Raw genomic sequence first — 142817 nt, 5'->3', positions numbered from 1 at the left:
CCTCCTGCAGGCCCGAGGTACATTGTGGAAGTCCTGCAAGGCTGGGTCTTTCCCTCGGGCCATCTGCTCCATCCTCTGCTCCTTCCTCTTGATGGCTTCCTTGATGCCCTCCACGTGGCACTTCTCCTCCTTCTCCGCCCTTAGCTTCAGGACCTGGTGGTTTTTCTCCCGAAGCGAGTGCAGCTCGCGGAGGTGCTGCACCTTGTCGCTGGCGCTCTTGTGCGCCCGGCTCCGGGCCTGCCGGATCTTCTGGTCGCTCAGTTCCCCCAGCACCCTCTTTCGCACCTTTCTCTGCTCTTCCTCCTCTCCTGCGCGCCACCTGACCTGCTGGAACTGCTCCACCTCCTTCCGGGCCTTCTCCCTCAGTACCCGGTACCGCTCTTTCATCAGGCATTGCTGGAGCTCTTGGGACTGCTGGCAGCTCTGCTCCAGGGACAGCTTCCGAAGCAGCTCCTCGGCCTTAGCCTGACAGTCCAGGAGCACCTTACGGGCCTGGTAGTTGACTAAGGAGCTCAGGTTGCTGTTCTGGATCTTTTTCTGGTCCTCCACAGTGTGCTGGTGCCTGTTGTGAGAAGCCTCCTCCAGCCTCCGCTGCAGCTGCAGGCTGCTGTGCTCCCGCAGGCGCTGTACCTGCTTTTCTTGCTCCCTCAGGCGCTCCAGCTGCTTCTCTTGCTCCCGCAGGAGCTGCACCTGCTTCTCCTGCTCCCGCAGGCGCTGCACCTGGCCCTGCTTGGGGTGCTCGGCCTGGGAGCGCGCGCCGTCGGGCTTCTCTTGGCACTGGTTCTCCTGGTTGTCCTGCGGCGCCTTCCATCTGTTTTCCGCGGGGATCCTGTTCTTCCCAGGGCTGCTGCGCCTGAGGCTGTGCGGCTGGCGGCCCCCGCGGGTCCTTCGCTGTTCCTTCTCCTGCCACTGCTCCTGGCTCTGTTGCAGTAGCAGTTGTCGCTCCCGCTCCAGGGTCACCTGCACCTTCTGGTCGGATTGTTTCAGCTCCTCCCAGGCGACAGCCGCCTGCTGCTGCAGTTCCCGCATCCGCTGCGCCTTCTTCAGTCGGGTCAGCACCAGGGCCACAATCTTCTGGTCGCGCGAGGACATCACCGCCTCCTGCAGCGTGCTGGTGAGAGCCTGGCTGTGCTGGCTCTGTGTGTCCCTGCTGGACACGGAGGGCTGCGAGGCCCGACTGCCCACCGACTCCGCCCGATCGCTACCCGCTCGCTTCTGGGGGCATGTACAGGCCTGTGTCCTGAACTCTTGGGAAGGCGCGAAAGATTTCTCGGTGGGAACTGGGGAAGTCGACCAGAGGCCCCCTTGTCCGCACGTGCGCACTGCCCACTGGTCTCCACTTGGCACCTTTCCTCCCCCGAAAGTTTCGACACTCAAGGGAGTGTAAGTTCCGCTGGGGTACGGTGGTGGCGAGTCTCCCTGGGCCGGGCTACAGTGCCGGCAGGGATGCGGCTGTTGCGGTGAGGATGCTTGCCGCCAGGCCTGCCTGGACTTGCCCCCTGCCTCACCCCAGGCCTCTTCTAGGCGCCGGCTGCGGGATGGGTGCTTCCTGGCGCGACCGGGCGGCCTTGGGGTCACGTCGGTGAGACTGCGGCTCTCCCGCGGGGAGGCACTGCACGCCCGCTCACGAGCCCGCGTTGCTGAGGGCGAAGACCTCCGGTGTAGCCAGGCCGCCGCCGCTTCCCTCTCGGCACCCGCAGTCCTGGCCCAGGACTCCAGGGCTGGATCGGTTTCGGGTGCCGGCTCACCCAGCCTCACTGGAGACGCGTGCCCTCCATGGGCTGGTGCGGGCTCCCAGAGGTCCCGATAGGGCCTCGGGGAGAGGTGGCCAAAACCCGCCATACTCCCTCCGGGCGCCCCAGTGTTTGTGCCAGCGAAGATCCCAGGGCTCCCGGGGACCCTGTTACATCCGCCACGCCCTCCGCTCCCAGGGTCCTGGCCGCCTGTGACGCCCGGCCACTTCACAATGCTCATGGCCCCTCCAGGTCCCCCACCGACCTCAGTTCAGGCCCCTGCCTGCCTGGGCCCCACCAACACCCTGTGCAGGGAGAAACAGAATTCGGGGCAGACGACCGAGAAAGGGGATTGTAGGTGATTGGGGATGACATTGCAATTCAGAATGCATGGTGACACTGCCCCCATCCCTGGTGTTTCAGGCAGGACTGTGCATTTACATGTCCCGCAATAACTCTTCAGATACTCTAGGCCCTTAAGACTCAGAATGGAGCAGGGCCGGGGAGGGGGCGGTTGAGGAGGTACAGGAGGAATCTCCTTGATCACTGTCCCTACCTGCAGGTGTCCAGATGAAACACCACCCCTGCCCATTAGGGGGCCAAAGCTAAGTATGCTTTAGTGTTTGCTTTCTTAAACAGAAGAGCGGAAGAAAGATGATTCTGAGTGTTCCCCCCTCCCCGCCCCACCACCAATATAGCAGTTACTGCTTTTGTCAAAATATAAATGCACCGTGCCCATTCTGAAATAACAGCAGTGTGCCCTGATATTGGTCTAACTTGATAGAAGTTTGGGTCTGGGTGAGCTGGAAACCTATCTATGGAATTCTGTCCTCCCACTTGTCAATCAAACCACCTCTTTTTCCTGGGAACCAAGTAGGGCACATAGGAAAATGCGGGAATAAAACTCCACATGGAACCCAGGTGGCTTGTGGCCTGCAGAGGCACCACCTGCACCTCACAAAAGAGGCCCACTGAGAGGAACTCCGCCCCTCTCTTCTATGGCTGGAGGTGCTGTTCAGGTACCCTCTCTCCCTCCCTCTCTCCCCCACACCTCCTCCCTCTGGCAATCCTCTGGCCCACTGCCCACACATGACAAGCCTTTCTCTGGGTGGGGCAACCCATGCTCATGCCTGTGTGTTCACTTGCTCACCTTTTGAGTAAATGTTACCACCACAGATGTGTACCATAGTTGCTTCTACACTTAGATTGCTTGTACAAGACAAGAGCCTGGAGTAAAATTAACACACCCACGGAATACGTCCAAGCACCAGGAAGCAATCACATTATTTCTTGTCCTTTTTCTCTAAATCTCTTTCTGTGGCATCCAGGGTTCTTAGGAGAAGCACTGGCCTTGGCTATGCAAAGGTGTATGAGTCTCCTGAATGATTTTGGGTAACTTTCTGACCCTCCAGTTCTGAAAAAGTACAAAGGTGGAGTGCAGTGCTGATAACAGTAGTTCTGAAAAGCTCCTAAGGTTAGATGAAATGCTTCATTGAGAGCCTGGCACTGTAAGACATTCAGTAAGTATTATTTTGATGTCCAGTTAGGCTTAGGTGAAAAGTTTGAAGACTTAAATATGTGTATTTTCAAAATTTTCTATATGTTCTTAGATTTAAAAAGACAATTGAAGTTAATGCTGTCTTAAACCACTCTGGGTGAGTGTCTAGGCTGCTTAGCGGCACCTTGCAGGCTCTTTCTTGTCTAGGCTATGGATGCTGGCTGAGCCCCTTCCCTTCTCCAGGGTTTCTGTGGTCTGAATGTTGTTGATGTTTGCTTCTTGCCAGCATCCCTGGGTTGATGCCTAACCATCAGTGCAATGGCATGGCACTGATGTGTGCTCTGGGATGGCACCTGGCACAGTGGCTAAGGCACTGCTTGGGACATGGAATCCCCTCTCAGGATACCTGTGTTCCAGTCCCAGCTCTGTTTCTAACACAGTTTTCTGCTAATGTTCACCTGAGAGGCAGCAGGTGATGGCCCAAGAACCTGAGTCTGTGCCACCCACAAGTGACATCCAGGTTGAGATCTGGGTTCCTGGCTTTGGCCAGGCCCAGCCTTGTCCGTTTTGGGCATTTGGGAGTTTAGCTATGTTGATCACTGAACATCCTATGGCTCTATTCAAGCTTTAGAAGATAGCTTGCAAAGACAAGTGTAGTTCTGGCTGGACTCAGGCCATTGCCTGTCAAGAAGAAGCAGTGTTGGGGAGCAAGCTTACTGCCCTGAGAGCCAGCAGACCTTCCCTGAGCCTGCTCAGCCACCTGAGGAGTCCCTTTCAACAGCCTTTTTGCAGTTTTGGCTTTCTCATCACTGCAAGATCTTCTACAGCCCCAAAGGGAGTGAGAAAGACTGAATCCAGTCAGTGCTTCAATCTTTGTCCTTGTGAAGCACAAATGAGTTCATGTATGAAAAACACAGCAATGCCTTGCATGTGATGGCTCTTATACACTGCAGCTTTCAGAACCTCCACCAACATTATTTAAACACCACCAAACCATGGCCAGGTAGAGTTAGACACAAGATTAGTCTTGAGCAGAGTCAGAAGTGGAATCTAAGGGCTTAGATCTCTAGTCCAGCAGCTATTGGCCTCCTGCTGCCTCCATTGGTCCTTGGAACTCACCCTGGAGCTGTGTGTGGCTCGCCTACCTTGATCACTGATAGACTAAAAGACACAGTCCTAAGGACACAATGTACAGGATGCTGAAAGTCCAGACTACGATTAGAATGACAACATTGCTAGGATAAACAGATCCAGGTAACAGATCAGGCAAGTGACTATACAGTCACCTAAACAGAGTTCCCAGGGGGAATAAAGGGGCTTGTTCTTTTTTCAAAGATTTATCTATTGGGGCTGGTGTTATGGTATATCATGTTAAACTGCCATCTAGGATGCTGGCATCCCATATGGGCACTACTTTGTGTTCTGGCTGCTCCACTTCTGATCTGGCTCCCTGTTAATCAGCTGGGAAAAGCAGCAGAAGATGGCCCAGTGCTTGGTCCCCACACCCATGTGGATGACCTGGATGAAGCTGCTGGTTCCTGGCTTCAGCCTGGCCCAGCCTTGGGCATTGCAACCATCTGGGGAGTGAATCAATGGACAGCATGTGTGTGTGTGTGTGTGTGTGTGTGTGTGTGTGTGTGTGTGTGAAATTTCTTTATTTGAAAAATCCAAATGACAGAAAGAGATCATCCATCTGTTGGCTGACTCTACTGGACTGGTTCAGGCTTAAATCAGAAGCCTGGAACTCCATCTGGGTCTCCCATGTGTTTGCAGGGGCCAAGTCCTTTGGCCATCTTCTGCTGCTTTCCCTGGTACAGTGGCGGGGAGCTGGATCAGAAGTGTAATGTCCTGGACTTGAACTGGTGCTCTGATATGGGGTGCCAGTATCACAGGTGGCAGCTGAACCTGTTGCACCACAACACTGGTCCCAAAAGGAAGGGTTTGCTCTATGTCACCCAGAAGGGAAGGTTTCTTAAGGGATAATACTGGAGCTAGATGTGGGAGGATAGAATGAAGATTTCACCAGATGGAGGTGAGCAGGAAGACACAGCTGGATGAGGAAGGCTTGTAGGTTACCAAGTGGAGCTTCAGACACCTGGCACATTGGACTTCTATGGTTTGTGCCAAGGGGGTGTGGCAAGTATGTGCAGTGGAGTGGCTGGTAATAAGGCCAGAAAGATGGGCTGGGCTTGAATCCTGCAGGGCTTTGAATGCCAAACCAAGGAGCTTGGGCTTCCCCTTGACTGACAGATGGCAGAGTCCCAGCCATGTCCAGAAGAGCTCCAGGATTTTTTGGGCTGCTCTGGTCTGCAGGGAGGTGGCCTTTGGCCCTGCTTTGCCATGAGCAGTTTAAATTCAATCTGTTCTGTACCACAGGACTCACTGGAGAAAAAAAGCATGCTTCTGTTTCTGAGAAAAAGTTCGATGTCTACTGTGCCGCTAAACCCAGGGACTCATTGACAGCCTTGAAACCAGCAAAGTGGCCCATGGGGGTCTGCATTCCTGAAGCTCACCCTGGCGGAAGTGTGTGCGGAAGTTAGGGTCCTGGCTGAGCAATTCTGTGAGCTGTAAGCCAATGCAAACCAGAGCAAGGACAGGAGATCAGGAAGGGATGGATGGGAAGGACAAGGGACCATGGCCAGAGGATGGATTCCACCTGGAGAAAGGGGTCTGAGAGCCTGGGCAGGGGGGAAGTGGTAGAGGCAAGAGCCTCACCTCTAAGTGACCTTGACAACAGTGATCTTGGAAATCAGGTGGAGAAACTGGCCCAGCAAGTGAACACCCTACTCCCACAGGCACCAAGTGTGGAGAAGAAACCTTTCTCTTTGGGGTGCTTTGGAAGCATGATAGTTGAGCTGAGAAAAGCTTTCTCACCTGCATGTGCAGTGTCTGACTAAGACCCCTTGGAGGATCACAGGCTTGGAAACTGTATCAGCTCTTCCATGGGGCAGATGAAAGAGATGTTTTGCACATGCTAAGCTGCCAAGCATTCCCTGGGTACTAAGAACAATCAGCCTCATTCTTTTCTTGGCAGAGAAACCTTCCATGTATTTCACTGGATGCATTGGTACTTGTGCTTTCTGCCAGATGGAGACCTGGGCCTCTTTCCTTCATGTGTTGAAGACTTGGAAACTCAAGGAAAAAGCTCCAACTCATCTTCTGAAAAGAAATGTGCACTCTGCCTTTCCTCAGAAGGGGCTGTTGGTCATTGTCATGACTTAAAACTTTATCTCCCCTAGAGCACCTCCTTCTTGGAGGGGTCAGAGGAAAACTCAGCCAGAGGGATTCTGCAGAAGGATGCCGAGTCCCTGCACATGGTGTGGAGAAATCAACAAGTGCTGTGAGCATGAAATATGCCTTGGATTTCAATGACATAGGATGAAAACAATGTAGAATATCTCTGTGCCCTTTTTTTTCCTGCTAGTACTAAGTCCAGTTGATAGCCTTTTGGACTCATTTGACTAAATAAAATATTTGAGGGTTCTCAAATATTTTATTTCAGGGAAAGTTCAGGGAAAATGAAAAAAAACCTATACATGAAAGCAAACTTTCTGAGTAGGCTTCAGCTGATGATCAATATTCCCTTTGGAGTTCCTGGATTTGCTGCCAGGCTCTGCTCCTGACCTTGACTTCCTGCAGTGATGGCTCAGCTAATTGGGTTCCTGTCACACATGTGTGAGACCTGGGCTGAGTTCCTGACTCATGGCTTTGATCTGATCTGGTTCTGGTTATGGGGGACATGTAGGGAGTAAACCAGTAGATAGATGAAACCTCTCTGTGTATCTGTCTCTCAAAGCTTAAAAAGGTCTTAAAATTCCAATTTTCTTTTTAAAAATTTTTTATTAATTACATTGCAATATGTGACACAGTTTCATAGGTTCTGGGATTCCCCCAACCCCTTAAAATTCCAGTTTTCCATGAACGTTTTGATGTTATCAATGTCAAAATGAATAGCATGTGTTTCTTATACTTGTTCTAAGGTAGCTACTAGGAAATTGAAAATTATGTATGTGTGTAGGTATGTGCTGTGGTTTGAATAGGATATACCTCCTGAGCTCTTGTGAATGTTTATGGCCCCAACTCTTAGGTTAACAGCACTAAGGGGGTGGGAATGAGATCTAAATCAGGTGTTTGGAGGTAGATCTGGAGCGAGGTCCTTAGGTCACTGAAGGTATGCTCCTTGAGGGCAGATCTTGCTCCAGCTTGGTTGTACTGACCAGAGCTGAGCCCAGCCGGGCTCTTGCTCTGCCTCTTGGTTTGCCATGAGACCCTTCCCTAACACACAGGTCTGTTCCAGGCTTCCTTTAGGCTCACCAGCTGGCCAAGCCAATATGAGCTATTCGGTCTTGGACCATGGACCTCCAAAAGCATGAGTCAGAATAAACCTTCCTTCCTAAGCAGCATCTCTTGGGCATTTGTTGAAGTGAAAAGCTGGTTGACACGAGATGTAACCATGGTATAGTTCTATTGATCAGTGCTGCTCTGCATAATAAGTTCTCCAAAACTCATGCTATAACTGAAAACTTTTGGCAAAAGGTAGATTTTATTTGGTACATATCTATCACTTCCATTTCATCTTTTCTGTGAAGATAATATTGTGATGATTTTCTCCCCACCCGCCAACAGGCTGGATGATAAGGTAAATTATTAATTTTCAAAATTTGAGTTTATGACACAGTTTCACAGAATATCAGTTCTTTTATGCCCCACCTCTACTTTTTCCAAACTGTACAGGAAAACAGATATCCCTAAGTACCAGTGTTTGAGAATATGAAGTGGGGTTACAATCTTCAAATGCCAACAGTGCGATATGGACTCATTAAAGAAAATAGGTCGCAGAACAATAACAAACACATAGAATTAGACAAACATCAAGGGCAGGAAAATAAACCTGTATGTTAATGCAGTGCTAAACATGAACCTTGTACTGTATCAATTTCTTTTAATAAAAATAGTGGCATAACAGCCTGAGATAGAAAAGTTAAAGTTACCATGGACGCAAACATTTTTCCACAATGCAAATATTCCATATATATAAGAGGTTATAGGTATAAAAAATGATGACTGGTATACTTGCAGTATGTATGGGAGCATAACTCCTCTTACTGCAACAATGTGAAGCAGGGAATGATTTTGTCCTAAGGCATATAGAAAGAATTGTCCAAATCCATGAAACTGATAGTTGGCCTTGACTGGAAACCAGGGCCCTTACCCATGACACCACACCATACAGTCTTCCCTTTTTAATTTTAACCAGAGAAAACTGTGTGTGGGCCAGAAAGCAGGAGCGGGCTTTTAACGTTTATGATTTGGCTGCATTTAATTTTTTTTAACAAGTGCAAACTTATTATAATGAAAAACAGGACATGGCAATTAATCAGTTCTTATGAAAAAAGGAAGAACTCAAAATAAGCATGATCAAGAGCTGAGAGTTAAGATCCCCAGGGAGGAAACACAACTGAGCTGCAATTACTGGATGACTTAGCAAAGACAAAGACATTTTTTTTTAAAGATTTTATTTTTTATTACAAAGTCAGATATACAGAGAGGAGGAGAGACAGAGAGGAAGATCTTCCGTCCGATGATTCACTCCCCAAGTGAGCCGCAACGGGCCGATGCGCGCCGATCCGATGCCGGGAACCAGGAACCTCGAACCTCCTCCAGGTCTCCCACGCGGGTGCAGTGTCCTCAACTGCTTTCTCAGGCCACAAGCAGGGAGCTGGATGGGAAGTGGAGCTGCCGGGATTAGAACCGGCGCCTATATGGGATCCCGGAGTGTTCAAGGCGAGGACTTTAGCCGCTAGGCCATGCTGCCGGGCCCAAAGACATTTATTTTTGGAGTATTATCACAAATAGCTTGTAACGCTAAACATGGTAAGAGACATATCCAATGGAAACTTGGAGAAACAGTTGTGTTTAACATATCCAATTGGGGTTCCTTCTTCACCTTCAACATCACAGAGGTGCTGTATTAAATACTTTTTATTTCATAATTTTAAAGAATGCTTTGTTGAAACTTTTGAAAAACTGTGTGGGTCATTTAAAATGTTTTGTGTTGTTTCTGTTTTGCTAAAGCTGAGCCTGGAGTTTGGAACTTCAAAGGCCATTTGTTTTTCAGAAAGATACCAGTGAGGGAAGCTAGGACTACAAGAGAAGTCTGGTGATGGGTGGTTAGCAACAAGTGCTGACTATGCATCTATTGTAATATGTTGTGCATTGTGAATCCTTTGCTACTGTCATCAGCAGGGCAGAACACCCTCAGTCCCATACCTTTCCAGCTTCTGCAACCCCAGGCTTTTGCCACAGAAGAATTTGGGGGAAGGGGGACAAAGCTCACAGATCTCTTTGGATGCAGTGTGCCTGCCAGTCCAGCTGGGGCTGGAGCAGACTGTCAGCAACTGTGGGTGGCTCCATTTGTGTTTTTAGCAATATATTGGTCTACAGGAGATGTCTTTGTCCAGCAGCCTGTGATGATACATGGCTACCCTTCTGGAAAAAGTCATTAGCTATCTTCACACTGATCTTTCTTCATGTCTTGGTTCTGAGGAAGCCTTTCCTTCTCTCCTTGACCAGATGAAACCAGCCCTAACCACACTTTTATGACTCTTTGAAGTGCCAGGACCTCTCCTTTGGGAGGTGTATCAATTGCAGGCCTACACTTGGGGATTCTGTGAAAATTAGTGAGGTGTCTTCCCATAGTTGATTCTAGAAAAGAAAGGACCATGCCTACTTTTGTCACTCATTAATAAAATTCCAGTGTCTGCCATGGTGGCTGCCACATTGTAGGCCATTGATAATATATGTAGGATGAATGAAAAAATGGTTGGCTGCATTAAGAATATATGCTGTCTCTATAGCTGAGCCCTCAGTGATGGACTTCAGTGCTTCTGTTTATATGCAGAAGCTATTACAGTGGTGATTTCAAATCCTTCCTATCGGACACAGATGCTCCCAGCGACACTTTTGCCCATTCATTCTTTTAAAAAATTCATTTCAAAGGCAGAGTAATAGAGAGGGGAAACAGAGAGAAGAAGATTTTCTATCCACCGGTTCACTCCCCAAATGGCTGTAGCAGTCAATGCTGAGTTAGGCTGATGCCAGGAGCTTGGAACTCCATGTGGTTCTCTTATGTGGGTACAGGGGCCCAAGCACTAGGTCCATCTTCTGCTGTTCTCTAGGTGCATTAGTGACGGTTGTGGTGGTGGGTGCTGCTGTACCAAAAGTGAAGCACCTGGGACTCCAATTAATGCTTCAATATGGGATGCAGTGGCCTAACTCACTGTGCAACCACAAGGGAGTCCATTAATTTTTATTCTTGTTGGCTGCCCTTATCTTTCTTACATTTTAGGTAAGGCCAAGGTCAACACGGTGAACATCATTAACTTTACTCCCTCACTCCCTTTACCTATCTTGTTCTTGCTTTCTGACATATAGCGTAAAACTGTCCTTGTCCTTTGCCGAAGCCAAGCAGTGTTCTTACTCTGATTCATTCTACTGTGCTCCCTGGGCCACTGCTCCATCCTACATCCTCTCTTGCTTTCTCTTGCTTCCTGCCCAGGAACTCCTTCCTCTCCCCCTTAGAACCATGCTCAGAAGATGTCCATGCTCCCTGGTTTTTTGTAGTTTAGGTCTAATTTTACTTAATTTGATTAAAATAGGCACACAGAGCTAGAGACTTTGGTATTGGATAATAGAGCTTTACTATGAACTCTGAACTCACATTACTTAGGATAAAAGAAACTACAGTTTCACCATGTTTCAGGAAAAAGATTAGAGTAGAATAAGAAATCTGAGTGCCTTCCACATAATAGAAATAAATATGAACTGATGGAACATTTATTTCTAGATAAGGGGGAACTGCAAGTTTACCATGGGTCTCCATAACAAGTGTACTTCTATAGTGGTGTTGCTTTAGAGTGTAGGCAGTCAAGATTGATACCCTGGAGACCAGTTTCAAGGTCCTCTTCTCAGTCTGACCTTGCTGTCCTGCTCCTATTTGACATTGAACTTGTGTCTGAAGTTCTCTTCTTTTTTGAATTACTCCGTTCTCCTTTTTGTTCTACTGTTCATCTGAGAGCCACTCTCATCAAAAGAACTCTAGAGCACAGTGATAGTGGCCTCCACAAGTTGGTCACCCTGTGAACTTGCCTTCCAAGCAGAGTAGGACTCACCTGTGTCAACGGGATTTGTGGACATGATAAGTGTGACTTCTCAGATTGAGTTTTAAAAGACATTGTGGTCTCTGCTCGTTCAGATGCCTTGCTCCTGGGGAAGCAGCTGCTGTGGAAGAAGGACTCTCTTCCTGGAGTCAGATCCTCCTGTTTAGTCTTGGGCTGCCTGGGGCCTGACCAACGACTTAATTACAACTTCATGGATGCCAGATTCCTGATTTGATACAACTAGGAGAGCAAAAATATTTGTTGCTATTCTGAGAGGTTGGGTTTGGAGGGATACTTGGCTAGGTAGGTGTCATAAATGATGAAGGAGTGTGCTCATTAAATGATTTTTTCCTTTTATAAAAAACATTAATCTATTTGAAAGGAAAAGGAGAGTTTTTTTTCCTACCAGTTTTAGCTACATTGGTTGAATTTCTACGAAGAGACACATCTGTTCATTGAGTCACCCTAAACATTATTAACACTGACTTAGGCCTGGCGGTGGGTGCCAAGATTAGGACATATAGTCCCTACTCCTTGTCAACTCAGATACACCTGGCAAAGAGAAGCAATTGTCAAATGAAAATATCAGGGAACTTTGTGGGTAAAAGAAATCACTTCTGGGGTGGAAGAATGGGGATAAGTTATAGCTTAGTGCAGTCTGCTTATTGTGAAAGAATAGGGATGTTTATTTGATTCAATTTGATATTTCTAGCACCTGGAAACATGCCTGGCATGTAGGAGGTCACAGTACATATTTGCTGAATGAATCAGTGACCGAGTTTTAAAAACTGTATATAAAAAAAATGCGGCACTGCTCTTATTATATGAGGAAGACCTAGCCGATATGTATTTACTGTTTCTCAGTTTTGTATAGCATTTGGCATAGTTGAAGCATTGTGTAAATGCTGGGTGAATGTTGTGATTCTATGGCTGAAGTTAATTTTCTCCTCCATCCTTCCCCTGGTGTTGTTACATATCAGCCTTCCAGAAGGAAACACTCATTCCAAGCTGACAGTGGTTTTAAAAGTAAGCATCTTTAAAGAAACCAAGAAAATAACAAAAGGCAAGGTGATGGCAGATGAGACAAAAGAAAAAGGTCAGGAAAATAGCATTTTTAATGCAATTAGCTGTCAGAAGTGTTTCTGAAAGCATCGCTTTGCCTTTTCTGGTAGTCAACTGAAATGGGAAATTTGACTGTGATGACGGTGTCAAACCACCTCATTAGCAACACTTGTTTGATTTAATCCAGGAATCAAATATTGTTATTTAGAGGCCAAAGCGTAAAGCTACTGAAAAATAACTGTAATTGGATAAATATTTACCCAATGCAGAATTAAGTAAAAGAGCTGAAGGCCAGGGATCATTTCTGTTGCTGTTCTTTTGTCTCCTGTAGTGATCTAAATTTAGCTAACTGGATTTATAGTCTAAGAATCAGATAGCTGTGCCTGGTTCTGAAGTGGCAGCTATCTTCGCATGTTGAAATTACTTGAGGCTGGTTTTAATGAGTAACTCATCCATTAAGATCCCTACTGGATGCAGACTTAATTACTAGATGAAGAACAAAAACGAAAAAACCCTAGTCCTTGCCCTGAAGGAACTTAGCATGCAACCAGTTAAAACAGGTATGAAGACTATTGGGCAAAAAAAAAGACCAAGCAAGTTCGGATTAATTAATAACCTCTTAGTCAATCCTATTAGTTGCCCACTGAAGCCTAAGTGCCCTTTTGCCTTAGGAAGTTGTCCCTGGGACTACATCTCCCAGTGCCCTTTGCTTCTATGCAAGCCCAGGTACCTAGATGGCCATGTAACTGTGTTCTAGTCAATTGAAGTAGACAGACGGGATGTAGGCCACTTTCAGGCCCGGTCCATGTGAAAATAAATAAACAAAAAATTGCCGTCCTGACCTAGTTTTGAGGCTCTGGCGGAAGCTCATTAGTTTCCCTTCTTGAGTAGCCCACTAAAGTCACACCACCAAACATTTCCCTTTTTGGATTCTAATGTGGAATTGCTATATACCTGCCCACGTCACCCCAGAGCCAGCTGCTAGGCTTTTAGGGGTAAATCCTAAACGTACCTGCAGAACCCTGTGAAAATATACAGAATAACTATCATGTACTGAGCTAACCCCACTTACCATATGTATGTAAGCTGTGTCCTGTCCCCACAGGCATCAGTCCCTGTACCTCTGCCCAGCTGCCTTTTCTCACCTGTGGTCATAAGTAATGAGAATTCACCATGGCATCTAGCTGAGTGCCTTCTTGATGTGTTTTAGCATCTTTAGGTACTATAAATGGGTCCAAATGGCAAAAACCAGAGACTGCTTGAAACCATGTGTTGAGGATGACAGAGCTACCTTCCACTGGGTCCCAGAATGATTGATATTGCCCACTTCACTCATTCCCAACCCTCCAACCCTGTCACACCTGTGTCATCCTAGGAGAGAGAAAGAAACTTGCATTGTGTTAAAACCATCACTTGTTTGGGTTTATCTACTGGGGCAGTTTAGCCTACCCTATTTGTTACAGGAAAACAACCAAACATAAAAATATAGTGTGGACTAGGAAAGCTTTCAGAAGGAGACCGGGGAGCTGCCATCACAACCCACGTGAGGAAGGGCCTGTGCAGAGGAGAGTGTGAGGTTGGTACCAAACACAATGACAGACGAGCAGTTAGCCTTTCTTGGGCACCTCTTCCTTCGCCTTTCAGGAAAAGCTGTCAGCTACAAGACTCCTTACAACAACACAGCTGCAATACCTCCCTCTTCCAAAGACCGACATGGCCACTCAGCAGTTTCAAATCGACTCCATGTCAGTTGGCTTCAGGCTCACTCCTACCTTGTCCTCATCCACATTTATCTTTTTGCTTTCCTATCTTTTTATATTTCCAAATAATTTTAAACCACACAGTAGTCTCTTTACCATGAACGTAATAATAAAATAAAGCAAAACTTGAAGAGAAAGGCCTGAAGCACCCAGATTATCCCTTCTGAACAAGTGTTGTGGGCTGTGGAGTTGATTTACATTCCTTAAGCTGAGCACTCAGGAATCGGGCCTAGGGCAGTAGCACCTAGCCTTTGCAGACTCATTGGTGTCCTATTGTCCTGTTGATGGGCTTGGGGGAAAGAGGAGATAATATGGTAATAAAGAGGCTTGTGGAGGGACGGCTCAGGGAGAGTCGAGAGAGTCGGCTCCCAGCACTGGTAACACCATCATGGTCTCCGTGTGTCGGTGCTTTTCGCTCGGACATTCGCCGTGCCTACTACGCCGGCTCAGCTAGCCGCGACAAACAAGCCCATTGGTTTTTGCCATCCCTGAGACACCTCCATTGCTGGGAATCATTCCAAACCTTTCTTCTGTGTTCACATAAATCCATGGAAAACGTACGTTATTTTCCCCCATAAATCGTATCTTACTGTGCATTTTGTTTCACGATCTGCCACTTCCACTCCACAACAATATTACACAGAACTCTCCCTGTTTTTGCACGAGCATCTAATTTATTCCTAATTGCTACATAGTGCTCCTCAGTATGACTCTGCTACATTTTATTTAGTCATTGCATTACTTGAGTTCTTTCCAATTTTCCACTGTTCCTAAAATACCTGCAGTGAACATCTTTGACCTGCTTTTCTGAGCACCACGGGCAGAGTTCTCTGGCTGCTTTCTAGGTACAATCTTATTCAATCCCCTGAAGAGTTGTGTGTCATCATGACTGGCATCATCTTAATTTTATTTTTTAAATATTTATTTACTTATTTGAATGGCAGAGTTAGAGAGAGACATACACACAGAGAAGTCTTCCATCTCTGGTTCACGCCCCAAATGAGTGCAATGGCCAGGGAGGGGCCAGGTAGAAGACAGGAGCCTCATTTGGGTCTCTCACATGGTTACAGGGCATGAACACTTTGGACACACTCCACTGCTTTCCCAGGCCATAAACAGGGAGTTGGATCAGAAGCGGAGCAGCCATGACTCAAACCAGTGCCCGTATGGGATACCAGCATTGCAGGTGGCAGTTTAACCCACAGCACCAGTCCCCTGTCCTCTTCGTTTAGTGAATGAAGTGCCTGAGGTGAGTCCATCAGGGTTTCTAAGTAGTACCATCACAGCATCAACTTCTCTTCCTCCACACCAGTCCTGTGTCTTAGGAGAAGCTATGGTTTGTTTCAGCCAGGTGTAGTTAAATGTGGAGTGATTATTATGAAGGAAGTTGTTTATGCTCTCAGATCTCTAGGTACCAGAGGCCTGACACTCCATGCAGGGCCACACAGGAAGCAGTGGCTTAAGTCATCAGGGATGGAGTAGGGGTGGCTGGAACCTTTACTGTGGCTTCCCTGGGAAGCAGCAGGTGAACAGGGTAAGCAGGCTTATGACTGGCTAGTTAGAGCAGTGTCAACTGTCCATACTTGTCTGATATGCACAACTCTGGAGTGACTGTGGTAGGAGAAAAGTAGCCATGATCACAAGGCCTCCTAAAGGAAGTGGTGGGGTATGTGGGCTCTGATTCATTGCTTCTGGGAACTGGCTAGCCCAGAGGAGGGAAGGCCCTCCCGGATAGCAAGACCCTGGGTGTGAAAGCATCAAATTCCAAAGAAGGCTGGTCACTATGTAGCAGTTGCTGCTTCCTGCAGCAGAAATCTGGAGTTCCCTTGTCTCTGCACTAGCAAGCAGCTGTCATTGTCTGACTTAACAAACACCTGTAGTGCACCTGGTGGGTAAGACTGGAGCCTCTTGTTTTAGCTGGTGTATTGCATTCTAACTTCTTCTTTTGGTCTCTGTTCCCAGCCATTTCTTCTGGGTCTTTTCTTGGGCTATTCTCTTTGCCTGAGGTACCTCCTCCAGGTACCTCCCCTCTCCTTTATTCCCCTTACTCACACTCACCTTCACACATATGACAACACAGGACCTCACTTACAGGATATGCTTCTGGGCACCCTCCTATGCACTTTCCCTTCGTATCACTCAGGCTCATTTTCAGCTTTTCCCCTAGCCCATAAATAAGTTTGTTGAAGACCCAGATCAGATCTACTTTGGTTTCAGACTCTCCATGCCCTAGCACCCTGGCTGAAATGTGCCAACTCCTATCTAGGTGTACGCTATATAGATGAAGAACAGGTGCAAGTGTGACTGTTCCACACTGTAGAATTCCTCTGTCTCTTTTGTCTGTTCTACACTCAGCTCCTGGAAGCGAGTCTTCTTGCTGAGGTGTGTGGTAATCTCCAGAGCAGGATCAGATGCTTTGAAAGTTTTAGTTGTAGAAAGCACTGTGGTGTAGCACATGAAGTCACCAATTGAAATGCTGGCATCTCTTATGGGGCACCAGTTGTATCCTGGTTACTCCACTTCTGATCCAGCTCTTCGCTAGGGAAAAGCAACAGAAGATGGCTGGAGTGCTTGTATCCCTGCAACTATATAGGAGGCCTGGAAGAAGCCCTTGACTCCTGGCTTTGGGTTGGCACAGCCATGATTGTTGTGACCATCTGGGAAGGGAAACAGAGGATAAAAGATATCTCTCTCTCCCTCTCTCTCTGTTCAACTCTGACTTTAAAATAAACATGAAGTCTTAAAAAGAGCAGGAGCTGGTGTTGTGGCATAGCTAGTAAAGCCATAGCTTGCAATGTTGCCATCCTATCTAGGTGTTGCTTTGTGTTCTCATTGCTCTGCTTTTGATCCAGCTCCTGGCTTCTGATTTTGGGTTGGCCAAGGCATGGTCTTGGAGGCCATCTGGGGAGTGAACCAATGCATGAAAGATCTCTCTCTGTTACTTTCTTGATCTCCTTATCTCCTTTGTAACATCTTTCAAGCAAATAAATCTTAAAAGTCTAGTTGTGCATTCTAACACAGCATATAAGCATCTAGTGTAATGCCAGATTTGTTCAATGTTTTGTGTTTGTGTGTTATTCTGAATGTGCAGGATGAGTGAGAAGACAGAGAAGGAGCCAATGGCTTCAATCCCTGGTTTCCCATTTCAGGAGTGTGTGTCCCAAGGGTCATGTGTAAATCTCCAAGGCAGCAATTTTGGGAGGTGGGGCCTTAAGGGAGGTGGGGCCTTAAATGAGGTGGTTAGGCCCCTCATGAATGGATTAATGCTGTTATCCTGGGGATAGCTTTGTATCCAGAGTGGCTTCCTGATTCAAGATGAGTTTTGGTTGTCCTGGCCCTTCTTGCTCTCTCCCACAGGTAGTCTCTGCTGTGTGATGTCAAGAGGGCCCTCACCAAATGCACCCTGGATTCAGGACTTGTAGCCTGTGGAACTGGGAGGTGAGGGAATGGCTATCATTGGAAAATTGTCCTGGCTGTGTATTCTATTTTAGTAACAGCAAAGTGATATGAGGGAAATTGGTGGAGGAGGCCTCCCTAAGTCTGGATGTTCATTCAGAAAAATAATTCTTGGTTGCTTTACTTAGTTGCTCTGGTCATTGGCTCTTTAGAGCAGCATAAGGCCTCTACACAGTGAGCCAGCCAGCAGCTCACCATGCAGCTTGAGCTACATGTGATCTTGAAAGGGATGAATGAGCAGGTGTGTGAGGGTAGAGGTGATGTTAGGTTTAGAAGGATGGTGACGCACAGAGTTGGCACTGGGGGTGGTGATGTGGCGGGGGCGGGGGGAGTCTCAGGGGCACAGGAGCTGCAAAAGTGTTCTAGAGGGAAACAGAGGTGGCAGTGCACACAGTACAGAACTATGGCCAGTGTGATGCTGGACATATAGCCTTTCTATCATTTCTTGTTTCAGTTCCATCATGCCCTTTCACACTCATGAACCTCTGGTGGTTTCCATCCGAAAGAGCTGGACATTGGCCAGGTGAGCCCCTCCTTCACCACAAGCCCAGCCCTCCCAGTTCTCCCTGCCACTCTTTGCACCATATGCAGCTCCTTCTTTCACCCTGGGTTTGTGTCATCATCTCAGTGAGGCCCTATCTGTCCACCTTATTGAACATTTCAATCTGTCCTTCCACCAAAAGTGAGAAAGATTGCTGCCTTTCCCTAACCCTGCTCCCCAAATCCATTCTCTTTTCTCTTCTGGTTTCCTGGCTGCCCAGTAAAGACTACATTTCCCAGCTTCCTTTGCAGCTAGATAGGCCATATGACTAAGTTCTCATAAATGTTATGGGAGAAAACTAATCTGCCAAACTCCTGTTTCTTAGAAGAAGTATTTTTTTTAAAGGCAGAAAGACAGACATGCCAACATAGAGATTTTTTTCAATCCATTGGTTCGCTCTCCCAGTGCTCACAATACCTGGTGGTACACCAGACCAGAGCCTGGAGTCAGAAACTTTATCTGGGTCTCCCCAGTAGGTGGAAGAGACCCCAGTACTTGAGACATCACCCGCTACTTCCCAGGGTGTACATTTTCAGGAAGCTGGAATCCTTCTGAACCCAGGCACTCCACTGTGGGATGCAGGCATCCCAAGCAACATCTTAACTGTTGTGTCAATTGTCTTGGTTCCTTTGTTTCTTCAAGGCAATTATTGGCCTTACACCTCCTTTTTTTTTTTTTTTTTTAGTTTGTCTTACCACTTTCCCTTGGGGTTGACCCCAGACATGCCAGAGACCCAGCTTCAACTGCACAAATGAGAACACTACCTTAGGGAATGGTAAGGACCCAGTAGAGATCTGGACCCCTTGAATGGCTTTGTGCCACTGAGGTCTCATACTGTGTACGAGGGTAAGACAGTTTGCAAGGGAGAAATACATTTCTATTAAACTCAGCCTGCACTCTACACCCCCTCTGCCCCTACCTTACTATTCTGCCCAGCATGTACCACAGAACCTTTGGGATGCCTTCCTCCTTTATTTACTATCTGTCTTCCTGAATAGAATGGGACTTCCTGGCGGACAGAGACTTTGCCTTTGTTCACTATTGCATCTTTAACACCAAGTCATAATAGATCCAAGTCATATTAGGTGCTTTATTAATATGTAGGAAATGAACTATCAGAGGCCACTTAAACTGAAATCGTAGTCTATACTATGAAGAAAATGAAGAAAACACCTTGGTAACTTCTGAAAATTAATCCTACAGCGAGGACGGGGAGGGGGAGAAAGAAGAGGGGTTGAGTAGGAAAGAGGGGAGATCACAGAGAAAAGGGGTGCAGGGGAGGGGTAGGCTTCCTGCAAAAGTCCTGGGCTGCCCCTGTGTGTAGAGGAGGACCCTCGGGGGCTGCCCTTGTGTGTAGAGGAGGATACTCGGAGATGCCCCTGTGTGTAGAGGACCCTCGGGGGCTGTCCCCTGTGTAGAGGAGGACCCTCGGGGGCTGCCCCTGTGTGCGGAGGACCCTCGGGGGCTGCCCCTGGGTGCGGAGGACCCTCGGGGGCTGCCCCTGTGTGCGGAGGACCCTCGGGGGCTGTCCCTGTGTGTGGAGGACCCTCGGGGGCTGTCCTTGTGTGTAGAGGATGCTCGGGGGCTGTCCCCCTGTGTGGAGGACGCTGGGGGGGGGGGCTGCCCCTGTGTGTAGAGGACCCTTGGGGGCTGTCCCTGTGTGCAGAGGACCCTCGGGGGCTGCCCTTGTGTGTAGAGGAGGATACTCGGAGATGCCCCTGTGTGTAGAGGACCCTCGGGGGCTGCCCTGTGTGCAGAGGACCCTCGGGGGCTGTCCCTGTGTGCAGAGGACCCTCGGGGGCTGCCCCTGTGTGTAGAGGAGGACACTTGGGGACTATCCTTGTGTGCAGAGGACACTCGGGGGCTGCCCCTGTGTGTAGAGGACGCTCGGTTATGCTTTGGCACCTCTCCCCATTGGTGATGATTCTGGAGTTGAGAGTGGGAAGAAATGCAGAGAAAGATTTTCCTCCTAGGTGGTAGGAAGTAAACCAAGCTCTTTCTTGCGTCCCAGGTACTCCCATCCTCTTCCTCTTCTTCAGAAAAATACACATCAAATTACATCTTTGTAGGGTGACTTACTTTGTCGATTCCTGGGGCAGATTAGCAGTCTGAGCAATTGCTGAGGGATTGTGGAAGATTTGTCAGGATGGGGCTGAACAGTCTTGCATTCAAGTTGGAGACCTTGATCGGCCACATGCTCTTGAGTAAATGGATTGGCCTCCTGAGATGTGGAACTCTAGCTCTTTAGTTTTCCTGTACTGTGCTATAGGCTAAATTGTGTGTGTCCTGCATCTCCCAAATTCATGCTTCTGCATACTGTGTTATGTTACAGTCCAGGTCTGTGTGCTTCACTACACAGTTTGGTTACAGGACTTCTGTGTATTGTAAACATAAACAGCATGGAAAAGGTTAAATACCTGTGTTCAGATTGTAAGATCTAGTCCAGACTTGCTGTGTATATTGTAACGTTAAATGAAAAGAGCCCCCTTTGTATTATAGTCATGTGGTCTTATGTATGATAAACAGTTGAATAATTAAAAAAAAAAAAAGAAGTTCTAATCTTCAGCACCCGAGAAGGTGACTACATCTGGAGACAGGCCTTTAAAGAAGCACTGAAATTGGGGCTGGCACTGTGGCAGGGCCAGCATCCCATAGAGATGCCAGCTGAAGTCCTGGTTGCTCTGCCTCTGACCCAGCTCTCTGCTAATGCACCTGGGAAAGCAGCCAAGGATAGCTCAAGTGCTTAGTTCCATGTATCCATCTGAGAAATTCTCCTGGCTTCAGACTGGCCTAGTCACAGCCATTGTGGACATTTTGGGAGTGAACCAGCGTTGGAAGACCTCTCTCTGTTCTTTCTATCTCTCTCTCTGGAACTCTACCTTCCAAATAAAGGAAATAAATCTTAAGAGAAATAAAGTGGCAACTAAGTTACATTAGGGCATTAGGGTCATTTGGTGAGCCCCTTCTATTTTAGATTTACTGGTGTCCCTACAAAAACAGGAGATTCAGACATGTACAACAGAAAGGCCTCATGAAGACAGAGTGGGAGAGGGGGCTGTCTATAAGCTGAGAGGAGAGGCATCAGTAGGAAACAACCTGCCAAAGCCTTGAATTTGAACTTCTGGACTCCAGAGCTGTAAAAAAAAATGACAAAACAAACAAACAAACAAACAAAAACCTCTGTGGTTTTATCCACTCCATGCTGGCTAAGAAGGCAGAGTAAAAATATAGGCCCATTTTAGAAACAAACTTTGTTGGGGGTGGGTGACCACTGAGAAGCAGGGTCTGATTCAGAACAGGAGCCTGGGAACTATCCCACTGAAGACAGTGGCTATGCTTGCTCCAGAGAAGGGATCCTGGTCATGTGTTCTTTGTGCTGGCAGGCACAGGAAGGGGATGTGCAGGCTTCTCCAAGGCCATGAAACGCCCCGATGTGTGCAGCCTGGTGAGGAGAACAGGGCTGGTGGGTGAAGGTTCCAGGTAGGTGAACTCAGTCCAATATAAGGACTTTTTTCCAAGAGAACTGCTGACTGGTGGAACAGGCTTCCTCCAAGAGTATTAGATAGCCTGGACGACCATGTTGTAGAAGTGTTGGGGGATTGCAGGGTAGACCCTGGGTTGAGACAGGATGATGAACTTGGTTTTTGCTTGCAGCCCTGACATTTTCTGGATAAATGGATTAAACTCTAGCCGAAGAACAAATTTCAGTAGCAAATAGATGTATCTTTTATAATTGTCAAAGCATGTGTATGGTCAACAAGTACTTTTGAACATTGTGGGCATCATACTGATTAGGAGTTGGGAGATTTACTGGAAAAAAAAAATAAACAAGCTGTGGAGGACAGGCACAGGAACTTGTAAACATGGGAGGGCCCCCGGGGGAAGATTTTGGAGCCCCCAAAGCATAAGTTTTGGGAACAAACTTGGTGCTAGTCAAAATACTAAACTTACTCTGTGCAAAACTACCATGGAAGAAAAAAAAAAAGATGTTGAACTAGATTTATCTACTAAAACTAATCTATCTTGCAAGGATGTGTTAAAATTGCTCCCTGTTCAAGTGGACTCAGTAAAAGCTGTAATTTCCCAACTCCCATCAGTATGTGAGATTTTGGGAAAGTCGATAGAAGCAAGGGATGATTTGGTGGCTGTAACAGAAACACGGTTTTCATATCCACAAATTGCTGCAGAATAATGGAGTGCCACTGTTTCCAAAGTGCTGCCTGCCGGCACCACCTTATTAACTCACACCCCTTAATCACTGCGGCTGGAACGTGGGACCCAGCCTAGTGCCGCCTGTCCCTAGAGATGGGCGGTGGGGGAGGGGGGAGAGGGGCGAGAGCTGCGGGTTGCAGGCTGCAAGCTGAGATTTTTCCACTGCAGGCTGGCATGGAGAGAGGGCAAGTACCCCGACATCGGCAGGGATGGGAGACTGGAGGACACCCTCCGTGGAGTAGGCTTCCCCTCCCACTTCTGCGTTGGCTCCCAGCTCAGCTCCTTATCAAGCACCCAGGGGAGCATGCCCCAAGCCGGGGCTCCAAGGGGTCTGGCATGTTCCAGACAGGCCAGGGGTCCTTACTAAAAACGCCTGCAGCTGGCGAAAAGGAAACACCAAGGGGGAAGGAGAGGTTCAGCTGCATTCGGTTTGGGTTCCTTAGCTAAGGCAGGGGTTCGGATATCGCGGCCTATGAAGGGACTTCGGCAGCAGACAGACTGTCCCCGTACAAACTGCCCGCGTTGGCAATACGATTCCAAGGTTGGGACCCACCGGCCTCACATCCTCTCCCCAGGCACTGAGCCCCAGCCACCTCCGCAGCCGCAGGTGGAACGCTCTCCTGCGCCTTGCGCAGGGCCCCCGAGGCGGTGTCTAGGCCTAGGGGGCCCTCCGGGGCTCCTGCACAGGCCGGGCAGAGGGCGCTCTGCTGGAAAGCAACAGTGGGGCCTGTGCGTGCGAGAGGGGCCGCCAGGAGCCCCGCGCCCCGACAGGTGCAGGCGCGCCGGCTTCCCATTGGTCGCGCAGGCAGAGCCCATCCCCCTCCCGCCCCCGCCGCTCCCCTCCCAGTTCGCGCAGCCGGCTAGGTCGGCGGAGGCGCGTGTCCGCTCGCCCGCGCGCGCGCGCCCCTCGTCGCGTGTCCGCCCTCTCCCCGCTCTCTGCGCGCTCGCGAGCCCAGGTAGCGGGCGCGCGGAGCCTCGTCGGGCGCGCGAGCGGCGGCCGGGCTTCGGTTCCCCCGCCTGGGCTCCCGCCCGCCCTGGGGAGCCTGAGGAGGGAGCGCGCGGGCGCGGGCCGCGGGAGCCGAGCGCCGCCGGTGCAGCCGCCGCCGCCGCCGCCGCCGAGGCTTCCGTCTCGCTCGCTCGCTCGCGCCGCGGCGGCAGCAGAGGTCGCGCACAGATGCGGGTTAGCCTGGCCGGGGGAGGAGGCGGAGGAGTGCCGGGAGCTGCATGCATGAGACCCACAGGTAAGACTCAGCTCCTGAGAGGGGCTCTCGTGGTCGGGGAGATGCGCGCAGGCCGGCCAGCGGCATTGGTGCCCTCTTCTGCTCCCCAAGAGGGAATTTATTGTTTATTTATTTTGGACAGCACAGAGACTGGGGTTCTGGGGATTGGGGCAGTAGGACCCATCCCAACGTCGGCTGAGGAAAAAAAAAGAGAGAAGTAGCGCGGGGGAGCCGCTGCCACCTTGTGAGATTCCTAGGAGTGACATGCCTAGGCCCAGGGAAAAGTGTCTTTTCGGCCCCAGACGCCTGAAGGCTCTAGACTTTGCGCCGCGGTGTAGCAGCGCCGAAGCCCGGCCGCGCCGAGCCCGGGTGCGCTGCCCCTGCCCCGCGCCCCTCCTCCACCAGGCGCTGCTACTCGCGGTGGTCCACGCCTCGGGCAAGGGGGCGGGGGATGGAGCCCGGGAAGCCGAGCGGGTGCGGGGCCCCGGAGCGGAGGGAGGAGGGGAGCATGCCCCCCTCCTCCATCTCCCCTGCGCCAGGCAGCGGGGTATCGTGGTGTTCCGCTCCTGGTCGCAGACTCTGGCGAGCTGGATGCCCTCTGTGGATGAAAGATGTATCATGGAATGAACCCGAGCCATGGAGATGGATTTCTAGAGCAGCAGCAGCAGCAGCAGCAGCAACCTCAGTCCCCCCAGAGACTCTTGGCCGTGATCCTGTGGTTTCAGCTGGCGCTGTGCTTTGGTCCCGCACAGCTCACGGGCGGTGAGTGACCCCACTGCGTCCGAACGCCAGGCTGGGGGCCAGAGCGGGGTGGTGGTGGCGGCAGATATCCGGCAGGGAGGAAAACCAGCTGGCAGGACGGGCTCAGCACCCCTCCCCCATCCCATCCGGGGTCCTGAGAGCTTGAGGGGCTCCCATTTCCCAGCCTAAAACCTCCCCGCTTCTACAGAAACCCTGGAGTTCCCGGAAAAATCCTCCGTGGAACGCGCTGATTACACAGCTTCCCACCAACCGGCCCAACCTGGTTTCTCCTCTGGAAAGCCTGGCTCCTTACATCCACCTTTCCTAAGAGAGTGGAGGGAAAAGAGAAATGTGTTTGGGGGACCCCTGAACCTTGTCCATGTCCCAGCACACAGATCCGGTTTCAGCCTGTGGGTTTGTTCGGGGGTGGGGGTGGTCAGAGTTGCAAAAAAACCCCAAAACAAAACAAAACAAAAACACAAAAACCCCAATTTGAGAATGCGAGGGATCTAGGGATCTAGAGATGTGGCCGTTCCGGGTTGGTGTGAAAGTTAACTTTCTTCTGCTTTGGGAGCTGGTGTGTGTTCAGGCAAGTCTGTGCGGGTCAGGGGCGGGGAGGGGCTGCAGGGGTTTGCCTGCAGGTGTGTTTCTGGAAGATTGCATTGCTTCTCTGGGTGTGATTTATAGGGGGGCAACAAAAGTCTGGTGCTCTTTGAGAAGGTGGAAGTCAGAGGAGATGAAACTGATAGTCCCTCTCTCCTTTCCCTCCTACCCGCCCCCAGGTGGTCCATCACCTGTTGGTTCTGGCCCTTGGGGAGAGGGCTAACTTTTGGATATGATGAGGTAGACATTATGGGTTGCTGTTTGGACTTCAGAGTCTGCCGGTCTGTGCCTCTCACTTTGTCTCTTGTTCCGGTCCATTCCCCATTTTTGTTGGGAGCGTACTGCTGTGAATGTGATAAAAGAATGGATTGAAGTACTGTTCATTTGTGAATAAATTGTGATCAGTAGAAAACCAAGAATCGATGGGCCTAAATAAGCCATTTTAGTGTGTTAGATTATTGCTGTCTCAGAGAATTCCAAGGTGAAGCTGGAAGGAAAAAAAAACGAGTGAGAAATTAGCAAGAGGAGGGAAGGGCTTAATCACAGAGTAATAACTCAGGTGTTGGGTCGAGACAGCTGAAATGATGCTTGGGGTGGGAAGATGTGGATGGTGGGGTGCCCAGCTGGGACAGTTAGTAAGGAACCTCTGGCCTTGGGCTGGGGGCAGGAGGACCTGGTGTTTGTTTTAACAGGGGGTAACTCTGGGTGCTCCTGTGTTTTATATTCTGTCTTTAAGAGGACAGTCAGAGGGGAGGCCCGCCAGGACCTTGGCTAGAACCTCTGCCTGCCCCAGGCGCTATGCTTCTTAGGTCGGTGGCACTCCATGGGCAGAGCACTCCTCTCCTCACCTCTTGCATCTCACTTTAGCTGTTAGGCCTGCACACTGTGTCTGTGTGGCTTGATGTCCTCCTGGGCCACTTCTCCCATATGGGTGCCTACTGGTGTTTACAGATATCCTCCTTGGGGCCAGCTCAGTGTGGCCCTCTCGGGCTCCCATCCCTTGGCCACCTGTGCACTTTGCACAGCGCATCTTTCTTTCCCACCTTTCCACAATGGACACACCAGGTGAAGGGATCCAGAACCCTGGAGGAGAGGAGGGTGGGGGAAGGGCTGCCCAGCACCTCTTGGTTTCCCACTCTCATGCTTCTCAGGTGCTTGTATGCTGCAAAAAGGCCAGCATGAGCCTTGGTTCGCCCTGCATGCCTGCTGGTGGAGCGAGTGGTTTCTGGGAGAATATTTCCTATTGCAGAATTCCTAAAGGAATAAGCAGCTTGAGCAGGGAAGAGTGGTGAGGGACATCATAGTTCACTGAACAGAGATTTTCTTTCATAGGAAAGAAGTAAAGCCACATGTAGACCCCAGTTGGCAGTAAGCAGATTCCCCATAGGTCTAGCTGGACGCTGCTGTCACCTTAGTGTGTGTTCGAATCACTAGATCGTGTTAAAAGGCAGATTGTGACTTAGCTGGGGGTGGGGCTGAGTCTGTGATTGGGTGATAAGCACCCTGGTGCAGTAGGTGCTACTGGTTGGCACGGCTTTAGTTGAGGGCCTGCTTTCAGATAAGTTGCTTCTGCCTGCAGGCCCTCTGCTTTCCTCTGAATGACCCCATGCAGACGGCCTGGGAAGCTGCAGGAGTCTCACCTGACAGCAGGTCTTCAGGTGGGGTACAGCCCTGAAGATCAGCCCTCGCCAAGAGCTTGCTTCCTGTATCCACAAATAAAGGTGCATATTTAATAGACCCTGTTCTGAAGTGTGGATTTTCATTTTTGATTGCTTTCATTGGAAAAGAGTGCACAATAGCAAGATATACTAGTCTCAGCTAGCAGGAAAAAAATGTGCTTGATACAAGTATTATAGAAAAAGCTTGAACTAGAAAGGGAGAAATTGAGAAAATGATCATACAAAGGAAAAGGCTGAGGGGGAGAGAGGGACTCCATCAAAAATGAAGAGCTTTGTCCTGGAAAACTATAGTCCAATTCAATAGTGTGTGCCTCTGGAGAGGAGTGGCCTGTCTTGGCCTGAAGGGACTTCTCAGGGGCTTCTCCAATTGTCCTCTGTAAAGTAGGACGAAGATCCCTCCTTGAGGGCTACTAACACTCCCCTGCTTCCCCCTAAATGACTACTGCCAGCTGTGTGGAGCACGTTGGGCCTGTTGGCGGCAGAAGTGGTCTGGAGCAGGGCTTTGGCCTCCGATGTCTTCCCCAGGGGCCCATAGGTCTTACCAGGCCAGCTGGGATTGAAGGGTGTGCAGAGTGGCTCACCCAGGTTTAAGGGAAGACAGCCAGGAGTTTGCTCTTCAGTTGCTCCTTTTGAGTGCAATTCCTGAATGACGTGGACTTCAGGCTGGGCTCTGTCACTCCATAATTTGGGGGAGTCTTGATCTTGAGGGATGTCTCAGATCATTTCTTTAGGGTGGAAATGATGATTTCTGTCTGGGAGACAGATGGAAATCACGTAGGCACTCAGTTAATATAGCAGGAGGTCGGGTGGGGGGGGCAATGTTAACTTAAGGGCCCTTGCTTTACTCTCTGAATGCCTTTCCCCACTCTCAGCCAAGCACTATTGCACGTAATCATCTTTTTGCCTAGAACTCTCCATCACGCTGCACTTTTTGCCCAGGGAACACACTTGAAGACCAGCATAAATACCATCATCAATATTCTATTACCTCCTTAACAAATTCTCCTTTTCCCTCGGCTCCAACTGTACCACATGTAACCCTTCATGCACTAGACTGTAAGCCAGCTGAGGGTAGTAGTCTTGACTGGATTCCTGTTGGTGGCCCAGGCATTCAGAACAGTGTCTGGCACAGTTATTGAGCAAGAATAAAGATTCCCAAGTTACTGCCACCAGGGGTGAACTACAAAGTTGTCAACATTTCATGGTAGCTGAGTCCATGCATGATTGGAGGTGGGTCTGGCAACCAGAGGGAAGGTCAGGAGAGGCTGTAGGGAAAGTATGCCACTGAAGATGGGCTGGGAGCTTGGAGCATCCCTGCTGGAGAAACATCTGCAAAGGTGTGCAGATGGGTGCACAATCAAAGTGTTCTAGGAGAGGGTTAACCTGGGACATAGTATACTTGCAGGGAGGAACCTTCCTGTAGTCACATGGCAAGCAGTGGGGACTCACTGAGGCTTTGGAGCCCAAAGCCCTTTTCCTGTACCCAAGTCTCTGACTCTGGGCCAAATCCTGATGTGTCTGCATGCTCATGGTTCAAGTGCAAGTGAATGAAGCTCCTTGAGGTCTTGTTTGGGTCGTGTGGCCGTGGCATTGGGCTGGCTGATTTGCTGATATGTGGATGTGAATCTTCAGTAGTTTTATTGAGAAAAGATCTTCCATGGCAGGGGCAGGCTTTTCATGCCATGCTACATCCGAAATCCGTGATTTCAAACTGCATCAAGCTCAGTCTGTAAAGAAAATCCCAGCTCCTCCAACTCGAATCTGTTTCTTCACCGGAAGGCTTTCTTAATCTTAGCAGCGTGGGAAACCCTTTCGATTTATCCACAGGGTGAAATCTGAAAGCTTTTGGAGGCAGAAGAAGGATTTCACATAACAAGTAGCAGTCTCATTGCTAAGAGCTGAAGAGGCAAGTCAGAGAAGCAGTGGCTCTTTAATTCCTGAGAGTAATGAAGAGTGTGGGTGAAGATGTCTCTCCAGTAAATATTGATTAGAAACGGGAAGGAAGACACCTGACTTGCTCCTGGCATCAGAAGTGGTAGTGGATTTCCGTATCAGAGAAAGGGTTCGATTCTCTAATTATAGGCATTTGATGGGTTCTGAACTCTGGGAAGGGTGAGTTTCTTCTCCAAAGTTCAAAGGCAGAGGTGGAACATACATTTTTTCCCCCCATATAGCTTTTCCATTAGACTGAAATCTTTGTGTTTTTTTTTTTTTTTTTTTTTTGGTAGTGGTGAGAAAAGTGATCTTGCATGTGGCTACTGTTTATCCTGACCTTGTTTTGAAAGCTAAGGTTTAGTGATTTAGAAATGAAGCAACCACCCACAGCAACCATATGTCTACATAAGTTGTGGGGACCATTGCTTCTGAATGGAGAGGGACAGAGAGGCAAAGGAAGAGAAGCAGCTTTCTAAACAGTCTACAAACCCATTCGTGTTTGCCAAAACCCACCACAACATCTCAGTCAGATACATGTGCCTGCTCGTGCATCAGACACAGCATTTCATCCATTGACCGGTCAGTTCCTACAAGAACAAGTTGTTCAGTTGTTGCCAATTGCAGATGATGAGGGGAAATGAGGTACAATTTTGATGTGGCCAATATCCAAGAGATGGATGGAAGTTTCCAAATCATTAGTAAAACGAATTGCAGACATGTAGAATGTTTATTATGTGCCAGCATGGTTCTCCATGCTCTACATTTGTTAACTCATTCCTGTCCTGGAACAACTATACACAGTAGGTATTATCCTGGTTTTGCAGAAGAACCCAAAGCATAGAAAGATGAGGAGTTGTATCATGGCTAGTAAGTGAGATGTGCCTGCCCAGAGGGCCCTCTACTTTTCTTTCTTTCAGCATGCCAGAATGTGGAAGTTCCAATCCCTCCATCTTGGTCTTTTTTTCTCCCTTTATTATGTGTGACCTGAACATTTCTCTTTAGATCACAATTATCAAATATTTTGGAACTGTGCTTCTTCCTCCAAAGAATTCTTTGTGTTGTGAGCAAAAAACAGAAACCATAAGTATAGATCAGCAACAACAAAAAAAATACGTTACAACCCAAGACAGAGTGAAGTACTGGACTCTGAATGGAGAAACTTCAGGGGTCAGGCACCCGTGAACCTGTCCTTCAGTGACTAGTTGAAGAAAGTGACCAGAGTGGGGCATGCCTGCTCTGAAGGTCAAGGGTGAGTGAGTGGATGGCTTGTCTCTGGGGTGGTCTTCTAGAGGGATGGCTTGTCTCTGGGGTGGTCTTCTAGAGGGATGGCTTGTCTCTGGGGTGGTCTTCTAGAGGGATGGCTTGTCTCTGGGGTGGTCTTCTAGAGGGATGGCTTGTCTCTGGGGTGGTCTTCTAGAGGGATGGCTTGTCTCTGGGGTGGTCTCCTTTTCGCAGAATCCTCTTAGCTGTTCATTGCTCACGTGTGGTCACTATCCTTGGAATGGCTGCTTGGTATGTACTTGGGCAAGTGCTAATATGCCCTGCACCCAATAAGAGGGAGCTTCAAAAGGTGGCTAAAAAAGTGGAAAGAAAAGGAAATTTATGTTAGTGCAAAAAATATTTAAAATCTTTGCCTTGGAGAGTTATCCAAAAAGCTCATTGAAATGCATATTATGAAAAAGATGCATGAATTACAAAAAAAATTTAGTACCAAAAAAAGCTTACCTTTTAATTCAGTTTCCCAGGAACTTTTTGAAGCACTGCTGTACATGCTTACAGTGTTACAGTTTGCCAGGTGGTTTCACACGCATCTCCTGCTTGAATTCTTTTACCAGAAAGGGAGGAAGCTTTGATGGTTTCTGTCCTCAGTGAGGCTGCTCTTCCAGGGGGTGAGGGTGTCAAACGAAGCCAGAGTGGAGCTGGGACTGTTGGTGAAAGCTTTTCATTGTCAACCTGGGCTATCCTTTAAACCTGCGTTTTCAGTTCTGTGTTATAGTGGTAATCCGCCTTGATATCTGAGGCTTGTGGGTGTGAAGAACATCTCTCTCTCCGCCTCCCCACCCCCAAGTGAAACTCCAGGTAGCAGTGAAATGTGAGCATTTATATGAGAACAGAATCACCTACTTTGTTCTCCATGAAGGCGTGACTGTTAGTTCTAGCTTAAGATGATACGCTTTATGCAAGAAATTGCCGCCAACTTTCTTCTGCTAACAAAAATGGTGGCTATACTACTCTGGGAGAGTCATGGACCACTCAAAACAAGTGGGAGTGATTGAGCTGCTTAAAAAATGGAATTAAAAGTACATTTAAAAATAGCTTCTCTACCGAGAGTGTTGTGATGGCTTCATGAATTCTAAACCAGGTAAATTGGGGACATTAGAGACTTCAGAATCATCTTGGGCATAATGGAAGATGATGATGGACTTGGAAGAGCTGTGGTGCACCCACTGACTTCACTGTGGAGTAAGGACATGTGGCACCTTGGGCACCCATGGACAGATGCACACCCGAGGCCACCTATGTCTGTGAGTGTGTATCAGATCTCTAGAAAGGGATTTGGATCTTGGGAAGGAGATCCAAAGGGATCCTAGTGGCCTTCATTCATCAGTTATCATGTCATTATTGTCATTAGACATTGAGCTTTTTGAGAGCGTGGGTGAGAGATGCTTTGGAAATGAAGGACCTGCCTGGTTGGCTCATGTTTCTGTCTGAAATTGGTTATTGTGATCTTGTGGGATTACCGTTGTGGGGGCAGACAGACCTGGATGAGGAGGGCTACTTCAGTACTCTTTTTTTTTTTTGTCCTGAAGGTAACTAAATACAGACAAACTCTATTTCTTGGTTCTGATTGTATTTATAAAAGATTGTTTGTGGTTGAATTGGATGGACAAGCCAGTATATGAATTCTGTAGAATCTGCATGCCTTTAACGTTACTGATCTAGCTAGGGTTTTGCGTGTGTGTATGTGTATGTATGTGTGTGTAAGATTTATTTATTTATTTATTTGAAAGAGAGGGGAAATAGAAAAAGGGAAATAGAGAGAGAGGAACTCTGCTGATTGGCTCCTCAACTGGGCACAATGGTCAGGGCTGTGCCAGGCTGGAGCCAGGAGTCAGGAGCTTCATTCAGGTCTCCTATGTGGGTGGCAGAGACCAAACACTTGGGCCATCTTCTACTGCTTTTCCCAGGTCATTTTCCAGAAACTAGAACTAGATTTGAAGTGGTCTGGATGCCGCCTTCCCTGGTGATTGTGGACCAGTGCCCATATGGAATGCCACATTGCATGTGGTGGCTTCCAATGTTGGCCTTGAGAATGGATTAGCATTGTGGTGTAGCAGGTAGAGCTGCTCCCTATAACACTGGGATCCCATGTGTGTACTGGTTTATGTCTCAGCTGCTTCACTTCCAATCTAACTCCCTGCTGGTGGTCTAGGAAAGCAGAGGAGGATGTCCCGAGAGCTTGAGCCTCTGTACCCATGTGGGAGAACTGGATGAAGTTCCTGGTTTCTGATTTCAGCCTGCCCCAGTCCTCACCATCTGGGAGATGAACCAGCAGTTGGAAAATCTGTCTGTCTTCCCATTCCATCCTTTCCCCACAACCCAAACTCTGCAACTGACTTTCAAACCAGTAAAACTTTAAGAAAAATAAAATTCGAAGACAAATATGTATACTTGCCTAAATATTTAAACTCTAAAGATTATGATGTTTTTGCAGGTGAGAAACAGATCTTGTTTCTATAGAAATTTTCTAGGTTTAGAGGTTATTCTTATGAAAGGTCCTGTCCTTTTAGAGTGTTTCTGTCACTGACTGTGTCTTAGGGTTAGAACCAGATCCCAAGATGCATTCTAAATTAAGTGTTTTGTTAGTGGTGGTGGTATAGGAGCCACAGCTGCACATTTAGATTATGCTATGACAGCATAGACTTGATAGCTGATCAGGGCCACCTCTGGGTGTAAATGACAGAATGGGTTAATAATCTTTTAGAAACTTGCAGTCCATTTATTTCAGAACAGTAAGGTTCTGAATTGCTATGTGAGCTTTAAAAGGCTTGCCCATAGTTTTCCCTTTATTATAAATGGGAGTGGTGGTGGCTAGGTTTTTTTCTTCCCCTTCTATTTTTACAATTGTTTTTTTTGTGAGGGTGGTCATTTTCTGTAATAATGGCTTGGATATGTTTTAAGTGTTTGAGAGAGTTGGGAATGTAGAGCATGTGATAGAAATACCTGGAACTCAGGGCGAATGTTTGATTGTGGTGGTGAAAATGTTGCTGGGGGATATTGACATCTCACGGCACGGTGGCTTGTTTGAGTCCCATCTCTGGTCCTAAGTCCAGCTTCCTACCTATGTATACTGAAACAGCAAGTAATGATTCAAGTACTGGGATGCCCTGGATTGATTTCTCAGGTCGTCTCATTGATCTGACATAGCCCCAGCAGCTGTGGGCATTTGGGGAATGAACCAATAGATGGAAGATTTCTCTGTTTTGGTCTCTGTCACTCTACCTTTTAAATAATAATAATAATAAGAAGAAGAAGAAGAAGAAGGAGGAGGAGGTGGTACACTGGACTAGTTCATCTTGATCTTGTTATCAACTGTCTAAGTGGTTGTAACCTAATTGCTGGCTCAGTTTCATTGTCTGTCAAGTAATGATAATTGAACTCTCTAGCTCCCATGGTTTTGGAGAGAATCAAATGTACTGTTAACAATAGGGGGAAGCATTGTAATTTTTGGAGATATCAACATCATGACCAGGCAACTTGTGATGAATTCCTTGCTTGTTTGCTCTGCTGGAGCTAGCTTTGCCCAGGGCTTCCTTGGTCCAGAAAGGATATAGCACAAAAGGACCTGGTAGTACCTACTGGCACACACCACGATAGATGTATGGTCACTGGGTAGTTCCTCAGCCTTGACCCTTCCAGATCCAAGGAACTAATTGCTGGTTTGGACATGGTAGATCCTACAGTGGGATTTATCTCAGGGACTTTTGGGGGGAGAAGAGGAAAGGGAAGACATTGGAGCTGTCTTGAACAATAAAATATTTTCTCAGTAATAAAGATACTGGGAGGTGGTTTGCTTTTTTGGGGGGGTTGTTTTTGTTTATTTGTTTGTTTTTCCCCAGAAGAGAAGATAGCATAGACAGAGACTCAGAATGAGAAAGAATTTGTACTGAAGATAGGAATCGCTCAGGGCAGCCCTAGGAAAGGGTACATAGGTTGAGATGAGACCAGAGTAGAGGCTAGATGGTAGATTGGACCCACATGCCCAGCTGAGTAGCTTAGGGATGTTAGTGTTAATGCTATAGACACCTGGGGGCCTACATGTGTGGCTCAGGGTCATGGTATTCCCTGATCTAGGCTTTAGGAAAGAGGTATTCAGCAGCGTGGAAGATGGAGGAGTCAAAAGACCCTTGCTCATTACATGCTGATCGTGCACCTGTCAGTGGCTAGGTTAGAAAACCTTGCCCTCAGGGAACTTAGATTCTAAGGAAGTCATGGCCTTGACCTGGGGGTCCAAGTTCAGAGCTTCAGCTTCAGAGGAACGAGTGGAGGTAAAAGATGCGAAGTTGGGGAGTGAACAGAAGCCAGCAGCTGTTGGACACTGTGGATGGAGGGAGAAGGAGAGCCATTGGCCGAGCCCTAGAAGCTGTCATTTAGAGGGACAGCTTACTGTGGAGGAGGAAGCGTGCCTTGCCGCAGGACCTGCATTTAGGCAGCATCTGTCCATCAGACAGTTGAAAACTGAAGGCTGAAGAAGAAGATATATGTGTGCTCTGTACACTGAGAGGGTTGCTGCAGCAGCAGGGGAGGGTGGCCTTTCCCAGACAGTGTGTGGCTGGAGCATGAAGAGAGTCTGAGATTGCAGTCTAGGAGAGAGCCATGCTTGCCAGTCCAGAGGAAAAGCGAGTAAGGAGGCTGAGAAGTTGTGCTGAGACTGTGCTGGTAACGATCGCAGTAAAACCACAACCCTTGGTCCTGGCCATGGCTTGGGGTAGAAGGCCTGTTTTTATGTTGGGATTGGGATCTTGTTTGGGTAACCTGACTTGTGCATGCACATACCAACTGAACAGAAAGTCAGCAGGGCCAGAAGGGAGGAAGCTTGTTGCTTGGGAGGGTTGGAGAAGCGTGAGAGAGATGGCTGAGGCCCAGCTGCAGAAGCACCAGTACCGTTCCTGATCTTTGCTGGGAGGATAAAGCTAGGAGAGGATAAAGCTAGGGGGAAGGTGAGAGCCTAAGAGGGTCACTAGGTGGCCGTGGGGGTCTTTGAGTGTTTCCCTGTTCTGGTGATGTTAGGAAAGGGGATTGTGTGCTTAAGTGTGGTGAGGGGGCTGCTGTCTCCCTGTCCTCTGGGGGTGCTGGGTTTTTCTAAGTGCATTGTGCTCCCAACCTAGGTCCCCTCTGCAGAAGTCCCTCGGCAGCCCTCTCTGAAGTCCTCGAAAGGTTCCACTGCTCAGGCTGTCAGTTCATCTTCCAAGGTGCAGTTGTCAGAGTGGACCCTATGTCACTGCAGTCCCAGCTCTGTCATCCACAAAAGAAATCACTGACCTCCTCTGCTTTGGTTTCTGCACCCGTAAGAAGTCAGTGGCCACAGGGCTTGTTCCTACATACTTCCCTGAAGGCGCAGGGTGTGCAGATATGTAGGAGGCAGTGTTGGATGGCATTTGATAAATTTGGAGCAGTGTGGGCAGAGTCTGTAAGGGGACAGCTCTGCCCTGTGCCTGTGGCCATTCTGGCCGTTGTCCTTCCTGAGCATTAGAGGAGAGGTGGGCATTCTCCACGCAGCCTGTGAACACCTCCCCATTGCAGGCTCTGACCCCAGGAAGGTTTGTCTTGTGCGGACCTCAGACTGGATGGCTGCAGGATGGCTTTACTGTAGACTGGGACCTTCCAGCCTGCACTGAGCCTCTGCTGCTGGCATGTCTGGACATACGGAGGGGCCTTGTGCACAGAGAAGGACTTCTCCATGACTGTTGGCCTGAACCAAATCGGTCCCTCTTGTGTGCCCACAGCAGCTCCAGACAAAGAAATTAAACATGTGAGGTGAGCAGGTGTTCATTGCAGGTTCTTCTGAGCTCCTCCATGTGTCCCTGATGGTGCCTCCTGCCTGGTGCAGCATGGGCATGCAGCAGCTGGAAGTGCATGGATCTGCAGGGGTGGCCTCTGCAGGCTCAGATGGGGCGTTCGACTGCCCTGAGATTACCTTTGGATGGGAAGAATTACTGCTAACTTTTTCTCATTGAGTGTCTCTACCTCCTGCAGAACACACAGTCCAGGACCCTCAGGGGTCCTCACTGTGGCTTTATAGAAGGGGGCTGCTTGTGATTGCAGGCTGGAGGTCTTGGGGTTCCCAGTCTTTTGCAGGAATGCTTGGGGATTCCAGCTTCAGAGCTCTTAAGGAAAGCAGTCCAGGAGCCTGCAAAGGTGCCCCATGGACCTTCACCCTAGCAAAACCCTGGAAGGTCAGGATGTGATGTGGGGAAGTGTTTCTTGAAGTGTAGCCTGATTGCCAGGCTTTGAATGGATAGAGGAGGGTTTTGTGTGGCTTCCTGAGGGAGCAGCGCATTTATCTGTCCCCTGGAGAGTGGCTTTGCTGAGAACCTGCACAGCCTTTTTCATTTACATGGAAATGAGCACACACAGCTCTGGCCCGCTCTTCCTGAGAAGAAGGGAGGCCAGTTCATGAGGCATGCCCCCAAGACTGCCCAAGCTCTGAAGCCGTTGCCTGGGTCTTGGGGTTGGAGGGCACTGCAGCACCATGCCAGGGCAGATTCCTGTTCATCTATTGCTGCTGTTGTTGCTGGTAAAATTTTTCTTTTTCCATTCCTCCCATGCAGTGTGGTTACCGTGGGCTTTAATCAAAAGCAGAGCCGGTTACTGGTCTCTCCTTCCACGGTGTGATGTGGTCTGTGTGCATCTCACCTCCTACATGTCTCAGTCTTCTTATGTGGCATTTTCTTTGGTGCCTGCTGTGTTGATGTTACTGCTAAACTGGGTCGTGTTCTCAGTGACAGCATAAGTGACATTCCACGGAGATGTACAAGACTGTACTAAGTCCATTTCTTCTGTTTACATGGAAATCATCATTTTCAGTACCACTCCTGGATTAAGGTACGCACACTCACATAAAGTTGAGTTGCAACATGGCTGCAACATGGCTGCGTATTACCCAGGAGTGCCAGAAGGTCAGGCTCTGAGCATGTTCCAGGTACTTCTGGGGTAGCCCCTAACCTGCCTTACTTCAGGAAGTTTTCCTGTCCCAAAGGGTGGTGGGCTGCAGAGAAATGTGGGAATGATCTGAGCTGAGGGCTTTGCAAGGAGCCCCTTGCTCCCCTGTAGGATCTTTCTGGATAGGGCAGGGATGGGGGCCCTATGGCTGAATAAGCTGCCTCTGCAGATCTACCTGCTGCCACCTGCCCATGCACCTGCTTCGCCTGCGGTGTCTCCTCCTGTCCTCTTACTGGCCTGGGAGAACTCTGCAACTTGGTCCAGCTGGATCTTTCTCAAACTGGGGAAGGCAGGTCCCTGTGACCCTTGTGTCCTCATTAGGTGATTTACTGAGAACAAGTCATCTGGGGACAGAGCACACCCCGAGGACCCTGGGGTGGATCTCAGCACCCCCTGGTTGGTTGCTTTACACGTAGGGCAAATGGCTTTGTTGTCTGTGCCTCCATTTTCTTGTCTGTAAAGTGGGGTTAATAGTACCCATGTCAAAGAGCTATGATGATGAGAGCTTATAAGGTAATCCAGAGAAAGCCTGCAGAATAGCACCTGGCATGTAGTAAGATTTTTCAAGTGTTTTCAGTATTATTATTGTGATTTTAGCTATCCAAACTCATTCATTAGAACCAGGATCTGCAGCTGATGTGTTCTGCCTGCTCATGCTGTGTGTGTGTGTGTGTGTGTGTGTATTGATGCTGAGTTAACATGTTGCTGCTGACCACTGAGGGTATGGAAGACTGGGAGGGCTCACCCTGATGTCACATCCCCAGGCCAGGGAATGGGCTTCTCTTGGGCAGGTACCGGGCTTTCCTCTTGCTTACCCCTCAGAGCACAGCATGCGAGCACATCCCAGTGTCATCCTCATGGCCTGATATTATGGAGGCAATCGCTTTCTTTTTCTTCTTACCCCTGCTCCATGTGGGGTCAGCTGTCAGCCGCAGCTGCCATAATGGGTGGGCAGGAACAGTGAGAGGGTCGGTGTATGGCTGTGACCTGGAGCCCTGCTCCTTTCTTGGGAATGACAGTTGATGAGGGTGCAAGTCTGACTTTGTGTGTCTGAGTGTGAGGAAGTGTGACAGTTTTCTTCCATTTCCTTCTTTCTCCACTCTCAGATTTTTCTCAACAAGAAGTTGTTGGGCACTTACTATGTGCAAGGACTGCATTTGCTACTGAGACTAGAAATAGGAGTAAGAGATAGTGCCCTAAAAGCCAGCTGGCACTACGTGAGAAAATCCTGCAGGCCCGGGAGCAGTGCAGCCGAGTTGTGGGGGTTGGCAGCGCATGAAGGTGCCAGCCAGGTCGGGCTGCCTTCCCTGTGTCCTCACATGGCCCCTGCTCAGTGCCTGGGCATGTGGAGTTCTCAGGAGAGCTTCTAATAAGGACACTAATTCCATCAGATTAGAGCCCCACTCTCAGGACTTCCTTTAGTCTTTATTACCTCTTAAAGGCCCTATCTCCAAAAACAGTCACATTAGGAATTAAAGCTTCAGTATTAGGAACGCATGCGGTGTTGGGATAGGGGAGGGGAGGAGGAAGAAGAGCTGTTGCTGGGGCACACGGTTTGATCCTCAGCAGAAACCATTGAGGGCCCAGAGTTCGTTCTCTCTCTCTCTTTATTATATGTTTTTGAAGCTTTATTTACTTGAAAGAGTTACAGAGAATGAGGGAGGCCCCCCTTCCATTTGCTGGTTCATTTCTCAAATGGACACAACAGCTGAAACCAGGAGCTTCTTCTGAGTCTTCTACAAGAATGTAGGGGCTCAAGCTCTTCAGCTATCTTCCGCTGCTTTCCCAGAGAGCTGGGTAAGAAGTAGGGGGAGCAGCCGGGACTTGGACCAGTGTTTATATGGGGTGCCCTCCCTTCGGGCTGCACCTTGACCCGCTGTGCTGTAGTGATGGCTCCATGACAGAACTTTTATCCCAGCCAGGGGAAAATCTGGGAAGGCTTCCAGAAATAGTGAGGCCATGCTTCAGTTCTTAAGGTCCAGCAACATCTAGGTGAAGCAAAGGAGAAGGAAGAAATTGCCTGGGTTTGCAGGTGGTAGTGCTGGTGCTGGGGCTTGAAGCCCTCTCCTCTCCACGCCTGTTGTGAAGTTGTTTGCCAAACACTTCCCACGGCTTGCCCTGCACAGATGAGACTTAGGATCTGATAATGAGGGCCAGAGATGATGTGGAAGCTCAAATGTGTCGAGTTTCCCAAATTACAGGGCCACAAGGTTTGTTCTAACCTAATCAAGCTACTGCTGGACACTTGTATTATTTGATTACAGCTGCTGGCCACTGAAAATCAATTGCAAGTGGCTCCCAGGCTAGGCAGCGAGCTCACCTCTGGCTTAGGTCAGGTAAATATTGAATTAGTACAGCGAGTTAGCCTGCACAGTGACAGGTTAATAGCTATAGTAATAGTGGACCAGCTCAGATTGCATTTTTAAGTAATTTTGAATTTATCTTCTCCTCTCATCGAAACATTATTCTTCTCTCATCGAAACATTTCCTTAGCCTTTAAAAAAAGTTCTGTGCAAAGGGAGCATGTAGTTGATTTTGCCCAGTTTTGGCTGTGGTGCTGTTTTAAGGGGCCTGGGTATTGGGACCCCAGTCCTTCTTCTTAAAGAAGGGGCTTCATGGAGACTGACAGAGGAAGCAGTGGCTGAGTCTGCTTGTGGTCACCCTTCCTGGCTTACCTCGCTCTGCTTAGTGCATCCAAGGGATTCACAGTCTTGACCTGTTGTACATAGTAGAGGTTTGTAGCCTTGTTGCCACGAACCAGTTTCCAGAAGTTTCTTAATTGTTCCCAACCCCAAGCCTGGCCATGTATGAAGATTTGTGGACATGTGTGTTTCTCTGAAGAGGGGTATTGCTTTCAACAGGTTGTCAGATGTGTACATTAAACTGAAAAGGGTTTTAAAAACTCCCCTGAGTAGAACACACAGCTTAAAAGTTTGTGATTAAAACTATTGGTGCAAGTCATATAGAGAAGAATAACACTTTTCAAAAGAGATTGGGAGCTTATTTTTCCTGTTTGTGATTATCTTTTTTTTTTCCAGAGTTTGGGCTTGGGCTCATAGTGTCCTGGGAAAGATAGTCTAAAAAGAGGGAGAGCAGCCTGTGCTGGCCTGACAAACACAGCTGGGCTGGACGCCATCAGGGAGCTGCCCCTTTAATTTGACCCTTTCTTCACCCTACTGGTCACGAACATTGTGCAGCCTAGAAACCCTCTGCCATTCAGTGGCCTCTGTGTAAATACCAAGAGAATAAATAGATGCAAAACAGGTGCCCACTGCTGTGCTAAGAGGGGTGGGAGAGTCAGAGATGAGTGATGGGCAAGACTCAGAAGCCTGAGTTGCTCTAGAAATTTCTGAGCAGAAAATATGCATCTTTATTGTTTTCCTTCGAAAGTGTGGGCAGAATGAGAAATATCCCAATAAACAGGCAGACACAGTGCTTTTGTCTCAGTTATCTCTGTAATTCAGCATGCTGTTATGACACATTGAAGCATTATAGACTTTATAATTGTGATTATGCCACTCTTTCCAGGGTTATAAATGGTGGGTTTAGATGCTCATGAAAAGAAGTAGGTTTTTTCCCCCCATAATGAGTGTTGGAAATACCATAAGTAGTCTTGTGGCTTAGGTCATGGTCCTCCAGCCTGGTGGTAGGCTTGCAGGTTGTCTTAATTACTGCTGGGGAGCCCAGGGGCTGCTGGTTTCCCAGCTGGTGAGGCTTTAGAGCATCATCGACCTTCCTTGGGACAACTGGGAATCATAGCAGTAGGTCCGATCCCTTGAGGGTTCTGTGGGTTAAGTGAGTTCATAGAAGGAAGAATAACCCAGAGGTATACTCAGGTACCTCTGGAGTCTTCCCTCCTGCCTTTCAGAAGCAGATGCCCTCCCCCTTCGAGTTGTTCATCTTACACATGCCACAGCTGCTGCGGGCTTCCCTCAGCCTCCCTCAGAGACATTTGCCCCACCTTGGGCTCCAGAAGGGGCCTTGCTGTTGTGGAAGATCTGGGTGTGGCGGCCCCTTCCTCCCTGGGCCAGAGAATCCCCATTTTCTGCCTTGTCACTTTGTCTTCTGCTATCTCGGTGCAGACCGAGGCATAGCTGAAGAGCATTCATGGTCAGCCACCCATGGTAGTGGGCAGGGCAGGCAGGTGGGATGGGGCCCTTCTATGTAATCCAGAGCACTGTTGGCAGTCTGCCTCCTGCAGCAGGCTGCTGAGTGATACTGTCTCCAGGGAACAGAGCCTCAAATGCCCAGGACGTTTTTAGGGTGCACAAATCCATAGGGGGCCAGAGCGTGACTTGAGTTCCCCAAGCCAGAGTGGCGCACCCAGTCCTAGGAGCAGAATGCATGAAAATTCCTTCCTTCGGGTGGCCAGGAACTGTGAATGGTGACATCATTCAAGCCAAGCTGGAAGCACAGCCAGGATGAAGCAGTTAATGATTTAGGTGGGGATATTAAGTCCACACTTCTTATCCTTTTACCCAGAAAGTAGATATTGGTGAGCATGGTTAAGATCTTATGGCTTTGAACTGTGCAACTTAGAAGCTTCTGGTGGAATGGTGTTAATGAGAATATTTGGTGCAATCCTGTGGAGCTGGGAGTGTGTTTGGTGCGTTGAAATGCTTGTCTGAGACAGGAAATCACAGTGTTGGTGCCTGGGATGAGTTATTTCATGTGTGCAATCAGGTTAGAATTGCTTCAAGCTGGCTTCTGTATCTGGGTTCCGCATCCGTGAATTCAACCAACCCCAGACGAAAAATATTTGGGAAAAAATATCATGTCTGTGACTGAACGTGTACAGACTTTTTTTCAAGCCATTGTTCCCTAAACAATACAGCCTAACAACTGTTTATACAGCACTCACATTGTATCAGCTATCATAAGCAATCTAGAGGTAATTTCAAGTAAATGGGAGGGTGGCATAGTTTCTATGCAAATGCTGTGCTGTTCTATATGAGCAACTTGAACATCTTCAGATTCTGGTGATCTGCATGGGGTCTTCCATCTAGTCTCTTGTGCCTATCAGCAGGTAGCTGTCCTCACCCCATGAGGGCCCACAGGCTGGATTCTATAGAACACACAGTGGTCCCCAAGATGGGGCTTCTGGCCACAGAGTTGAGACATATTTTACCAAGAAATAGCTCTGTCACCTGTAATGGTCACATAGATGTTGAGTGCCTAATCACAGTGTTGTGGGGTTCAGGAGTGGGAAGGATGGCTTCCTACTCATTAGAAGGTTTGGGACCTTTTGAAAGGTGTGTGTTTGACAGAAGGTGATGGGGAATAGATAGTGTGAAATAAAGCACATCAACACAGGCATGTCCCTAGGCAAGTGAAAAATGTGCTTGTGGCCAAGGATACACTTGCTTTGGCCTCAAGAGGGATATTTGGAAACAGGCATTGGAGCAATGGTGTGTTGATGAAGATGATGGTGATGATGATGTTTGTTCTGATCCAGCTTTGGTTCATGCCATGCGCTTTGCAGGTGCTTCACACATGTTAGCTTGTGCCATCTGCTAACAATCCTGTGCCTTAGGTACTGCTTTCAATCCCGGAAGCAGAGAAAGGTTACAGACACATCCAAGGTCTTAGAATGAAGAAGTGATGATGTCTGGGTCCCAAGCCAGGCTGCCTGACCTGGGAGTGCTGGGATGTGCGCTTTGTTGCCTACAAGGGCAGGCGTGCCAGGCCACACAAGTGCTTCCACCACTTACCAAGGATAGGTTTAGCAGCCAGTTCTGCCTGCTTTTCTCTCTGGATTTTTCTCTAGTATCCTTTGAAGCTTAGCCTAAAAGTGACCAAGCCCTGAACTCCTAAACTTCAGGGGAGAGGAAATAGTACATATGGTAAATCAGAGAATCAAGTTGGTGAAATAGGGTAAGGACATGTTTAAACAGATGGAGAAACATTAGCCAGAGTGCAGTAAAGAGGGCACATTCCAGGAAATAGGAGAGGACAAAATGACAGCAGAAGGGAACCTGGAGAAGGACAGACATGGGAAAGCAGCGAACCCAGTGATGTGGTGTGGCAGTGACTAATACCACAGTGGCATTCATCAAGCTACAGTCTGAACTGCACTGGCAGCCAGAACTCCACCAGCAACAAGGTGGGAAGGGGAGTTCATCAGGAGGTCAGAAGCTGAACCCAGACAAAGAACTACCCATCCTGCTGGTCTGTTTAATTTGACCAGGAGCAGAAACAGAGTAGCAGATCCCAGATGGGCAGTGCAGGAACAGGGTGTATTTCACAACCCAGTCTGTCCCCGAGAGCTGAATTAGGCTCTGTTTTGTGTAGGGAGGCAAAGGCTATGGGACAGGACTGCACATGCACTGAGATGAGAATGAACTCATTTCTGGCTCAGTGAACTGCAGCAACATGGCATCCTACAGGTTCCACCCAAGATAAGTCCAGGTAGCCCTCAGACCTGACTGCCAGCAGATCAAGAACTGTAGTAGTGGCATATTAGTTGCCATTTTGACAGTGTGGCAAAGGCTTTAGGACTGCAGGGACAAAAGTGAGCTGTGTATGCGCTGAGCTGGGAATGAACTCACTGAGCTAAGTGCATTGCATTACTCCCACAGGGAAAATAATACCAACTTTGGCATTATATGGGTCAAAATAGGTCCGTGTGGTCCTCAGACCTAACAGCCAACAAGTTCTGGCAAAGATCAGCACCACCAACAACCTAGCTATATAGGACTCCTGGTGTCTCTCTAATCCTGGGAACTGCTCAAACCAGAAGTGAGAGAAAGGTTGTACAGGCAATGTGCAGCCTCAGCACGGTATCACAGGAGGTGGTGACTGGTGAGCCAGGAGCTGGGGCCATGGAAACCATGGTGGAAGTCTAACATAAAAACCCAGACCTGGAACTCGCTGGAGGGAGTGGCACAACTGACTGCAAACAAAGAGCTGTGTACCAGTTGCAGTAAGTAAAATCAAACTGTAGACCTGTGGGTGACAGAGCTTAGAAACCTGCCCCAAGGATGAGAATCTGGTAACCAGAAGTACAATGAACAAGAGCAAAGGAAGAGACGGAGGCACAATGAATATTACTGAAGACTCCCCTGCAAAGGAGCAAAACCCTACGCCAACCTAAGAGTTAACTGAGGAATACATAGAGAAAATGGGGGATACAGAATTCAAAACACATGTTACAAAACTTCTTAGCAACAACAAGAAGCACATAATAAAGGAGTTCAAGGAATTTAAGGAATATGTCACACAGGAAATGAGTCAAATCAAAGCTGATATTATCAGAAATTAAGAATACAGTGGAGCAAATTAAAATTACAGTGGAGAATCTCCAAAATAGAATGAATGAAGCAGAAAAATCTCAGACTTGGAAGATATTTCCTGTCACCAGGGGAAACAAACAAAAATCTGGAAGCAGAGCTGGGTCAAGTTAAAGAGAGTATTCAAGAATTGAAAGACACTATTTAAAGGCTGAATATAAGAGTTATGGGAGTCCCAAGAGGTGCAGAAAGAGAAACTGGGTTTAAAAATGTATTTAATGAAATAATAAAGGAAAATTTTCCTAATCTAGAGAAAGAATTGGGAAACAACATCCAGGAGGGGCACAGAACTCCAAATAGGCTTAACCAAAGTGATCTTCACCACATACATGATAATCAAACTCTCTTCAATCAAACTTAAGGGAAAGCTCCTTAAATGCGCATGTGAAAAAAAAAATCCATTGGCATATAAAGGAATGCCAATTAAACTCACAGGAAACCTTTCACAGGAAACTCTACAGGCCAGAAGAGAATGGAGCGACATATCCCAGATTCTAAAGGCAAAAAAATTGTTGGCTCAGGATAACGTACCCAACAAAGCTTTCCTTTGTCTTTGAAAATGAAGTAAAATTCTTCCACAGTAAAGAAAAGTTCAAAGAATATGCCTCTTCCAAACCTGCTGTACAAGTAATACTTACAGATGTTCTCTCTCTTTTTAAAAAAAGATTTATTTATTTTTTATTACAAAGTCAGATATACAGAGAGGAGGAGAGACAGAGAGGAAGATCTTCCGTCCGATGATTCACTCCCCAAGTGACTGCAACTGTCAGTGCTGCGCTGATCCGAAGCAGAGAGGAAGATCTTCCGTCCGATGATTCACTCCCCAAGTGACTGCAACTGTCAGTGCTGCGCTGATCCGAAGCCGGGAACCAGGAGTTCTTCCGTGTCTCCCACATGGGTGCAGGGTCCCAAAGCATTGGCCAGTCCTCTGCTGCTTTCCCAGGCCACAAGCAGGGAGTTGGATGGGAAGTGGAATTGCCGGGATTAGAACTGGCGCCCATATGGGATCCCGGGGCGTGTTTAAGGCGAGGACTTTAGCTGCTAGGCCACGCCGCTGGGCCCAAAGATGTTCTCTTGACAGAGAAGAGGAATAGCACACATCAAAACCAAAGGCAAATGGGAAAAACATCCCAGTAAAACAACAATAGAAGACTAAATCAATGAATAACCCATTGCTAAAATGACAGAATCAAATTTCCACCCATTCATATCAACCCTGAATGTAAATGGATTGAACACATCAGTCAAACATAGATAAGTAGACTGGATTAAAAAACAAAACCCATCTGTTTGTTGCCCACAGGAGACATATCTCACCAACAAAGATCAGCAGAAACTATCTCATGGATTTTGATTTTTTTTCCTTGGTTTCAACTCTTCAAAACGCTTTCTCATTAAATTCTTCACTGACTCAAAGATCATACAATAGCATCATTTTCTTCAAGAAGATTCTTTGTCTCAGAATTTTTAACAACTGTTTAGTAAAAATAGCTCACTATATGGTAAAACATTTTTATTAGTCCTTAAGTTTCTTTATTGTTCATTTCTTTAGCCGCGTATCAGTGATTCGGTAGCATGTTATTTAACTTCATGGTGTTTGTAATTTCATTTTTCCTTCCTGTTGTAGTTTTTTCTTGTGGCTTTTCATTTAAAGGGACATACAATAACTATCTAATGGAGACTATCATATCCAGTAGCATGTTATTTAACTTCATAGCGTTGTAAATTTCCATTTTTCTTCCTGTTGTTCTTATTGTATTGTGGCTTTTCATTTAAGGGGATGTATAGTAACTGTGTAATGGAGACTATCATATCCAGATGTGAGGATACAATGCAATATACATCTCTACTTCCAGACCAAAGATGGACTGTCAATGAAACTGTTTGCCATATCTTGACAATAGTATGCTGGACTCTCTGCTGTTGTTTATGCCTGCACTGATGGACTGAAGGTGGTGGTGGGGAGGTGCCCCTGAGGTGGGGTGGGGGAGATGAGGGCAGGGAACCAGGCAGGTGTACCAGGGAGGGTGCTGAGGGTTAGAGTTAGGGTACTGGAGGATGAGGATTGGAAAAGGAAAGAGGCAGAGATTATAATCACATAGTTTACTCACCTCAGGGGAGGTAGGAATTACCCTCAGGAGACTAGGGGCAGGACAGGGAGCCTGAAAGCCATCCTCAAGGGCTGGAGGGGGTGGGGACAGGGAGCCAGGGCTGGAAGGGAGAGACTTGCATTGGCATTCTGGCTACTTCTGGCTATAAAGCACCTGCTCAGGGACATGTGCCTCAGTTTCCATACAGGAGACCAAGAGAAGGTTTGGGGGACTTGTTTGGGGGAGTCAGGATAGTGCAGTGTTACTAACAGCAGGGACAGATTCGTGATGGTTGCCATGAGAAACTACAGAGGTGGGGACTAAACTCCACAGGAACTTCAGTTTGCAAGTAGTGCCATGATACACATCAGCTTCACGGAGGTCTCTGCAACATCTGGTTGTTGTGATTTTCTCTCATGTGGGTAGCAGAAATTGTGTCTCTGCAGAGTGAATAATAAAGCACTTGTGTTGCCTTCACTCATGCTGCAGGTATGGCTGAGAATCCTAGAGACAGAGAGGAGAAGTAAGAGTAGCTAAGTTGTAATTGAGATGGAGAGATAACAGAGGGAAGTCCTGGTTGTTTCAACAGGGTCTGTTTTTTTCTTGCTTCCTGATTCCCAGCTAACTGTGTTGGCACTGTGTTATAGTGGGTAATGTGCCACCTGTAAAGGCTGCATCCTATGTGTGTGTTTGTTTGTGTCCCAACTGCTCCACTTCCAACCCAGCTCCCTGCTAATGTGCTTGGAAAACAGTGGAGGATGGCCCAAATCCTAGGGCTCTACATCCATTTGGGAGACCTGGAAGAAGCTCCTGACTCCTGGCTTCAACCTGGCCAAGCCTAGCTGTCTATTTGGGGAGTGAGCCAGTGGATGGGAGATGCCTCTATCTCTCCTTCTCTCTGTAACTTTTATTTTCAAATAAATAAAATGATCTTTTAAAAAAGGAAGCATGCTGAATAGTCTGAATGTGGGGAACTCGTGCTGCTGGAGGCAAGAAAGCCAAATGCCTGCCCGTGTTAGGGACCTGCTGTCCTCCTGGAAAGTAGTGTGGGCATGCTACCTGCTGGGTAGGGTGTGGCCAGCCCTGTTGAGCAGCGTCCATGCTGACAGAGGAGCTTCCATTTGGCCCTGGGATCTGGAGAGCCAGGCACTTGGTCGGTGGTGTTCGTGGGGTTGAGGTTCGAGGCTCACTTCCAGCAGACCGAGCTTCCCAGCTGGCACTAAGAGGAAAAGCATAGCCCTTCACCTGTCTTGGTCTTTGCCTTTGTATGCCGTAGCCTGGCCTAAGCTGGCCTGCTCCCAGTCCCAGCTCTCATTGCCGGGTGCTGGAACCTGACCCTGCTCAGTCTGTTCCCATCCCTGACTCATACAAACCAGTAAGTGTGACAGCCTAGCCCAGCATGACCTGTGCTCCAGCCTAGTTTCTGCACTTGCTAGTGAGCTAAGGTTTGCTTGGCCCTGCCTGATCCACCCCCTTCCAAAACCAACCAACATATTAGCCAAAAATTGGAGCTACCTTGCTCAGCCTGCCTGACTCCAGGCCAGGACCAAGTGCTGACCAGTGGGAGCTATAAACCACTGGGGAAGTTTCCCATATACCCCCACTCAACCCACTCCCAGACCCAGATCTCACACATGCCAGTGAGTGTTAGGCCCTTACCTGGCATAGTCTCTTCCTCCTTCTAGGCTGGCAAATGTGACCCAGCCTGTCCAACATCCTGTTTTAGGATGCACATGTGGGTGCTGCAGCCTGGACTTGCCCAGAGTATTCTTGGTCCCTTTACCTATGAGTGTTGGCAGGTTCCATGGTCACACCTAGCTTGCCTATCACCACCCAACTCTTGAGCTCACCAGTGGGACTTGTATTCCCACAGGATTGGGCCCACATATCCCCCACAGAATCCACCCCTGGACCTGGTTCTCTTGCGTGCTGATTAAATGTCGCAGTCCTACCTAATTGTGACCCATCCCCTGTTCCAACATTCAGTCAGGTACTGGGATCTAGCTAGACAGGCCTCCAGACGTAGCTTCTGTGTGGACCAACATGTGGTGGTCAGCAGTGTTCCATGCTAACAAGCCCAACTCTGGATTCCCATGTGGGTTGGTGCATCAGTCTGACCCATACATATCTTCCAGCCTCTCCCATCCAAACCACCAACTACCAGGTCTCAGTTCCCTCACTTACCTGCAGATGCGGTGGCCCTGTCATTGAGTGTCTGTCAGGATACATTCCTCACCTACATGTACTGTGACCTTATCTATGGATGTCCCTAGGCAGTAATTCCAGACTCCCAAGATCACAGAGTTTGCTGCTGGCCAGCCAGGGGGTGAAGCTTGACTCCGTTGTCACTCTGGCTGCCCACAAGCCCATTGCTTGGCAGCGATAGATGAGGAGCTAGGATCCCCAGCAAGAAGCCTGGCACGGCATGGGTTTTCCCAGCCACAGCCATGTGGCTGGGAGATTCAGACACCCGCACTTCTGAGCAGACTTACCTGGACTGCTTTTATTGCCTACCGATAAAACTGCTTTTATTACCTACCAATAGCACACATTTTTCAATAGTTTTTTAAATGAATCATTTCCTTGGTTTTTTTTTTCAAGATTTTAAAACTTTTATTGGAAAGTCAGATTTACAGGGAGAAGGAGAGACAGAGAGAAAGAGCTTTCATCTGCTAGTTCGCTCCCCATGTGGCTGGACATGAGGTGATCCAAAACCAGGCGCTAGGAGCTTCTTCTAGGTCTCCCAAGCGAGTACTCTTTGGGCCATCCTCAACTGCTTTGCCAGGCCACAAGCAAGGAGCTGGAAGGGAAATTGAGATGCCTGGATTAGAACTGGTGCCCATATGGGATCCTGGTACATGTAAGGCAAAAATTTTAGACACTAGGCTACCTTGCCGGTCCTTTGATTATTAACTTCTTTCTGCTATGATTTCTGCTACTGAGTGTCATGCTTAAAAAGTCTTTTTCTTCCAACTTGAGGTTGTCCACCTCCCCGCCTGCTTTAAATTTTGTGTGCAGATGTTAAAAGTGGGGATATGGTTTGTTTTTATCCAAATAACAATGCAGTTGTACCAATGGTATTTACTGAGGAATCCATCCTTTTCCCCCTGTTTTGAAATACCACCTTCCTGATGTACTTACTGCATAGAGGTGTTTGCATGTGTTCCTAGGCCTTCTGTTTTATTCCATGAATTTGATGTGTCTTGTTGTGGAGGGACCATACTGTTTTGCTGCTTATACCTTTAAAATACTAGCAGCACAAATCTCCACCCATTGTTTTGCTTTTTCAAAACCACCTTAGCTAGCCCCATGAAATGATTCTTCCAGGTAAGTTCTAGAATGACTTTGATAATTTCATAAATTAGTTTGGGGACAAGTATCATTGACACAACACTCATGTTCTCATAAAAACAGCAGATATCTCTATGAAATCTAACTTTGGGTTGTTTGGTAAAAGAACATTTTTGAAGATGGCATTAGCCCTCAGGATAATGCAGTTTGTCTAGAGGACTGACCTGGGGAACATGACTATTTGCTGACTGGAGTTTCTCTGTGGCTGGGGTCCCTGGGGCCAGGGTGGACATCAGGCATGACAGTGATCGGGCCATGAGACAGGACTTATCCTGCTGGGTGTCTGACCTGACCTGCCCCTGACATGCCCTGCTAATGAGTGACCATTGGCATGGTTGCACAGCCTGTTCTGAGGTCCTGGCAAGCCACGTGATTCAGCCAAGACAGCGGCAGTGATGGGTGAGCAAGTGGCACTGCCATGGCTGTGGGCGGGTGGCTGTGAGGTTTGCACTCAGGTCTCCCTGAGTACAAACGGCCCCCTCTTCCCAGTCTCTCCTTCATGCTGAGAACAGCCCCCTACCCAGTCATTTACTGGGGTAGGGGAGGTTGGAGGTAATCCCCCACTGCCATTGGAGTGATTGCTCAGCTCCCCAGCTGCCAGCCGTGCCAGGGGTGTGGGCAGCAATGTGGAAGTCCTGCTGTTTGTGTATTTCAAACAAGCCTTGAACTTGTGCACGCTTGGCTTCCCTCATCAGTGGAGACTGGGGCCTCTGATGTCCTGTGCGGGATGCTGGCCATATCTGGGTGATGAATCTGGAGGGAATATGTATAGGGGGTCCCTCTACAGGCTCTGCTGGCAGCAGCTGCCCTGCCTCCCCTTGCACTGGGCTGGCGAGATGCAGCCACAGCTTTGCTATTTTTAAGCTGGCCGCTGTGCTCTGGCGGAGGCTGCCCGTGTCTGGTGCTGAATCATGATCTAACTTGCTAAATGCAGCAGTGCCTGTGGCCTGCCAGCTATTGAGACAGGCATCTGGCTCTGCATTTTGGGCTCCTGTGATTGAGTGGGGGACAGACAGGGCAAGGAATGCTGAGCAGCAGGGGTCCCAGGCAGGCCTGTGCTGCTCTCATTAAACCTTTGGGCTTTCTAAAAACATTTACAGCAGCAGCAAGGGGGACAGCAAAAACAGCAGCCCCTAGAGAGCCCCATATTATTGTGGCCTGAGCTTTAGCACTTTGCATTATAAATATGGAGGTCTAACTGTCCACAATGCTTTTTTTCCCTCTATTTCAGAATAGGTAGCATCTGCCTGTGACCCACACTGAAGAATCTGAGTAGCACACAGGGCATGGGGGTTGGGAAGGAGGGTGGTGGTCCAGGCTGTGTCACCAACTGTGGGCTTGTTGTGTTCTGGAACAATGGCAGTGTGAAGAGTAACCCTGCAGGCCTGTTCTCTGGCTCTGACTGTCTTAGTGATGAGGCCAAAGTACTGGCAGGGCCACATAGCCCCTCCTGTTGAGGAGAGGTACCCAACCCTAACCTTTTCTGTGGCTGGCGCCTCTTTGTGCCAGACACAGCAGGTAGACCAAGGTGACCTCCAGCCCAGGGTGTACTGCAAACATGGCTGCCTTTGGATGGCTTGGGGTTTGGAGTCCTGAGTGCTGATGACCCTACCTTACAGGTCACGGTGGCAAGTGGGCTGTTCCCCAAACTCTGTGTGCCCCAGGACCCTTTTCCTGCCTCCTCCCTCAGGCACAGGTTTCCTGATCTCTCAACCTGTGTGCTTCTGAGATGCCTATCTCTTGCTTGTGTCACCTTGGAAGAACTGACAAGCTGGAGGGCAGGACCAGTTTCAGGTGAGCTGAGCTGCCTGGAAGAGAGAAGTGAGGGGCAAGCCAGGCACTCTCTAGGCCTTTCTCAGGGTCCTCGACCAGGCACTAACAGCTGGGGTCAGAGCTAGGGGATACTGCAGGGGCTTTGGCTGGGACATCATCTTCAGGGTGTGGGATAAGGAAGAAGGTGGTGGATCTCTGTGGCCTGCAGCCCCTCCAGTCCTGTGAGATAGAGGACACATGAAAGGGCTGGCTGGAGCTAGTGTGTCCTCTTGTCCATGCAGGAGCACCCACACATGGAGGCTGTTTTCCTTCTGCTTAGCATCGGAGTGCTTACTTCTGCCGGCCCATTGAAAGGGCCCCATGCTGGGGGAGGACAGCTGTGGAGGGCAGGTCTTGGGTCCAGCCATGGCTGGCAGATGGATGGCACCAGGCTTAGGCTTCTGCTGCCTGGGATGTCTTGGATGTGTCTCATAATCCTGTGAAGTCAACAGCAGCAGCTCAGGGTATCAGAACTCACTGGGAACTTTCTACAGAGATGAATTCCTTGGCTTTGCATCATGGACTCTGGTGTAGCATCTAAAAAGGAGGCGTGAGACCCTGATGGGCAGCCAGCTGCATGTGGCATCCTCACTCTAGTGACTCCCAGTCCTTTGCCAGATCAGAGTGCAGTCTGGCTGAGAGCCAGGCCACAGACATGGCAGGTGGGATTAGAGCTGGCTGGGGTATGAGTTATTAGTTCCACCTGCCACTGCCCTCCTGGATGCTTCTCCTCCAACATTCTACCTCGCCGCTAAAACCTGCCCTGGACTCTGACCTGGCCTGACCATTTGCTTAGTCCACAGCTGAGCCCTTAGAGATGGTAGTCCATATTTCAGCTCTTTTTTCATCTCAGGCTCCCCCCTCAACTCACAGAAACAGAACTTTACTTGTGCCACCCTCCCTGAAATGTTCGTGTCACCCCGAGAGATGGGAACGCCAGGTGCGTGTACTTGCCTGCCCTCGTTGATTGTCATCTTGTTCGACTGCTGCTTTCTCTTGAAGTTCTCTCCTCCCCTGACTGCTAGGGTGTCCCTCCCTGCTGGCTGCAACCTCTTCTGACCACCCTTCCTGGCCTCCTGTGCTTTTACCTCCCATGCGTCCCCCCAGAGGGCCTGCTTGGCTCTCGGTTCACCACACAGTCTGCCCGTGGGACCACCTCCGCCTAGTGATTCAGCTTACTACCTGGGACTGGCTATATTTCTCAGAGAAGATCTTTTCCTGATCCTATGAGGGTATGCGACTGCTTACTGGACATCTCTGTTGAGTCCTGCCCTCTTGCCTGGCCCACCTGCTAAATACCCCTCAGCTCATGTAAAGCAGAAGTGTATATCTTCCCTCTAGTTGCCTGTCGTTCCAAGTACTCTTCTCATTATTCCTGGGTGCCTTGTCTTCCAGATCAGTGCTGGGGGTTGCACTCCATCCCTATGCGGAGAATGGATTGGCAGGGGGGGTAGGCCTGGAAGAGGGAGTCCCTTGGTTGGCTGGTCCTATTAGTGGCTAGCTCTGACCAGGTTGCTGGTTCTACAGGGTGTGTGAACTGGAGTTACATCTTCAGAAAGCATTCTTTGAACACCTGCCATGAAACTGGGGAGAGAGAATTAGTATTAAATCTAGGGTCAAAGTGTGCTTCGATGCATTAGCTGTACAAATTTTGTCAGGTCCCTTACAAAAACAGACTGAAAAAGACCTTGTTTAGAAGCACTGGCATGCTGCTGCATAAATGAAACCTGTTCATGCTAGTCTGAGGGACAATGTATCAAAAATCTTGCCTGCTGAATCAGGCAAAGGTGAGAATTCTAGAAAGTATAGAAACAGACAGGCTGCACCTGGAAAGGACAGTTTCTGGGGGACTCCTTGTAGCCCCAAACCCTATCTGCTCCTTAGCCGGCACTGACAGTTACTGATAGTGGAACTTATAAATGTAGCAGTTTCCTATTGATATGGAGTATAATGACTACTCCCCCACCCTCAGTTTCCATCCTTCCTCCTCCCTAGCTGGCCAACACCAATTTTTGTTTAAATTAGTAGTTGTTGTTTATCTTATAATTTTTTAAAGTCCCATCTACTAATACAACAAAAACTACACGAGGATGGCCTTGTTTTTCTTTCCCCAAAAACGTTATTTCTCCAGAAGTTAACGATCACTTCTTACTATTGTTTTGCAGTATTTTTTGTATCTGTAACCAATTTTTAAAAAAGATTTGTTTGTTTTTGTTGGGAAGGCAAATCAAATTTATGGAGAGAAGGTGACAGAAAGATCTTCCGTCCACTGGTTCACTTCCCAGATAGTCGCAATGACCGAAGCTGATCTGAGCTAACAGTTGTAACTCTCCTCCTCCTGTTTTCTGCGTGCTCAGGTGCAGCCAGTCATGCCTCAGTTCCATGCCCCCACCATGTCCTTCCCGAGCACCCGATGTCTGTGTGTTTGGTTGCCCAGATCCTGCAGTGCTGTACTGAGTTCCTGTGTCATAGCCCCATTTGTTTTCCTTGAGTTATGCTGAATATTGATGGAGTGCTTCCTTTAGTAGCTTCCTGAGCAATTGAGTTTGAGGTAAATATTTTGAGATTTGACTGTTTAAAAATGTCTTGTCTTTTCTTCCTTACTCTCACACTTAATTGAGAGCTTGGTGAAGCATAGGATTTTAGGTTAAAAATAATCTCTCTCAGGATTTCAAGTTAGCACTCCAGTGTTTTTTGCTTCTGGTATTTTGCTGAGGAGTGTGGTTTTTGCTCTGATTTCCCTGTCTTCTGTGTGTGACGTGACCTCTGCCCCCTCCACAGGCCCATCATAAAGTGCTGGATGTCTCTTTATTTCAGATTCTGGGAAGTTTCCCAATGATGTTCAGGGTTGGGGGGAGGAGGTGTGTGCCTGACCATTTAGAGCCTCACGTCTTTCACTTCCACAAACTGTTGTGATGCTGTGACTTCCTTCATCATTTCCTGCTGGTGTTGTCTCTCTTCACTCTGGATTCCCTCCCAACAGGATGCTGGAACACCTAGATTGACCCTCACATGTTCTTTTCTTTTCAAGGTTCTATCACTTAACCTGCATATTTTCTTTCCACAGACAATTCCAGGACTTTTCTTCAAACATTTTGTTGCATTCGTTTTCACACAGTATTATGACCAAGAGTTCTTTGCATTCTATTGTCCCTCCACCTGTGCTCCTGTGCCCCACGTGACATTCTGTCAACCCAACCATCATTTTTACATGAACAGTAGTGAGTGGAGTTGGATAAAGAACTCTGGGACCTTCCTCAGTGACCTCTCCATACCTCATGATCCTCCCCTTCCCCCGCCTTACTGGGTATCTAGACTCTTTCCAGGAAGAAACAAGTCCTGGGGGATGTTGATGGAGCCGATTAAATATTTACTAGAAAAAAAATTCAGGGGGGAATTCCTTTCCGTGGTATCTCTGGGGGCAGAACACTGGATGGCAGTTTTCTTCCTACCTTATATCCTATTTCTCATGCATTGCTTTCTTGTTGGGGGCTTCCTCCATCATTTGTGGTTAAGACTGAGGTGAGAAGGGAAGCTCTGTGGTCCTGGGCAGGGCTGGAAGTGGACTGGGCTGGTATGGGCTATGAGAGGGTATGGAGTGGTCCTGGATGCTCTACATCTGAGGGTTCATCTTCTGCAAACCTGGGGCTTGCCCAGGCCCATGCTGTCCTCTCCCATTGTCGCTGTCATGTGCGGGACCATTGCCAGGGCACTCAGGAGGGAGGCGCTGTGGTTTGATTTCTCCCCTAAGAACCTGTGCTTCCAGCTCTTCTGTGGCTCAGCAAGGGGCTCCTTAGTTAACCCTTCTTGCTGCATTGTCCACTTGCTGTTTTCTAAAAAAGTGAAGGCATCTTTTGTGTTGTGCCTCTCTGTTTTCCCTGGTGTCAGCGGTAGAGTGGGGGGTTCTGTCCTTTCTTCTCATGTCCTTGGAGTTTGGGGATGGCGAAAATGACTGCATGATTCATCTAACATCTTCAAAGGGAAGCCCTAGTTTTATTCTGCTTTGTTTCAGAATAATCCTTTTAGTTGAGAATGTAACAAGACCCAATCTGCTCTAAGTAGTTCACTCGTGTAAATTTCATTGCATCCTCAGTCCTAGCAGGGCATAGGCTTCAACTCCTGCTCCACAGTGTTCCTCTTGAGAACGAGATGTATGCCAGCCAACAGGTACTCAATGCAGCAGGTGAGCCCACAGTTGGTGCCTGCGGTACACAGGTGTCTCCTTGGGGACAGGGAAGAGGGGCTGTGCCAGGCTGTGCAAGAAGAGGGTGTGAGCAGTCCTGCACCTGTACTAAAGCTGCTCCCTTCCAGGATAGCAGTGTGGATGAGGTGGCTGCTTTGGACACATGGGGCACCATTTACTTGGGGTGCCAAGAGCACATGGCCCAGACTAGATGTTGGGTCAGGAACATGGCCATTGTGAATGTTTTGGCAAAGTGTGATATAAAAGAGCCAGCAGCCAATGGTGGAGGGTGCTGGGGTCTGAAGAGTGGGGACAGATCCACTTAGAGTGTGATCCACAGGGGACAGAAGGATGGTCTCAGATGGCCATAGACACGGACCTCCATGCCCCTCCAAAGCAAGACAGAAGTGGCCATGGTTAATTTAATGCACCTGGACTTGCTCAGAAGCTGGTAATATTGTAGGCAGAGGTACAGCCCAGGTCTGCTGGGAAGACAAGCCTGGTGATTACTACTTTATGACTTAAATTTACCCTGCATGGTTGGGTTGCGCTCTAGTGTTAACTAAGGGCAAGAGAGTGGCTGTGACCGAAATGACTGCAGTCAAGACAAGTGATGAAGCCCTCCTGGGTACTGCTCACCCTACTCTCTGCCCCCAGAGCGAGATAGAAAGGGCAAGGGTGGCAGTGAGAGGGGTCCAACTTCAGACATAAGGTCTGGGAACCTGAGACACTCACCCTGGAGGGGAATGCTGAGCCTGAAGGTGCCCAGCATCTCACGATTTAGAGTCACAGAATAACTCAGTGGGGTGGCCAGGCCACCTTTCAGTGCTCAGGATGTAGGTTTTCTTTCTTTTTTTAAATTTAAAAGAATTCTAATTTTTGTTGGAAAGGTGAATGTACAGAGAGGGAGATCTTCTGTCCGATGATTCACTCCCCAAGTGACCGCATGGCTGGAGCTGAGTCAATCTGAAGCCAGGAGCCAGGAGCACTTCTGGGTCTCCCACATGAGTGCAGGGTCCCAAGGCTTTGTCTGTCCTTGACTGCTTTCCCAGGTCACAAGCAGGGAGCTGGATGGGAAGCAGAGCCACCAGGATTAGAACCAGTGACCATATGGGATCCCAGCACGTTTAAGGTGAGGACTTTAACTACTACGCTATTGTGCTGGGCCCAGGATGTAGTTTTTCAAGCCCCCAGACTAAATTATGGCATGAACAGTTACTGATCAGTCCTAGTATAAATGGATAGATCCCAGGAAGCTCTCTTTGTGCAGTGGACTGGAAAGGCTCATGTTAGGTAATGCTTGGGCCTGGACACTGTTACAGATACCACCAGCAGCCAGTATCCAGCTTTTGTAAGAGAGTGCACTGAAGTAACTTTATGTTTTCAATGTTTATTGGGATTCAGGCACTGTGTGTGAATGTTTATACATAGGTGTGATGTTTATACATAATTATAGTATTTTTCATCGCTATGTGTGTGTCTAAGGACATACAAAACAAGTTGCTGTGCTTGAGCCTGACCATGCTTCCTCATAGCACCCAACGAATATTTGCTGAGCTGCATCTTGGGTGTTTTATGGCCATTACAGCCTTCATGATATACCAGCCTGACTGGCGTCGCATGGAATGTGGACATTTGCTCGAAAGAACTGGAATCCAGAGCAGTGGAGTAGGGAGCATGTGCTGCTTGTACCACACAGGTGCCTCCGTTCGTCGACACTCAGTCTTCCCCACACCACTAGAACCACTGGGTAGGGAATCCCAGGAAGCAGAACACAGGTTGGGGGAAGGGAGTCAATATAGGGAGGGGTGGGAAACTAGAAGGCCAGAATGTCCCTGTAGGATCAGGAAAGACTCACCCACTACCTCACCCCACAAGTATTTTCTCATTGCACTGTGTCATTCTTAGCTTCTCTGGCCAGCATTGCCAGCTAGGGGGCAGAATCTCAGGGCTCCGATACCTGAGCCCTGCTGGCTTGGTCAGACTGTGGATTCTTCCCGACCTGGTTGGAAAAGGTAGGAAAGGGCATATGAACTGAGGCCTCACACAGTGTGAGAGTTTGCCCAGTGGGAGTTTGAGTTACTGCGTGAATCTATGGCCCCAAGAAACTGGTTGTGTACCTTGTGGAGTTGGTATTGAAGGCTTCGGAAGCCAACTGAGGGATTGGCAGTAGTAGCATGACTGTAATGGTTAGGCCATCCTTGCATGTGCTTTCCATCATGCTGAACCCCAGCCACATGGGACCACAGGTTCAGTTGTGTTGGTGCTAGAAATGGCAGGTCTGTGTTGGCATGCCAGATTTCACAGCTGGCTCAGATCAGGGAGAAGAAAGCATGGGGGAATGTTTGCATTTGGGATCTCTGTGGCCCTGGGTGAGAGTTATGCGCAGATACTCTGGGTGAGGAATCAGCTTCCCTGCAACATTGGACTATGAAAGCATCTTGTCAGTGCTAAAGTGGCACCAAATCGCATGTAGGCCATTGCTGTTACTGCTCTTCGGATGACTGGCAGTTGCTGCTCTGAGCAGTTGTAACTACTGATGCCATCTGAAAAACAATACATGTCTGATATGTGTGTCTCAGCCAGGGAGTTTAGTAGGTAACCTTTGAATGGAGCCGTTAAAGGGCTTGGCCAGGCCTGCTGTGGAGAAGTGTTTTCACTGCCTGTCAATGAGGAATGTGCTGTGCACCTCTGGCCATGACAAGGCATGGAAGGTGGATGTGGAGCTGGGGAGGTTGGCAACATTGTCACCGACCAGCAGCGACACTACTGACACTGCCTACGAGGCACACTCTTGAGGGTCTGGGAAAACAGGAACTGCAACCGGACCCCTTATTGCAAAAAATCAGCTGCTTTTATACCGCTCTCCTTGTAGGTCTTATTGCAAAAAACGGCTGCTTTTATACCCCTTTCCATGGCTTTTCTCCCCATTCTCTACCAATCACTTCTCCCTGTAGGTCCACTTGATGCTACCTGATAGGCCAGTAGCAATGGCATAATTGCGGCGAGTGCATCAGCCTATCCCCGTGACTTCCTGTTTGTCTACCGGCGGGACCAACCCCGCCTCCTGGCCCTAGGCCAGCTGCCATCTTGTGATGGCCCTTCCAATTCCTGGGGGCGGCTCTGGCACCCTGCTCCCCACACAACATGTCTCAGATGTAGGCACGTGGATTCTTAACATATTTATGACACAGAAGGATCCAGTGAGAGAAGGAAGGACCAAAGCTAAGGCCCAGAAGCCCAATTCAGGTTTCCCAGATGGGTAGCAGGAGGCCAATTTCTTGAGCTGTCTCTGCTGCCTCCTAGGTCTGTTCAGCCAGGAAGCTGGAGCCAGGAGCCAGAGGCCAGTATAGAGCCCAGGCACTGTGATAATGGAAAGGGAGCATCTTCATCATTGCCAAGTGCCAGCTCTAGTACAAGATATTTCTATTCAAACCAATAGTACTTGGCCTGTAGTACTGCTCATTGCATTCCTTTGTCTGCCATCCTTCTGCTTTTGTTTCTGATACATTACTACTTGCACGATGAGGCCCTGGCTGGCTCAATGGAGCTTTTCCACCACAGGACTCCTCCGTTTTTACATGCAACCCACCAGCTATGGTGAATAGTACCATGAGACTAAGTGCTGCAATCAATTGTGTCTACAATCTGTTTACTCGAATCTGTCTCCACTGTACTTGAACTCCGTGGCTCCTATTGCCTGGGGTGCTAACTATACATTAGCTGCATGAGGCCAGAGACATGCAGTTTTATTTGTATTAATGCCAAGAGAGCGAGAAAGTTAAAAGCAGTAACTAAGACAAATGGTGTGGCTATTGGCAGATACTGCCTTTGCTGCCAACGAACCTGTTTTATTTTTCGTCGTGTGGACTTCATTTTCTTGTTGTTTTCTAAACCTCCTTATTTAAGACTTTAAATCTGATGAAGCTAGACAAGGAGGATCTTAGGAAAGAAGCCAGGTATTTCTGGAGCAGTTGGAAAGCATATTAAACAGGTGTCAGAAGGAACGCCTGGGGAATTTTCCCAAACAGAAAACTTACATTTCTTCATATGAAGTGAAAGCAGTGATGTGTGGGTTGTGGTGTGGTCAGAAATTGAGCCCTTTGAGTTTCAGAACTTTCATGACTTTGCCTGGCTCCAGTGTGCCGGTGTGCTTCTGATTTAGTGGTGGTGGCAACTGCAGTCTCCCAGCTGAGAATTTGCGCAGGAACCAAATCAGAGTGATAATGAGGATGGATGTGGGCCCCTTCTCCCAAGAGCTACAAGAAGACATGGTAGCATGCATAGTAAGAGAGTGCCTCTGCCTTCCTCCTCCCATCTATCCCCACCCCGTCTACTGATCCATCCTGTCACCAAGTCAGCCTTTACTGAGTTCCACTCATGAGAGAGGTCCAACGGTAACAACTTGAGGGGTGCTAGGGTAGAACAGGAGGGTGTGTCCCCTTGGAGCTTAGAGTGAGAGATGAGCACTGAACACAGGTGGCTCTAAAACAGAGCAAGAAAGGAAGATGTAGGGGCTGGCATGATGTCCAAGGGTTAAGCTACCGCTGGCAGCCCCAACTTCCTGTGTCAGTCCGCCAGATCACATTCTGGCTGCTCTGCCACCCACCCAGCTCCCTGCTAATAAGCCAGGGAAGGCAGTACAGGATGGCTCAAGCCCTTGGGTCCCTGCCACCCACATGGGAGACCAGGATGGAGTTCCTGGTTCTGGCCTCAGTCTGACACAGGCCTGACTGTAGTGGTCAGTTGAGTAAACCAATGGATGGAAGTTATTTCACTTTTGCTCTCTGATTCTCCTATCTCTTGCTGTCACTCTGCCTTTCAAATAAATAATCTTTGTTTTTCCTTTTTTTTTTTTTAAATAAAGGAAGGTGTAGATAAAATACTAAGGAAGGTTGGAAGAAAGTTACTGCCTTGGCAAAAGGAATTTTGGGCATGGATTTGAAATGTGAATTCATGGGGCAAGGCAGGGCGATTTTAGGCAAAGGTGTTTAAGGGTCTTTGGGAATGAGATTACAAGTTGTTAAGTCACAATAGTCACCTGACAGTTACATCCTTGTTCACACTGGTCAGGAATGGAGTAACTCAGGGAAGAGAGGCTGCTGATGGTCTCTAGAATTTAACTGCATGCAAATTACAGGTATTTTCCCCAGTTCTGAATGCAAAAGCAGACTTCACTTCTTCCCTCTTTTTTACATCCATTGATAAGATTGATGAATTAAAATAGAAGTCATCCTCCGCACCCATCGCTCCCTCCCCCATGAGTACACTGAACTGGAGGGCAGCCCACCAAGTTGTAGGACAGGATCCATCAGCGTGGACCATCAGACAGTGGTGGTTAACACTGAGGCCAGTTCCTGACCCAGACAGATGGAGGTAAGACTAAGTGGGCTAAGTTGGGTGCGAATGGTCATCACTCCAGCCACAGTGAAAGCCTGTGGGTGATGTAGAGTCATATACCTCAATAACCAGCACTTGCCTCCTCCGGGAAGCCAGGAAGAATCCTGCTGGGTTCCAAATGGCCAGCTGGCTTGCCAGCCAAGGGAGCCAGAGAGTGCTTCTGGGGCACAGCTGCTGGCTCCGGGCCTGGCAATGTTGACTGCTTCGGGCCTGTTCCCAGGGAGCCTTGCAGACATTGCTGAGGTCAGGACCTGAAGAGGTCGGGAGGGCCTTGAGATGAGGTTGATGAACATTTGATGGTCACCCTTTACCTGGACACCACGTCCGCGAATGGCCTGGGCGGGCTGATCTGCAAATTAAACATAGAAGTACATTTTGAGAGGGAAGATTCTCTGCTAAGTCTCGCTGGAGGTCTTGGGGATTTCCCAGGGCGTTACAGGCAGATTCTCTGTCCAGACAACCCTGCTTGAGTGTTGAAGCCAGAGTAGCAAGGGGGCTGGTGTGTCCTTGTCCAGGCTCTGCCGCCTACTGTGAGACCTTGACCAAGTCACATATCTTGACACCTGCCTACTTACCCCTGACATAGAGGATGTGGGGTCTGGTAGAAAGGACTAAGTGAGACCTGAGAGCACTTTGTTCAACAAAGGCAGGCTACTGTTGCTAATCGTCACACTTGAGCATTCTGGTGGGGATTGTCATGTCCAGGAGCAGGAGTGAAAATACCATGGTCTTTCAGAAGCATAGAGACTGCTCAAAATTAACGGCAGATGGCACCAGCGCAGTTGTGTCCTTTCTGCCCACTGTGTCAAAGGTGGAAGACACAACCGCTGTTGTGGCTGCTCAGAGCTTGCTCTTCTCTACTGCTCTCTCTTCCATGTGAATCAGCTCCAAGTAAGACAGGACCCCTTGGGAAGGCACATGTTCAGGGGACTGGTACTTTTCAAGTGATTCAAGGGATCTCACTGTGGAGACTTTACAAACACAACATCTTGCTGAGTCTTTAAGGTCGATGAAGCTGCGTGTGATAGGGTTAGATAGCCAAGTCCTGGCCCAAGGCGCAGGGCAAGGAATGGCTCTATGGTTGTACCCAGGCTGTTCCCTGGGATGGTGTCTGCCTGGAGGCTCCCAGTGAATGGGCACTGGCTTTGTTGTGAAATTTTCCAGACCATGTGGTAAGAGAGATCTGCGAAGGTTTTCTGGGAGTTTCCCAGCCTCATGGTCCCCAGGGTGGCGGGGTAGGGGTAGGAGTTGGGGATGGGTCACAAAATCTGATTTGAGCCATGTAGCAGGAATGTCATCTTTGCTTTTTCTGTGTGGTGAGTGGGTGAAATCGTAGGCTGATTTAAGCTTGGTGTACAGGAGCTCACGCATGCTGATGAAGCCTGGCATGAATTAGGAACTTGTCAGAACTACCATTGCCTCCAAAATGAATCTCTCTTGTCACTTTCAATGTATTTCTGTTAGAGCTGTGTCTTTTCTGAGGTTTTTTCTCATTGGCTGAGTTTAATCAAATGAAGATTTTGGGGAGTTGAGGGAGGAGGAGGATTTGTGGTTTTAAATTTGCTCACTTTGTGTTTGTTTTTGTTTTTAAAATAAAAACTTCAGCCTGGGGTTGGGGAAAGACAGGAGAACAGGGCTGCTGAGGTAGGTTGCATGATGAGAGTGGCTTTCATTCCAGGGCTGGCTGGTGGTGCCCTAACCAAGTCATTGTCACATCTCTGTGCCCAGGTACCTTCCTGTTTGGTAGAATGAAGGCAGCGGAATCTGAGGCTGATGCCAGCTGTGCTGTGAGTGGGTGTCGGGGAGACTCCAAGGAAAAGCATCCCTGTGCTGGGGTGTGGTGGCTTGGTCTTGCGGTGTGGGTGGGGATGTATTTGCCAGTAAAGACCCTGGCAGTGAAAAAGTGAAGTTTCAGGTGGCCCAGCTTGCTGGCTGTGCCTGTTGCTGTCTTCTTAGGGGGCACCAAGTTCCACCCTTGCTCTCCTGAGTGCTGTTAGGGGTGGCAACTTGTCACCCTGAAGGAAATGTGACATCCATAAACATGGTTTGTTGCTCAGCCAGACCTCAGGATCTGTCAAGGAGGCGAATCCTACAAAAAGAAATGACTACATTTATGGGCTAGTCTTTTTTTTTTTTAGGACTTGTCTATTTATGTGAAAGGCAGAGTAAACAGAGACAGAGAGACCTTCTATCTTATTCACTCTCCAAATGGCCACAATAGCCAGGTCTGAGCCAGGCCAAAGCCAGACACATCTCACTTGTTGGTACCAGGGACCATCTTCTGCTGCTTTTACAGGTGTATCAACAGTGAGCTGGCTCAAAGGCCGAGTATCCGGGACTCCAGCAGCTGTTCATACCAGGGATGCAAATGGCATAAGCAGTGCTTACCCCACTGTGCCACAACACTGGCCCCTCCAGACCAGGCTTGAGGGATTAGAGGCCAAATGCAGGTGTGTTCTTTAGACCCAGCATTTTGGAGGAGTGATGGGTTTCCTGGAGACCTCTTGCCACTAAGATACATTAAAAATATAGCCCGTGTGGACAGGACCCCTCCTCAGTGTGCCTTACCTGCCGTCTTAAACAGAGAGCTCTCGCGGTTCTGTGAGCCTGTGGCTGGCTGAGCGATCATTGGGATGGACGCCGAGGAGCCTGAGAGCCCTGCCCTTGATGGTGCCGAGGAGCCTGAGAGCCCTGCCCTTGATGGTGCCGAGGAGCCTGAGAGCCCTGCCCTTGATGGTGCCGAGGAGCCTGAGAGCCCTGCCCTTGATGGTGCCGAGGAGCCTGAGAGCCCTGCCCTTGATGGTGCTTGCGTCTTCTGTGCCTTGCTTTCCTTTTCTTCCGTGGCCACCTCCTTCCTCTCTTCAGTCATCACATCCCATGTATCTGAGATCACCTGATGCTAAAGGGAGTTATCTGAGAAAAGAAAACCCTGGAAAATGTGTGTCATGAAGACCCTGGGCATGATTTCAGAAGGTTTTCACAGCTAGGAAGACTTAGGTTTCAATTCCACCTTTCCATGCCCTTTCAAAGTCCCTCACTCTCCACACTTGCGTTATACAGGAGCTGGTGGGAGACATGTGGAGTTAAAGCTGGGGTTCTCCTTGTTCCTGTTTGTCTCAGATAGCAGAAGGTCCCTTGGGCTGATTTGGGCTCAGTCGGCCTCATGTGAGCCCAGTCTTTTTGGGGTCAGGACTGGGGCAGATTTGTCTGCATTGCAGACTTGGGTCTGGGCTGCTCTGTGTCCCCTTCCTCTTCCTCCCTTACTGGGATCTGGGGAGACACGAGACTGAACTGTCCTCACTGTAGCAGTGGGGAGGAGCCAATGGGCTGGACTGAGAGCTGCTTTCCCAGGAGCTGCTGTGCTCTGGCCCGCCAGTGTCCTGCTGGCGTGGAGGGCTGTGGGCCACTGTTCCCAGTCTCAGTCTCTATCTGCCCCTGGTCTTGCTGGTCCATTCTGTGGTTAGCCCTTTGGTAGGTGACTGGCTCAGTCTTCTGCCACCTTACAGGACTCCCGTTGGAGCCGTTCATGCCAACATGGAAGCCTGAGGACTCCGTGGGGGCTGTCTGAGACCCCAGGGGACAGAACTCTGCATATCCCCACGTCCCTGCTTAGGTGGCCATTTGTGTTGGAGACAAGGTTAGGCAAAGTGGTTTCCTGCTCCCAGAGTCCCAAAGGGATGCAGGAAATGGGCATCCCCAGCATGGAGCTTCTGTCCTTATCCTGTCTTCCCTCTCTGCCTCCCTTCCTGATAACCTTCCCTCCTACCCACCAGCCTCAAGGAGAGGAGGGGAGGAAGCATGGTCCTGCCCTTTGGCCCTGCCCTCCTGTCTGTCCCACCCCCCTTCGAGGCCAAGGCAGGGGGACTGTCTGCTTCCTGGGTGAGTGGCTTGTCTGGGAGCAGGTGGTCTCCTTGCTCCTCAGCCCCTCCTCCCCTCCCTCTGACCTTCCCTGGAGCTCGACTCCTCTTCCCCCAGGGAAAGGCTTAGCTGTAATTATGTGAAGGCTGCAGGGAACATGATTATAAGGAAATAAAAAATACATCAGTTTAATATTTTCAAAACACCATTCTGGTTTCACAACATAAATAAAACATGGCTCTGTCCATGAAAAGCTTACCCTTGTCAAGGAGATAGGTTCATGACTGATGATTTCCGAATACCCTGGTAGTTACAGAGCTCATACAGTGCCCTGCTTGCTGCCCTCCTACACCCGCGTGTGCCCCTCCAGCCCCAGCCACCCTGCTCTCTAATTTCCCGTATCAGTTGCCACCCTTCTCTTTCCCCTTGAATTAATGATCAATTATTTCAAACAGAGAGTCTCAAGTGGAGAGAGCTCTTGTATCTGCTGGTTCACTTCCCAAATGCCTTCAGCAGCCCGATAGGCCAGGCTGAGTCCAGGCTCCTAGAATTCAATTCTGGTCTCCCACATGGGTGGCAGGCACCCAAGTGCTTGGGGGCCCTTACCCACTGCCTCCTGGGGTACATGTTGGCAGGAAGCTGGGACAGACACAGAGCCAGGAGTTGAAGTCAGACACTCTGATGGCATGTGGAAGTCCTAATTGCTAACCGAGGCACCTGCCCTGTCACTTCTTATGTTGTATCAGAGTTGTGTGAAGATTTTAGCTTCTAGAAGACAGAAGCCTGTCTGTTTTGTAACACTTGGCTGAATGTCCTAAAATCACGAATGAATAAAACAGTGTGTTATGTCCTTCGCATGTCCCAAGCTCTGCTTGACACTGAGGTGACAGAATAGGATGTGCACTCCCAGATAGTCAAGGCCAAATTCAAGGTACTCAACAGAAGGGAAGAGGTCTGGGAGCTTGGATGAGAGAAAACACACATCTTTGTACTTTCAGTGGTCTGTAACAATCTAACATTTCCTTTTCTGAGGAGGTGGGGGAGTCGACTGGTGCCAAGTTGGCAGTTCCTTGTGACTTCTGCCCCAGTGGAAGTCATGCATGTTGCATATCCCTTACATTTGTGGAAATAACTCAGATTGTCACTTTTATCTGTCTTTGCTTTGAAACTAGAGTAGTTATTAGCTCCAGCAGAAAACCTTATGATGCTAATAAGGAAGCACATATATTACTCTATCACTGATTTGTTCTTTTTTAAAAAAAAAAAGATTTATTTATTTTTATTGGAAAGTCATATCTACAGAGAGGAGGAGAGGCAGAGAGGAAGATCTTCCATCCGATGATTCACTCCCCAAGTCACCTCAACGGCCGGTGCTGAGCCTTTCTGAAGCCAGGAACCAGGAGCCTCTTACGGGTCTCCCACACGGCTGCAGGATCCCAAGGCTTTGAGCTGTCCTCGACTGCTTTCTCAGGCCACAAGCAGGGAGCTGGATGGGAAGTGGAGCTGCCGGGATTATAACCGGCGCCCATATGGGATCCCAGGGCCTGCATGGCAAGGACCTTAGCTGCTAGGCTACTGTGCCAGGCTCACTGATTTGTTCTTTTATTTTTTTTTAAAAAAGTTAATTTTTTCCAATAGGACTATTTTCCTTTATAAGAGTATGCATTTTATTTTGTGTATTTCAGTCCCAGATTACCATCATGCCGCTATTTCATTGACATAATATTTATTTCGAAGCTATTCTACATGGTACATTTATTGCTCAAGCTAAGTTTATTTAAGTGTCCTGTAGATGAGATGATGGCGCATGAATAACGATATTAGCTTGAGAAGGGGTCCATGGCCTCCACCCAGCGGTCAGAGGCACCTGTGATCTCCAAAGGTTTGGAACACTTGGTCTTGTGGGATCGTTAAACACACAGTAGGGTGATTCTGGTGTGGCGGGTTTTAGGCCAGCAGTGTTCACACGGCATCTGAAGGAGTGGAGGCAGAGATCCACACCCATGCCCTGGAGAAGTTCACTCAGTCATGCATGCAGTGTGGCCATCTCCTCTGCTGTGTCCAGTGGGCTGTCAAATGGATTGGCATGGGAGCCGTGCAGCCCAAGTCCACCTCATCCGTGCGCAGGGTAGCTGGCCTCTCCTTCACATCTCATTGGCTTCAAGCCCTGACCTGTTCCGTGGCCCACTTGTACATGGCAAAAGGAGAGGGATATTTCTGAACACCTCATATCTTTACTTCCTTTGCTGTCTGCTTTCTGCTTAATTGATAAACAGTGACAGAATGTCTTCCCCAAAGGAGTTACTTTGTAAATGTTTTATTTCATTTTATTTTCTAGAGAGTTATATGGAAAGGCAGATCAGATTTACAGAAAGGAGAGACAAAAATATCTTTAATCTGCTGGTTCATTCCTCAAATAGCTGCAACAGTTGGAGCTGAGCTTATCCAAAGCCAGAGGATAGGCCCACCTTTGGATCTCCCTTATGGAGATCCCACGGCTTTGGGCCATCCTCTGTTGCTTCTCTAGGCCACAAGCAGGGTGCTGGATGGGGAGTGGAACAGCTGGGACATGAACCAGTGTCATATGGGATCCTGGTGCTTGCAAGGTGAGGATTTAGCCTTTGATCCATCTCACAGGACCATGTAATTTTTTTTTAAATATTCATTTATTTATTTGACAGACATAATGACAGAAAAAAAGAAAAGGAGACACAATGAAAAATGAGCTCTTCTCTCCACTGACTCATTCTCTAGATGGACCCAATGGCTGGAACTTGGCCAGAATGGAAACCAGGGCCAGGGGCTTCTTCCTGGTCTCCCACTTGAGGGTTTAGGAGCCCAAGCTTTCTGCTGCTTTCACGGGTATATTACAGGGAGCTGGATTAGAGTGAACAGCTGGAACTCTGGTGTTAACATGGGGTGCTGGCATGGCAGGAATTCTTACCTCAAGTTCTAACATAGAAAACATAAAGTAAGTGGGGAATCACAGAGTCCCACTCCCTTAAGCTCCTCTTTATTATCTGGGGCAGAGTCTGAAGTCACCCATGTTCTGGAAGGGACAGTTCCCAGCAGGTGGAGAACTTGCCAACTTGTCTTGCTCTCTTAAAATTTTTATGCCACATGTACTCCTTGCCTGGGCGCATCACCCTTGCACACATCTCTAAACTGGAAATAGATGACAGCTCTACCTCACTGCGGTGTAGCACCACCCAAGCTGCCGGGATCAGGCTTATGCCCCCTGAGTTCCATTCTGTTCTGAGGGCTCCTCAGGGCACGTGCTCATTTTCCACTCTGCACCAGGAAACTGAGTTTCAGGGAAATGAAGTGGTTTGGTAACCATCCTCAAAAGTGAAAGAACTAAGTGGTGATGATAAACAGAGCACCTGGATCTCGGGCCTGGCTGCATCGCTGCAGCTGTCAGGACATGACAGAAGCTTCCAGAGCTGTATGTTTTCTTGCTCCGTTCTGACTGTGGTCACTTCTGATGTCTGTCCTTGTCTTTCTGATGCCCCTTGCTGTCTTTCTGCTGCTGTCCCTGGCCCCGAGGGCTTGCAGTGATGGCTGTGCCAGATCCTATCCAGAATGAGCTCCAGCCTCAAGCTGTGGGGGTTCCTGGGCCAACAACCTACACATACAGGGCTTGGAGAAAGCTGGAGCAATGCACGAAACTCAGAATGGGCTCCCTGGATAGTTGTGTTGGGAAAGACACATCAGGAGCCAGCAGGAAAAGAGACACACAGGGGAGCAGCAGAGAGGGTTCCAGGTGTAGCATCTTCTGTGTCCCCAGGATGTGGCATGGCTGGGATGCACTGTGTGTCACCAGGTAGGGACGCTTATTCTAGCTTCACTGTCCAGAGTCTGTTGGGGTCCTACCGTGTAAGTGAGACTGACCAAGTCAGCAGCACTGGTTGAACTTGGGCCTCATCCCTTTCTCTTCTCTGGAGGTTGGGCTGACAGCGCATGACTCAATGTGGCAGCCCTCCATTCCCATGGCTTGTCTTCCAGTCCCATTCTGAGTCATGTCATTAGCAAAAACTAGCTGTGGAATCATTGCAAGTTACTGTTACAGGGCCCATAGAGACACTTGTGACACTCGGGGAATCCCAGTGACATAGAGGGACCCTTTGTGGGTCAAGTGTCAGGAACAAATGCCAGTCAGATTACTGGACAGTAGGGCTCTATTTGTTCCTTACCTCTTGCCCACCCACCCAACTCTACTGACTCTACAGGGTGTCTGGACTTCTGTCACTTATCACCAGGGGCATTGCCATGTGCTGAAGCTGCAAATGACTGTGTGTGTTGGTTCCCATCTTCCCTCTTTATCTTCTTCACTGCCTGGTGGATGACATCCAGAGTCAGCATTTACATAATTGTACCATCAAGTTCAAAATAAAAACAAAATATAGGAGGAGGAAAAAAAAAAAAGGCTCAGTGTTGTGAGACACATAGGGATTTTTTCCTTGAACCTTGACATGAGAGAGCCCAGCTGCGCAACTACCGCTGTGTGACCACAGTCCAGGCTGCTGCCCTTGGGCCTCAGTTTACCAGCTCACGTCACCCCCAAGTTGCGTTTTAGAGTCTTTTGGATCCCTCTTCCCCACCCTCCACCCCTGTGCAGAGGTGTACAGGACACTTCCAGGTCTCTGTAGAGAAGGTCACAGGGCTATGGAAGCTTCTGTCGCTTCCCAGGGGTCCTGTGTCAGAGGTGATGGAGCCAGGGCTGAGCCAGCTGCTGTCTCCTCTGCACTGGCAGGTCTGACCCCACCCTGGAGAGCCTGAGTGGGTGGTGAGAACAGATCCCTGTGTCTTCTTGTGCAATGCTCAAGCCTACGCTGCCTTTAGTTCCCAGCCTATCCTATTTGCCAGCTAATGAGACAAACTGTGGGCACCATAAAAAATTAAGCAGCAGCTGCTTCATTTTCTTCCTATCGAACTTTGAAATTATAGCAGTCTCATTTGCATGGTAGTTCCAGGTTTGACTATCTGGGCCTACAGGATCCCAGAGTTCTTCAATTTAACCAGAATCGTATGTTTTTTTTTTTTCTCCCCAGATTGGCTGGTATGAAATATTTTGAGCAGCCATTTGTGAACTGAACCATTAGCCATGCAAATGGAGCACGCAATTTCTGTTCACCCTGTTGGCTGCTAATTAATAATGTCTTACAGGTGGAGGCACTGCCTGCGGCTTCTCACTGGAATAATATCAGAGAGATGAAATTAGGGAATGAATTGAGTTTATAGAAAATAATCGCACAGCTGAACCCCAGAGCAGAGAGAGCTGTGGCCTTCTTTCAGCGGGAACAGGAAGCAGATCCAGGGGGAGTCCTGGGTGTACGGACTTGCATGGTGCACATCTTCTCGTTTGTTCTTTTCTGGTCTAGCCTAACCCCATGGGAGAATAACATCACAGAAAGAAAAACTTACCTACTTCTATGTCCTCATGGTTTGAGGATTTTATAACATTTTTCAAGAAAAGTAATAGTAGAAGGCCTGGCATGATGGCTCAGTGGCTAAATCTTCACCTTGCAAGCTCCAGGATCCCATGTGGGCATCAGTTCGAGTCCCAGCCATTCTGCTTCCTATCTAGCTCCCTGCTTTAGCCTGGGAGTACAGTAGAGGATAGCCCAAGGTCTTGGGACCCTGCACTCTCTTGGAAAACCTTGAAGAAACTCTTGGCTTCAGATTGGCTTCACTTTGGCCCTTGGGGCCATTTGGGAAGTAAACCAGTGGATGGAAGAGATTTCTGTCTCTCCTTCTCTCTCTATAAATCTGACCTGACTTTCTAATAACAATAAATATAACTCTTTAAAATTAAAAAGAAATAATAACAGCAGGGCTGACATTGTGGAACATCATGTTAAGCTGCTGCCTTTGATGTTAACCAGCTTGAGTGCTAGCTGCTCTATTTCTGATTCAGCTCCCTGCTAATGTACCTGGGAAGAGGCATGCATTCTCTGCTACCCACATGGGAGATCTAGATGGAATTCCAACCTTTTGGCTTCTGCCTGGCCCAGCCTTGACTAAGAGGGCTGTTTGGAGAGTAAACCAGTGGATGGAAGCTCTCTCTTTCTATCTCTCTCGCTCTCTCTTTGTAACTCTACCTTTAAAATAAATAAATCTAATTTTTTTAAAAAGGAAGGCAGCAGCAAAATCTGAGCTTATTTCTGAGCATAAACAAGAATTGGTTTGCGATTTTACCCTTGTATTCATCATTCATCCCCGTTTGACTATCTACAAACACACTTGACTTCCATCACGACTGCAACATGCCATTTAAACCTGACATTAGGTGGAAATAAATCAGCAGGGAAAAGGGCCAATGCTTCAGTGCCCTTTAGTGGCTGTGAATTTTTCTCTGGAAGCAAAGCCGTCGGGCTGCAGCAGTATGGGCTACCTGAAGAGCACCTTGCATCGTGTGTAGCATTTTCCTCTCTCTTCCCTCCCAGTAGTATTTAGGCTAAGATTAGAGAGAAGAATCTTTATTTTGGGAACTGATGGTATTTCACCAACTTATTTCTGATTTACCACCTCCTTTCTTCACAAGCCAGCTCACGCCATTGACAGCACATTTATAATCCAGTGTTTGGGAAATTAAGTCGCTCCAATCAGATGTAACGGTTCATTATCAATCCCGAGCAGACGGCTGCCTTTCGTCGGCATCCATCTGTGTCGCTCCAAGGCCCCATGGTACCTGCTGGTGTTTATTCTCAGCAGACAGCCACCTGCCTGGGGAGAGAGCTGGGAGGCCCTTCTGCCCTTCATGTCCTAGGTGCTGACATCCTTAACATGTTTGTCGCTGTATGCCCGCTGCATTCACACTCTTGGCAACTCAGAGTTCCCACTGCTCTTTAGGCAACAAGCTGACTTAGGGTGGGTGGGAGGCTGGAATCATAGAGTTGTGGCCAGCTTGGCAGGTGCCTCTGTGGCATGAAAGACAGAGCTAGGCCTCTGGGTCCCATTCCTCCCTAGAAGCCGTCCTGTGTTTGGTGTTTGAGCTTTGGAGGCTGTGGGTTGTTTCTCATCTACCCCCAGTGTGACAGTCCTGTGCTGTTAGAATTCACTAAAAAAAATTACAGTTTGCTTCTCAATGGTAAGTGTGCATTGTAGAAAATTTGGAAAAAAGGAAATGCATAAAGGCAAATATAAAAATCACCCATTGACTCTCAATCCAAGTGTTGCCGTTTCATTCTTTATTCTTCTTTCCGTGTGCTTGTATCTTGTTCAAAAATTAAAAATGAATTCTGCTGTCTGCATTGTTTTGCATACAGAATATGGGGAGCCTTGACCCATAGTCAGTACTATTTTCAATGATTAGGAAATCTCCAAATTTGGAATTTTATGGCTTCAAAGCAGTTTATATGATGTAGATAGATCAGGAGTAGTTGAACTCAGGGGTCTTATGTGCAAGTGCTGCTGGGGGAGGTGCTGTCTGATCAGTGTGTTTGAGACTCAGGGTTCTATGAAGTTTTATACAAGGGTTTCCAGTAGAACAGCAGGGAATTAACACCGTCTACAGGCTGTGTCCTTCTAGGAAGAGCAGTGTCCAAACGCGCTGACCTCCCTGCTTGGTTATGGCACTGTCCCATAGCTGCCCAGCCCACGGTGGGGATGGCCTGGCAGGACTGCACAACTCAGCAAGAGTTAGGGTGGGCAGCCTTTTCAGACCTGCACTCAGGAGTAACCATCTCCATCTCCTCATGAAGGCTCACAAATGAGGCCTACCCATCACTGCCAGGTCTGGCTAGGTGCGGTCCAGTCATGGCCATAGAGTTCTTATCTAGACCAAGTATGAGAACTCAGCAATGAAACTGTGCAGCATAGATCACATGGGAGGAACCAGACTACCCGTGTTCTGTGATTGATGCCCTAAGGTCAGAAAACTGGAGTGGAGTACATCTTGTGTTAGGCAGTGACGTCAATCAGGTGCCATGTGGAGAGCTCCTTTCTGTTCACACCACACTGACCTACAAAAAGGAGGCAATGTGGAGACCAAGAAGCAAGAAAAGCCACGTTCCTCCGTTCCTGTATTGTGCTAAATTCAATGGAATCCAGCCTTGCCCTTCAGGGACAACATACAGGCTATTCCTATTGTACACTCAGCACAACCCCTCCACTGTCCTCAACTAGCTCACCTCTGAGTAGAATACACACACAGGCTCCACAGGACCCCTTCAGTCCTTGGAGCTGCTCTCTAGGCCCCAGCTGTTCTCTGCTTCCCCACCTCCCTAATTCGGATTTATTTTACTAACTGAGAGCACTCATGACAAGTGGGCAGACAGTGCAGTGCAAGGTAAAGGTTTTGCAATGACAGGTCCATGTGTGTGGTAGGCAGAGATCCTCGGGCGTGTTGAGGACAGCATTTGTTTTGGACTTCGTTGTGAATCCTGTTGGTTGGCTGCAGCAAGTGTCTGCACACCCTCTTCCCCATTTTTGTAAATGGCTTACCCTGCCAGGCTCTGAGATGGTTTGTTAGAAGAGGAAGAAAAACAAGTTTCTCGATGTGTGGGAAGAATAATGTTCCCTTGGGTTTCTTAAAGTCACAAAAGAGATGCATGCTCTCTGTAGGTCTGTTTGGACAAATTCACAGTCATCCTCACAAGGCAATCTTTCAGATTGCCTGCTTCTTCAGAGACAGTTCTTTATAGTTCATGGTCCCTGCACACCTTTCTGGAGGTGAAGGTTGGCAGTGGTCCAGGGCATAAATGCTATCCAGTCAAAACGTCTTTGGCAGCAGGTGGCATGGTTCCCAGTCCCTCTCTGGGCTTTGCTCTGCCACCCTCCTGCTTCCTGTCCTAGCCCCTGTCACACCCCCTGTGTGAATTCATGCAGTTATGTACATTTTGGGGGCCTCTGCTGTCTCAGTTTTAACTTGAGGGAAATTATTTGAGTGAACTCTAGGTTTCCTTCCAAGAAAAATCTTCCAGAACTTCTGTATAGTGTTCCTGAAAACAACCTATATCCATGCTCGTATTACTTTTTAGTTTTCAAAATAGTTTTGCAGTGATCCCTTTTGGCTTAAATTGCTTGTTGGCGAGATGGGTGATAAAAGTTAGGATTGCAAATAGACCACTCTTTAAATAATCCCACTTTAGACAGACAGAGGATCTGCTGCCACAAGTTCTGGTCAAGCAGCCATTGTTGGGTTGATGACAGGTTCCTGAGGGTATGAAAGGGACAGGAACATTGGGTCAGGATTTTTTTATGATACATTTATATTGGTGATGACAGCAAGATTTCTCTCAGGGTAATCGTCTCACAAATGACTGAAGAAACAGCCCCAAACAGCCCCAGTCTCTCTGCTACATGAAGAGGGTGTGCAGGGGCTCACTCATCTGGAGGTTCACAGATAAGCTGGTGCAAGAGGGTAGTCTTCCACACAACACCATCCTAAGCAAGCCCCGCAATGGTCCCTTGCTCTTCCTTCCTGTCTCCAGCCCCTACCTAAAGTCCCAGGGACACCTAACACAGTAAACGGAACTTTAAAAGTCATCTGTGAACTGGACTGGGGTTTATGATGAGGAATCGGGAACAAGGATGGTTGGGCAGTTGTGACTCTGTTCAGCTGGGTGTTGATACCGTGACTGTGAGAACAGAGCCTCCCCAACCACTCGCCTGGTCTCCTGGGAGTCTTAGTAGCTGAACTGAGACCATGTACATCCAACTGCATTTAAACTGCCATGGTGTATACTTGTGGAACACATAGTTGAGTATTGCTTGAAAGCTGTTGCCCACAGAATGGGAAGAAAATGTGGTTTTGTAATAGACAGCCATGGACATTTTGAGTTTGCGATCTAGGTACTTTTGTTTTATAAAAAGCCGTAACTTCTGACTGCTTCTGTGCGTGAGCTTCCCTTTGTGATGGAGTGACCAAGTTCTGTCCAGGCCAGATTAGACATGGGACATTTAGAAGAGGAAGAGCCCAGAGAAGCTGTCTGATTGCCTCATTTATTACTAAGCGAGAGACACACACATGTTACTAACATGGGACAACCAGAAAGATTGGATAGCCTTGTCTGAGGAACTGTTTAGGGTCACAGAACTGGGCAGACAGGCAACCTTCATTTTGCCGAGGAGGGTTTGCGTGAACCTTACCAATGTGTGTGTGTGTGTGTGTGTGTGTGTGTGTGTGTGTGTGTGTGTGTGTGAGTGTTTTAATTATTCATGCCTTATTTGAGTGTTTGGACCATTTCCAAATTTGCATCAGTTGCAGAATTTCCCTGCTGCTCCCTTCCCATGGATAGAGGGAATCCTCAGCTTTTCCTGCCGAGTGCCTTCCTGTGCCTGCTTTGATTCCAGGAAGCCACAATGATTCGGCTTTTCCCTGTTAGAGTATCACAGCCTGGAATAGTTTTGTTCTGGTGTTGGGTCTGCTGGTGTGGCGCAGCATCGTGGGATGGGGAGAACACTGCATGGTGACTTAGCATTGTTATCAGTTTCAGTGGAGTTAAGGATTTAGGAATAATTAGGTAATCAAAATGAGTTAAATCAAGAGGGGGAAATATCAGTTCTGGCATCAAATGGGACAGCTATGACTTCCACATCTGTGGTCTTTATCCATTTTAATCAAGTCTAAATTATGCTATGAGGATTTATTTTTGCAATGTCTTGCTCAGGAATAGCAGACTTTATATTCAGCTCTGGATATTTCTTGAAACTCTAAAGCATTCTTCTACTCCTAGGGAAATGTTACCTGACTTGATTAGCATCCAAATATTTGGAGTTCGTTTTATGCTTATTATCGGAGTGTGCAGTGTTCATTGTAGCTTCTGGCTAATGGAATCCTGAAAACTGAGCCTTCAGCCCATGGAGATGAATTCTGCACCCCTCAACGCACTGCTTTGTCTTCAGAAACTAGGTGTCAGTGGTGCCCTGTTCATGTAGACCTGCTGTCAAGAGTAGTAGATCATGCTGATGATGTGGCAGAAATATTGCTATAGTAACTGGCTCAGCTTTGCTTCCTGGTGCTGCTTTGCTCGTTTGCTCCTGATCTTGTAGGGAAAAATCCATTTAGCCTAATAAATACCACCACCACCCCACTCCAGGTACTACTATTACTACTTATTATTATTACTACTACTTTAAACATTGCACTGGAAAGACAGATTTACAGAGAGGAGGAGAGACAGAAGGATCTTCCATTTGCTGTTCCACTCCCCAAATGGCTGCAATGGCTGGAACTGAGCTGATCCAAAGCCAAGAGCCAGAGCCAGGAGACAGGAGCTTCCTCGAGGTCTCCCATGTGTGTACAGGGTCCTGAGGACTTGGGCCATTCTCTGTTGCCTTCCCAGGCCTTGAGCAGAAGCTGGATAAGAAGTGGAGCATCTGGGACACAAACTGGCCCCAATATGGGATGTTTGTACTTTCAGGTGGAAGATTAGCCTGTCAACCGCCATGCCAGCCCCCCAAGGTGCTTCTTCATGTGGTAACTGACAGTACAGAAATTATAAAAAGAGATAACACTATGTTCTCAAACAAGAAAGTTAATTTACAGCCTTTGATTTCTTTTTTTTGATTTTTGTCTATTTTGCATCACAGAAAGATCCATCTTAAACCTCTTTGTTTGCTCTGAGCTCTTTCCCACCATTCTTGGAGTCATGGGCATTCCTCTTTGGAGCGTTGGTTTTGGTTTGATTTGTTGGTGCCCAGCCCTGTGTGCTGACATGGGGTGGGGTGTGCTTCCCGGCTCTCTTTTGCATCCCTCGAGAGACCCTGGGAGAGGTATTCTCTGGAAATGGCTGCTGACTCAGCAAGGGCCAGGGCGATCAATGCCCTGGAAACTGCCCACTCTTACATGTTCCCTCCAAGCTTGCTCTCAAAAATGGCAGAGCTCAAGTTTCTGGAGATTAATGTGTTAGCCAAGAGAAGGACTCTGTTTAGGACTGTTTCTTGTTGCTTCTAAGTTCTTTCTTCCTTCCAAGATGTACTTATTAGAAAGAACTACAGAGAAAGAGAGAGAGAAATATCTTCTATTCACCTGTTCACTCCCCAGATGACTGCAATAGCCAGGGCTGGGCTAGACCAAAGCCCAGGAACCATGAGCTCCATCCAGGTCTCCCACATGGGAGTAGGATCCTAAACATCTAAGCCATCTGCTGCTGCTTTTCCCAGGCCATTAGCAGGGAGCTGGATTGAATGTGAAGCAGGGCCCGGCGCCATGGCCTAGCGGTTAAAGTCCTCGCTTGAACGCCCCAGGATCCCATATGGGTGCCAGTTCTAATCCCAGTAGCTCCACTTCCCATCTAGCTCCCTGATTGTGGCCTGGGAAAGCAGCCAAGGATGGCCCAAAGCTTTGGGACCCTGCACCCGCATAGGAGACCCAGAAGAGGTTTCTGGTTCCTGGCTTTGGATCGCCGCAGCACCGGCCATTGATGTCACTTGGGGAGTGAATCATCGGATGGAAGATCTTCCTCTCTGCCTCTCCTCTCCGTATATCTGACTTTGTAGTAAAAATAAATAAATCTTTAAAAAAGAAAGTGAAGCAGTGTGATCAGTGCTTTGCAAGCAGGAAAGCTGACTTTACTAGGTGTGCCACAGCATTGACCCCCAACTTATTCCTAGGGTAAGTTAGGGGAAATGATAGCTTGGATATTCTCAGAAATTAAGATGGATCTCAGAAATTAGGAGCTTGCCTCCCTGAAACATTGTCTGCCTGAGAGCTGTGTGTTTTCATTCGTGAGGGCCTTGAGAGAACTGGCTGCGTACTAGCTGGCGCAAATTGGTTGAGTATTTGCCATCTGCTGGTCACCACTTTGCATGTACCAACCTTTCACTTTGTAAACATTCAGTTACTTTTAAAAATATTTTGTTTATTTCTATTTGAAAGGCAAACACAGACAGAGAGAGAGAGAGAGAGAGAAAGAGAAGGAGAGAGAGAGAGGGAATCTTTTGTGTGCTGGTTCACTCCCCAAATGGTTACAATGAGCAGAGTTGAGCCTATCTGAAATCAGGAGTATCTTCCAGGTCTCCCACTTGGTGCAGGGGCTCAAGTCCTCCTCTGCTGTTTTCCCTGGCCATTTACCAGAAGATGGATTGGAAGTGAAGCAGTTGGAAATGAACCAGTGCCTATATGGGTGTTGGTACCACAGGCAGAGGATTAATCCAAAGCACTGCTACATTGGCCCCTAAAAAGTTTAATTATTATTATTTTTTAAAAGATTTATTTTATTTTTTATCACAAAGTCAGATATACAGAGAGGAGGAGAGGCAAGGAGCTGGACGGGAAGTGGGGCTGCTGGGACCAGAACCAGCACCCATATGAGATCCCGGCTCATTCAAGGCGAGAACCTCAGCCGCTGAGCCACCACGCTGGCCCCAGCCCCTAAAAAGTTTAATTATTTATGAGAAACAGAGAGAGAGAGGGAGGGAGAGAGAGAGGGAGAATGAAGATGAGAATGAGAATCCCTATCTACTGGATCTCTTCCCAAAGCAAGGAGGGTGGAACTCCATCTGTATGTGAGTAGCAGGGACTCAACCACTTAAACTAAACCATTACCTGGCCTCTCCCAGTATCTACTGCATTAGCAGGAAGCTAGACAGAAAGGAAAGTAGCTGGCACTCAAAGCAGGCACTTCTCCTTGGAATGTGAGCATCTCAAGTGGCAACTTAGCGTATCCACCCCTTAGAACTAGATACGATTCCTGTAAGTCTCGCTATACATTTAAGGAAACAGAAAGGCTAAGTAACTTACCCAAGGTTTTACAGCTAGAAAATGACCCATCTGACTTGACTGGACAATAAGATGCTGGACTCTATGTTTGGTATATGCTTGCAATGGGGGAATCTCAACTGAACTTGAACTGTGGTTATGCAACAAGGTGGAGGAATCCACCATGGTGGGAGGGTTTGGGGAGGGGTGGGGAGAACCCAAGTACCTATGAAACTGTGTCACATAATACAATGTAATTAATGAATTAAAAATAATAAATAATTAAAAAAAGAATAGCAATAGCTGGTTGTATCAAAAAAAAAAAAAAAAGAAAATGACCCAACTGGTACTCAAAGCCCAGTCTCCCTACAGAACCTGTGCCCTCAAGGCAGCAGCTATGTTAGCTGCAGGGAGCTCATTTTCAGACATCACCATGAGCGGAGTATATCGGAGTATGTTGCAGTGCTGGCTTTCAGATCCCTCTGATGGGGACTCACTGAACAAAGCAGTCTGCTTTGCAAACGAACATATGTACCCAAATAGAATGAATGATGCCACCCTTGGCAATGTGCCTCTTACCCACGTAGGGTGTTCTCTGACATTCCTATTTCATGTCATTTCTAAGAAAGCTGGTAGTGACCCTTAAAATTGATTTCAGGACCCAGCTTATGATCATGAATCACAGATCAAAATTGACCGACTGTCCCAACTGTGAGTTCGGTGTCTGGGAAGCCCAGGTTCCTGTGTCTGTTGAATGACTGCCTGTCGTCCCCCTAGTCCCACTGGTCGTCAGCATGGGCTGTGAATGGACCGTATGTGTAGACAAATTGTAAATTTTTTCCGTCTATTTTTTTAAATGCCCTTCCCTCATCTTCCCCCCCCCCCCCTTTTTAAGGCAAAGAGCAAAGCCCTTGCCAACCATGGAGATCAGACTGGAGTGGAGAAAGATATTCGGGACTTTGTCGTGGAGGCACATGTTGTCTGTGCTTTGTTGTCCCTCTTGTTCCAGTTGTGATTTTGCCAGGTGGCTTTGTTTCCTGCTGTTTCTGCCCTCTGGTTCCTGCAGGGGTCTTTCATGCTCCCCACGGACCTGTCTTCTAGAGGTATGTTAGTTCAGGTGAGTTTTCCTCTGACTCCATCCTGACGAGAGTTGAGAATTCCAGGGCGTCCCTGGAGCTCGGTCCACCTGGCATTTCCTGAAGGTGCTTCCTGGCCCCTCAGTTCTTTATCATTGGGTATGTGTGTCAGGGAGGACGCTCCATGACAGCCTCGTCTTGGCTCAGGGCTGGCTCAGGTCATCTCAAATGCTGGATGAGGCCTCGCTGACTGATTGAGTGGACACACATCCCTGAGGCAATGCCAGGGGACTCTGAGGGGCAGGGTAGGGAGCTGCTCCAGGACACAGCTGGCTGCAGACTTCTGGCAGTGTGTTCTTTGTTACAGAACCACCAACAGCTAGGAGTGTTGTGCTTCACAATGTTGGCTATCTGGGGGTTTCGTTTGTGTGCCTGGTAGATTTTGCCTAATGTGACTGTCTTCACCATTGCCTCTTTCTTCCTCTTTGTTGTTCAGACCTTGTTCTACTATAATACTAGCTCAAAAGCTTTCTGGAAATTTCCCTCATCCTGAATAAGACAGGATGTCCCTATACATGTTCAGGTAGTTGTTTTTGAGGGGTTTGGAGATGATGGGAACCTCAGGGTAGCCTGTGGGCAGATGTGTATTGGCTGCCAGGAGATGGCTGGAGGGAATCCTGCCGGTGAAGCCTTACGCCTGACATACAACCTTCCATTTGTGCCCTTTGCTCAGTCATCCTATGGAGTAAACTTTCAGTCTTTAAAAATGGGAGAGTGTGTGTGTGTGTGTTATTCTTTTGTGGGACAGAAGATTTCCTTTTGCAGAACAAGGGTTCATTCTTTTCCAGGTTGGTGGTGTCAGAGACCACCGCATGTCTGTGACCAGAGAAGGACAGAATTCAGCCTGTTATAGCAGAAGGGAGACCGCTGAGGTCTAGAGGAGGGAAGCCCCTGAGTGGTGGAGCTCAGGCTTGCTGCACCTGCCACCTTCTCCTTGGTAACTGGCAGGGTGGTCATGCACTGCAGCCTGCAGGACTAACTCCAGGGGCTGGGTGGTAGCCTTGCCAGGAACGCCTCTCAGCACCAGAAATATACTGCAGAGCTACAGTCACTGCATAGCTCTCCAGAGCTATGGTCAGAGCTATGTCTGTGGCCACTAGACACTTGGGGACTTCCTGCCTGTGTCCTTGGGTTTGTAAGTGATGAGTCAGGTCTCAGGTGTAGCTGAAGGATCAGGAAGCCTCTCAGCATTGCTTATTGCTCAGCCCTGTGTTAACAGATGTAGGGGCTCGAAAGTGTCCAAAACCATGCCCTTTCCCTCAAAGAGTTAATAGTGTCATGAAGATTTGTGTTACTCACACACTGACATGTGACAGGAAAGGGCTATACTAGTAGACAGCAGTGTTAGAGCGTGGACCATGGACCAGGGCCCCTAGCTTTAGTTCCAGCTGTGCTATGAGCAGTTAGAATGGCTGGACCAGTCCCAAACATCTCCTGCCTCAGCCTTGTCCTCTGGGTGACAGAGTGGTCAGCTCAGGTGGCCTGTAAACGGATGGGTCTATGCTGTCTGTGTGGCTGACCCTAAGTGCTGTGGTGATAGAGAATGGTTTCTGGTTGCTCTTGATTCCAGACAACATTTGCAAGCATGTCTCTTGAAGCGTTCATGGGGAACCCCCTTTCTCAAAGCCCCGCAACCCTAATCCTGAGTCAATGTGTACAAAATTGGTTCATGCATTTGTATCTATCCCTTCCCTCAAAGCTCAACCAGCAGTTAACAGATAAATGGAAACCCAGCCCCGTTCTAAATTGATTTGGCTGCATGTGATCCCTTCTTCCTATCTAGAATATGACTTTTCAGTTCTAATAACCCCAAAGATTGCTTTTCACGCCTCTTTCGCTTTTATGATTCTTTCCAAAGACTTCTTACGTTGCTCACAGTAAAATTGTCTGGGAGGTTTGAGCTGGCTCAAGAGTAGCCAAGCCCCAAGTGGCAAGACCTCATAAAGAGACAGAGGGAGCCGTGCATTTGCTTGAATGAACAGAAAGGGGTACATCTAGCTGGTACTTGCTCAGCGTCGGGCTACAGAAAAGGAAGAGGTGGGATCTTGGCCGAAAACCGCAGTCCAAACTGTAACTCTGTCCTTGTCTTATTTGTTGGGTCCCAAATGCTGGCCAGAAAAACCAGTGCCAGTGATTATGATGATGCCTGTTCTTAGAAGGGACACCAGCTTTGTGTCAGCAACAGAGGGGACCGCAGGCTGGGACCCAGGCACTGCCCACACCTGACAGCCTCTGACCTGTAGGCAAGCAGCAGCGTCATTCATCTCATTTGTGTGAAGTGCCTCTGTACCTTTATTTAGGAAGACTGTGTGGGTGTGAATCCTCCAGAAAAATAGAGCCGGTAGGAAGATCTCTCTCTGTGTCCCATGCACGCATACACACACACACACCACACGCATGCACACAGGTGGTCCACACTTATAGTGCCTTAACAATTTTTTGACTTCATGATGACTATAAAAATGTACACATACAACTAATCTGTCCTTACATTTTTTTAATTTATTTTATTTGAAAGACAGGATTATGGAGGTGGAGAGGGAGTGATAGAGACCTTCCATCCACTGCCTCACTCCCCAATGGCTGCAACAGCCTGCGGCTGGGCCATACCAAAGCTAAGAACTTCATCCAAGTATCCCAAGTGGGTGCAGGGGTGCAAGCACTTGGACCACCATCCTTTGCATTCCCAGGCATATCTTCAGGGAGGTGGATTGAAAGTGGAGCAACCCAGACATGAGAAGTGCCCATATGGAATGCTGGCCTTCAGGTAGATATTTAGCAGAACAGATTGGACCATTATCCTGGCCAAGCTTTGCAACATGTTCCTTACCATCTTCCATTTGGGATGCTGGTCTTGTCCTGTCTTTAGACTTGGACTATCTTAGAACTTCCTCCATTGCCTGCCTGTTCTACCATATGGACTCAGACTGCAACTATGTCACAGGCTCTCCTGCAACTCCAGGAAACATAAATACAGCCACAAAAAAATGTTCCCCCACTTATATGCTGCTCAACTTAAAATGGGGACACATCCTGGTAAACTTATCGTAAGCTGAAAATATCTAAAGTCAGAAATGGACATGATACACCTAACCTACTGAACATCATAGTTAAGTTCAGTCTCCCTTAGGTTAGAGTGGGGTAAAAATCAAGTTATTGAAGACTATATTGAAGACAAAAAACTGAATACTTGAAACCCTGGTGTGATGAAACAGATGACATCTCAGAACTTTCAAAACCACTCAAGTAACACCCTTGAAAAGTTCTTCTCCACATGAGGATCTCCGAGGCATCATCAAAGGAACATCTGTCCCTGGATGCTGATGTAGTTTGACAGCAAGGAGTGGTCCCTTCCCCTTCTTCTCCTGTAAACATAGGAGGAAAAAAAAAGGGAAACATTTGTCCCACCCACCTTCCTCCAGATCTGACTCTCCCCACCCTAATTGGAAAATCACTTGGACGTGCATCCCTCTCAACTATGTAAACAATATTAAAAAAAATAACAAACAACAAAAGATTAAAAAAAGGGAGATGGAATATTCTCTTGTCCTCTCACTCCCCCAGAAAGCAAGCATGTTGGAGACCGTTTCTCTGTAAATAATTTTCTGCTGCTACTCAACTCCAAAGCATAGGCAGAATTTGAAGCTCGGGAGGGAATAGTTGAGACTTTAAGAATATTGATTCTTGGAGCAACTACAGGGGACAGGACAGAGGCACTTTGTTCCCAGGGTCAAAGCCAGCATAGTCAATGCTATGCTGCTCCTTCTGCCGTACTCACTGAGTCTGACTCTTCACCTGCCCTCCTGGGCCAGCTTGTAGGCACACACACCAGGGGCCAGCCCCCTGTTCTTCTGTTGCTGCTGCCGCAGGTCTCAGATGCTCATGACTTTTCTTGCCCCGTGTGTCCTGAAAGAAGGGCTGTGCCCTTCCAGGAGTTTCCATAATGTTGGTGTCATTTGAAGACCTTGATGTGGGCTTCCCCTAGGAGTGGCAGGACCTGGACAGAGCCTCCAGTGCTCAGAAAAGCAATGACCTGACTGGGACCAGCCAGGGAAGTTGAAGCACGAATTTGAGTCATGTTATAATCACAAACTACAACATACCAACTCACAGGAGAGTTGAATTGGATAAGACACCTGCTTTAAGGTCAAGTTCTATTCTAAAGCTAAGTATAAGCCAGGGAAACTGTTCAGGAATGACACCTGAAGTCTGTATTGCCTGTCAGGATGTGCAACTGCCTAAGGAGCCAAGTAAAATGCAAACCAGAGAATTAATACTGATTCTTAGGATTTGTTTATTTGAGTGGATCTGTACCTAGACCATTTTCTCTCCTCTTTTTTAGTACCCAAAAATGCCCTTATTTCAAGGATGTGCTGTCTGGTTGGGCTTATCATCATTATCCCAGGAGGGTACTAACTGAATGGCTCTCCAGGAAATGACTCAAGATGGGAATCAGGCCCATAGAGAGTACTTTGGAGGTGGAATCCGAACCTCTCACAGGCCCTAAAAATGACTATCTTGCTGGCTGGGCTTTGTTGTCCATGAGGAAAAAGTATTTTTTGAGATCATGCCATTGTCTCATTCCTCTCTCCAGTACCAGCGGCTGAACCTCCTGACCAGCAGCATACCTGATTGTCAGCATTGTTCCAGGCTGGGGGACACAGGACGATCCTGGCTGTGTGAAAGCTGAGAGTGGGCAGAAGTGTTCTAGAAGAGATGCAGTAATTAAAGAAAAAGTCCACAGCTGGATTTATGAGGAAGCATGTGGCTTTCAGATTGCAACTCTCATGATGTTTTTCTCATCAGTTAGCACAAGGGTCCTTTCTCTGATGGTGTCCAGTCTTTACAGATACACCCTTCTCTGAGAGAGAATGGCTTTGTGGCAAAGGCCAGGGTGTGATCAATTGAGGGGCACAACCTGGGATTAGGCATTCAGGAGGGCTTGTTTGTTATCAGGTTGTGGCTGCCCAGTAATAGGTGCACCAGGGGGTGGGAGGCACTTGGAGATTCCAACCAAAACTCTGGTTTAGACCTGTCTCTGACCCTACAGTGGTGAGGAGTAGGAAGGCTAAAGTGTTTGGGACTGAGGATGAGGGTGGGGGATGGTTGTAAAATCTATGGAATGTGAGATGTTCAGGTTGGGAGAAGAGAGAATGGGGAAAGGATGTTACGTGAGAATGTTCTGTGCCGCAAGAGATCATTTCACATCTGTGGCTGTGGAACATGTCAGCTTCCAGGACTGTGGGGCCATCTGTGCTACTGTTTGGAGGGGTGGGCACAGCTGGCTGATGGATTCAGTGGAGTAGTTGGCATGTGGATCTGTCTATCCATCTATTCACTCATCCATTCACCCACCATCTCACTCACTCATCCATCCAACCCTTCACCCACTTACCTTTCTGTTTGCTTGTCTTTCCGTCTGTCACTCACCCACCCATCTGTCCACTCAAATATCCACCTAACCATCCACCCATTCACTTACTCATCCATCCACCTAGTCATCTTTCCTTCCAGCCACCCATCAATTCAACCATCCTTCATTATCAGCAGGTGTAGAATGGCTGCCAGGTGTTTAGGAGGTAAAGAATTAGACCTTGCCTTCCCCAGTGGCCTAGTAAAGGTAATAGCTAAGTAGACTGGCAGTGCTGTTCAGAGTGAGCCCACAGTGCCTTGGTGGAAAGGAGGGCTCCCATTCCTGCTTTGAAGGACGCGGGAATGCTCCCTGGAAAAGTCATTGCTTGGCTGAGTACTGGAGGTTGAGCTCATCATGGAGAATGTCCTTCCCTAAAGGCTCCCCCACAGTGGAACCCCCATCCCCTGCAGAGTACTGTCTGAAGTTTTTATCCACCCTGACAGGCAGGGCTGAGCTCCCTTCTGACCCTTTCCTGACCACTCTTCTTCCATTTGCATGTCTGTCTGCTCCTGACACCTCTACTCCTGCTGTCTTATCCCATAGCCTCCTTGAAGTGCTGCCTTGGCCACAGAAGTGATAGCTCAGCTGAGCGCTCCGGTGCAGGGCAGAATGCAACAGGCACCGTGTGCTGCCTCATCTATGCTGTCGACGCCATGGGTGGGGAGGAAGAGGGGTTCAGCCAGAGTGATCAGGGTGTGTGAAATCACACTGCCTCTGCTGTTGATCTGGGCTGTTCTTGACATTGGAAGAATACATTCAGAGATGCCTTTCTCTCTCTCTGTTGATATAGGGTTTGATGACCTCCATGTGTGTGCTGACCCAGGCGTCCCTGAGAATGGCTTCCGGACACCCAGTAGCGGGGTCTTCTTTGAAACCTCGGTGACCCGGTTTCACTGCCAGGATGGCTTCAAGCTGAAGGGCTCTACCAAGAGACTGTGCATGAAACATCTGAATGGAACCCTAGGTTGGATCCCAAGTGATAAACCCGTCTGTGTGCAAGAAGGTAAAGCACCTCCTGTCTCCAATGCCGCCCTTGTGGCTTGGTGTGTGTGAGCCACAGGGATGTGGGGCTGTGTGTGACAGAAGGGGCCCACACCCAGGGTTGCTCTCTGTGTTTCTGGCTAAAATTGCATACTGGAAAAGCTGGCATGTGTCATGAGGGCTGGGACCTGGGAGGCATTAATCTCCACATTAACAGTGATACTCTTCCTTCTCTGTCTTAATTACAGTCCAATTTATCACCATCTTTGTCAATGCGAGAGAGTAACTCAGATAACATAAGGATCATTTATTATCAGTCTGCCAACTCACCACTCATTTCCATGTTCCTCAATAAATGTGCAGTAAACACCCTGCATGAAAACTATCGTTAGTGAGATGGAGACAGAGGCGTCTGTGACTCGGAGGAATCAGCCAGTTACTACTTCTGAGTTTGGTGTTGTAAAGGACTCACTTAGGAGTAGAAAGAACTGTGACAGGCAGTGATAGACTGACAGGGTAGACGTGTGCTTCTAGCAATTACTCCTAACTATACTGGTGAGAAGATATTCATTTGCTTCTAGAAATTACCCTAAATATCTGTTGGTTGGAGATTTTTCACTTTTTGTAGATGCATTTAGAGTTTTCAAGAATGGATTGAGTTTAACTCATTGCAATGGCAAATGATTGGTCACATGGTTCAGAAGATCAGCAGGGCTGAGGTTGGAATTGGCATGAGTCAGGAATCAATTCTAGACCCACATTGTTATGAGGCATAGAACTTATATCGGGTTCATTAGAAATTGGTTTCCATTTAATGTTGCTGTTGAGTTTATTTGAGGATGATGGAACCTTTCTAAGGAAATATAAACTGTTATGATGATTTAGCATATACTTCCTGTATGAGACTTATAAAATGATTTAATCTGGCAAGCATTTTTCAAGTTTCTATTATGTTCTTCCTTATGGTGATCCCAAAGGATGGGTAAGATAGTGTCTATGTTTGCTTCTATTTTAAAGCCAAAGTGAATACAATAAACGTTTCAAGTTTTTAAAAATTAATTCATTTTTCTTACATGTTTCCCATGGGATGGCAAGAACCCAGTTACTCAGAGGGTAAGCATGGGTGGGAAGCTGGAGCCGAGTCTGGCATCTTAACCCCTAGGGTAACGCCTGACCCAGGCTTTGCTTTTTTTTTTTTAAGATTTTTATTTTATTATTATTGGAAAGCCGGATATACAGAGAGGAGGAGAGACAGAGAGGAAGATCTTCCATCCGATGTTTCACTCCCCAAGTGAGCCGCAACGGGCCGGTACGCGCCAATCCGATGCCGGGACCAGGAACCTCTTCCGGGTCTCCCACGCGGGTGCAGGGTCCCAAAGCTTTGGGCCGTCCTCGACTGCTTTCCCAGGCCACAAGCAGGGAGCTGGATGGGAAGTGTAGCTGCCGGGATTAGAACCGGCGCCCATATGGGATCCCGGGGCTTTCAAGGCAAGGACTTTAGCCGCTAGGCCACGCCGCCGGGCCCCAGGCTTTGCATTTTAAAGAGAAACCTAAAATGACTCACTGCACACAGTCCCTGGGCAAGGGGAAAGTCTCTCCCAGCTGTTGCTGTGGCAACCCCTGCCCTACCTTCATTGGAAGGGTGTTTGTGATTATGCTACACACCACATCCTTCTAGCAGGAGCCCCAGCCTCCTGCTGATGAAAGATTGGGGGTGGAGGTAGGTATGGATATTCCAGTGCACCTTTGGGATAGATAGTACATTGCTTGTACAAACACAGGTCTTTCTTTGAGTTTCCTTTTCAGAGGATTTGCTTTGGGAGGTAGAAGGCGCTAAAGCAGAGCTACAGCAGACCGACGTGTATATGGAATGTGGTTTCAGTGTTTTGAGTATTTCTTTGCTGCAGCCTCTCGACAAAGCAGGGGAGAACCTTGGCTTTTTCTTGTCTTGCTTGAGTAGCTCAGAGAACAGTCCCCAGATGCATTGGTCACTGGGCTTCAAGTCAACTTCAGATATGGTGCATAATTAGTACATAAGCTGTCTGCAGGAGACTGGAACCACCTGGCCCCCGCAGATGGCTTGGTGGCATGAGTCTCCCAGAATGGGTCCCAGAAGAGCTCAGAGCCACAGTGGTGCCCCACTTACTCCCAGTGTGATGCAGCTCAGAGGGCTTGCAAGGGTCTCTGCAGAACACTGCCTATTCCAAAGTGAACTGAATTTGGGGGAAATTTTCCCCTATCATTGGCCAGTCAGCCCCTTTCAGATGGACAGGATCTGAGGAGCCAAGCAGAAGACAAGGCATTGCTTAAACCACACAAATAACATAGCCCCCATGGTATTGTCTGAAGGCGGAGCCCATGTGCAGGCTGGCTTTCCTCATTGTGAGGACAGACACCCCCAGTGTCACCCTAGGCTCTCGCTGGAAGCCAGGAGTACGGCCTGCAGCACCACACAAAGAGTAAGGCTTGAAGGAAGTGTGTAGCAGTGGAATGGAGGAACATGTGGTTTGATCCATCAGACTTGCTAAACGCAAGGAACAACCTCATCTGGCCTTGTAGTGAGTCTGCAGGGAGAAATACCTTGATCATAGAGAGCTATGGGTCCACATGACACGCCGAGGCCATGAATTCTGACAACCAGCTCAGCTCCCTGCACTCACTAGATGTTGCCATTTATTATGCATGTCTGAGTAGGCAGTTGTCATCCACAAGGTACAAAAGGAAGGGAATGGTAGCTCTGTTTGCCTTCCTGTCATGTGGACAGTGAGTTTATGGAAGCCAGCTTCCTCTGCCTTTCCCTGAGAAGATACCCTTCAGCCCTACGCACACACACACACACACACACACACACAGTTTTTGAAGAGGGATTTGGTTGAGATTGGCATCACTCACAGGCATTTACTCTGTGACTATTCACACTAAGCTCGTGCAGGAGCTGCCAGCTTCTTCCTGGCCTTTTCTTGTGCTGCTTTTACTGATATTTAAGTTCCAAGTACAGTTGACTTTGGCTGTTTTGGATAATTTACATGGAAAGCACATGGGCTCTCCTTCCTTCTGTACTTCTGATTGGCTTAGCACATACATTATTGCTCTGGTCATCTATAGTGTTGCTGCTGTAGTTGTGTCTGAGATAACATGTTGGGCATTGTGAGCTGAGCTTCCATCCTACATCCTGTACTTTGGGGATGCTTATAAGAGAAATAGGAATTCAGTTGACATCAATCCTGAACCTGTCCCTTGCCCGAGTCACAAAAGACAAAGTCTCCCTTACCATCCCCTGCACCTTGTCCTGTCCCTACACACCTACACGGGTGAGTGCATCACACACACACACACACACACTTCTGTTCCCAGTTTCCCCATTACTCTTGTTTTTCTTTCCCCATGAAGACTGTGTGTCTATGATATGGATGAGGTCTCTATACGTTGTACACATCATCCTCTGTAATCCTTCTGTATACAAGCTGGGTGCTAGTATCTTGTTTGGCAGATGGGAAAGTGACAGATCAAGGAGACTAGAGTTCCCCTTGTCTCTTGCATAGCAGCAGAACAGGGCTTCAGGTCCAGGTATATGCCGTCTGGCACACTCATTTCACTGACCAAAGATGAATGTCTCCAGGGGAATGGAGACCCAGACCCCAAGAGGAAGGCCTCTTACAGCAACACACTTGCTATGAACTTGTCTTTGCAGGGCACTGGTTCACAAAGCGATCCCCTGCACCAGCACTTACTAAAAGTGCAGACTCAGAACACCTGCTTCAGAGTGCTAGGGATATAGCCAAGGGCTCTGCATCGAAAAATTCCCAGCTGATTCTTACACATGTCCACTGGTGGGTCTAATAGTGCTTTGTCAGTGAGAGGAAACAGGATTTTCTCTAGTGCCCCACAGAAATCCGTACATATCATCCCACCCCTTTTTTAAAGATTTGATTTATTTTATTTTTTTATGTTATGTTATGTTATGTTATGTTATTATTTTATTTTATTCAAAAGGTAGAGTTACAGAGAGGAAAATGCAAAGGCAGAGAGAGGATATGTTCAATCTGCTGGTTCCTTCCCCAGATGGCTGCAACAGCCAGGGCTGGGCCAGGTCAAAGCCAGAAGCCTCCTCCAGATCTCCCATGTGGGTAGAGGGACCCAAGTCCTTGGACCATCCTCCACTGCTTTCCCAGGCATACCAGCAGGGAATTGGATGAGAAGTGGAGCTGCTGGGACTTGAGCTAGGGTGCATAAGGGTTGCCAGCACTGCAAAATGATGGCTTATTTCACTACATCACAGTGCTGGCCCCAACATCATTCCTTCTTAGCCTCAAAGAATGTCAGTGCACTCACTGTGCAGATGCAGGAAATGCAGCCTGTGACTTACAAAACGAGCGAGCTGGGATTGGGTCAGCTTCCTAACTCCTTGCAGAGCTCTCTGTTGTACTAGTGTGCAACCCGGGTGACCTGGCATGATCACCTGGGGATTTTAAAGCAAAATCTGCCCATATCTCATACTGCTGTAGTTGTTCTGGGCAGAGGGAGTCCCAAAAGCACCCAAGGATATCCTTCACCTGAACTTACCCTCTTCATGTCCCTATTTACCTGGTTGTAGCCAAGGGTGGCAGGGAACACAGGGGGAACACCGTTCTACCCTGAGCCCAGCTGGCTACAGCTCTGTGCTTAACCCTCTGTTGTCCAAGTGATTGCAGAGTGCAAATGGGAAAACATAGTAACACTGTCCATTGAGGCCAGCATTGTGACACTTGGATGATTGTACTACCCATGACAATGGCATTTCATATAGGAGCACCCATTCAAGTCCATGCTGCTGCACTTTTGATCCAGCCTCCTGCTAGTGTGCCTGAAAAAGCAGCAGAAGATGGCCTTGGGCCCCTGTCACCCACGTGGGGGACCGGGATAGAGCTCCTGGCTGTAGGCTGGCCTAGTCCCAGCTGTTGCAATCATTTGGAGAGTGAACTCAGTGGTTGGAAAATCTGTCTCTCCCTCTTTCTCTTTCTCTGCCAGTCTGCCTTTCAAATAACAGAATACATACATAAATATTTTTTAAATAATTCGTCCACCAAGCATTATTTTTAAGTACTTTCTAAAATATGGTGGCTCCCATAGGCATTCCCAGGATTGCTGTAACAGCTGAATAATTTGGTATGCAGAAGGTGTTTTGAGCTTTCTGGGGAGAAGGTACAATGTGAGTTTAAGTATTGTTACATTATAAATCTTTAATTAAAAGATTTAACTTGACTTGCGAGCTAAAGCTGGCCGTCAAGTTGGCAGATAGCTCCTTTATTTATTGCAGAAGGGAGGTGAGGGTCGGGTATTTTTCAAAAGTGGGACTGATCATACATGTTTTTACAGTTACTCATATATTAAGGTGAATTGCCTCCCAGTTCCAGAAGCTTCTCTAAACAGATGTATTAAAAATGTTTTGTTTAGCATCCTTTCTTTCTCATGTGCATTTTCTCTCACCTGAATTTTCTTTCTTGTTGCCTTCCACATGGCTTATCGGAAGCTGCAGCCTCTGCCTAGGGGGACAGGCACATTTGCATGTCTGCGTCTAAGACATGCTCCTCTCATTTTCCATCCTTGGAGCTGGGAAGGAGCAGAGAGGGGGGCCTCTACCTGTCTCCAGGAGCACTGTCGTCTCCTATTGATGCTGCTAACAGAGTCACTGCCTTCCTGTTCCCGTTCCCTTGTGGCTTCAGTGTGAGTGTGGGTTTTTTGGGTTTTTTTTTGTTGTTGTTCTTAAAGAGATTTCTTGAACTTAAATGTGGTCATGACTCGAAAGAATAAAACAAAAAGAAATTCTGGAGGAAATAAGGTCAGGACAGACGGGGCAGAGCCAGCAAAGCTAAGTGACAGAGATGATCAGTTATCATTGTTGTGGAGTGACAGCTGGGCTGCCACAGGCGAAGGCTGGCACGAGGCGCAGGGAGAGTCCAAATTAGCACAATGCTGCTCCGTCTCCAGCTGCTGCACGCCTCCCTCCACGTCACCCAGCGCTGGGAGTTCACCCCTCCTGGTCAGGACTGCCACATGAGGGGCTGGCTTTAAGAAATGATTAGGCACATCCACAGTGCCGTGCGTGTACAGATTCTTGTCAGATTGTGCATGAAGGTCACGCAATGATTGTTAGCAATCTGAACACCAGGTTGACCGCATATATTCCCCAACAAGAGTGTTTTTTTTTTTTTCCTGAGCTCGCAGCTCCAACGACCCAGAATTAGGCTGACTGCCTATGAAAAATGCAGGGTTGCCCCCATGGGTGTCTTCCAAACCCATCACGGATAAAATGCAGCTTCTGCTGCAACATTCTCGAGTGGTTTGGGGATGATCGTGGCTTCCTGTCAGCACCTTGTGAGTCCTATTAGGCGCTGAATCACCTCTCCTTGGAACCTCATCCTGGGTCTGTGGAATCACTGCTTCTCCCCCGGAGCCCCCCTCCTCCCTGCCATGCCACCCTCGGATTTGAGGCTGTTCTTTCTTGCATTTGTCTGACACGGTTGCTAAGGGATGGGCCAGGGCTTGTTCAATTCCCAGCTTGTCAGGATGTTTTGGTTGCCATCTTCAGTCTTGCCTGTCACCTGGACTGGCCAGCTGTATCTCGTCAGGTGGTTATTAGGATGCCTGCATCCCCTGTCAGAGTGTCTGAGTTCAAGTGCATGTTTTGCTCCCCCTCCCAGCTTTCTGCTAATGCACACCCTGGGAGGCAGCAGGTGGTAGCCAAGTAATTGGATTCCTGCCAACCACATAGGAGACCTGAAGAGAGTTCCAGCTCCTGGTTCTGGTGCCAGCCTGGCCCTACTCCAACCATTGCAGCCTTCTGGGAAAAGAAACAGAGTGGAAGTCTTGTGTCTGTCTGACTCTCTTTCCTTGCCTCTTCACAACAATAACAAAACAATGGCATGTAACATTTGACTTTGCAAGTATTGCCCAAGAAGCCTTATGAAGAAATGCATGTTTTGCCCACGGAATGAGAATTCAGCTGCCTCAGGGGGTTCTTTCTGAGAATTTCAAGAAGAGCAGAAGACCTGTGAAAGTCACCTGCACAGGCATTTGCGATGCCATTGGGAGCTTACCTCTGTCTACCAAGGGTTTCTGTCACTTCCTTGTCCTGTGTTGATGAGACGCATTGACCTACAGTTTCCTTTCCTCTGATCTTCTTGGCAGGCTGTACAGACCAGAGGGTGGGTACACCCACGGAACTTGGTGTAGTCCTGCAGGATCGTGTTCTGAAGGAGTCTGTGTAAGACTGGTGCTGTGTCTCCACGTTTCCCTTAAACATTTAGTGGAGTGCATGAGGAAGTCTCCTAAAACTAGACTTTTCTTTACGGAAAGGTTTTAACTCTCGCTTTGGAATTAGATTTATTTAATATATTGTATAGTGTAATCATTTCCTATTTCTTAATTTTGTCAATTTCTGCATACTGTAGTTTTTTTTTGTTTGTTTTAGGAGTTTGATTCCATTCTAAGGTTTCAGTTTTTTGGTATAAAGTTTCTGTAGTATCCTTTTTTTAAAAAAAATACAGGATTTGTAATGGTGTCCCTTTTGTTTTCAAGTTTATTTTTATTTGAAAGTCAGAAAGAAGGAGAGCTACAAAGAGACAGAGAGAGAGAAAGATCTTTTATCCATTAGTTCCTTTCCCAAATGGCTGCAATGACCAGAGCTGATCCAGTTTGGAACCAGGAACATCTTCTAGGTTTCCCATGTAGGTACATGTTGATTTTCTCTTTCATTAATGTTGACTTTATTACATACTAGATGGTGCTTTTTTTTGGGTTTAGCAGCTTGTCCTTTTCTATCATTTCTTCTCTTCATTCTTCATTTTAATAGTATTTATTCATTTGACAGGCAGAATTAGAGAGAGAGGGAGAGACAGATCTTTCACCTATGCTGGGCTGTTCTGAAGCCAGGAGTCTGGAGCTGTTTCTGGATCTCCCACATAGGTACAGGAGCCCAAGCACTTGGTCCATTGTCCACTCTTCCCCAGACTGTTAGCAGGGAACTGGATTGGAAGTGGAGGAGCCAGGACTCGGAGTGGTTTCCATATGGAATGTCTGTGTCGCAGGCAATAGCTTTACTGGCTATGCCACAGTGCTGATCCCTTTTAGTATAGATTTCTGGAAGAATTCCCACTTTGAATACTTATCAATAATTCTAAACTTATGCATGCCTAATAACATGTTCTGACACATAGAAAGCAAAAAGTAATAGAACCATAGGGACAAATCCACTACATCAGAGAGTACTTTAAACATCCTCTTGGTAACTGTAGAATAAGCAAGGGAAAGGCAACCAGTAAGAAAATAAAATCCTGAACAATGTTATTTGTGACATTGATGCAGCGAGCTGCAAGATGTGCATTGCTGCTTGGTAGATGTCTTCCTTTTTTAATATGTATGCTTACATTTAGACAGCAACTTATGGACATCATTCTGTATGCATAGCATACATTTTAATATATAGCATTTTCATTGTTATTCAGTGTGAAATATTTTGTATTTTTATTATAATCTCTTTCTGAGCCCATGCATTATTTAGAAAGGTATTATTCAATTTCCAAGCATGTGGAGGTTGTCTGGCTATTCATTTCTATCTTTATTTCATTGTAGCCAGAAAGCACACTATATAATTTCAGCCTTGGAATTTGTTAAGACATTATAATGGCCCAAGTATGGCCAATTTTTGTGTTTCATGAATGCTTGGAAAAATGTGTCCCACTCTCAGTCCCTCAGTTAAGAACCCATGAAGAAATACTATCCAAGTTTCAGCTATGAAAATCTTTTCATAATAGAATGCAGATACTCATTGTCTTATCATCCACCGGTAACTGAAATAAGCTAAGAGGTGTGTCAAGGAAGATTCCAAGGATGCAACGTGTGCTCTGGCTCTGTCTCAGTGGATGCATGCTAAGGACTGACCTGAGAACAACTCCACTTTCATGTTCAGTGGTGAGAGAAAAGGTCCAGTGGGGAGAGAAGCAGCCTAAAGCTGAGTCCATCCTTAGGGCAGTACCCCCTTTTTGAGCAGCACCTCTCTCTCTCTTCGTAACCTCTGTCTAACTCAGGCCTCTCCTTTTCTCTGTTTATGTGGATTTTTTGTGATGCCATGGTTGACTTCCAGGGACTCTGTTCAGCTTCTCCAGCCTGGTCCTGGAGAAGCCTTCAGCCTTCTCCTGCCTGGGCTGGCTGTACTGGTTTAGGACAGCCTTCTCTGAGTTGGGTTGAACAGCATTCTTCAAAACAGCAGTGCTAACAGGATTGCAGTTCCGGGGAATGTCGTAAGTTACTACTTGGGGGGAATAAAGAGTCCTGTGGTCTAAATTTCAGGAGTCCCCAAGACCATCCTTACTCTTGACAACAGCTGTAGTTTTGGCATTTCCCTCAAACACCCTCACTTCTGATACCAATTACAAGTTTGGGATCATCAAGGCCACCCTGAAGTTCAGTAATTCACTATGATTCAGAACTAAAAACAAAGAAACAAACAAATCAGCTTTGTGGCTAAGGTTTATAAGGGAAGGTCGTGGATTAACATCAGCTGAGGGAGATGTGCCCAGAGTGGAACCAAAGGTGTGGCTGACCTTCAGGACCTCCAGCAGTTGAACTGATGCTGCATGTCCCAGGACCACCACCCTGAATTATCTCCTTAGCATATCTTGCCTGCCAGAGCCCAGAGCTCAAGCAAGGCATTCCAGGCTAAAACAGGAAGTTGAGCCATGGCTGCAGCTGTCTTGGGGCAGGGTCACCCTTCATGTATACAGCAAACCCTTTGAGGATATAGAGGCAGGCATGGGAGGGTCCATGCCTCGTGAACTCCACTGGCTCCTGTCACTCCAGGAGAACCCAGTCCCCTGACCATCCCTTCTCGCACCCGATCCCTGTGTTGCAAACACATAGGTGTTTTGTGTTTCTGAGAATACCAAGCTTTCCTGGCCTTTGCACTGGGTGTTCCTGCTGCCTAAAATATTCTTCTCCCAGAGCTGCACTTAATTGGGTTTTTTGTGTCATTCAAGTCCCAGCTTAATAAATGTCATTTCCTCAAGAGGCCCCTTTCCTGTCTGCCCAAATTAAATGAGTCCCTGAGTCAGTCCCTCCCATGTCACCTTGTCATGTGTTCATCATGGCTGTGAACTTTGCCTGCTATTTTCCAGCTCGTTTATCACTTAACTTCACCATGAGTAGTCTCTCTGCAAGCAAGGACTAAAAGTAAGATTCTTGAATTCTGTCTTTAGCACTTAGAAGATCTTGGGCCTAGGATAAATGCCCAGTAATCCAGTAGCTGAATGAGGAATGGAACAGCTGGGTGAAGAAATTGGCTTTGCAGATAGTGGTTCAATTCAAGTTGAATTGAGTTCTTTGTGGCAAGGCCTTCGAGCCTCCCATGCAGTCCTGTGGTTGGTGACCCTCTGAGTGCATATTATGAAGCATACTGGGAATATTGATGTCAAAGCCTGATGTTTTTAAGGAACCAGAATCTCTTTCATACGTAACTAATATTTCTTAATGTTTTGATGAGGCTGGTGTTAAGACTCTGCAGGTTAAACTGCCGCCTATGATGCTGGCATGCCATATGAATGCTGGATTGAGTCCTGACTGCTCTACTTCCAGTCCAACTCCATGTTAATGTGCCTAGGAAAGCAGCAGAGGACGGACAAGTATCTGGCCCTTGCCACCCACAGGGAAGAACAGGGTAAAGTCCCAGGCTCCTGGCTTTGGCCTGGCTCAGCCCTGGCCGCTGTGGCAGTTTGGGGAATGAACCAGCAGGTGGAAGATCCTCTCTAACTGTTTCTCGCTCTCCCTATAACTTTGCCTTTCATATAAATGAAATAACTTTTTATAAATGTTTTATTTATTGGCAAGGCAGAGAGAGAAAGATTAACTGAGATGGTGATTTCCTATCTGAGAGTTCACTCCTTGTTGCATACACTAGCTGGATCTGGAGCCGAAGCCTGGAGCCCAGATCTCAGTCGTGTTCTCCCAGGTGGTTGGCATTGACTCAGGGCCACTAGGTGCTTGAGCCATCACCTGCTGCTTCTCTGGGTATGCATTAGCAGGGAGCTGGAATCTGAAGCAGAGCTGAGATTTAAAGTCGCAGGCACTCTGATATGGTGGAATCTGGACATCTCAAGAAGTGTTCAGCATTGTACCACATATCCAACCCATAACTAACATTGTTTTTTAAAAAGCAAATACAATGGGTCGCGAACATTCTTGAGAGTGCCTTTTACTCCTCCTGGTCTATCCCTTAAGACCCTGCTGTGCTAACACGATGAATTCGTTTACGGTTCAGAATACTTGTGCATGTATACTGCCCCAGGATCTTTTCCTCCTCGTTTCATTGTTCTATTGAAATCCCATTGTTTCTAATGCAGGATACAAAGGCAATGATGTGATGGACTGGTGAAAGATGAGGTCTGGAGCAGAAGCTTTGATATCCTTCAAGTGCCTGTTTACCCCTCATAGCCATAGTTCTAGGTATTGAACAGATTCTACATGACAAAATCAGATAGCAGTAAATACATTTTGTGGTCCTTGATGATAGTATGTTTGAAGTAGCCTTTAAAAATTGTCTTTATGGACTCAATGAATCTATCCTAGAGAAAATTATATTGTTTCTATTTGAACCTTTAAATTTGGGGAAGATTGTATATCTATTTTCAGGCATGAAAGATCCTGGATTTTTATTTATTTATTTATTTGAGATTTTATTTATTTTTTTTAATTGGGAAGGCAAATCTACAGAGAGAAGGAGAGACAGAAAGATCTTCCACCTGCTGGTTCATTCCCCAACTATCTGCAATGGCCAGAGCTGAACCAATCTGAAACCAGGAGTAAGGATCCACCTCTAGGTCTTCAGTGTGAGCACAGCGTCCCAAGGCTTTGAGCCATCCTCCACTGCTTTCCCAGGCCACAGCAGGGAGCTGGATGGGAAGTGAAGCAACTGGGACATGAGCCAGCGCCAATATGGGATGCAGATGCTTGCAGGGAGAGGATTAAGTTATCAGGCCACCCCCCCCCCCCGGATTCTTTCTCTCCATGGATAGAAGGGCTTGTGGCCACACATGGGGCACATTCTTCTTCCAGATGCCCTTTCTTCCTATCACACTCCCCTGTGGTGAGAAAGTTCCATGCCAAATGCTAGAAACAAAAAGTCGGAGACACTGTAGGTGGTGTTATCTCCTGTCAAGGTGTAGATTCTGGTTAGAGCTGGTCTGTGTTAGCTTTGCCATTTCTCCTGGGGCACAGCCCCTACTGACCCCTCTGTTGTGATGGGCCTTCAACTCTAACTCCTTACTCTGCAGGTGGGATGTGGTTCTTCCCACATCATGAGCTAGTCCTTAAGAGAGTGGCTGTAGGGTTAGAAGCCCCGAGGGGTAGACAGCTGTGAGCTGCCTTTGTTCCTGACTCATGGGCCCTATTTCCACTCCTCTTCGTGGAAATATGGAGCTCTGATTAGAATTGAGAACATTCTGTATTGTACACGTCAATGCTGAAAAGTCACCCTTGGGAGCGTGGCTGCTGTCCAGCCAGTGTCTGTGTGTCTATGTCGTCCCAAATGGCATTGGGCCATGGGATTTTAGTCTACACGGCTTCACCTCCTGAATATTCAAGTTAATTCCTGTGCAAGTTTGAAGTCAATTATGAGAATAGTTGTTTAGACATAGAAGTAACTGCCATGGATCTATGTATAGCCAGGATTTTTCAGACAGATGCCCTGATACATGTGTTTTTATTTACTGTGAATATTATCTGCATCATGCCATTGAAGAAATGCAGTGCATATTTTCCATGAAGAAGAAGGCAATGGTGACATACAAAGAGTTGTCAAGAACCTTGTGACTGCAGTTGGGATTATTCTGGGATTGATTTGAGGAAATTTCAGCTACTCTAGCAGAAAAACTGTTGGTTAAGGATGAAGAGTCAGAAGAATGCTTCACACACACACATACACACACACACAGCCTGAAACACAAAATTAAGAGGTACCACTAAGATTGAGCAGTTCTCTAGCTCCCAGAGGCTGCACATTCACTGCTTTCTGCACATCGTTCTCTGGACATCTCTTCTGAGCTGGTGCATGCCCGGAGCTGCAAGTGCAGAAGGAACACCAGACCATGACAGCAGCGTGGTGTCTGCTCTGAAGCTCAAGGTGGTAATAGAAACCACAGCATAGACAGACCTGAGCTCCCAGCGATCTGACTTTAGAGCAAGGCAGTGGCCATCACCTCTCCAGTCCCCAGCTGCCAAGCCCTCCTCTCACAGGGAGGCCTCCTCCTGTCTGAATCTTTCCCAACATTGGGAAATGCTCTTTTCAGAAATCTGCTGTTGCTGGTTCTCTCTGCCACTCCCAGGAAACCCTGTTCTACTCCTTCCTCCTGGCTTCTGGAGTGTGCCCTTTTTAAAGCTGCTAACATTTGCAGTCAGCGGGGCCCTGCACCCACCAGCCACTGCTCCTTCCTTCCTTTCTTTCTACTTATCCCAGAGTTGCCAGACTCAGTGCCTGGGAGCTGAGGGTTCCTTGAGCAACTGGAAAGCTGTTAATAGGACAACACTCATTGTAGATTCAGTAGGCTTTGGGCAGTGGGTGAGAAACCAGCAATCTTTTTTTTTTCTGTTACAAACAGATAAGTTTATTTGCGAAGGGACCAGGTGAGCAGGGAAGGGAGGGAAGGGGAAGCACCTCCGAAGAGCTGGGAGGTGGGGTGCCTCCCAAAAGGGGAGGGAGAGACACCAAAGGTTTGAGGAAGGGTCTTGGGATTTTAAGCCTTCCTGGACCCCTCCTTGTTGGGCTGGGAACTTACAGGTAAGATGTTCCCCATTGGTGGTCTCTTAATTAATTAGAAAATGGGTGGGCAATGCTGGTACCACCCACCTGAAGGTGTGGCCAAGACCTCAGAAGACCTGGATGGTCTCAGTCCCCCCTCTTGAAATCCCACATCCTACTTCTGTAGGGGAAAAGGGGGACGATATCTTCTGGCTGCTTCCTGCTGAACTGGGATATCGTTTGGGTAAGGGGCCCCAAGAGGTATGGGATTCACAGAGAGATGGTCTGGGTCATCCAAGCTGCTGTGGCTGAGGTTGGTCGTCATAGAAGTTTGCATGTTCCGGGCCACTTGGAGTCTGAAGACTCTTAACGGGAGAACAAACACAAGACAGTAAACAAGTTGCTGCAGTGAGGGCCTTGGGTGGCGAGATGGGTGGAGCACATGGGAAGCACTTATCTGTTAGGTGCCTTTTTGAATAGCAGTTTTAGATCCTCTAGTGCTTCCCAGGTTGGTTCTACAGAATCTGGTTGACAGGGGGTGCTGACCTTAGACCATAGAGTCAATATCTACCCCAGGAGGGAAAACAGCCTTGTACATCAGGGGCCAAGACTAAGCCTACAAGGACCTTCATCAATATATCTCATCCCTAATAAAGGGGCTAGTTTCTTTGGAAGAACAAGGATGGAGTGCTAGAAGTGGAGATATCCCCAAGTACAAGCCCATGGCCAGAGATGTCTCAGTCACTTTAAATGGATCTCGGCTCAGGAGAGAAGGGCAAGGCAGAAAATCGAGCACCTGTGTCCAGTAAGAAATTGACTTTTTGAGAGCCCCATCAGGGAGACCCGAGGCTCCTCAGTATGAACCCAGGTGGTGGGAGCCTGGATAGGAGTCCCTGGGACCCGTCATTGGGGGTCGTGGTCAACAGACCCCTGCTCCCTCTGGAGCTGGGGATCTTTTATAATGTTGAAAAATTCCTCATTGACAAAATGACATTTTGGTGATTTTGTTTTTAAAAAATCAAGGAATGATGATTTTTGGAACCCAGCCCATTGAAATGTCATGCATTCAGCATATATCAAATCGCAGCCATTAAACAAATGAGACCATCAGAAATTGGGAGAAATGCATCATGGTCAATGTAACTTATAGCAGATTGGGATTGGCTATGCAGTGTTTAGGATGGGAGTGGCCAGAGAAATAGGATCCCACTTGGCAGCAAGGAGGGAAATGGCCTGTCCAGTAAGTTGGGAGTAGATAGGAGTAGATCATTATTTTTTGTTCATTTTATTCACCTTTCTGACATTGTGTTGGGTGGGCTTGCATTGTTACACTCATCTTCTGAGCCCAGCCTTGCTCTTGTCCTCCAGGACTCAGGCACTCTGCTCTGACACCATTTAGGAAGCAGCCACCTGCTCTGAGCCTCATGTGCTGTTCTGCTTTACTATCTTTCCAAAACCAAGTCAGGTGGATAGAAAATACTGATAGCAAACCCAGCAACTGCACACTCTCCCACTCATCTGACCCCATTTGGCTCTGCAAAGCATGTTTTCTCGCCAGATGTGGGTACGAACTCCCTCCCACCACCCCCTCCCAGCCAGAGGTGGCCCCAGTAGGCTGTGTACAAATACAGCAAGGTCTGGCACCACCTGGAGCATGCAGGTCGCCCCCAGCTCTCATCTTTCACGTTTCCAAAGATGTTCATAAAGTCCCCTGCGCAGTATGACATGTGGCTGGCAGGTGTATCCTGGGTTTTTGTATCCTCACACTCCGAGTCGCTGTGTCTGAGCTCCTTCACAGGCTATGCTGCTTAACACCTGAGCCGACTGACAGATAGGACACCTTCTGTCAGATGGCCGTATTGGCTGAGACCAGGCCTGCGAAAAAGACCTTTGTCGGGAAGTTGTTAAGCATTTTAAATGCCAAAGCTCACATCTTGCTTGCCCATGTTGCAGATTGCCGCATCCCACAAATTGAAGATGCTGAGATCCATAACAAAACCTACAGACATGGAGATAAGCTAATCATTGCTTGTCATGAAGGATTCAAGATCCGTTACCCCGATCTGTACAACACGGCTTCACTGTGTCGCGATGACGGGACCTGGGATAATCTCCCCATCTGTCAAGGTACAGGATGAAAGCCACAGGTCTCGGCTGATCTCTTCTTGGGCTTTCCCATGTGTTCTCATTGAGAGGGAACATTGCCCTGGCTTTGTCTTCACCATGGTGGCCAAATCTGCATTCTTGGCATCACTGTCATTACTGCTTGTCCTCTGCTCAGGGTCCATACCCAGTTTGAAAGCATACATGGAGAAAACCTCACTGTTTGGTGTATTGGATGTGTCTGCTAAGAAATGAACAGTTCTTTGAGAATGAGGAGACTGGTACCCAGGCTCTGAGCACAGTGAGGAATGATTACACTCATGTAGCTCATGGAAATAACAGGACATTTGTGCTTATAGTTAAAGCCGATCCCACAGAAGCACGCTTCTGTTAATTGTATTATCCTCTTTTATAACGCATGAAGAGCAGAAAAATAATCAAATTTCATCCAAATCACACAGTGACGATTCATCCCCTTACATTTTAAAAAAGTATGCCGGAGCCATCACAGAAGGCTCTGTAAAAATAAATTCCAAGTTCACATTAATTCTGGTTTTAGTTATTTATTTATTTTGACATGGGCCTTGGAAAATGCCAATGCATAATTCATAACTTGAGGGAGAAAGGAGAGTGGTTTCCTTTGCTCCCACAGTTTTGGCAAGTTCAAGTTAGATGGGTGTGCACTCCATGCATGGGGAATTGCAGACTCTGACACCGTTCTGTGGGTCTGCTTGTCAGAGGCAAAGGACAGAGGGGCAGCTTGGTCTTCCACTGCCTGCCTGGCACCCCAGGAGCAGCCAGAGAGGCTCAGCAGGTTCTGTGTTCCTTTATGGAAAGAGACATGCGACTGTTTACATTTCTTAAGATTGTCTACCCAAGCAGCGGCTACTCTCAGGTCAGGCAGCCTTTCCTGTCTGGTGACCCCTGGTGACCCCTGGCATGCTGCATGCAGCTTGGCATCCCCTACCCTCTCTAGTTCTGATGCCGTCACTGAGGAGTCCTGTTTCCCCGGAGGTGCACATCTTGGAGCCTCACCCTGATAAAGTCAGATCCAGGCTTGCCCTCAACTCCCCCATCTGCATCCAAATGCCAGTTGCGGTGTATCTAGACCTGCAGTGCAGTGCTGGCAAAACTGCAGCGAAAGGGTTGGCTAACCATTATTTTTTTTAAAAAAAGGTTTATTTATTTATGTGAAAGCATTAGAAGGGGGGAGCCTCCATTCACTAATTTACTTCCCAGATAGCCACAACAACCAGAGTTGGCCCAGGCTGAAGCCAGGAGCCAGAAGCGTCTTCTTCCTCTCCCATACTTGGGCCAGCTTCCATTGCTTTTCCAAGCCATTAGCAAGGAACTGGATCAGAAATGGAGCTGCCAAAACTCGCACTGGTGCACATATGGGATGGCAGCACCACAGGCAGCTGCTTTACCCACTTCACCGCAACACTGGTTCCTCCCCTTGCTATCCTTGAAAGTTGTGTGTTTTCAAACCTCAGTGCAAACCCTAGCCTTTCTTTTTTGTTGTTGTTTTCTTTTAAAGATTTATTTCTTTTCATTGAAAAGGTTGATTTACACAGAGAGGAGAGACAGATCTTCCGTCTGCTGGTTCACTTTCCTAGCCTTTCTTTTAATCCTACTCAGCATCCTGTGCCCTCCCACCCCGGGAGTGGCTATGGCCCTGCCCTGACCCTCACCTCTTCCCACCTTTGCCCAGCATAGGGGGAGGGGTGGGGAAATGAGGAATCAGCTCAGCCAACCCGATTCCTCTTTGAACCCCTACGTGAAGTATAATTGGCCCTTGGAGTGACATTTCACTCCGTCACTTTCATTTGCACCTATAGATCTGGGGGCCTAAGGCCCAGACAGCTTCATCTCTGTTATCTGCAAGTGCAAATGGAAATCATGTTGAAGTATTGAGTTGAAGGCAGCTTCTGCCGCTATATTTAGGATGGGCTGTCTCCAACTATGAGAGTTGCACATACACAAGTTATAGCCCCTGCGTCTCCTTTGGAACTGGGAATAAGGGGCTGTTCCTAGCACGCACGCGCGCGCGCGCACACACACACACACACACACACACACACATCCTCTTTTCTTTTTTTGTGGGAGCTTTGGGAAAGCAGTGTTGGTTCCCTCTGGCTTACTGAAACCGGCCAGACCTGTTTGCCCACTTGCTTGCCTGGAGCTGCAGCTCTTCTGGGATCAAAGCTGCAATTCAGCAGAACCCTCCCAGCTCTTGGGCTTGTCCCTTCACTCAGAAATGGATTCTATGTATTTACCTCCCCCACCCCTAACACACCTCACTTGGGCTGTGAGCATTGTCCATTTTTAGCTAAGAAAAAAAAATCATCCAAGGCCACAGGACCATCTAAGAAGGTAGCTGAGCTCCATGCCATTTCAGGTGTGGTCCATTGTGGATGTGGGCTGCGTCAGAGTGGCAGTGGGTTGGGGTCTGCCAGCCCCTGACTGTGAGTGCCTCCCTCAATTCTTTTCGCTGGTGCCAGTACAGAGACCCTGTACCTGGGGTGTTCTTGGAGGCTGTTGCTGTGAGATCTGTTCGAAGTTCATCACAGCATCTGAGTTGGCTCTGCACAGGGTTCGCCCACTGCTGTTCAAGGGATATATCCAGTCTGTCTGTGACTTGGGAGAAGCAAGGGGTTGACCTTCCAGCTCCCTGACCTCATACACAGTTCCTTATTCCACAGGAGAGGGTTGTTTCCTGCAGCAAGCTCACTGAAGCCAGGAAAAGTTTCCATGGTCCCTGCGGATGCTGCACAGCACAGAGAATGTTCTACTGGGCTGCCTGGGTGTCTGGGTGCAGAGGCCCATGCTTTACAGAAAACGGAGCTGGGGTACGGGGCCCACTTGTCCTGGGGCAGCGGGCAGCCTTCTGTGCTTGCTGCTGGGGCTCCACATGTGCTTCTCTGCCATGCAGCGCAAGCTCCCAGACTCTCAGCCTCCACCAGGACCTACTGAAAAGGAACCCTGGAGGCTCCGTCCCATCAGGCCATATTCCAAGGAGCCCTGTGGGTCATTCTTAGATTTGAAAACCACTCTGCTACAGTGCTCCTTGTCTGTGTATTATGACACAGAGTTGGCTTTTCAGAAGGTCGCTAGCACCACCACACAGGTGCCTGCTCCAGGGGAATGGAGGATCCTTGCAAGCCACCTCCATCAGTGACCAAGGCCATTGGGCTCTTCCTTCTCTTAGCTCTTCGGTGGTTTTCAACTCTGATGGCCCATCAGAATTGGTTGAAAGTTTTAAAAGAGGTAGTGTGGCCCAGGTTCTGGGCCCTGGGCCCTGGGCAGCTGAGCCATCTGTAATGTTTTAGCATACAGTCAGAGCTGGTCTCACCATGCTAGTGTGCTGCTGGTCCACATCACAAACTGACCACTCCTAACCACTTGCCCAACCCTCTTGATACCATTTGCAAATTCAAAAGCCAATCCCTGCACTGTAAGCAGGGTAGGTAGACAGAACAAGGAGGTGGCGTTTGAAGACCCAGGTGCTGCTGTCCTCAGAAGCAAGGCCAGTGGACCAGTTCTGGAGGGTCACAGTGCTTGATTTGGCTGTTGAACATGCACAGGTGCCCAAGTGAAGCCTGTCCCTTTTGCTTGCCCCCATCACAGGCTGCCTGAGACCTCTTGCCTCTTCTAACGGCTACGTGAACATCTCCGAGTTCCAGACTTCCTTCCCAGTGGGGACTGTGATCGCTTATCGCTGCTTCCCTGGATTCAAACTCGAGGGGTCCGAGTATCTCGAGTGTTTGCACAACCTTATCTGGTCGTCCAGCCCACCCCGGTGCCTTGCTCTGGAAGGTAACACATCTTATACTTTCAGAAGTTGTACTTTGGATTCTTAACAGTGGCTGTTTGAGCAAGCAATGAAGAGCTGTGAATTACGGTGAACAATCAATCACTTCGGTTCCCTGCGTACCCCTTCCTTGGCTCCTTCCAGAGCAGGGATCATCTGCCACAAAGCCAAACTTAGAACTAGCATCTTGTGCTTAAAGGAGAGGAGGATAGGATAAAAAAAAGTTGCAAGAAAAATACAGCTGCATAAGGTTACAAAGTTGAATGGAATATCTTCCAAAATTAATTTTCTTTGTGACAAATAAGAGCAGATTGTATTACAGCTTCATTAATCTCATCCTCTCTTTTATTACTGTGTCAGTGATTCTTGTGTATTTCCTTGCATTTTACGGCTGTTTTGTCACAAACACAGTTGGAAGCATATAACCAGGAGCTCTTTCCTTCCTGGTTTTATTAAATCTATATGATAATATGGGGTGGTTCACTAAAGACTACTGTACAGGGCATCCATTACCACTAACAAGGTAGTACCTGGGGGTGTAGTCTATCGTATCTTTGGCTAGGCTAGTTGGACTTGTAATTCACCTGTCCCTTTAACTCATAGCTTGAGGTTATACCCCAAGAGAACAAACTCTGAGGTGCATCATGGCATCTGCAGACAGTGGGTGGTGACGATAGTGAGGTATCTTTGGGCACAGAAATAAAAGGACATCTCCAATCCAGAGCACTTCCAAAACCTATTTGCAGCTTTTCTTGGAAAACCAAAAGGCCTACATGAAGCTGTGGAAGCGAGCAAGTCCTGACAAGTCTGCAGCATCTCCACAGTGTGCCCCCTGTTGGAGGAGGTCAGGGTGGCAGCGTGTTGGGGAGGATAACTGTTGATTGCAGGAATCAGAGCAGACATGGCCTAATAAAGCACAGGCAGAGAGGAAGGGAGTGAGCCTGCCAGGTCTGGGCTCATCTTGATGCCCCCATTTCTCTCCCATTCCAAATCCCCTCAGGGATGGGGGCCTAGAGGAGGTGAGTCAGATAAAATGCCTGAACCCCCAGTTAAATTTGCATTTCATGTAAACGGCAAATGGGTTTTTAATAGGAGCCTCTCCTAAATTCCATGTAGAAATTTTTTATGACGGAAAAGATGCAAACCTTAAAGTCACATGTAACTGAGTGTCCTGTATTATTATTTTTTTTATTTGCTAGGGGGACAAGATCATCCCCCACATTTCCAGTAGGAGCAAATTTTGGGCAGTGTGGACACTGCTGGTGGGCGACCAGGCCACCTATGTGGTGTTTTCCCCTCATTCCTGCAGGTTTCCTCTTGCTCAAAGAGTACTTTAAAGATTGTGCTGTTCTGATTTTTATCAATTGGGAGTTGCTGTTTTAAAATCTTTTCAGGTTGGCAGTGTGTTTTAGGCCTCTAGAATCTCCTGAGCTTCAGTCTGCAGTGCTGTTCCTAGGGAGCCTGGAGAATGAATGGGGTAGGAGATGCATAGTGCAAACTGACTTCAGGCAGGAGCTGTCTAGGGTTATAAACAGCGATCTGTGCGTGGCTTCCAGTTGAAAACAAATCTTTTGACTTTCCACATATGCCTTGGCTGGTGCCAGCCAAAGCGTTAGCCATGGAAAGAGGTGGAAGGCCTAAACTGATGACTGGCTGTGCCAGGAAAGCCCCATTCTCACCATGCCTTGCTTCGTTATGCTTAAACTATCTGATGCGATTTATGAGCTTTTGAGTGTAGTGCTGGGTAATAGCACACAGCCGTCAGTGTATATACTGAGAGGTGCAGAGTGGGCTGAAGCATTGCTTTGTTCAAGACTCGATGGAGATAGGGTTCAACCAAGCAAAGCTGAGGATTCATGAACTCAGGTTGCCCTTGTGCAGGCATTTGGAGCAGCCATTAAGGTGCCGGCCAGAATTACTGCATCTGGGTCAGAGTGCCTGGATTCTAGTTCCATCTCTGCACCTGATTTCAGCTCCCTGCTAATGTGCCTGTGGGGAGGCAGCAGGTGATGGCTCAAATACTTGGATCCCTGCTAAGAGAAACAGATGAAGTGCTAAGATTCCAGCTTTGGCCTGGCTCAGTGCTGGCTATTGTGGGGATTTGGGGAATAAAGTGGAAGATAGGAGATCTCTGTTTCCTTTCAAATCCATGAAAGAAAAAATTATTAAAAGAAAAAAGTTAACTATTCAGTGTTGCCATTTAATTCTTAGTTTTAATTGCATATCTTTTTTTTAAAAAAAGTAATTTGTAATATTGTTGTAAAGTGTTCCGTGTAGGTGAACTCTCACAGAGACCTGTCAATTAAAAAGATTTTTTTTGGGGGGGTGCGTTGTTTGATAGGCAGAAAGGAAGGGAAGAAAAGAGAAGAAAGAAAAAGAGAGAGGAAGAAAGACAGTTGCTCCCATCTGCTGGATCGCTCTCCCAATTTGAACAGAAGCCCTGGGTTGAGCCAGGCGCTGAAGGTGGGAGCCAGGGACTTGAGCTGGGTCTCCCATGTGGGTGGCAGGGATCCAGTCATGGGAGCTGTCACTGCTGCCTCCCAGGGCCTGCATTAGTTCCTAGAGTCAGGAACCACACGTAGGTGTCCAACCCAAGCACTCCCTTCTAAAACTGCTAAGGCAGCTGCATACCAGGAATCTACCCTTTTGCTGTATCACCTACACATTTTTTCCCAAGCCTACAATCATTTTTCCTTGAAGGAATAGTTGTACATGGTACTGTCAAGGTCTTTTAAGACTACCAGCATGTTCAGTTAACTATTGGGAAAAGAACTGCAGGTTGCAGAAGTTTTCTCAAGAAACTTTTTATCCCTTTTCCTTTTTTTTGTTTGTTAGGAATGCATCATCTGTCCCTGTACCTACAACTTGTCCATCACCCACATCTCTTTTTCTGGTCCACTAGGAGCCAGAGATGGAATCACCAGCAGAGCACGGAGGCAAAGCAGTGGTATTGATTGAAGGTGTGGGCTTGCATCCGATTGGCTGGCTCGAGTTTGCATCCTGAGCCTCCTACTTGATCACTTTCACACAGGGCAGGTTGCTTAGCCTCCATTTTCTCATCTGTAAAGTGGAGGTGATGATTGTATGTACTTTGTGAGACTGGGAAGATTCAGTAGGATAATAAATCCAGTGAAGATGTTGGCATCTCAGTGGCCCATCAAGTTCCCAGTGCCATGAATGCTTTTAGTATTGTGTGCAAAGCCAGCATCATCAATCAGTGAAGAACCAGGCATGATCGCCTGAGAATGAAAGCTCCCTGCTTCTGTGCATGTTCATGGTAACCCTGTTTTGGTTTCTTGCATATTCTTAGCTGATTTCATTCAAGAGTGGATCTCAGGTAATGGGAGAGAATACTGAGTGGTGATAAAAGTCACCATGGATTTGGAGAGTTAATGAGGTATATGTTAGGCTCTTGACCTTGTTAATTCTAATTATGCCATTTGAGGCAGGTACTGTGTTGGCCCCATTTTGCTGGCAAAGCAAGCTTAAGTTTCTAAAGGGTCAGTAGCGTCCCTAGAGTCCTTTGACTGGGAAGTGGTGGGGCTGGGACTCCAGCATGGGTCTTTGTTGCTCCAGAGGTCTTGATGTTAGTTACCAAGTTACCTGGTCTCATTAACTTGCTCTGATCACTCTACAACCCAACAGAGAGAACAATGGGATATTTTTATAGCTATGAGTTTAAAAAAAAATTCAGAGTACGTAGGTAAGAAGTTGTCATTACAATTTAGTTTTCCTCCTTAAAAATTCCAAGGGAGGGGACTGTGAGTCCAGAGGGAAGCCCTGCTGTCCACCAGGTGGCCATGAGCTCTGGTGACTGCACGTGGTGGTGCCCACTAGTCCCCACATTAGCAGTGGAGACACTCCAGCCAGCAAGTGAGGCAGAGGTGGTTAGTTTCCTTTTATACTCAAGGCCACTGACAACTAGAAGGATGGTGCATCTTGGGAGGCTGTCCAACTCTTGGTGCATGATAGCTCTTTCTGCCACAACACTTCCTTTCTCTAATGGATTGGAGGGTGCTTTGTGAGAGCCAAGGGTTGAGTGATAGCTGTCATAATCACATGCGCACGGTCCTGTTCATGATGCCTGGTCCATGGAAGCAAAGCCTTTGTCATCTTCATCTGAGGTGGCCAAGATTCCAAGTCCCAGTAGAAAGATACAGATAGGCTGTTTGCAATGTTGTGCCATTGCTGTTGTGATGGTAAGGAGATCCCTGGAGCATGTATCTGCCCCCGTAACCATGTGTAGGTGAAGCACCTGGATAGCAAAGCCAGAACCAGAGTGTTAATGGTCATATTTTAAAATAGAAAGAGATACATGGATACTTCAAAATTTTTGGTGCAAAAAAATCCTTGCATAACTGTTTTCATGACATGCATTGTGGTAGATGATATTTTGTCACTGTAACTAAAATACCTTAGAGAAGCTACTTAGGAGGAAAGAAGGTTTAATCCAGCTCATGGTCTTGGCAGTTCCCATTGGTCGGCATCTGATGATGGTGGTGGAGTGAGAACTGCTTGATGAGTCAGGAAGCAGGGAACTCATTCAGCCTGGGTCTGTACCGTCTGTTCTTGGGAAGCCACTGTGATCACGGCTCCCTCGTGACCTAATCCAACTCAACCCCTGCCCATAGACTCCACCTTCAGATACGCTCCCACCACACTCTTTAGTACTGGTAGCTTACAACTTTGGAGTCTAAATGTGAGCATGTGCTGGGAGCCTAATCTTCTCAAACCATAACGTGCATTCTCACAAACTCTTTGAAGACCTCTCATATACATGGGTTTCTAACCTTTTTCACATCAAAAGAAACTTACATTTTAAGCCTATTTTACATGAACTTTTCCTTTTAAGTATTTATTTATTTGTTGAAAGGCAGAGTGATAGAGGGAGATACAGAGTTCATCTGCTGATTCATTCCCTACAATTCCCACAACAGCTGAGGCTGGGCCAGGCATAAATAAATAAATAAATAGCTGGGAACTTTATCCTGGTCTCCCACATGGGTGGCAGGGACCCAAGAATTTGGGTCATTTTCGCTGTCTCCTGCCCCCAGGAGCATTAGCTGGATCAGAAACAGAGCAGCCAGGTCTCATAGTGGCATTGATGGATATGAAGTGCCTGTATTGCAGGCAACAGCTTTTCCCACTGTGTCACAATGCTGGTCACTCCATGAGCTTTTCAGAATTCTGTTTCTGAATCTGCAAGAAGCCCTATGCATCCCCGTGTGTCCACCTGTCTGCCGGGGGTCTGTGTGCTCTTCCTCATCCAGTGCTCCTGCTGTCAGGCCTGCCTTCTCTGAGGCCCTCATCTCTGTCTCTTTTACACACACACACACACACACACACACACACACACAACACACATACACACACACAGACACACTGAATCCAGGAAGTCTCAATGACAGTCAATGTGATTTCTCATTTATGGGTGCTGGCAACTCAGTTGAGACTGTCAGCACTGTTGATTGAACACCTATTAGGTCCAGAGTAACACCAAATTGGACACAGGTGAATTACAAAGAAAGAACAGAATGTAATTCCTTGCCGTAGTAAGATGGGGAGAACAAGATGGAAGATTCCATAGAGAATAGCACCATCACAGGTGGCATCCTGGCATACCTGCTGCTACTTATATCAAGGAACAAGAGGGTACCTTTCCATTGGAAAGGATGGAGAGTGGTTCTGGTAAATGGGATAACAGAATCCCAAAATGAAAATGTGGGGGTTAGCATTGTGGCATAACACCATTGCCTGTGACACTGGCATCCAATATGGGTGCCAGTTTGTGTCCTGGCTGCTTCACTTCCAGTCCAGCTTCCTGCTGATGGCGGGAGAAAGGCAGCAGAGGGTGGCCTGAGTGCTTGGGCCCCTGCTTCCCACATGGGAGATCTGCAGGAAGTTCCTAGTTTCACCCTGGTCCAGCCCTGGCTGTTGCAAACATTAGTGAATGAAAGATCTCTCGCTGTGTCTCCACTCTCTCTGTAATTCTTTCCAAGAAATAAATAAACCTTTAAAAACAAAAAGCAAAAAATTTCTGCCGCAGGACATGTAGTATTTTGTTTATTTTTCCCTGGAGACCAAACAGTGGCATGTTTACTGTCTCCACTTGAGCTTTGGGAGAAGAAAGTGTGAGCATCTCACACATAAGAAAGGACTGTGCACTTTGAGGCTGTGTGCTCAGAATTTATTAGCCTGGATGGTGAGCCCTGGTGCGGGTGAGAGGAGCCAGCCCAGCGGTTTGAAGGGTGGGAACATGGGAGGATAGCGAAGGATGCAAAAGTAAGTAAGTAAAGCGGCCACGCAGTAATAGCTGCAAGAACAGACACATATACCCATGCAGCCAGGAAGGGAGAGGGAGGGGGACCACCTTCCCAGAATGCCCCAGCCCTGTGTGGTGGGCCTACACAGGAGCCATCCCAAAGCCTTTCGTGTCTGCAACAGCCTCTTCACATACAGGGGTTCTGACAGCCTGCCTGTAGGGTTTCCAGTGTCTAGTTACAGAAACTCCTCATGACGGCTCTCTCAAGTGCCGGGTTTTTGACAGCTGGCACCACGTGACTGTGCGTCTTGGAGCCAGAAAGTGAGGTGAGAAGAACAGATGATTGAAGCCAAAGTCTTGCTGTTTGGAGCCCTTGGTTTCCTCTTCCATCTTCAAAGAATCCTGTTTTCTCACTGGTGAATGGCCTGTGCTCGGGAGGCCTGCTTTCCATAGAGCTCTGGAAAATAAGATGAAATTGAATCTAGGAAGCACCAGCCAAGCATTCCATGAGATTAGAGTTTGCAAATGAAAGAAGCCCACATTGGCACTACAGGTTATTTCAAACCAATGAGGCTCATGACCCCCCTGCTGTCAGCATTCTGTGTGCCTGAGTGAATGTTCTGTAAGGTCCCCAGCACCCCTGGGGACAAGCTATGAGGTAGGAGAGGTCACCGTTTCCCTGTTCCCCCCATTCTGTAGCTCTTGTTGCTGGTGCTGAGATCTTGCTCTCTGTGCCAGTGGAGTAGATTCTGAGGATCCTGTCATTCATCTAGGGGCCATGGCATCGGGGGGCTGGCTGCCTATTTGAGGCCCCCTGGGAGGAGTTTGTTTTTGCTTTTTTATAATCTTGGGAAGTCATTTCTGAGCTTATTGGCTTCTTATGTTTTTTAGTCCCCTCTTCTAAAGATTTATTGATTTTGACTGGAAAGCTAGATATACAGAGAGGAGGAGAGACAGAGAATAAGATCTTCTGTTCGTTGATTCACTCCCCAAGTGTCTGCAAAGGCCAGAGCTGCGCTGATTCGAAGCTAGGAGCCAGGAGCCAGGAGCTTCTTCTGGATCTCCCATGAGGGTGCAAAGTCCCAAGGCTTTGGGCCATCCTCGACTGCTTTCCCAGGGAGCTGTCTGGGAAGTGGGACTGCCGGGATTAGAACCAGTGTCCACATGGGATCCCAGAATGTGCCAGGCAAGGACTTTAGCCACTAGGTTACTGCACCGGGCCCTAGGAGGAGTTTTAAAGAGAGATCTCCTGGTTTGAACAAACAGCAGTCAGGTGGGGAGGTTGCTTTTAGCTGTGTGGAGATGGCTCCTTGGGAGTTACATGGACTTGTTTGTTAGCTTTTTCCAAATACTGGGATAAATCCCTCCAGAAACTGCAGCTGTGTAAGGCTCTGTGTGCAAGAACTGAAGCAGTAGCTTCCCAGTGCTGGCATTCTCACAAGGCTTTTTCCACCCCAGGCCTGCTGTTTCTTCCTAAAAGGAACAAGCAGAGTTGACCCCATTAGAAGCTGAACATCTGAAACTTGGTGTTTGTAAATCCAGCCTGGCCCTAAGCTCAGGATGCCCACAGTGAGTGGCCCCCTGCCCATTGCCATTCACCAGAGCCCAGATGGAGGCTTAAGCTCACAGTGTCAGATTCCATCACAGGCAGTGCAGCAGTGTGATTGTCTAAGAACCTTCTTGTGCCCACAGAGCCTTTTAGGTCTGCGTCCTTTTATAAGAAAAAGGAACAAAAATGAGAAACTAAGGAACCCTGTTTGGCCAAATGTGAGATGACTTGAAAGGTTCCAATTTGAGATCAAACTTCAAACTTCACCTCCAAAGTGGAGGGCTCCCAGCTCTAGCTGCGTTTGCAGGGTGCTTTGTTCCCCAGTCAAAACACATTCAGGTTTAAGAGGCACCTGGCACAAGAGACACCTGCCTGGCTGTCTCCCTCCAGGAATCTTACCTTCACTTGGCAGTGCCTCTGCACTTCAAAGAGAATCTAATGTAGAGAATAGAAGAACAGTGCAGCTGGGAATCTGGGCCTCATCAAAGGGAATACCTGGTGTGCCTTAGGAGGGCCCCCTGGGAGGGGGCCGCTGGGGATGACGACATGAGGTGCCCAGGATAGCCCACCTTGGGCATCTTACCCCCATTTGACAAATAGAAAATTCAGAGTACAAACAGGAGGCCAAGCCTGTGCCCAGGAAGTTGCTGTAAGTTGTTATCCAAGACGAGGTCCAGTGTCTCCAAGCCACTTCTTCAGTCCAGAGCTGTGGGATGTTCTGGAGGAGCTGTATGCTCTTAGAAAGCTGTACCCTCCTGCTGGCTCCCCCTGCCTCCCAGTGAAGGAGGTAGATGGGGTCTCTCTCACCCTCTTGCCCCAGGCCCACGATAAGAAAGCATCCTATGGGATCCATCCCTAATTTGCTAGAAGATCTGCCTTGGATTTTAAGTAGGACAAGGAAGTGGCAGAGGAAAAGTCGCATTTGGGATCTCATGATACTGGTTCTGAGTTACAGGTTGAGAATTTCTTATTCAAGACACATGGGACCAGAAGTGCTTTTGTTTCCAGAAAAGCCTGGTGGGTTCTTTCCTCAGCCTAATAGAGAAATAAAATTCCAGAACTGGTTGCAGACAGAGAAATTTATTTGAGAAGGGACCAGGTGGATGGGGAAAGCTGGCTACCATGACATACTCCCACATCCCATTGACAGTCGTAGGAAGCCAGTGTGGTGCCACTTGTAGAGACAGGCTCAGTCGCCTTGCCCAAGGTCCTTGCCTACCTGCTCATTAGCAACCTAGCATATGTTCCTCCTATGCCCACACTGGTAACACATTGCCCCCTCCAGCCCCTTCAGTACCCAGATCACCTGCAAGACAATGAGGGCCTGAATGCCATCTATGTTCTGACCATTTCCTTGGCTGAAGGTGGAAGGTGGAAGGTGTTGGCAGGGTTGACCTGGCCTGAACACTGTTCCCAGACTGGCTGCCCCGACCTTGCCTGGTCCTAGGGGAGAGGGGGTAATGTGAGAGGTGTAGAACTAGAGCTGACAGACCTGCCTCAGTCTCATAGCCACACACTGGGCCGTGGGCCTGCTGTATCTAGAAGAGGCGTGACAGAGAAAGATAAGACAGTGGTGGCAGCCAGCTCCATATCGAGCACTCCCTTGGTCCCTTTATTCAACCTCAAGACAAGTCCAGTCTACTTTATTTTCTCTTCACATGGAGGAAGCAGGTCCAGCAGTAGCCTGGGAGTGAGCTGCAGTCCCAGATTCCGCACTGACCTGACCCGTGGCCCTGCACTGCCTTCCAAGGAGAAAGGGGCCCCTTAGCCACTCCTGGGCAACTTCTTCCTCCACTCACATCCCTGTATGCGGAGTGTTGGGTTGTTGGTTTTAATGATGTGAAAGGTTTTGAAGAAGAGAAAGCTTCCCCCCAGGTCATACTGCATAGTGATCACTGCAGCAGCTTTCCTTTCCTTTCTTCTCCCCTTCTCCCTGTCTACCCCAGGGAAAGCTCTGGGGCCCATCAGGACTGTGCTCAAAGCACTGGACCACTGTTACTAGGCATCCCAGTCTTGTTCATCTCTGCTATAGTGTACAGCTGGTCACTCCCTCCAGCCTCCTGCTGTTGGGATAGACCAGCTGGCCAGGGTGGAGCATAGTCCCTATTAGCCCCTGCTGGCCCTTCCTGAACACTCACCCAGGATGCTGCAAGCAACTGGATTCAGTAGGAACTTGAATCTGCAGAAAATGAAGAAAAGAGCAGTGGCTGGTGCCCTTTCCCCTCCTGTTTGCTTGATCCAACAGTGGGGCCTTGGCTAAAGGAAAGACAGCTAGGGGCCTTGTGATTTAGTGCCTTCTCTGCCAGCTAATGGCAGAGGTTCTGGCAAGACCCTGAGACTCAAGGAGGTCTGCGAGAAACGAAGAGGCTCCCCAGGGTAGCTTTGTCCCAGGTCAGGCTACTTCCCATGTTACCTGCTGTGTTCCCATGGGGGACTTTTTTCTTTTCTTTCCTTTTCTTTTCTTTTCTTTTCTTTCCTTTTCTTTTCTTTTCTTTTCTTTTCTTTTCTTTTCTTTTCTTTCCTTTTCTTTTCTTTTCTTTTCTTTTCTTTCTCTCTTTCTTTCTTTTAATATTATTTATTTGAAATGCAGAAGAATATGTACACACACACACACACACAGTATGTGTTTCATCTGCTGGTTTACTCCTGAATTGCTGCAGCAGCCAGAGCTAGGCCAGGCTGAGGCCAGGCGCATGGAACTCCACCGGGGTTTCCCATGTGGGCACTGAAACCCAAGTACTTGGGTCACTTCCACTGCCTTCCCAGGCACATTAACAGGGAGCTGGAAGTGAAGTGGAGCAGCCAGGACTTGAACTGGAACAAAAGGGGACGCTGGTGTCATGGGCTGTGGCTTTACCTGGCTGTGCCACAATGCCAGCCTCGGGGCTTTCTGGCAGGAAGAGTTTATTGCATTAAGCATGAAGGTCCTTCATCCAGCTCTGTCTCCTTAGGACCTTAAGATCAAACAAACACGAAGATCCTCCTCCCCAGCTACTCATTGGCTTAGTCTTCAAGTAGATGGCTAGTTTCTAACCTAATGAGAAACTTGGTTTTTTCAGTCCACATCTTGTTCTTGAAAACCAAGGAATCTGCAGACCCTCTGGGCCTGGCACAGGGGAAGCTTCAGGCTGCTTCCAGGACAGAGGTCACATTCCACAAGTGGAAGGTACACCGTGCTCAGGGCCCTGTGTTCATACATATGCCACATCCACTTCTGCCATTGTGTTCCCTGGTTATGAAAATCCCTGCGTCTGGTGCCGTTAGTGTTACAAACCACTTTGCTGTGATCCCAGTGAGATGTTTTATGAGGAAGAAATGCAGACTAGCAAGCAATCCTGTTAATTGGTGGCTCCTGAGCAGTAGTAAATTACTCTGGTGCCGTTTGCTGTCCTGTCTAGCCTTGACAGCCCAGCGGCTGCAGGAAACGGCGCCAGCTGCAGTGGGCTGGCCTACTCTGCGATCACTGTATCGTGTATTGTCTTTCTTTCTTTCTTTCTTTCTCTCTTTCTTTCTTTCTTTCTTTCTTTCTTTCTTTCTCTCTTTCTTTCTTTCTTTCTTTCTTTCTTTTTGTCTTTCTTTCTGTCTTTCTTTCTCTCTTTCTTTCTTTCTTTCTTTTTCTTTTTAGGAGACTCAGGCTCCCTTGGTGTTATTTCCCAGGATTCTTTTTCTCTTAAACTCAGTGACTACTTCTGGTATGACAGGTGGTCCTGGAATCTCTCCCCTTCTCCCCTCCCTGCCCCCGCCCCCGCCACTCCCTGTCTTTGGAGTCTGGCTGCCATTCACTAGCCCCTAGGCCAAGCCCTGCCTGCTCCCGCACCTTGCTCTCCTTTTAGCCTTGTTGGAGACACTGGCCATCAGCCTTCATATCTCCCAGACTCCTAGAATTGCCTTGTTTTGAACCCCACTTCAGTGCAGAGGTAGAGTGAAATCAGGAAAAAGGGAGGTAACTCTCTCTCCCGAATGGGGATAAAACAGAAACCTTCCTTAGCTTGAACAATTTCTCCCACCAGGTCAGGAAGCAGGAAGACCCCCGGGAGGACTCAGATGAGCCCCTCCTCGCACTGCACACGCATCTGGAGTGGAGCTTCCCACCAGGCTGGAGCCTAGCTCCCTCCACACACCCACCCCTCAGCTCTCACCTGCCTGGGCTGCATGTCCTGAAGCTGTCATCAGATCTGGGGAATGTCGGAGGGGTGAGGGCTGGCCCTGGGGGGACAGTGGCTGAGGCACTTGCTGCTGTCCTTTCTGAGGTTCATGGTCATCATCAAAATGCCTGCTCAGTCTGTCTTCTTGCTCCTTCCTCTGTCTGTGAGTCCCAGAGACATGCAAGCATGGTCTACATTCTTCCAGGATCTAAATGTTGGGTTACTAAAGGATGCACAAAGCCATGACACACCCTCCCCCGCCCCGCCACCCGCACATACACGCTGTCACACCGCCATGGACTTGTGCCAGGAGGATGACTTCACTGCATTCAGGAAATAGATGACCAGTCCACCCAGGCAGTTCTCTGTGTTTGTCCTTAAGCTCTAGACAGTCGACTCCATCCCTGCTACAGACAGGATTTATTCTCCTCACTCATTTCAAGGAAGTTAGATGACTTGTACTTCACTGTAATAAAACCTCTGGCAATCAGGTGCACACACAGGCCATAAATCCCTGCGGTGACTTCCTCGGGCTGTGAGCTTCTCAGCAGCCTCCAGCAGGATGGTTGGGGTCATCCCCTCCCTGCTTTTGCTTTTTCCTTCCCTCACTGCACTCCCTCACCATCCCCTGCTGCCAGAAATCCTTGCCTTTTCTGCTACAGTAACCAGACAGGCAACTACTGTGCCTTTCCATGTTCACCTGTGTGCCTTGTGCCATTTGTGGGTGCTGGAGTTCACAATCTTTTTTTAACATACATGAATATTTCTTTATTTTGGTTTTACAAATGATGTCTCAGAAGTCAAGGGCATTCAGCCCATAGCTCACTCTTTCCTTGTAACTTTACTGAAGAAACACCTAGTATTTTGCTCATATTCTGGACAGCTTATTTTTGGGTGGAGAACATCATGCAATGTCTGCCACTTGCGGACAGGGATTTAACAGATCCAGACATTAAAACAGGTAGAAGAGTAGCAGGACATTTTTTCAAGACAATTACACTGAAATTCAGATTTTAAAACTAGTCCTCGGCTCAAGTTATCACAGGGGAACAACTGCACCTGAATTTCTTTGTTTTTTGTTTATTTTTGCATCATACATGTCTTATGTGGATGGAAAATTTCTGAATTGAGAAGAAAAGTTGATTTGGAGGGAGCTGAAAAGCTTAGAATTCTGTGGATCTGCATGGCCGAAACAACTTGTAAAGACATGTTCTATCCTGCTGTTACTTTTAAAGACAATCTGACCTGTTTGGTTAACTGTGGGAGATCCTACTATCCTAAGAGCATCCTGGCTTCTGTTACTTTTAAAGACAATCTGACCTGTTTGGTTAACTGTGGGAGATCCTACTATCCTAACAGCATCCTGGCTTCTATTGGCCCCACCCAGAGAGTATACTGGAAATCTCCCCAAGGAGCAAGGCTTGGCATGTTTCCCTGCGCACTGTTGCATATCTCATGAATTAACCACTTTGATGGAAATGGTTGTTTCTTCAGTTGAAGGACATTTCGGATAGACATTCTGACATGAACCACAATATAGCCCTGCTCCAGCCAGCCACCTCCTTGGGCTACTCTAAGGAGAGATCCGGGCTGCCATACCAAAAGACCAGGAAATGAGTGGCTTCAAAAATCAGAAATGTGCACTCTCTCAGGTCCGGAGACTGGAAGCACAGGTCTGCAGCGCCCCATTCCCTCCGGGACTCTAGATTACAATCCTGTCTTGCCTCTTCCTCACTTCTGGGAGTCCTTGATCTTTGGTTTGTTGCTATACGGTGCCAGTGTCTCCTCTACTGTCCCTCAGCCTTCTCCCCTTTGTGTCTGCTCTTCTAAGGACACCAGCCAGGTTATCCTACCACAATAAGACCCTATCGTAATTTGATGACATTTGTTATATGACCTATTTGCAAAGTCATGTTCACAGTATGAGGGATTAGGGCCTCAAGCAAAGAACTGGGTACAGTTCAGTCCACAACAGGTGCTCTCTCTGCCCTGACTTGACCAGAAACCAAGATTCATATGTTTTGCCCATATCTCTTGCCTTTAGGTACAAAGTTATGTCTTCAAAGCCTGTCAGACCCCGACTGCCTGGCATGCTTTAGGCTGCCCTCAGTTCCTCCTAAGACAGACTCTCCTATGGCTTGTTACTCAGCACCTTGCTTGTTTGTGTCCCCTAAGCCAAACTGGAGCCACCTAAGCCAAAAGGTGGGGTACACCTTTTCTCTGTCTATAGAGGGCTTTCCAAACTCCACCCCCTGTGCACAACTTCCGTCTTAGCAGAGAAATCATTGCTCTCATTCCTGGCCCTTGCTCTCAAGCCTTGCCCCTGTGCATGCTTAAAACTCCCGGCAAGACCCAGTGAAAGATCGCAGCTTCAGACTAGCCTCACATATAGTCCAGTCCTGGCTCTGCTATTTGCTAGACAACCTTGGACAAGTCATTTCCCCCATCTTGAGCCGCAGCTCACTTACCTGAACAGAAGAAGTAGTAACAACACCTGCTCTGCACAGTTGCTGCTGGGATTAAGTGGAATTGTGTGTGTGTGTGTGTGTGTGTGTGTGTGTGTGTGTGTGCTGCCCTCACAGCAGGTGCTGATTAAATCTTGTAATTACTGCTTGCATTTTGTCTCCTAATACGAGTCTCTGAGCTCTCGGTGTCACTAATAATAGTAACCATCTGTTTTAATTGACCACATTCTACAAGCCGGGTGCTTGGTGTTGCTTGTTTAGAGATTTTCTTTATGATTCCTTAAATAAAATAAAATAATAAATCCCTGTAATGTGGGTATTATGATTCCTGTTGGACAGAGGAGGGAAGCTGAAACTTAGAAAGAAAATTGACAAAGTGGAATACTTGGAGTCACATCGCTGTTGTGAACCAGGAGATGAGCAAGAGTGCCTTTTGCTGTGTAAGCAGCTTCCAGGGCCTTGGACTCCAGGGCGGGTTACACCTGCTCTGCTGCTCTCCCACTTGTACCCTCACTCCTGTTCTCCCAGAAGACATTGCTTTTCTTTCCCCTATTGTTACTGGCCATGCATGCTAAGGCAGTGTTTCTCAGATTTGTTCAGTGTCAGAAAAGTGTGGCACTGTTCACAGAATAACACGGCAGAGTGCTAAGAAATACCGTTAAAGTTAATTCAAGCCTGTAGGCCTTAGAAACAGTTTTGCTAGCAGCAAATATGGCTGTTTGTTTTTTGTATGTGTCACAGAACCATACCCACAAGCGTGTGCACAATCATACACTCACACACACCTTCTCCCATCTGCTAGGACTTGCTAATAGCAAAAACAAACAAACATCAGGAATGGAAGAAAAAAGTCATAGGGGAGAAAAACTGAGGTTCAAGGAATTTGATGTGTTACTTTGAGTGCCGCCAAAGTCCAGTTTATGAAAGGAACTTTTGGGAAATTCCCAGGCTACCCTGGTGCCATTGTATTCCAGCATTGTCTCTGATGGCCAGGTTGTTTGCTGATAGCAAAGGAAGGCAAGAAGACTAGCTCTAAATGCTGCTCTACCTGTGGGCTTTCTGGATTGCCTTGTGGGGCACAACCTCCTTTTTCCTCAAGATTAATTTTGCTTATCTTAGAGAGTGACAGAGAGAAAGAGAGGTCTTCCTTTCACTGATTCATTCCCCTGGATGCCTCCAACAACCAGGATGGATTCAGGCTGAAGCGAGGAGCCAGGAACCAGGAACTCCATCTGAATTTTACAAATGACTGGAAGGGACCCCAGTAATTAAGCCATCTTCCACTGTTTTCTCCAGTGCACTACCAGGGATCTAGATAAGTGGAGCAGCAGGGACTCAAACTAGTGTTCATATGGGATACTGGCATTGCAGGTGGCAGCTTTACACTGTACCACAAGGCTGGCCCCTATCAGCCCATCTTTAATCTGTGTCCCTGATTATTAAGGAAGTTAAGTCGTCCCTGTCAGGAATTCCAACCCAGCAAGGGACTTCCATGGAAAAGACTTGCAGACATCAGAGTGCTGTGACGTCACAGACATCTTGTGGGGATTGTCCTTGATTTGGCCAGTGCTCTAGCTGTGGCGCAGAAAGAAAGGCAGCCTCAGCAGAGCACAGAGAAACATGGCACCCTTGGATTGCGGGGCCCAGCTCTCCCTGCTCAAAAAGGCTGTCATAGTCACTCATAGCTTGTACACCTGCTCCCTTACCTGTGTCCTTCGTGGCTTCCTGTGGCTGCAAAACCAGGTGCACTGCAGTTTTTTTTCCTTTCACGGTTGTCATCAGATGTGTTCTGTATTTCTTTTGGGACACCCTAATGTGGTGACTCTGCAATTGAAAGCAGATCAGAGCCCCTCCCTCGGGGCTCCTGCTCTTCAGTTTGATCTGTCAGCACATCATCTCTGAGCAGGTAAAACACCATGTTCCATCCTGCCTGAAAACAAGCAAAGCTTCAACCTCATCATCATTTGCTTTCTTTGGAGGACACATTTATTAGCCCTCTGTGTTGTGAGAACAGAAGAGGAAGCTCTAATGTGCTGTCTAACGTTTATTGATTTTCCCTGAGCTAAAGGCACAGCTTCCAGTGTAGCCTTGGTAACAGCTCTGACTTTGGCATGGAGGGTTTCATGCAGTTGCTGGAATCTCCCTAAACTAAGATGGGGGCAGCATTGACTCTAGAAGCCAGCAGAAGTCCTGAAGGCAGAGGTGGGTGGAACATTGCCTTCCTCCTGGTCCCTCTCAGAGCTCCGCAGATGCGCCCTGGGCTGTCTGGAGCTGAGGCTGTTAGGTGCACTCCCCAGAATCGCTGACTTCTTACACCCTTGGGCAGCTGGGGTTCAGATTCTAGCTGTAAGAGCCGACATCCTCTCTGTTCCCGGTGAACTCAGCCACCTCTGCACTGTGCATGTGAATCACTTGGGTGTTACTGAAATGAAATTTCTGTCTCAGCAGGGCTGGGCTCGAGGTGGTGCGCGTTTAGCTAACAGCTGCTGATCAGTCCCACAGCTGAGGGCCCACAGAATGCTTTCAGAAAGCAAGGGCCTTGGGACAGGGGAAGGCCAAGAATGGATAGCACAGCACGGTCATTCACACTCCAGGTTCATTGAATGCTGCCAGCTTCTCCAAGCAGGTGCACAGGGGGATTTGATGCTATCCAGCTTGCTATTACAGCTGCTCCTCAACTCTGACCAACTCTTAAATACCAACGTCTGACTATGAATCTTATCCCTGTGGTCATGAGACCTGTATTCTCTGTTCATCTCAAACACTTTCTGCTCTGGCCTGGTTGACAACCTTCATGGGCAGCCCAGAGCTAACCAGCACAAAGTCTAAGTCAGCACCACACCGTTTCCCACAAGGCAGTACCTGATGTAGCATAGGGCACCATCATGGATCCAGGTGAAAAGTCTTGGAATTGCCCTTGATTCTTCTTCCCACATCCCATTCATCCAAAAAATACTTTTATAGAAGCCATCACAGAACCGGAACATCCAAAGTACGTCTCAGCAGTCTCATTCCCACTGTGCTAACTACCACTCCCCTGGTCCCAGTCACCATTGTCACTCCAGGTGTGACCCAGAAAGCCCTCCGTGTTCACACAGCAGCCAGAACCACTTCCAAAATTGTGCGAGCTCTTACTCTGGATGCTGTCCCATCAAACGTAGGTTAAAATCCTAGCTTCTTGCCATGAGCCATGGAGCTGCACAAACACTGTCCCATCGACCTCCTCACCCTTGTGCTGTGCAGCTTAACCCTCTCGTGCCATCTGCCGTCACCCTCCAATCTGCCATGTGGTGCTTCCGGCCTTAATCTCCATGTCTCATCTCCCTAATCCCCATAACTTCCCTTGACTAGTTCCTGCCTGGCCACCCTGCATCAAGCATTCATGCATGCACTTGTAACACAATCAGTACATGTTATCTCTCTGAATAAAAGATTATGCTTTTGTGGTGGTTTTTTCATGCACTCTAGACAAATGTTTCTATGATATACAGTATAGATTCTCTGAAAAAAAAAAAGAAAGACGAAGACAGTAGCATACATCTCATTTTAACTTGTTAGATTCCACTCTCACCCAGTTGCTCTTAACTAGAAATTAGGAACACGCCCAGATGCTGCTACATGGTCCAACTTCTTTCTGTATTTATTTTGTCCTGGACTCATATCACTTGGTCCACCAGGTACTGGTCCATAGCCTGTGAATAGTGGCTGCTCCAGATCTCAGTTTAAGTATAGGTGAGGTGGTCACAGAAGGTGGCTGGGAACTCGCATTTACTTTTAACATATTGGTTACTCATTACTATGTCAATTAATTCCATAATGATGTAAATTTTTGCTGATGGTATGTTGGAGCTTTCAATTGACTGGGATGATACTCTGCTGGCTCTGTCTTCAGACCGGAGAGGGTATACCTAAGAAGCCGTTGAACTTGACGGGACAATAAGATACTGGACTCTATGTTTGGTATACGCTTGCAATGGGGAAATCTCAACTGAACTTGAGCTGTGGTTATGCAACAAGGTGGAGGAATCCACCATGGTGGGAGGGTTTGGGGAGGGGTGGGGAGAACCCAAGTATCTATGTAACTGTGTCACATAATACAATGTAATTACTAAAGTTAAATAATAAATAATTTAAAAAAAAAAAAAGTTATGTCCTTAGGGGTCTCCCCTGAGCAGCGCCTCTACAGATTCTTGTACATACACTCAATATTCTGGGTCTCACTTTTCTGCCTCCCACAGCTATCCATTGTGGCCCAGAGAATTTGAGATTGGATGTAAAATAGGAGTAGTCCACTGCTTAGTAGATGGTAGTTGCTCCCTGCTCTCTGGCAGTGGCGCTTCAGGCACCTGCCTGTGATTGTGGGGAGGGAGGCAGGAAGAGGAGCTGCTGACCACCCTCTGTCAGGAAACTCACACCTGAACCTCCCCTGGGCCCCTATCAAGAGTTTACCTACCGGTTCCCAGTAACAGAATCCCTTCGGTGGCATCAGGGTGGGTGTCCTGAATCCCCCACACGGGAGATATCCCCAAGCAATCTGCCCTCTTCCCACGTGGACTGCAGCACTCGCAGGTCCTCGCACCATGGGCCTTTTCTCTTGTCCTTGCTTCCTGCCTTCTTTGGTACCTTTCGTGCTCTCATGCTTGTACTCCTGAAGTACCAGGCCTCACCTTTCCTAGGTCATGGCCCTTTTCCTAACCTTCCCTTGTGTCTGAAGAGTCCTTGCCCGTGGTGGCTGTTCTCTCTGGTCCCTTGGTTACAGAGGGAGTGAGGTGACCTGGCCTTCATTTTTGTAACTTTGCACCCCTGATTATTTAATCTTTTTCTAATACCACCATACATGATGTATCTTAACTGTACATAAGAGAACACCTGATTCCTTAGGTGCAGGTGCCTTCATGCTCACATGGCAGATGGGGGCTAGGGACTCCATGCCGATTGCTGAGGGTGACAGGAGATAGTCTTCTTTCAGCAGCTAGGGGAAAGATATAATCCAGCCACATAAATACTCATATACTTATTAACACCTGACAGTAGTACTAAGGTAATATCTAGTTGCAGGTGTTTCCAAAAGATATTTATTAAAGAAATTGCTTAAACATGAATGAAAGCATATGATAGATTGAGAGCAAGGGGGCTGTTATTTCAGAAAGTCCAGAATGCAGTCTGCCCAAGTAGATATTCCAGGCCAGAGTGCTGCTAACACAAAAACAGGAGATCACGGAGGAATCTTTTTTTTTTTTTCTTGTTCCAGAAAAAAGAAAATGTAGCAGACTTTGTTTCTGGCTTCATCTAGCTTCAGGCAGTAGGATTAGTTCAACTTTCCTGAGCTCAGACCAGGAAGGTAGGGGCCTGGTGTTCCCTCGGTAGAGGGAAATGGTTTGAGTTCTTTGTAGATGAGTAAATGAAAACATTCCAATCTCTACTGGTTATGGGAACAAGAGGCTTCTCCTTCTGACACCCCCAGAGCACAAGGTGGATTTTTGCAGCCCGACCCTGGGAGCCACCCCACCTGTAACCTCAGGGGGACTGTGAACAACACTGTCCAGAACAGAGTCACCTGCAGAAAGAGGTTGGAGAGTTTGGGGGTGGGGACTTGAGTGGGAGAAGTCAGATCAACCAATCTGCTGTCAGAGCAGGATGAAGTGGTGAGGTGCGGGGAGTGTGGCTGTGTCTCAGGGAAGCGATTCTCTCCCCAGAGGATGGCACAGCATTCCTCTCAGAGAAGCTAGCCAGAATTGTCAAGGGTGAGGTAGGAAGCCAAAAAGTGCTTCCTACAAGGCACTGTTAGGATTCTGACCATTGTAGGCCTCTTGATAAGGGTCAGTTTCTATTTCCCCAAGAAGGTCCTCTGATGTCCCCCTGTAGGAGTGGCCTCAGAGCCCAATGTGTCCCCATAAGATGTTCTTCACCCATGCTGCATAGTCCAGGCACCATTCACGAGCATTATCTGTCCCTCTGTCCTAGCTGCCACACTTTGCTTGGTCCATGCTTCTGCCAGGACATGGAACCTTCCTTTGGTGCCAACTCCCAGGGTCAGAACAGGGTCTAACGATTCTTTGTAGTCAGAGGTGCTAAGTGAGGAATCTGGAAAGTGTCAAACCACCAGTACAATGTTTTCATATCCCCACACTTCAGCAGCTGTGCCCTGTGACGGGGATGAGGGTTCTTATCTCTGAAAACAAACCAGATGATGTTAGTGCCTGATGTGAGTCCTTCTTAGCAAGTCATTTTCTTGGGAGCAATAAACTCTTGCGAAACCCTTGTAAAAGCTCCAGCGAGTGAGAATTATTTTCTCTTCTTGATAGATAAGGAAACTAGCTCTTTCTGTAAGGCTAGGATGACCTTAATAGCAACATCAGACCAAGAAATTAGAAGAGAAGGCGACAGATCAGTACCTTTCAGCAACATATATGTTAAAAATCCTCAACAAGGTATTAGCAAATTGAATCTAACCTTGTATTTAAGAAATTAGACACAATGACCAAATGATTTTTTTTTCCAGATGTGCAAGGCTAGTTTAGCATTTGAAAATCAATTCATGCAATCCATCACATCAACAGACTGAAAAAAAGAAACAGCACATGATTCTACAAAGAAATACAGGAAGAACATTTAGCAAAAATTCAACACAAATTCATGATGAAAGAAACCTCAGTAAGCTAGGAATTTGAGTAGAGGGAAACTTGCTCGACTTGGTGAAGAGAACTGATGGGTCTTAAGGGTGAGAAGCTAGCAAATTTCCTGCAAAGATCGGGAACGGAACAAAGATGTTTCATACCATTTTCAGCATTTCACTGGAAATCCTAGCTTGTGCAACATATCAAGGAAAGGAGACAAGAAGAATACAGATAGGGAAGAAAGAAACAAGTCTGTCTTGGTCACACATGACATGATTGCCTATACACAATGTCCAAAAGAACTGCCCAAACAAAAAACTCTCCTAGAATTAAGAAGTAATCATTATGGTATTACAGGATATAAGGTTAATATGAGGAAACTTGAAGAAAGTTTTTGGGAAAATGGGACTAGAAGATAAAAATATAAATTTAAAACATGAAACTTCTAAAAATACACGAGTGTTATTTCTCAGCGTAAGATCCATTTCATCCAAGGTGATGCCAACCATTTAGTCATCCCTTAAAGAACTAAGAGTCCTGGGGATTTAACTTTGCCTGTGCAATCTTCTTGCCATTACTGAAGAGCTGAAGGCAAAATGTGTGCCTTTTCAAGATTCTTTAAGATTAGGTAACAAAAAAAAGAAGTTAGGAGGAGCTGAATCAGGACTTTGGGGTGAATGTCTAATGATTTCCTGTCAGGCTCTCACAGAATTATTCCTGTCGGATGAGAGGAATGAGCAAAAGCATCGTAGGTGAAGGAGACTTTCCTGGGCATTTGCAGCTAAAGCATGGCTGGCTTCATCAGAACACTGTGCTAATAAGCAGATGTTATCATTTGGCCCTCCGGAAAGTCAAGAGGCAGAACACTGTGGGCACCACAAATCAATCAGTCAGTAAAATAAAAACCATTGCTGTGACTTCTGTTCTGGACTGGTCCACTTTTGGTCTGACTGAATCACTTCCACCTCTTGGCAGCCTTTTCTGTGGTTGTGTTTTGTCTTCAGGATGGTATTGATAAAGCCATGTTCCATATTCTATTATGGTTATTGGACAAAGAAGTAAAGATAGTATCAGCAGCAAAGGTGGTCTTCTCAACAAGTAGAGATAGAGCCACTGGATATCAAATATACTAAAAAGAATCTAGACACAAACTTTATATCCTTTACAAAAATGAACTCAAAATAGACAATAGATTAAAATATAAAATGTAAGGCTCTAAAGACTCCTAGAATATAGCACAGGAGAAACTTTAGGTGGTCTTGCATATGGCCATGTCTTTTTTTTTTAAATACATTATGAGGAGACTCCTAGAATATAACACAGGAGAAACTTTAGGTGGTCTTGCATATGGCCATGTCTTTTTTTTTTAATACATTATGAGGAGCATGATCTGTGAAAGAATCTTTGGTCAGCTAAAGACAATGTTGAGAGAGTAAGAATCCACAGTGTGTTAGAAGCTAGCTGATGAAGGACTGTCATTCAAAATATAGAAAGAACTCTTTAAGACTGGAACAAATCAGGCCCAGTGCCATAGCTTAGAAGCTAAAGTCCTAACCTTGCACGTGCTGGGATCCCATGTGGGCACCAGTTCTAATCCCGGCAGCCCCACTTCCCAAACAGTGGCCTGGGAAAGCAGTCGAGCATGGCCCAAAGCCTTGGGACCCTCAGGGCTCCTGGCTTCGGATCGGCTCAGCTCCAGCCATTGCGGCTGTTTGGGGAGTGAATCATTGGACGGAAGATCTTCCCCTCTGTCTCTCCTTTTTTCTGTATATCTGACTTTCCAATAAAAAAAATAAATAAATCTTAAAAAAGGATGGAAACAAATCAAACAACTTGCTTTTAAAAATGGACCAAAGACATGAACAGGTACCTCTCGCCAAAGTTGATGTAGAGAGGCAGATAAGCACATAAGAGGGTCTCTGCAATTTGTGTTATTATGGAAACACATGAGCACAGCAGTGAGGGTCACACAGCATTGAGGGTCAGGTCCTGGGTACAGCAGTTATGCTGACTCTTAAAGTACACCTATCCCATATCAGAGTGCTTGGGTTTGAGTCCTGCTTCTCCTTCCAGTTCCAACGTCCTTCTAATACACATTCTGGTGGGCCACAGATGATGGAGATTAGTTGGGTCCTTGCCGCCCTCCTGGGAGACCCAGACAAAATTCCAGAATCCTGGCTTTAGCCTGGCACAGATCTGGCTGTTGCAGGTGTTTGGGAAGTAAAACAGCAGAGTGTGTGTCTGTCTGCCTTTCAAATGAAATGAAAATAAATGCAGAAAAAAATATTAAATTGTTACCATTAGAAGAAACAATGAGGTACTAATACTTACCCATTAGAAGGGCTAAAATCTGGAGTACTGACAACATCAGTTGCTGGAAAGGGTATGGAACAAGAGGAACTTGCATTCAGTAACTAGTGAGAGTGCAAAGTGGTACAGCCACACTGGAAGACTGTGGGTTTCTTGCAAACTGCACGTCTACTTACTGTATGGTACAACTGTACTCCTAGATATTTACTCAGAGGATTTGAAAACATATATCCACATAACCTATTGCAGGCTCATTAATCATTGCCAAAGTTTCAGAGCAATTGAGATGTCCTTCAGTAGGTGAATGGATAAACCAGCCGTGGTACATCCAGACAATAGAGTACTATCCTGCATTAAAGGGAAATGAGCCATCAAGTCATGAAAAACCATAGGGGAACTTTGAATGCATATTACTAAGTAAAAAAAAATGGAAAAGCTATTAAAATTATAATATGTTGGGAGATAGTGAAAAGTTCAGTAGTGAGAGGAGGGTGGATGAGTAGCTGGGTACAGAGGGATTTTAGGTAGTGAAGCTGCTCTGTGTGCTGCTAGGAGGGTGGACACAAGTGTGTCCACACTCATTGAGCATCACTGTAAAACCCAGGCTCTGGGTGACAGCCCCATGACCAGGTGTTAACAGATGTCCAGTGCTGGTGGCAGGTACTAGTCCTAGGGCAATGACCGTGCATGTGCCTGGGGGGGCATGGGTTAAATAAGAATTCCATGTTCCTTCTGCTTTATATTGCTGTGGATCTCAAACTGCTTTAAAAATGAAAGACTTTTTAAAAAGACTTTAGAATTTTTTTCCAGTTGAGAGAGATGGAGTTGTCATGTGTTTCCATTTGCATACTTTTTTTTCCCCTGCAAATCGTGAGCACCTTTTCCTTGTCTCTCCTCCCACACATGGAACCTGCAGGAACTGGGATTGTCTTGGCATTATGCTGGAGTTCTCCCCCACTGCATCCCAACACTTGCCTTGTCTGTGACTAGCACTACTAGATGCCATTCCCGTGTAATAAAGGATGTTACTTGGGACATCTGTTAGGACCTTGTGGGAGGAACCAACTGGTATCATTTTGAAAGCGTTGGCATGTTGACTTCTGTGTGTGTCTCAGAGGTGGGACTGGGAGAGCTGTATTTGTCTTCCCGGAGGCATCCTTAAAGCACACACAAATCCTTGCCTGCTGTGCTCCTGGGCTGAGGAAGCCATGGTAGAGCTGTGGTCACATCTTAGCTTACTCATTAAGAAATTGAGCCAGATACAGGATAAAAATCAGGACTCACTGAGAGGAGTAACCAGGAAAAGTTCTGGCTTATCATGAGAATTCTGAGGTTCTCATTCTCTCAAATAAAAGATGTTTTTCAGGAGGTACACTCAGTTCTAATGTAGTTAGTAAAATCTAAGAGACACTTAGATACTCTTGGGAATTTATGGATTAATGGTGGTACTTGTGGCTTTGGCCTCTTCCAGGCTGTTGATGGCCATCAGTCATTACTTACCGTGCAGGTCAGGGGCAGGGGACTGCAGCTGCAGGACAGGTCGTGAAGGGGGTCACTGCCTGGGAGCTCAGGGAAGGCTCCCTGGAGAAGCTGGAGTTTGTGCTGGGATCCAAGCTGGGAAGGAGAAAACAGCCAGGGTGGGGTGAAGAAGGGATTTTGGTAAGATGGAAGGGAACTGATGGGCCTGAAGGGTGGGCTTCTGTGAGAGGAAAAGTCTTAAGTCGTCAGAAGTCAGGCCTGTCTGTGTCTAATAGGAATCCATGAGGTCTTTTCAGTTAGGGGTCATGTCTCGAGAAAGAGAGAGGAAGAGAGAGAGGGGGAGAGCAGGCCTCTGGCTTGCCTGTGCTGTGTTCAGGCTGTTTTTAGCCAGCGCAGGGCAGTCTCAGGGTCCTGCGCCCCCTCCCTGCATTTGACCCCCACCAGTCAAACTCTACAGGAGATGCTGTGTAGGAACCTTACCATGGTTCCTTACCATGCAGTGTAGGAAGGACTCTCTGCTGGCGTGCAAGGGAGCATAACCCTCTGCCACTGAACAAGGGACCATTGAATAAGGGACTAGTCATTGATAGCTGATGGACAGATGTCACTGCTTTCTGACCAAGTCCCAGCAGAATCTTGCCTGAAACCATTGCATGTGCAGACCCTAAGCTAGTAGTTATTGCTAATAATTCCTGAAGTTGTAAGAAATACTTTTTTTTTTTCAACAAAGAGCTGCAGAAGCTTTGTTCAGGCCACCCACAGGTTTTCACACGTCTGTTGTGCTTAGAACTAGCAGCTGAAAGTGTGTGTGAGTCACAGGTGCAGCCTGAAGGAGCTCTAAGAGAAGCCATTGCATTGTTGTTCACCAGAACATCTGGGAACACATGGATTATTTCAAATGCCAGCCACATGGCCACTGCGGGGAGTGGGGGCCAGAGCAGCGGTTGGCCCTGTATTTGAGGCCTCTGGATGCATGCTTGTGCCTATTAGGTAGGAGTAAGAGAAGGAAGTAACAGACTTAGTATTAGCTCCATGCTTAGAGGCTCTGCTGGATGGTCTGTCTCCTGTTTTCAGGTGTTCCTGTGTTGCAATTCTTATCCTTTAAATTTTATTTGGAAGGCAGAGAGAAATTCTTTGTCTACTGGTTCACTCACCAAATGCCCCCAGTAAGCAAAACTGGGCCACAGGCACCAGGAATGTAATCCAGGTCTCCCACATGGTGACAAGGGACCCAACTACTTGAGCCGTCACCTGCTGCCTCCCAGGGTGTACATTCACAGAAAGCTGGAATTGGAAAGGCAACAGGAACTCAGACCCGCATACTCCAGTATCATATGCATCTTAACTACTGCACTCAGTGTCTGCCCTTACATTGGGATTTTTAAATAGGCCTCTTCATATTTATAAGGAACAGCACTGTTGTTGTTTCCTCCCCTGTTAAAAGAAACACTCCCCATCCTCTACCCACCTCCCGAGCACGTCACACATGGGGTTTAGGTTATGGTAAAGCTAATGAGCTGCCAGGTGCAGTCCCTGGGAACACTGCCTGGTGGGAAGATCATTGCTCCTGCGCAGGGGGAAAGGCAAACTGATTATGACAATTTGGGATCACCGCCTCTAAAATGGGTGGATCCTCTCTGGCCTCTAAGCAGGCCAGGACATGAGATGTGTCCTGATTCCCCGAATGTTGGGTGGCCCTGGCAGGGGAAGGGCAACAAGTCTGGACACCTGTGGTGCTCAGAGCCATCGTTGATAAAATAACGTCTGGGCCGTACGGTTTCCATTCAGCTTCCAATTTCCTCTGCACCCAGCCAGGAAGAATACAGGAGAGCAAGCCCACGCTGTAAAGTCAGCCCCACTGCCTTAAAAGCTCCATTGCTCATCAGTGGGCAGTGGAGTCGGGGTTTGAACACACATCTAGCTAACTGCAGCCCACGCCCTCTGCACCGCACTGTGCTGCTTCCCCTTTGCCTCATTAAATGATCAGTCCCATGGTGCATCAGTTCAGCATGCTGCCGTGAGAGCACTGGCCTCAGGATTCAGGCAGTGATTTAAGCAGCTGCTTGTTCTTCAGGCCAAGTTGGGGAAATGCCACATTCATTCAGGGATCTCCTTTATGAAGAGAGCTGCACTTGGAGTGACCGTGGAGACCTGTTGAGGGCGCCTGCTAGGAGGAGTGCCCACTGTTTTGTGTTTCTGTGATTTTTTTTAAATAAATGATACATATTTTCAGTATACGGCAGGATTCTGGATTTACACATCATGAGGTCATTGCTATAGTCATGCGGGTTGACTTAGCCATTGTCTCACATTGATGTGTGTGTGTGTGTGTGTGTATGTGTGTGTTGAACGCTCTGCTTTGTCTTCTCAGCAAGCTTCCAGCGCACAGCACAGTGCAGTTAACTGTGATTTTTGATGCAGTGCAGGGCATCTCTAGCTTGTCCAGCCTGCACAGCTATAGCCCTTGCAGCTTCTGGCCAGCATCCTCCCATTTCCCCACCTCCACTCTCGCTCTGAGAACCACCCTTCTGCTCTTGTCTCCGTGAAGTCAGCTATTTTTGTTTCTACATATTTGTCATTTGATGCTTAGTTTATGTCACTTAGCTTAAGGTCCATCCTGGAGAATTGTCATGGATGGCATATTGTCTCTTTTTCAAAGCTAAGTAGTATTTCATGGTCTCCTCCATCCTCTTTACCTATTCATGGGGTCAAAGGACAATCAATAGACCCTTGATCACAGAAGGGGTCATATCCCTCAGCTTCTGGGAGATTGCAGCCATGCTTGGAAGTGTTGCAGCCGTGCAGAGGAGGGACCCCCAGGAAGCCACAGGATCTCCTCCCCTTTGTTCTAGGAACTGAGTGGAGGAGAAATGGTCTGAAGCAGGGCCTGGGGTAAGGAAAGCTGGTCCTTGCCGATCATTGCCAGTGCCTTTTTCTCTCTCTCCCCTCCTCACTGGTCTCCTGCCCTTCCCTTCTTGTTGCCTTGGTTACCTCCTGGGGATGCTCCCAGCCTACCCAGCAGACAGTGAAATTGAAAGAGCCCCTGTTTGTGGAAATGGAAATGTGTGAGACTCTGTGACTCCTGCAGAGTGGTGGGGGAGGCAGAGGACCCTGGCAGCCCAAGGGCACCAGGGGCAGCAGGAAGACCTGAGACCTCTCAGGCCAGCCTCTGAGTCAAGCTCAGGTGCTGACTTTGCCAGTGTCTGCCTTTGGGACCTGCCCAGCAGCTGCTCCACAGCTTCCATTGATTGGGCACACTCTGGGCCTCTGCTCCCATCTCTGAAACTTCTGGCACTATATGGAGTCACAAGCAGGTGCTTGCTACAGGCCCCGATTCCCAGTCTCCTTGTCACCTGACTCCCCAATGACCTTATCTAGAAGAAGCCTGGAAGAATGGCAGATAGAAAGACCAGAGTCATTCTTCCTTCCCCTCTGCCCTAGGGGGCATCCCTGGTAGAGTCCAGTGATACCACCCCCCCCAAAACTCTGGCTGCCACAGGATAGATACCTTTGCAGGGTTCCAGCTTCCACTGGGGACCAGCAATGAGGACCCCCAGCCAGCCCTCAGGAGTGGTAGTGCTTCCTGCAGCTGCTAACCTCAGGTACAGCTGTTGGTGTCTCCACTCTCACATTGCACCTCTACCTCGTTAGGTTCCCTAGCTGGCCCCTAGCTGCCCCCCCCATCCCCTTGCTCTTATTAGCATTCCTCAGGTTTGCACAGGAACTGGAGTCCTGGGTTCAGGCAGAGCCAGTGAGCAGATCAGCCAGGACACAGCCTGTCTGGAGTGACTGTCTACAGTGGGCCAGCACCAGCCACACCACAGCCCTGAGTGCAGGGGAAGGGGGCCGGGGAAGCCTTTCACCTTGGGACATGGCGTGTTAGCATCTGGCCGTTGCAGGCGTTCGCTGCTGTGAGCAAGTGCCACCATCATGCTGCTGGGCCTCTCGTGCATCCAGCATGGCGGCACTGGCTCCCCCCACACAGCATGGTGGCCTGTGTGCTATGGGCAGTACCTGTGCTGCCCCTCTGGCCAAGGTGTTGGTTGCCTCCAGGAAGGAGCACAAATGTGAGCATTCATTTAGTTTAGTTCTGTTTGTTGGCTGGAGTTATTAGCAGTTTTTGCAGGTGTGACTCAAAGCTGGCACTGGTGGGGTTTGTGATTGGAGTGGTGGTTGAGGACCGGGTGTACATGGTGGTGCGGTTCACTCCGCAGCCCTCTCGAGAGTGCTGTGCGGCATGAGCAAAGCCAGCAGGGAGCTCTGTTACAGCTGCCTTTCCGATTACAGATGTGGAATCCCTCTCCCTCTCGCCTAATGTGCCAGGAGTGCAGTCTCAAAATAGGAAGTTGAAAGTGCCAAACTCCATAGCATCGTGCAGTATAGAAAGGGCATCCATTGCACAGAGGGGACAACCAAGGCTTAAAGAGGCTGAGGGACCTGTGTATGGTGACACAGAGAGTTGCGGGGCAGAGCCAAACTGCCTGCCTCAGCTCCCCAACAGAGCAGGAGACAGTGGCCGGGTCCCAGACAGAACTAGGAGAGTTCTTGCATCTGGGTCTGGTGTTGGCCAATCAGCCTGGGAGTGCTGCCCTGTGCTTACAGCAGTCCCGGATTATAACCAGGGTCACTGGATCAGGCTTGTGAACGCCATGCCTTTCTGTGACAATTTTGTTCATAAAAATCTTAATTTTACTTACTAGGTCATCTGCCTCGTAATAGCATGCATTATTAATAGAGCAGCTTAATACAGCCTATTAACCAGGCTTACTCTTCACGCTGTAAAGTGCATCTCTTTTTTCACAATGTACTTTACAACACCACGTGATAGCAACACGGGCTTAGAGTACTCTAACAGCTTCTGCGTGTCCTTCCGTGGCCAGTCTGCGTGCTGAGGGCTCCAGGCACAGGGAGCGTGTGGTTCTGAAACTTTTATTCTCCCCCACTGCCCAAGTTTGTCCACTACCTCCCATGGTGAGTCACGGAGATTTCATCTGCCACCCGCGGCCTTGCGAGCGCTACAACCACGGCACCGTGGTGGAGTTCTACTGCGACCCTGGCTACAGCCTCACCAGTGATTACAAGTATATCACCTGCCAGTATGGAGAGTGGTTCCCATCCTACCAAGTCTACTGCATCAAATCAGGTAAGGCCACAGGCCCCACCCCCAGGGCAGTCTGAGCAGCCCAGGCCTGCAGCATACCACGCCAGCAGCCACAGGTTATGCAGACATGGCATGGGATACTGGCACTAGGAGGCAGACTGAGGATGAAGAGTCTGCCCATTCCCAGCTTAGGATGTTAGCCACCCAACAGGCAAGCCCTCTAGCCAAGGCACCCAGGCTTCTCGTGCCTTACTGCCTCCCCCTGGCCAGGATGCATAGCCTAAATGTGACCAGGATTAGGCATGTTGACCAGGAACTGAGCTGCACTTGAGCACGTGTGGTGCTGCTGACAGTAAGACCTCATGGAGGCCACCTTCAAACACCCGTGGGCCAGTTAACTATACATCACCTACAAACCAGCCTGACTACTGGTCTCAGTGCCCTGGGCAGGGACCGCACAATGGAAGCCTGGGCCCAGCCTCTCACCCATTCTCTCCAGCATTTTCCAGCAGTGATGCTGACTACAGACTTCCCCAGCCTGCAGGTGAGGGATGTGCCTTCTAATGCTGGGCATCTGGAGGCATGCAGGTAGCTGTGGGAACCAACAAGGAGAAAGTGCAGAGAGAGGCTGAGAGGACAGGCCCTGAGGGGAACAGCCATGGAAGGGGGAGGAGAGGAGGCAGCTAGGCTTACACCAAAAGGAGAAGAATCTGTTCCAGCCCTTGCAGACAGCTGACAGTGGTGGGGCCATAGAGTGGGTGTGCCAACTGACCAACCACACTCCCCAAAGTGTTAGCCCAGCTTCCCTCTCCCCAGCACCTGGTCCCTTTCAGAACAGCTTCTCCAAGGAGAGGGACACACCCTCTTTCATTCTCTGCCCATGCAGCAGGTATATTCCCTGGGCCTGTACTGGGTTCTGGAGTATGAACTCGCAGACCTGTCCTCCGCATGGCAGAGCCCATGCTGGAAGTGGGCGTCGGAGGAGAGCCGATCTCAGAGCCTTGCCTGAGCTGCTGGGTTTCCGTTGAGCCTGTAGGTGTCCTGCAAATGTCCCAGGAAGGAACAGCATGCAGGGACCTCTGGTGGGCCTTGACACCTGTTGCAGTGAGGGAGCTTATATGGGGTTTGTCTTCTCCTGGCAGAGCAAACGTGGCCCAACACCCACGAGACCCTTCTGACCACGTGGAAGATCGTGGCGTTCACAGCAACCAGTGTGCTGCTTGTGCTGCTGCTCGTCATCCTGGCCAGAATGTTCCAGACTAAGTTCAAGGCCCACTTTCCTGCCAGGTCAGTGCCGCGCTGAGGTTCTTGGAGAGCTGAGAGGTTTTAAGGTGCTTGGAGTATGGGGTCAGGGCAGGTTTGCTAGGACTAGAAAGGGCACAGAGTCAGGATCTGGGCTACACCCTGTCTCACCTGGGGCTGGCATTCTTGTTGGCTAACCACGTGTGGCTCTGGATTATGTAGCTTGGAGGGCAGCATGTGCCCACCATGACCAGTTGCCAAGGTCAAAGGCCTGTGGGCCATGCAACAGCAGAACAGACAGCAGGTGGGGGAGGCAGGAGCATCCAGCAATGCTCCCCAAGGAGTGGCTGTGAACATATGACAGAGGGAAGGCAAAAGATGGTTCCCCTTCCTCCTTGGCTGAGAGAAGGGTTGGCATCCTCACCTTCAGGTGGTGGCCCCTCCAGTTCCTAGAGCCAGCGCCTGTCCTGCACAGACCTCAGCACTGCCGGAGGAGCCTTGTCCTGGGTGAACAAGTGGGTTCAGAAGGGTATGACCCACTTATGGATGTCAACAGAGGGGAGTGGGCAGCCAGACCTCCCAGATGTAGGCCAGAGGGTATTGGCACCTGCCGCCTTTGGCTCGGCCTCTTGCCCACCTCACTGCCCTTCCACCATGGGATGCTTTGCTCTGCTGCTATAGGGAGGGGCCTTTGTTTCATTGCACAGGGGCAGCCTGGTCCCTGAAGGAGGAGTGAAGGAAGATAGCAGATCGCTGGGGGCCACATGTGCCCCCTCTGCCTTAGCCCCACACCCTGGGACAGCCACACCCCACCTGACAGTGTCCTCCTCTCGGGCTTCAAGGGCCATTGCTGTGGTCACAACTGAACAGAACCCTGCTCTCCCTAGCCACAAAACCATGCTGCACTTGGCGCTCACTGGCATCCCTCCGTTAAACCCCAGGTGTACTCGTGCCATCCTTGTAGCAGAGCCAAGCCCTTACTCAGGTGACAGAACCTTCTTTCCTGGCAGATCTGCCACATTCTCTCTGGGTCTGCAACATTATTTTATTAATCAAGGGACTGTATTCTTTCACTGAGCAATTACAGTATCTCCAGCAGGCCTAAGGATTATACGGAGAAAGCTAGACTGCACCAAGGTGATTGATGGTGGATTCAAGTGCCTCAGAATGGCCCATGGAGCTGTTCTTCTGTGTGTGCTTGAAAGAAAAGATTTCAGGGTATCGACTACATATTAAGATGTTCTTGAAATGTTCCCAAGGCTTGCCTGATGCTCTTTAGCCCTCAAGTATATCCACCTTACATCATTACCTAGTTATTGGGAGAAAGCTGGTCTCATCTATTCACATAGATGGTCAGATCCTCAAGGGCAAACCTGAAATCTGCTTTACTCCAGGTCCTGTGAGGGTAACCGGGGCAGGGATGTCTGATGTTCAGGCCTAGGGGAGCCCAGTGGCTCAACTGGCATGCTGTAGCTGTCTCATTCCCTCTAGGTTTGGAATCACTGCTGCCATTACCCGCCCCGTCCCCCACCTTGGGTTTGCCCCTCCTTCCTTCCTGGCATTTTACCTTCTGACTAATTGTTCAGCACCACTTTGCCCTGCAGGGCATGTGGTCACACAGAGCTCGCGCTTTGGGCTCAGACCCTGCCCCTGTGCAAAGCCAGCAGCACAACTGACTGTGCAATGTGATGAGAGGCACGGGGGTCTGGCCAGGGACTGTGCGTGTCCATGTGAGGGATGCCTGCAGGCTCAGTGGACAGACCTCCCAGCAGCAGCCCTGGTGTAGTGGGTGGTGGAACAGGCAGTGGGCAGGGACCAATACAGCACAGTGGTGATAGGGTGGCTGTGGCTGTCTTTTGTCATTCTCTCTGCTGCACCAACAGAGTGAGTTCCACCGACAGAGTGAGTTCCATACAGTGGTAGAAAACAGATACAAAGCATGACAAACGGAGGGTCAGCTGTTGCTGTAGACCCTCGTGGTCCCAAATCCACTAGACAGCTAATGAAGCTTTCCACTAAACATCTTTTAGGATGCTATGGTCTTCATTCCATGAGGTCACAGTCACAAAGCCAAGTCCAGAGGTCAAAGGAAAGCATGAGGAGATGTGAGAGCCCAGGGTCAAACACAGTGGGGAACCAAGGAGGAAACATGAGAGAGACCACCCTCCTCTCTCCAGAACGTGGCCTAGGTGGACAGTGCCATCTGTCAGAGGGGACGCAAGTAGCTGGCTGGTTCTTCCTCCCGCCAGCCAGGCCCTGCTCTGAGAAGCCCAGCTGCATGGAGAGTATGGATGGCGTCATTCCCAGGCTGGTGTGGAGTGCCATATGTAGCTGTTATTTGTTTATTTATTGTTTAAACATTTGTTTATTTGAAAGAGTAGCAGAGAAAGATGGAGAAACAGAGAGAGGGAAAGATCTTTCATCTGCTTGTTCACTCCCCAGTTGGGTCAGACCAAAGCCAGGAGCCTGAAACACCATCTGGGTCTCCCGTGTGGGTGTAGGGCTAAGGCTGTGGGTTGTTTTCCACCATTTTGTAGTGCATAATCTGGGCGCTGGATCAGAAGTGGAGCACTGGGGCCTCGAACCAGCACTCTGAGATGGGATGCCATGGTTGCAGGTGGTAGCTTACTCCACCATGTGCTGACGCTTGTTCTGCACTGTGCAAACTGACACCACTTTCCTTTGTACAGGGGGCCTCCCAGGAGTTCCAGCAGCGACCCGGACTTTGTGGTGGTGGATGGCGTGCCTGTCATGCTCCCGTCCTACGACGAGGCTGTGAGCGGCGGCTTGAGTGCCTTAGGCCCCGGGTACCTGGCTTCTGTGGGCCAGGGCTGCCCCTTACCTGTGGATGACCAGAGCCCCCCAGCTTATCCTGGCTCAGGAGACACAGACACAGGCCCAGGGGAGTCAGAAACCTGTGACAGCACCTCAGGCTCTTCTGAACTGCTGCACAGCCTGTATTCATCGCCCACGTGCCAAGGGGGTGCCCGCCCCACTCCTGACAACCCAGACACAGTCTCTGCCACGGTGGGAGAGGCGGCATCTACCAGCCCAGGCATCGACATCGCTGACGGTGAGTATGGAAGATACCCTGCACCTGCAAGCCACCCCACACCTGCACCCCCCACGCTGGCTGTGCACAAGCTCCCTGACCCCAGTCTATCCCTCTTTCTGCCACTCAGCGTCAGTTGCTTCTTGTTTTCTCCACACATGGAGGCTGTGGGTAAGGCCAGCTATTGTCAGAAATGTTGGTGATCTCACAGGATGTGAAAATCAGGAGGCACAGAGCCCTGAGCCATCTAGAGAAGAAAGGCCACTGGGGCTGTTTCTGGGCCTTTGGTGCCTCTCTGTGAACCAGGATGTTTTTCTTAAAGAGGCAGTACTTTGGGGAGCTGGGCTTTGGACCAGCATAACATGTGCACAGAGAGGAAAGGGGAGTGTCAGCAGCCCAGCAGCATGCCCCAGACTTAGAAAGGTCTGTGTCCATGAAGTTCCCTTTAGCAGATGTAGCCAGGAAGGACAGATTGTAGCTCATGGTCCTGGCTGGTTGGCTGGGGTGCTGTTATCCAGGGCAGTGCAGCAGCACACGGCTGTGCAGACTAGAGCACCCCTTCCAGCGTGTGCTTGCTGGGACCAGCAGTGCGTCTTGGTACTTGATTGTGTCGCTCCCCAGCCTATATGTGTGTGATGGAAGCCCAGTGTTCTACTTTTCTGTGACCTGGGCCCTAGTTGTTTTCCTGCAGAAGTGTTGCACCGGTAAGCTGATGCCTGGCATGTCCCTCTTCTAACCTGTGCCAGGAATGGCAGCCATTCCTGCCATGCTCATCATTCCTGACCCCTTGCTGAGTTCTCCAGCTGTGCTAAGCTAATGCCTGTCTCTTCCTTCACAGAGATCCCTCTGATGGAAGAAGACCCCTGAGTGGGGAGAAAAAAAATTCCGGCCATCCTACTGCCCCTTTGGGGAAAGGAACTTTGTCCATTGGGATGAAGCCACGGATGGACAGAGCTTAAGGCCACAAGACCCCAATGTGGGGGACAATGATGCCCGCAGCCTGTCTCAGACTCAGTGGCCATGCTTTCCAGTGAGACTCTTGAGGACCAGACAAGGCTGATGGACAGCCAGAGGCAGCAGGAAAAGCCCCATGCGTGGTTCTGGAGGGGAGTGCCCAGCATGTCTCATGCTGTGGAACGGGGCAGTGGACGCCAGCCTCTCACATCATCCCCCCACCATTGGCTCCATCTCGCCTGCTCCCCACCCCTCTGAAAGCATGTTGCCTTCTGTAAATTTGCTTCTCCCACCTGCTGCAAGCCACCTCTGGACTTCTGGTTTGGATAGCCCAGTCTCTGCGGGCATTCTTGGCCTGGCCTCTGCGAGCGCAAGGCCGCAAGAAGGAGGCTTCCGTTTGATTCTCGGGCAGTCTCCATCTGCACGGTTCCACTCCAAGCCAGCCTAAAAGCAGGACATGGCAGTTCCAGTGAGAAAGGGATGGAGAGATGGGCCGACTCTGCTTTCCAGAAACTTCTACATGAAGCAGAATTCGTGTGCCCTGTGCTGGGCTGTGGTGGCCCATCATCAGTATTTGTGTTCATGGTGTGTGCCACACAGGCCTGGGATATGGAACCGGTCTTGTGACTTGATGTGTGGTTGGGACGTGTTGGGATGCGCCCTGGTGTGTTTTGCATTATAAACTCTGCACTCAACTGTAGGTCTCCAAGACAGAAGCCCCTGTCCAGGTGACTGTCGCTGGTCCCACATTGAAACCATAACCATGCTTTTATTTGCCAAAGCAGAAATTGCTTCTATAAACATGTTCTGCCTTCAAACAAAGTGTGAGCCTGGATTTTATGCCCTGCCCCCACCCTATCCTGTGACATGTGGGACCTGGTTGTGAGTCCCCCACCTGCCTGCCACACTTGAGTTTCCACCATGAGGGTCTCTGGATCCCCACTGAGTTGCAGGAGGAGCTGGCTGATGGGTTTTAAAAACGTCTCCAGGACTCCAAGCGGCTCCCCTCCCCTGATTCAGACCCACACCAAGCACGCTGCGATCCCTAGCACCACTGTGCTGACAGAGCAGAGGGCTGGTCTCTCCATCCAGTCCTGCTTATTCTTGACACAGGTGGATTAAAAATTAAAAGGAAACGATGGTTTACAGCGTAACTTTCATAGCGTAGTAGAGCCAGGTGGGCAGGGAGGGGCAAGAGTGATGGCAGGTGGCTAAGTGGACAGTCGGCTTCATAGCCTGAGGCTGACTGAGGGGTCAGCTGAGAAGGACCTGCCTTACCTGGTTCTCTGTGCAAGGTCTTGCCTGAGGTGGCAGGGCGACCAGCTGTGACGGCAGTGGGGCATGCGGGTCCCAGGGCTGAGTAACTGCTGCTCCCTTGAGGAAAGGCTCCTGGCACAGCTCTGAACCATTCAAAGAAGGGCAGGTGAGTCACTGTCACCTGGCCCAGGAGCAAGGGCACTGTGGCCATCTCCACCAGGCATCCAGGGGGCTCCAAGATCACCCAGTGAGTGCCTCAGGCCAGTCAGGGGACATGTGTGCTGCTGTCTGTGGGGGCTTCCTGTCCAGTCACCAGCACCTGGAGAGACAGGTGCACCAGGTACGACGACAAGCTATTAGGATCAACCTATTCTGAGAACTGTGACTGGCAATGCCACTGGGTCCCAGCATTTGACAGTGTCTACCCCAATCCCTGAGCTCCTGCTCTGTGACCGCATCAGAGTCTTCCTAAGCTTCATGGTGATAGTATTGTCATTATTATTATAAATGAGCAGCTCCAAGTATGCCATGATCATCATCCTTTTCTTTGAAAAGTCCTAGGAACCCTCTAGGGTAAATGGAATCAATATCTGTCACCCTCCCCCAGAAATGAGGAGGGGGAAAGGACAGGGTCGGGGTGGATGGGGACACAGTGCATCACAGTGTGCACAAGTTCTGTGTGCCCTGGGGGAGGGTACCCCTTGGGAGCATGGGCAGCAGCCTGC

The 142817-nt window shown here is 48.2% G+C and overlaps 2 protein-coding genes across 2 annotated transcripts in view; one reads left to right on the top strand and one right to left on the bottom strand.

The window, feature by feature from the left end:
* CCDC185 (coiled-coil domain containing 185) overlaps positions 1-1857 on the bottom strand; it is a 2071-nt gene extending 214 nt beyond the window's left edge. The window contains exon 1 of the mRNA XM_058669741.1: positions 1-1857. This exon is cut by the window's left edge and continues 214 nt beyond it. Within this exon, the coding sequence (XP_058525724.1) occupies positions 1-1842 (1842 nt within the window). The 5' untranslated portion in view covers positions 1843-1857.
* Positions 1858-23305: 21448 nt separating this feature from the next.
* Positions 23306-141498, top strand: SUSD4 (sushi domain containing 4). Its single transcript, XM_004578615.4, has 9 exons — positions 23306-23662; positions 24218-24403; positions 85790-86002; positions 101699-101872; positions 105476-105664; positions 135438-135629; positions 136730-136874; positions 139520-139902; positions 140720-141498. Exons 2-9 carry the CDS (start codon positions 24253-24255, stop codon positions 140746-140748), a joined length of 1476 nt encoding a protein of 491 aa, XP_004578672.2. The 5' UTR covers positions 23306-23662; positions 24218-24252; the 3' UTR covers positions 140749-141498.
* Positions 141499-142817: the final 1319 nt, after the last annotated feature.

The sequence above is a fragment of the Ochotona princeps genome, chromosome 10 (genome assembly GCF_030435755.1).
Source record: "Ochotona princeps isolate mOchPri1 chromosome 10, mOchPri1.hap1, whole genome shotgun sequence".
Taxonomy (NCBI): domain Eukaryota; kingdom Metazoa; phylum Chordata; class Mammalia; order Lagomorpha; family Ochotonidae; genus Ochotona; species Ochotona princeps.
This window is presented reverse-complemented; position numbering and strand designations above follow the sequence as displayed.

What these genes read in the sequence shown, in the direction of transcription:
- SUSD4 (XM_004578615.4), top strand. Translation starts at nt 24,253, where the DNA reads ATGTATCATGGAATGAACCCGAGCCATGGAGATGGATTTCTAGAGCAG. An exon ending in CCGGTGCCTTGCTCTGGAAG is followed by an intron (nt 105,665 to 135,437) that starts GTAACACATCTT and finishes CCACTGCCCAAG; the next exon opens with TTTGTCCACTACCTCCCATG. An exon ending in AGTCTACTGCATCAAATCAG is followed by an intron (nt 135,630 to 136,729) that starts GTAAGGCCACAG and finishes TTCTCCTGGCAG; the next exon opens with AGCAAACGTGGCCCAACACC.